This window comes from Haliotis rubra, unplaced genomic scaffold (assembly GCF_003918875.1).
Source record: "Haliotis rubra isolate DU_JTF1 unplaced genomic scaffold, ASM391887v1 Scf1323, whole genome shotgun sequence".
Classification (NCBI taxonomy): domain Eukaryota; kingdom Metazoa; phylum Mollusca; class Gastropoda; order Lepetellida; family Haliotidae; genus Haliotis; species Haliotis rubra.
The window spans coordinates 64265-208443 of record NW_025765252.1 but is presented as its reverse complement, the minus strand read 5'-3'; the positions used below and the strand labels follow the sequence as shown (position 1 = coordinate 208443).

The 144179-nt window shown below is 40.4% G+C and overlaps 2 protein-coding genes and 2 long non-coding RNA genes across 5 annotated transcripts in view; 1 reads left to right on the top strand and 3 right to left on the bottom strand.

Annotated features, from left to right (window-relative positions):
- The window catches only part of LOC124267616 (polypeptide N-acetylgalactosaminyltransferase 5-like), a 9642-nt gene extending 3347 nt beyond the window's left edge, over window positions 1-6295 (bottom strand). Inside the window, exons 1-7 of the mRNA XM_046702578.1 lie at window positions 6280-6295; window positions 5917-6061; window positions 5498-5664; window positions 3673-3837; window positions 2296-2506; window positions 1625-1742; window positions 626-814 (exon numbers count right to left, since the gene is read on the bottom strand). Of these exons, the coding sequence (XP_046558534.1) occupies window positions 626-814; window positions 1625-1742; window positions 2296-2506; window positions 3673-3837; window positions 5498-5664; window positions 5917-6061; window positions 6280-6295 (1011 nt within the window). The remainder of the gene's footprint in view (window positions 1-625; window positions 815-1624; window positions 1743-2295; window positions 2507-3672; window positions 3838-5497; window positions 5665-5916; window positions 6062-6279) is intronic.
- A 5954-nt stretch (window positions 6296-12249) lies between these two features.
- Window positions 12250-13184, bottom strand: LOC124267613. Its single transcript, XR_006896072.1, has 2 exons — window positions 12861-13184; window positions 12250-12520 (listed from the first exon to the last, which is right to left on the bottom strand). It is a non-coding gene; the product is annotated as an uncharacterized LOC124267613 (long non-coding RNA).
- A 13846-nt stretch (window positions 13185-27030) lies between these two features.
- LOC124267608 lies at window positions 27031-117211 on the top strand. Of its 2 annotated transcripts, none has more exons than XM_046702572.1 (7): window positions 27031-27174; window positions 27517-27571; window positions 29017-29191; window positions 31569-31693; window positions 31868-31964; window positions 32647-32781; window positions 117105-117211. In XM_046702572.1, the coding sequence occupies exons 2-7, from the start codon at window positions 27532-27534 to the stop codon at window positions 117109-117111; spliced, it is 579 nt and encodes a 192-aa protein (XP_046558528.1). In that variant the 5' UTR covers window positions 27031-27174; window positions 27517-27531; the 3' UTR covers window positions 117112-117211. The 2 variants fall into 2 exon arrangements, with proteins under 2 accessions (XP_046558528.1, XP_046558527.1); XM_046702571.1 differs by lacking the exon at window positions 117105-117211 and adding an exon at window positions 33395-33496.
- LOC124267611 lies at window positions 47020-51187 on the bottom strand. Its single transcript, XR_006896070.1, has 3 exons — window positions 50922-51187; window positions 48750-48798; window positions 47020-47082 (listed from the first exon to the last, which is right to left on the bottom strand). It is a non-coding gene; the product is annotated as an uncharacterized LOC124267611 (long non-coding RNA).
- Window positions 117212-144179: the final 26968 nt, after the last annotated feature.

Sequence of the window (144179 nt, the reverse complement as noted above, 5' to 3'; positions counted from 1 at the left end):
CCAGCAACTAAAGCTATCCACCTTACTGGGGATCATAGGGACTTACAGTACTTCAGCTTCCTGTATAGATCCCCAGCTGGATCTAAACCATAACATCAGACACGGGCAATTGTGCACAATGCTCGCCGTAAATTAAAACAATACAATTGAAGCAATAAAACTTCTACAGCCTACAATGTACTCAAATACTATTATGACTAACATCCTATCATCAGGAGAAAACATAGTTACATACTTATAAAAATTATAAATTGTATCAACCTCAGATAAAACATATTCATTCAAAAGCTTCAAACAATCCCATCTCTTTTGAAAAGTAGAATTTAGTGGACATTTAGGTAGTTAAAATTCCCTTAAATCTGAAACTTAGTAAGAAGTCAGCCACTCATGAATAATTATCGGTTGGGTACTTCGAAGGTGACCAGTCTAGTGGCCAGTGACTGAACAAACGAGCCACACTCCACGTACGACCGTCAACCTAACCAAATGATCTATGTAAGTCGCCTGTTATGAAACAGGAAGGTGCCTTAAGGTGAAAATAAAGAAATGTTAACTTCAAATGGATATTTTGCTACTTGTGGGAAGCAAGGTTTCTAAGTGTCTTAGAAAAAAACGTATGACGTACTGCTCGTTGGAAGGAGGCATCGTACATGTACTCCTTGTACTCGTCCATCCACACCTCCGCAACTCTCATGTAGTTCCTCTTGAGAACGTTGACGCCTGTGCTGCTCCATTTAATGGGGTTCTGATAACGGAAGATATGTCCAACTTGGGAACATGGAATTAGCTCGATGGTTCCATTACACATCCAGATCTGATCCAAGAGAGAACATCATAATATTTCACACTGTTGTCATGCTCATTTCTCAAAATGTCATGTTCAATGTCTTACGCAGATTCAATGATGCTTCAACCTATTTTAACATTTTTCAAACTATTATTTTCATATTTCGTCACGGTAAAAATATCAGAAGTAATAAATTATATAGACGTTTACATATCTGAGACACACGGCTACATGTTGCTGGCATTCAAAGCTTATGGGGATCCAGCGAGGGTATATACTTGGTAAATGGTGAAGGGAAAATTGCAACACTTATTATCAGCTGATTTTGAGATAGATCTTCAAGATGCCGCTAAAAGGATGCATCTTGTTCTGCATACATACAAACATGCATTTTATCCCTGTCTCCACGCTATGCACACAGTTATTCTACGAAAATGTAACAGTGGTTAACAAGATGCTAATGAGGGAACAAGAGCCACCAATGAGATGGTCATTATGTAATTTAGTTGGGAGAAGGGTCCTAAGAACAACAGAATGATGGACTAAAATGTGGGTTGCTTCAGTATCGAGTATGAGGTCTTGACGAAAGTCGTTTGTCTTAACCATATTCGCATTTGGATTTTCAAAGAGTTGACCTACAGGTACGGACAAAGGTTCAGAAGAGTCGCAAGGGAAATAAAGTCAGACAAGATGGTGTCAAATATCCTTTGTGTCCTACATTATACTGTTATATATTTAAAAGAGTACAAACTTAAAAAGAATGTAAGGCGACAGACGACTGGTTCAACAAGATGTGTACTTCGAGGATATTTCGAGTAATTTGAGAGCCAAGGTTACCTTGAATGAGAGTTCCATGTTTTCCCCTCCCCAGTACAGGAGTGCAGGGTCATAGGTGCCAAGTGTTGTGAAGTAATTCCTGTCAATGGCAAACAAACCTCCCGGCATAGTGGCTGACCTGTCACATTAAAGATACAGTAGTGACTGAGTGAGTAAGTTTAGTTTTACGCCGCACTCAGCAATATTCCAGCTGAATGGCGGCGGTCTGTGAATAATCGAGTCTGGCCCAGACAGGCAAGTGATCAACAGCATGAACATCGATCTATGCAATTGGGATACGATGACATGTGTCAACCTAGTCAGCGAGCCTGACCACCCGATCCCGTTAGTCGCCTCTTACGGCAAACATGGGTTACTGAAGATCAATCCCAACCCGGATCTTCACTGGTATAAAAGATACAGTAGATTAAACTATGAAACTATTTTTTTAAATCTTGTTAAGCCTGATTGTACAGCTGGATTCGTGTTAGATAATCGAAGCATGTCATATTGTGTATTGGATGTGTATGAGTGTATATACACATCCAATATATCTTCCACCACAAGGTTTGAGGTTCAGGATGTAAACACCCAGTCACAACTGCTCATGATACATTTTAATACTCAGGATATCAAACACATTTTGTCTATTTATTTCCCCATAGAATATGTACTACAACCGTATATACTACCTTATAGGATCAGCAGTGGACTTGCGCAGTTTCTCCACGCTCTCTGGGATGAAGATCCAGGTGAAAATAAGGTTCTGCCAGTTGAATACCCCTATCTGATTGTCCATAGAGGCGAAACTGCCAAAGTGGTCCTTGTCAATGTAGGGAATATGCGGGAAGGGAACGTTCTTCGGGTTCTCAGCGATGCGATCAAGCAGGGGTTCCAGCCAGCCTGCAATAGGGGGCACAGGCAGGTCTGATTAGCGGCATCCGTGTGGGTGTGGTGTCTAGTATGGACGTGCGACATCGATTATGACAAAACACAGGATATTGTTTAACGACGAGAAGAGTACGAAATTGCGGGACGCGTATGAGTAGACAGACATACTGTCTAAACCCCTCTTAACCTTGAATAGACAGCACATATAGAATGCATCAATCATTAAAAATACAAATCAGTACTTATAATATTAATTGTGTTGTGTTCAACATTTGAACCTTATTTACCTTTTACTCTTCATTTGATGATGTCAATTCGAGTAGATGTCCTCTGAATCATTGTTTTACAGGTCATCGAGAAAGTCTTTCAAGGAGACATTATACCTCTAAGTAAAATCGTTACCAATGCCCTCTGTGTAATCAAATCATTGTATGAAGCATGCCACAGATTGTTTGACGCATCATACGTCCATTAGATTGGTTGGTTGTTGTGTGGCCCCGCACTCAACAATATTCCAGTCATATGGCGGCGATCTGTAAATAATGGAGTCTGGACTAGACAATCCAGTGATCGCCATCATGAGCATCTGTCTACGCAACGACGTTAGTCGCCTCTTACGACAAGCATGGGTTGCTGAAGACCAAGTCTAATCCAGACCTTCAAGGGTAACTTCCATTAGACCAAGTGAGGACATCAATAGGTGCCTTGTGGAAACAAATGGCTTCGACGAGTCAACTACAAGTGCAGCCTATTGACCAGATTCTATATATTCAAATACCCCGGACGGATCTCTGATGTCCAGTTTGACTTTTTTTCAGGGAAACGTTCATGGTCACCGTCTATTTGAATTTTATATATGTGATATTGCCTGTTGGTTTGGTTTATGTGATACACACATATATAGAGGTCACAGATACGATCGTTTCTGTGAATACGTCATATCATAGTACGGTGTGGAAATGTGGAGTTACTCGCCGATCTGGAGACGTGCTGAGGTGCTTGAACTCAGAGTAAGTTGTTGTTTTGATTACGTTGCCAAGGAATGAAAAATAATAAGTTTGTAAACATATATTACTCAAATCCATGCTCCAATGAGTTTTTTTAGAGGTACGATTACTAAAGCATTTTTCTTAAATAAATACTGCCCATGATATACTCATAGGTTTAAGTAGTAGTACCTGGGAAGCACTCTACATGCGAGTCTAGGAAGACTAGGACAGGACCCCTGGCGATCTCATACCCCATCAGTCGGGCTCGGGTCAGACCCTCCCGTTTGGTTGTCCTCAGAATCTTCACCAGAGGATAATCCGACATATATCTTTCCAGGGGACCTTTAAGATAATCTGCAGGAGGCATGAAACAACAATATTCAAAGAGTAAATATATTGTTTTTATTTAGATGTCTTTTTATATTTTTATTTTTATTTTATGAAGGTACATTCATTTGCAAAACTGGATTACGAACATTAATCTAAATGACTGACTGACTGACTGGCTGAGTTTGGTTTTACGCCGCTTTTAGCAATATTCCAGCAACATCACGGCGGGGGACACCAGAAATGAGCTTAACACATTGTACCCATGTAGGGATTCGAACCCGGGTCTTCGGCGTGACGAGCCAACGCTTTGACCACTAGGCTACCCCACCGCCCCTAATCTAAATGAAGGCTGTGGTGTGTCAGATCTGCTGATTGTTAGGGAGCGAACTATGTCTAAATAACTTTGCGAGTGTGAATAAAATGGGTTGAGGCGTTCTGTATGAACGTATGAATACAGTTTCAAACGTCTTTCGTGTACCATTTCTTTCGGATAGTATATATACTGAGGGACAAAAATAAGGGATCACGTGAAAGCACAAGTGTTTATTATGTTCCAGGTTTCTTCACAAGCTTTGTATCGCATAGCTTGTGACGAAACCTGGAAACAAATAAAGGAACACTTGTGCTTTCATGTGATCCCTTATTTTTTCCCATCAGTATATATTTATATTTCTCAATCATCAGTCAGCAGGTTACATTGTCAGTATCATGTCGTCATCTATCTCCCTCTCAGATCACATGTGCACTCCCTAATTATGCCTATAAACGGCATGTTCAACATCGTTCCACGTAACGGTTAAATGCTCCCTGGTAAGAAGAATTTGAAAAATTGCATTGATTGTTTGTTGTTTGACGCGGCCCTCAGTAATATTCCATCTATATCTATTTGAGGAATTGCGAAACTAAAACAATAGATATAAGTAGTTGTGTATCTCCTGTCATTGGTTCTTGTAGACAGATCTCGAAGGTCGTTGTTTGGTTACAAGCCTGCATATGGTTTAAGTTCCTTGATATGTTAGGACGCTGACCTTCATCACAATACTTGGCATACTGTACAAACTTAAGTTGTGTAGTTTCTGGATGTAAAGCTTCCACCCCAAAACAAAAATAGCTGGTGCGTTTTGATCTGCATCGCTTTATGGACTTGTCGTAGAGAGGTCATCGGTCAGCACAAAATGGTAATAATTCGTCAAATATTAGCCATAACACAATTGTGCGGCTTTCGAATGAGAATTTCTGCTTGACGTTATTTTTGCGAAAAAGGATGGTTATGTACCACCCCTTTCATATTCCAAATCTGAACTGCTTCACTGTACCAAAACTTGCCGCAGGTGTCTACAAATAGGTATCGCGATCAGTCTGTCACCATACCTCGATGAAATATTCATACTGCTCTTAATACTATACTTATCGATATGTCGATACTTGGTCGAATACTGGAGGGTGAGGTGATAGTGTTGGAATTTTGCTGATCGTTGTGTGAAGCAACATATATTTCTTTCTGAATTGCATATTCGCAAGATGCAACTGCCTCCTGATTACTGCAATATAGGACGTCATTGCTTGTGTTGTTGATGACAGACGTGTGGTCAATTGTCACTATACAGAAACATAGATTTGACTTGCTAAGACTATCACTCCGCAATGTCTCGTGATACTTATATGCATAAAAATATAGTCTCACCAGATGAAGAGAAATCATCTACGAGGATAATCTCCCGCAGCAGATGTGATGGTGATCTGTCCAGGATACTGTGGACTGTCCGAAGCAGCACCGACCATGCCTCGTCTTTGAAGCAAATGATGACGCTCGCCATGGACAGGTTTGGGCGGAATGTTTGAGCCTTACATCTTACAACAAAGACAACTAATACAGATATACATATATCAATCACATTGCAAAACGTTGCTCTGTCATCTATACTAATGTATATACAAATTCACAGAACAAAATAAACCATATGAAGAAAATGTTTTTGCTCCCGTCAGAATAAATGTATTACGCACACAGGATATGACCTTGCAGATAAAAATAAGCTGGAAGCCACACTACATAACCCCAGTGCAACATTCAGAACATTGATTGTCACAGTAGATACGTACTCTTGTGACCTTGTGTCCCGCAGACGTCGGTGTACGGAGATTCTGTCACTGACGTAGACGTTGAAGTAATGCACACGGAACATTTTGTCCATTACTTTCTTCTCTGTGGTGTTAAGTTTAGGAATGTAAGGCACACCAAATTCTCCTGCAACAACGTAGGTGTGGAAACATCATTTTCAGTTACGTGCAGCAATCGCAACATCTTTTGATAACCTTTCATCATCTCGTAAACATGATGCGGTCATGAAAACAAGACAAAGATATTTATAATTGGTTCGCAAAAAATGACCAAAGGAAAGCAACGGCCATTATCCATTATTGAAATCCTAACAGTGACGTCATATTGTGACTTCATGTCATTACCACTGGCAGATGGCATGCTCATTTCCATGCATGTCAGCATATTCTACTGCGAGTCACGTCTAACGTCCCTGTACGAGCTACACAAGAGTTTAGTATGATGGAAATATTTATTATTGATAAGAATTAATTCTGTCTCTTTATACTGTAATACAATAACCGCGTCCCCAATGCCTGGACATCTGCGGAATCAGCTCAGCTTCACTTGATAATTACGTATATCATGCCCATACCGATAACAATAATACTTACCCGGACCATTTTCGGGGCTGTCTTTAACAAACTGTGGATATGGTATGTCCGAGACTTGTTTATGGCGGAGTCTCTCACTGTCTACCTCCTTGTCACTTGGCAACTGTACCTGAACACGTTCCAGGTCATGTTGGGACCCATCCTTCCTTGCAAGAGCCTTATCTTTTATTTGGTTCAGTAGGGATATGTGATCTACACTTTGCTGAACCTTATCTTTCGTGTTATTCCAATCCCCGGCAAATCCTGGTCCATTATATCCAGATTCGTTTGAATCTCTCAATGCCACACCATAACGGGCAAATGTGACACCATTGCTCTCTACCAGTCCATTGTCGTATTTCTGATTGATGGTTTCATTATCAAGCGCTACATCAACTAATGTTGCAATAAGCAAATATGCGGTAATACCCATGCAAAGAAGTGAAAAGCGAAACATTAAGCGAAAATATTTCCTCATGTTTAGTAGTACTATAACACACGGGGTTTGGATATGCAATTAATCCACTCGGACTCAGGTCTGAAAAGGAGAAAAGAAAGGTATTAGGTTTAGTTCGTGAGCTCATGTTTCGACATTGTGACGTTTTTACGGATATTGTGACGATTGCGAAAATGTACTCTTAGTTTTAATTCAGGACTGACCACATTTCAACACTGAAGTATGACAGGGCGATGTAAGAACCTACAGGAATCAACGGCCAAGTGTTGCCTTACTCTGTACTTGCTCTCATTGCAATAACGAAGTTGACTACCCATCGAACTTGGTTTTCCTTCACCTATACAACTTCTAAAATGCCTCTCAAAGAAGTTAGGTACTGTCACTCCCCATGGTTCCTAGTATGGTGATCTACCTTCAGTTGTTGGCAATCTGGCAATAGTTTTTATTTGTATTGTCATGTATACTTAAAATATTTTAGATTTAATTACTAGTTTTATATTTATATCTGTGATAATCCAGTTGTTTTACTGCCCTTCGTTGACAGAATTTTATAATTTAAATTTAATTGCTCATATATTTTAAGTTGATTTAGTCACGATATGGCTGAAATATTGCCGATGTGACTTTAAATCTTAACTCACTCACTCAAAGAAGTTAGTCTGTATTGACACTTGCATCTCACCACAGGACTGAATGGAGATGAAAACTCAACTATAAAATTAAATATAATAATTATAAATATTAAATATTATATTATAAACGAGGAAGGGCGTGAAGACGAACCACATACATCAAATGTTTTATGATCGGCGAAGAAATAATCTCACGTTGATACGTTGAGATTCTATCACATTGTCAATGATAAATAACCCGGAAATCAGGCTAGAGAAGCTGGATTTGAAAGGAGCTTTGGTAAATATAAATATTTATCCTATTTATGTGACGATATGAAATAGGTGTTAACACAAAAAACACAGCCAGCCTCCAATTGTTTCAGATTATCTCGATGTGTGTGTGAAACACTGAACATTAAAACCAGCACACAACCAGGATTCGAAATAAACCTACATTCATACTGACATCAATAAAATTTGATAATGAATAATTATTTGTTTATGAAACATTAATAATTATTATGTATATAACTTCGTATTTCTTCATACCTGATGCATGTTCATATCCTCTACAGTGCATAATCCATGTATCTGAATAGATGCTTCACTTACAGAGCAAGAATTGGAATGATTATATTTTCAATAAACACGTCTGTTTGCATAAGGCAACACTTACAGCAGTTTGGTTTGAGGGTAACAGGTTGTTGCAGACCAGGTAGAAGTCAATTAAAGGCCACACATGTGTCACGGACAACGTCATTCTGTTGCGTATGTACAACGTGACCAATCAGGAGTATCGGTTTCGTGTAATCGATAATTGACCCTCAGTGTTAGGGAAATGTGCAGGGGCGTTCATTACAGGGATCGTTAGTCGTGTTTTCTGACACATCTATTCTTCTACTAGCAGCAGGTGGTTTCTATCAATGTATTAAACCCACATTTAACGCGATCATTTTAGATCGAAGAATATACATGCGTAATCAAATATATATTATAGACCGATTATAGAGGATAAAGGCAAGCATTTATGGATATCAGCATCTTCATTTTGAGGAAAACGACGTTTCGGGGTATATTTTGTTATATATTAATGAAAAACCGATGAAACAGATAACTTTATAAGTACATGTGAAATAACAACAGTGATAACATAGCGAAGGAAGCCAGTAGTTAAATGGCGCCGATTGTATCACCTCTAAATGATAGAGAATGTATCTGTGGGCTTGAACAGGATATCCGTATGTTTACATTCCCTTTGTTCACGTACTGTTTTTTTTCTATACTACTTAGTAGCATTATGCCATGACATCCTGGCAAGTCCCATCTACAGGAGCCTGTTATACCATTAAGCATTTTAACCTAAATACTAAACTCAGATATTTTATGTTGATACCGAATCCAACTCTTGTTGTATTCCCTAAATCCGAGTGCCAGACAAGGTAATCAAAGTACCATGTTATAAAGTTGCCTTCTCACGGTACGATTTGTAGTAACAGCTTGCATCACGCAACACAGTTGCAACGTGAGAACACTCAAATCGTAACGATGTGAAATCGCCTACAACTAGTCGCAGCTGAGCTGTAAAACATAGGATTTGTCGCAAGCTATCGACTACTGAAATCGCGGAAACACGACTGAAAAAAATCGACCTTACCCGAGAGAAAACCGATCGATGTATAGGTGTGTAGTTGTTACAGAGATGTTGATGGAATGCAGAACGAGCCACCTACCCCTATACGTTCCAGCCGTGCTCCGACTAAGAATCTAGTTGCGGACCCAAACCGATAAAGGCCTTCTCCCCATCTTTATTATAGTCCGTTTAATTTCATTTTAGACCGATGAATTTCTTACTACCACAAAATCTAATAATTGCAGCAAAACCAAATTTTGCACAATAGGGAACACTTGGTGGTAGAACAGCCAGGTGTACGAGTTGCACGTGTGAAATTGAAATTTCACTTCAAACGATTGTTGATTACATGGCTGTTCTACCAGAAAGGCTTGGTGGTCCCCACTCGTAATAAATAACCAAAAGTGAAAACAAAATAATGATCGTGTGTTAAACAACATTTTTTTTCGGGTGTCAAAAATTATGAGACAAATCATCAGAGTTGGTCTGTCGATTTCATGTTACTGTGCAAAATTTGGTTTTGTTGCAATTATTAGATTTTGTGTTAGTGAGCAATTCATCGGTCTCAAATGAAATCAAACGGACTGTAGTGACTGCGACTGGCATTAAGGCTAGCCTGTCTTCTTCACTCGACGAATCCATACGTGAGAATCACATGAGAACAAATTGTATGCGACTCGAGACGTACACAGCTAACAAAGTCATAATAATCCTTGTTGTTGCTACAAGTCGCACAGTGAGAACGCACCTTCAAGTATTTTGAAATGATACAACCACAAGATCCATCCGTCCACCTTCCGCTGCACGGGTAGATGTGGTTTCACTAAACACCATATATGCTCAATAATAAAAACGTACTGACATTATCATTACATGTATGACATTAATGCATAATTGTATAATGTATATATTCACGTTTCCTAAAATACAATTCTCCCGTATGCATTCAGCACAACTATCTAGCTGATTTCTGATATCACCCATTCACAAATATCACAAGTATATCACTAATTACTCTCGTCCTTCAGCTTTTTATTTCAGATGCATCATCAGCTGAAGGTTAACGTTTAATTATGAAGGGCGAACCTGTTCACTGACATGGTTTAACGCTCACTGAGATGGTTTAACGCTCACTGATATAGTTTAACGCTCATGGTTTAATTAACGAGTTCACCCCTTACTGAATTTACTTTGCAAAAGGACTGCTTATTTGTGAACACGTTTCACAGAGAGTATGAATACTCATTTTTCAATTTTACCTGATATACAGAAGGTCGGGTTTTTTTTAATTATGTGTTTTAACTTTGCCAAAACCCTTTAATATATTCTATCCGGACGTCATACCTTTTGTATCATTGATGGGATTTTATATATTCTGTGCCTCATACCTGGTGTTATACTTGCATATTGTAAAGATATATGTTTGTACTTTGATGTGAAGAAAGGTATTATTACAAAACGTATGTAACAGATATAGTCTCCCATACGTCTACAAGAATGGCTTGTGTGCATATGTACATGTTCTTAGTTGCTCATAAAATCGCTGTACATAAGGTGAGACTTAAAGCAACTATCTGTCTATCTGTCTGTATCTATCTCAGTTAGTCCAGATCAATGTAATAAAGGGGATTTCTTCTTAAGATAAACTGAATCGTGTAAGGGCAGGCAGGCGATGTATGTATTTATGACACAAAGCATTAAGAAAACAACTGGCAGGCCAGTTTGAATGACAACGAGAATGTCAATTTCTCAATCAACTTTTGATTGTCAATGACACATGTGAAAGCCTCCATCAATATACCGATTATATGACGCCATATGTTTGCATGTAGATAAAAGAAGAAATAACTAGATTCCAATTCAATCAAGCCTCTATGAAAAATATATAGACAAGGTAACCACTCTGTAACGATGTAGATTAAAAGTTAATGGTGTACCGGAGCTCAAAGTAGGACATCGACAAAAGGAAAAACAGATGTACAGCAACATCCGGCACTGTGACCAAAAATTGATAATTTAGCATTTATGTCGAGAATAACCAGCTTTCTGCCAAGAACTGCTCAGCTGAATATATAGTAAGGACACACTTTCAATATCACTGAAAAGGGAAGAAATGTTTGACACCTTCAAACTACCGCCTGTCAAGATTGAACAAAGGAAAGGCAGTATTGTCACAAAGTAGGAATACTTATCGGCGACAGAATATTTACATATGAAACGATGAAGCGACTCATTACCCTGACATCATATGTTGTGGTCGAGGCATGGCTATACTTCAGCGAATATTTTTCAGATGCAATATTCTATGGCAATATTGGCAGTGGTTGCTGTATGCACCTGGTGCAGTGATACCATGTAATTGTACTAAAATTGACCGTTTTGCCTCGTTGTGTACTAACTTAGTGGCGAGATGGCCAGGCAGTACGCATGATAGCCACGTGCTCAAGAAGAGTAATCTGCAGCAACACATTGAAACTCATACCACTCTACAGGACGGTGTTATTCTCGGTGACAGTAGATACGAATGTCGTCCATATTTCATGACTCCCGGCGATTCATTAAAATCTCAAATGTAATGCGTTATAAGGGTTTATGTTGCTATTAGTTTATGAAGCTATGCTATAACCAGATCCAGGTCATGATAAAAATTGAACTCACGGGGTGAATGAGACAAGTTACACCGTCTTGATTTGAGTTAATTTTCTTCACATTAATTCGTTAAATGCATGCTTTTTTAACCAAGATTTCAAAGATTGGCATACCACTCTTTCTCAGAAGCTGGTTGTTCAAGGTTATACCTTTCAAGGCCTCAGTAAAACTTTCAAAAAAGCTTTATGGTCGACTTGTGGGGGACATTTTTATATTTGATTCATAGGTAAAGAGAAATTATTCTCTATTTGCACTTGTACCATACGTTTCCGATTTTTTTCAGGGAAACTGTTTTGTCGCTTATATGTACACGTGTGTTTACTGTGATGGAGAATCTCAACGTCGCAAAATAACCAGAGAGACATAGTATGCGAAGCACGTGAACATTTTTCCTTCTCAGGAAGCATTTAGAACATTGCAATAACAGGAACTGGACTGCCACAGTAACCTTGTTCTGCATACGTGGACGAAGAACTCGACATAGAGTACTCTGGTTCCAAACATTGTTCAGCTTGATGTCATCAGGAAGGGAAGCAGTTACACCTAGGCCGACACCTTATTCAGCTGTTGCTGGTGATGGAGGCTACACCAGCTACTGAAGGTCGTGACTGATGTGATGACTGGTGTCTCTAACATAATCCACTGACACCTGACCAACTGCACCTTAAACATATGTCATATTTGGGATTACACTTTCTTTGTAAAGTACAGATTCTAGTGCTTTTGTTGGATTGAGTCAGGCACCTAATCGTCAGCACACAAAGTCAGACGCCAAGACCGCTCAACCACAAGTGGAAGCCGCGGTGGTTGAGCGGTCTTGGCGTCTGACTTTGTGTGCGGGCGATTAGGGCCTGACTCTGAGGTTGTGGGTTCGAATCCCGGATGGGACTCAATCCAACAAAAGCACTAGAATCTGTACTTTACAAAGAAAGTGTAATCCCAAATATAACATATGTTACATTTGACCACTTTCTAAATGTCATTGTGTATTTCCCAACTGCACCTTGTTGTGATGCCCATTGCTGTTGTTCTGTGGCCTGGTTTGAAATGACTTCAGTGAAATGAAAAAGTAGCTGAATTCTTGACATGTGTTGTCAAAACTCAAAACAGTCAAAAGTTTATTTTAGGATAACACTTTCGTTTTCATGATCAAATGCAGACGCATCGATGGCCTGGTTATCGTCTTTGCCGTTTTTCAATATCAGTGAAAGTAGACATATGTTTTGATATAAAAGGATTGAGAAGCCAAAATATAGGCTTGTGGCTGGATTTGTATGCGTTCATATGTGCGCCATTAATCAATGTATTTTAATAACAACAGTTCCCATTTCCACGTATCACATATAACATGTATTGACTTGCGAGGCAGACCTAACCTGCAGCAGTAACACATGATAACGTGAATGACGAGGTGTTGGCATCTACCCTGAACCACGCCCTTATTGTGAATAAAGAAGCAGTTTATTCATGAGAACATGGTCATGTTCTCCAGTGACGATATTTGCAAATGCCTTTTAAAGAAGCTACAACATATATTAATGTATTCTAGATTCACTAAATCGCCAGGCAAATGAGACCACTCGAATAATTTGGAACTCCAAATCACATTTGTCCATACAACGTTGCCCTCGTCAAGTATAGATTTTCTTGGTTTGATACATTCAGGTTTTTGCACATATGGTGAACACATTGTGCTGATACATGACAAATGCACTCTCTCGAAGAAGGAAATGGTCTCAAGGACTGATTGTCGTATGGTTGTGTAACTCATTGTTACACAATATAGTAATTGTGTCTTATTGTATGTGATAAGATTCCGTAGAGGAAAGTTAGTAGCAAGATATTATATTTAGACCTGGAGTCAAGAGTTATCTAGGATATACACTTCTAGAACAGTACAGTCTAATACAGCATCGTCCAAACAGCGTAGTATCACAGAATCTGGAGTCAAGAGTTATCTAGGATATACACTTCTAGAACAGTACAGTCTAATACAGCATCGTCCAAACAGCGTAGTATCACAGAATCTGGAGTCAAGAGTTATCTAGGATACACACTTCTAGAACAGTACAGTCTAATACAGCATCGTCCAAACAGCGTAGTATCACAGAATCTGGAGTCAAGAGTTATCTAGGATACACACTTCTAGAACAGTACAGTCTAATACAGCATCGTCCAAACAGCGTAGTATCACAGAATCTGGAGTCAAGAGTTATCTAGGATACACACTTCTAGAACAGTACAGTCTAATACAGCATCGTCCAAACAGCGTAGTATCACAGAATCTGGAGTCAAGAGTTATCTGGGATACACACTTCAAGAGTTATCTAGGATACACACTTCTAGAACAGTACAGTCTAATACAGCATCGTCCAAACAGCGTAGTATCACAGAATCTGGAGTCAAGAGTTATCTAGGATACACACTTCTAGAACAGTACAGTCTAATACAGCATCGTCCAAACAGCGTAGTATCACAGAATCTGGAGTCAAGAGTTATCTAGGATATACACTTCTAGAACAGTAGAGTCTAATACAGCATTGTCCAAACAGCGTAGTATCACAGAATCTGGAGTCAAGAGTTATCTAGGATACACACTTCTAGAACAGTACAGTCTACTACAGCATCGTCCAAACAGCGTAGTATCACAGAATCTGGAGTCAAGAGTTATCTAGGATACACACTTCTAGAACAGTACAGTCTAATACAGCATCGTCCAAACAGCGTAGTATCACAGAATCTGGAGTCAAGAGTTATCTAGGATACACACTTCTAGAACAGTACAGTCTACTACAGCATCGTCCAAACAGCGTAGTATCACAGAATCTGGAGTCAAGAGTTATCTAGGATATACACTTCTAGAACAGTACAGTCTAATACAGCATCGTCCAAACAGCGTAGTATCACAGAATCTGGAGTCAAGAGTTATCTAGGATACACACTTCTAGAACAGTACAGTCTAATACAGCATCGTCCAAACAGCGTAGTATCACAGAATCTGGAGTCAAGAGTTATCTAGGATACACACTTCTAGAACAGTACAGTCTATTACAGCATCGTCCAAACAGCGTAGTATCACAGAATCTGGAGTCAAGAGTTATCTAGGATATACACTTCTAGAACAGTACAGTCTTCTACAGCATCGTCCAAACAGCGTAGTATCACAGAATCTGGAGTCAAGAGTTATCTAGGATACACACTTCTAGAACAGTACAGTCTAATACAGCATCGTCCAAACAGCGTAGTATCACAGAATCTGGAGTCAAGAGTTATCTAGGATATACACTTCTAGAACAGTACAGTCTAATACAGCATCGTCCAAACAGCGTAGTATCAAACAATCTGGAATCAAAAGTTTTCAGAACAACTACATTTTGAATATTGCTTCATTTTTGTGATAGAGATGGGCGTGTGGTGTCAGAACGAGTGATTTAGTTATATTTAATTCATATTCGATGCCAAGTATGTGTACATTGTTCGTGCAGTATGTCGTTAGCCTCAGTGAAAATAATTAGTTAAAGTATGTAGAATAGCGAACTGTCATATCGAATATGTACAGACAATGGAGGACAACAATTACATTTTGAGGAATAGACATGATGGAACTGAAACAAGAACACACATGCAAACAAATTAAAGAACTCGCCCAATATCGACTAGAACATATTTTTCCCGGACGTGTCAGTTTGATTTTGAAAGTGACATGGCTAATTATTCTGATCTGTTGCCCCAATGTGCTAGATGATGCTGGCCAATGATTTGAAATTTGCACCTTATGTAGCGGAATAGTCTGTCAATTCTATACACATTAAATTACTCCTGTGTGTATCAAATGAAAGTCTGTAAGACGGAACGACCTGTTTCTGTTCGCAGATATGTTTGTTTGTTTGTTTGTTTGTTGTCTACTGCCATACTCGGCATACTGTATCACGGACGTCTGTAAATAATCTACATAAGACAACCAGTGATTGGTACTTGAGTATCTATCTACCTGAGATAAGACGGCATGCATCAACCATGAAGGCTTAAAGTCAGTCTTCAGACCTTGTTTTGACATTGAACTTCAAATCGTGCAGTTACATTGGGACTTTAAGTCATTCCCTTAGAGCCTTCACGCTGACCCTCAAATCTAGTGTATTTTTGTACCACTGCCTTCATTTACATCACGCCAAGAAACGAAACTAATGACACAGAAGAGCTTACATATTTCGCAAGTGTTCGTTTTTAAGTTGTAAACGAAAGCTTATCTTTTCCAAAACACAATACCCGTGAAGATCCGGATTAGGGTTTGTCGTTAACAGCCCATGCTTGTCGTAAGAGGCGACTACCGGGATCGGGTTGTCAGGCTCACTGTCTTTTTGACGCATGTCATCGCATCCTATTTGCTTAGATTGATGCGCAAACACAATATGTACAGGCCCTTACCCTATCCGATGCCTGCCCCACCCCCCACAACAATACATGGTGGGTGACATACAGCTTGTACCTACCTGGCAGACCCGGGAGAAGCTGAGGCTGTTTGAATGTACAATATTTGCGAATACGTGCGAATGAGAACTACTCCCGATTGAAATGTATATCAGTATGAGAATATAGATTGTTTTGCACGCGGCCCGGACGTGTGCGCTTCAGAATCTACGAATCTATGTTTTCCATTAATGTTAAGAACTGTGACGAAATATTTATATCGATTTATCTCAAGCTGATTCCCTCGTGTGGATTGGATACAGGGTTTTCGTCAGAATGAGTCTCCTGGTCACATACTTTAGGAACATAGTATGTAAATGTGTGGGTGTAAAAATGCAGCCTCTCGAACTGATTGTTTTATCGCATGAGGTGTCGAATTCATAAATGAGAATTCTGTTTGGAGTGACTCTAATTTCACATGACAAAGAAAGTTTACACACAATAAAAAATCTTGGTCGTAATAATGTGTAATTGTACTGAATTTTGATCTTTTGTTAGATTCCCTTATGTGCATTATCTTTATTTGGCATGTATTATTAATGTGTATATATATATTACTGATGTATCCGCGTGCGTGTGTGCGTGCGTATGTGCGTGCGTGTGTGTGTACATGCAAGATTTCCTTAAATCTAATCACATGTATCCCTATTGAAATGGCAAAAATGGACAAGTAACTTACGAACAGCGTTACATCTGGTTAGATGTCACGTGACCGGAAACTAGCGATATGTGCATGTCAAAATTACGTTTATGTGAACCATTCTTGAATATCATTCAGTTATTTTAATCATGCACATATCAGGAGTCCTTACGCTAAAAAATTTATGATACCCCTCGTAACATATGTCACTTGTCCAGGCGTACATATGGTTAGATGTAAGGAAATCTTGAATGTATGTTAAGAATGTTGTGGCCATGTATATACTGTTTTCTTTCTAATCGACTAATTATATATCTACATTGTGAAATGTGCCCTATGGGTTATGCGGAGTATACCTAGTTTCAAAAACACGTTTTAAGTGGCAGTGTTATTCTATATGTAACAATGGTCCAGGTGCCTAACGTTGAACAGCATGTGAGCAGTGTTATTCTATATATAACAATGTTCCAGGTGCCTAACGTTGTACAGCATGGGAGCAGTGTTATTCTATATATAACAATGTTCCAGGTGCCTAACGTTGTACAGCATGGGAGCAGTGTTATTCTATATGTAACAATGTTCCAGGTGCCTAACGTTGTATAGCATGGGAGCAGTGTTATTCTATATATAACAATGTTCCAGGTGTCTAACGATGTACAGCATGGGAGCAGTGTTATTCTATATATAACAAAGTTCCAGGTGCCTAACGTTGTACAGCATGGGAGCAGTGTTATTCTATATGTAACAGTGTTCCAGGTGTATAACGAAGTACAACATGGGAGCAGTGTTATTCTATATACAACAATGTTCCAGGTGCCTAACGTTGTACAGCATGGGAGAAGTGTTATTCTATATGTAACAGTGTTCCAGGTGATTAACGTTGTACAGCATGGGAGCAGTGTTATTCTATATGTAACAATATTCCAGGTGTATAACGTTGTACAGCATGGGAGCAGTGTTATTCTATATGTAACAGTGTTCCAGGTGTATAACGATGTACAACATGGGAGCAGTGTTATTCTATATGTAACAGTGTTCCAGGTGCCTAACGTTGTACAACATGGGAGCAGTGTTATTCTATATGTAACAGTGTTCCAGGTGTATAACGTTGTACAGCATGTGCGCAGTGTTATTCTATATGTAACAATATTCCAGGTGCCTAACGTTGTACAACATGGGAGCAGTGTTATTCTATATGTAACAGTGTTCCAGGTGTATAACGTTGTACAACATGTGAGCAGTGTTATTCTATATGTAACAATATTCCAGGTGTATAACGATGTACAGCATGGGAGCAGTGTTATTCTATATGTAACAGTGTTCCAGGTGTATAACGTTGTACAGCATGGGAGCAGTGTTATTCTATATGTAACAATATTCCAGGTGTATAACGTTGTACAGCATGGGAGCAGTGTTATTCTATATGTAACAGTGTTCCAGGTGTATAACGATGTACAGCATGGGAGCAGTGTTATTCTATATGTAACAGTGTTCCAGGTGTATAACGTTGTACAGCATGTGAGCAGTGTTATTCTATATGTAACAATATTCCAGGTGTATAACGTTGTACAGCATGGGAGCAGTGTTATTCTATATGTAACAGTGTTCCAGGTGTATAACGATGTACAGCATGGGAGCAGTGTTATTCTATATGTAACAGTGTTCCAGGTGTATAACGATGTACAGCATGGGAGCAGTGTTATTCTATATGTAACAGTGTTCCAGGTGTATAACGATGTACAACATGGGAGCAGTGTTATTCTATATGTAACAATATTCCAGGTGTATAACGTTGTACAGCATGGGAGCAGTGTTATTCTATATGTAACAGTGTTCCAGGTGTATAACGTTGTACAGCATGGGAGCAGTGTTATTCTATATGTAACAATATTCCAGGTGTATAACGTGTATAACGTACAGCATGGGAGCAGTGTTATTCTATATGTAACAAGGTGTATTCCAGGTGTATAACGTTGTACAGCATGGGAGCAGTGTTATTCTATATGTAACAATATTCCAGGTGTATAACGTTGTACAGCATGGGAGCAGTGTTATTCTATATGTAACAGTGTTCCAGGTGTATAACGATGTACAACATGGGAGCAGTGTTATTCTATATGTAACAGTGTTCCAGGTGTATAACGATGTACAACATGGGAGCAGTGTTATTCTATATGTAACAGTGTTCCAGGTGTATAACGATGTACAACATGGGAGCAGTGTTATTCTATATGTAACAATATTCCAGGTGTATAACGTTGTACAGCATGGGAGCAGTGTTATTCTATATGTAACAGTGTTCCAGGTGTATAACGTTGTACAGCATGGGGGCAGTGTTATTCTATATGTAACAATATTCCAGGTGTATAACGTTGTACAGCATGGGGGCAGTGTTATTCTATATGTAACAATAGTCCAGGTGTATAACGTTGTACAGCATGGGAGCAGTGTTATTCTATATGTAACAATGTTTCAAGTGTCTAACGTTGAACAGCACGGGAGGGTTGACGCGCTAGATTTATTCAGGGTTCGAGAAGTTAAGGGCACTACAACCCAAACGGTAGCCTCGTGGTAAAGCGTTCTCTCGTTAACCTGAAGACATGGGTTCGATTCCGTACGTGGGTACAATATGTGAAGCCAATTTAACTGAATTGTGTTGTCTAATTTGAAGTTTCTAATAAGGATAATGCCACTGACAGTGAGAGAATCAAATACACGTAAAACCATACTCACTCACTCACTTACACTGGATGCTCCTCCTTGACCTATTTTGACAAGTGAAGGAGTTCAATATTACCACTGTCTTTATTATTATAATCACTGCCTTTGTTTCATACTGCCTTTGTGTCATACTGCCTTTGTGTCATACTTCCTTTGTGTCATACTGCCTTTGTGTCATACTGCCTTTGTGTCATACTGCCTTTGAATGTGTACTGCAAGTCTGTTGTGCCACTGTTATATCGTAGTGATTTGTATTAATTATTAAACGTTGATAATGTTTGCATTTAATTGTTGCTTGCTTCTGTTTTGGTTCCACCCAAAGTTTGTATCCGATTCCCGGTGATCTACCGGATTAGCTGCAGCTTGGAACAAACACCTAACACAATATAGCTGCAGTTCAGTTAGGTCTTGATACAGACACCACAGATGTCAATACTCTTTATTACTGTGTTCGTTTCACACACCACATGAGCTATTGACTAGGTCCCAGCTTGCAGATACGAAATCTTAGTGCTTACGTATATATACGCAAATATTTAGTAATACCTTTAGATAACTGATTTGTCCTAAATCCATTCGTTGATCCTCTACTGATATTGTTCATATCACGCCCAAAGGAATCTGTGTCGTTGGAATATCGACACTTGATATTTTATCGCGCTGACGCATTGTTTACAGAATAATGGTTGTTGCTACGCGTTCGGTTTCAAATAAAATTTAGAGACCATTAGTTCGGCCTGACATTCATCTAAATTCAATACACAGTACGTTTATATCCATTCCACCGTAACTGATTTAAAATCTACCTTCTTGGTTCTTCAGGCACTGCACGAGATGCGAATTGAACTCGTCTTTGAAGGGAGTGGTAGGTGCCGTTCGTATTTATTTAAATACTGAAACGTAAACATATTATGTCCAAATTACACAGACAACTATTTATTAAATGCAATTATTTAATACGTAACAGTTTGTTTTTTATTCGCCGACCAACACACGACCGAAACCAGCCTATTGTTTTGTGTGCCGTAGTACTGTACCACCTCGGGCCTGCCCATTCGTCACCACTCGCACCTTTCCGCAGCCTCCAAGAAGACTCAGCCCCATCCACTCGTGACCAACTCATCTTATTCCGGGCAAGCCGAATAGTGAGACGTGCCCCTCGGCGCATATTGGCGCATGAACATCAGAATTACTTTAAACAACAACGATAACTCCATTCCTCTTTGATTCCAATGATACCGAAGCACTCGTACATTGTATTGCTGTTTTAGATTATATTTATTTATTGTAAATAATTAAACCTTTTTGATAAAACTAAAACAATGAGAAAAATATATTTGTTAAAGACATATTCTAACGTAATTATAACCAAGTGCTCATCTAAGTAAGAGTTTAAGAATGACAAATGGGATTCGTTTTATTGAATATGAAACTAAAATAATATATATTTTTTTCACAAAAATGACGTTAGAATATTCCTGACACTGAACATTCGTGTAACCTTGCTGTCATACCCCTGGAGGAATTAAAGATTGAATGTGCTAGACAAAATATGAATGACCCCTAAAATGTCAGACTAAAATATCCCCAGAGATGTGAAGTATAAGCGCAGTGTTAAAAATTAGTTATGTATAGATTAGTTATATATAGATATAATATTATTGTTTTGAAACTCGATATATAATCTTATTTTCTAAAAATGTTGGGAAGCGCACGTACAATCTCAAAACAGGCCCGCAAGTCCGTCAGAAATAGGCTCAACTGGACCCCAAGAGAGCCGTTATGTAAACAAACGCACGTGCGTAGTTGAATCTCTAACCGTCCATGGCATTATACTACTAAAAGCTACACATGAGGCAACACAGTTCTGTTCGGTACGTTCTTTGTTCCTTCAATATGACGATGTATATAAACAATCCCATGAAGCCATAAACGAATAAAGTACTCGGGATTATTCTTATCATAGCACCGCAATCATTACACGCGTTCTGATTGGTTTGTCGTATTTCCGATCAAAGAATAGTACCTTTTTCTGACTGACCGACGAAACAGTGTGGGAACTCATCGATGTCTTTATGAGAGGTACCTTTCGATCATGATTTCATGTGCCCCCGGCATGCGAAAAAGGAGTAGCAGTGATGGCCATAACGCAAAGATTCGCGTCAATGCAACTAACTTGAGATTCCTTGGAAATAGTTTTCATCATTTGGGACAGGATTGTGACCAAGCGGTTTTAGTGAGTGAGTGAGTGCGTGTGTGAGTGAGTGCGTGGGTTTAGGTTTACGCCGCACTCAGCAATATTCCAGCTATATGGCGGCGGTCTGGAAATAATCAAGTCCGGACCAGACAATCCAGTGATCAACAACATGGGCATCGATCTGTGCAATTGGGAACCGATGACATGTGTCAACCAGATCAGCGAGCCTGACCACCCGATCCGTTGACAGTGTAGCGGGCGGGGAAGCTGACAGAAAGCAGAATTCTGGTGGTTCAATTTTGAACATGTAGAACGATGTAATGGGCAATGGTGGAGGATGAGTGGTATAAATTTGGGATTTCGTCTTATCCCTATCTTGCAAAATTCCGCAAGTGTTTAAAGTGTGACCAGTTCTTTAGGAAATGCTAAAATTTCAAACTTACTGCACAACGCAAAGAAACAGTATTTCCGAAGTTTACTAACGCTGTTAGTATGGTTTAGTTATTAAACTGTCACATCGGTCCATAATGTAATGAGATAATTAGTGAGTGAGTGAGTTAATATTTAACGTCACATCGGCAATATCTCAGCCATATCGTGACAAAAACAATTTATACAATAAAAAGTGAAAAATTTTGAAGAGTAAAACCTGTCGACGAAGGACAGTAAAAATACTAGATAATCACAGATATAATATAAAACTAGCGAACAAAACTAAAACATTCCAATTAAAGAAGACAATAAGATATATAAAACACGGGCTATAGATCGCCAACAACTGAAGGTAGATCACCAAACTAGGAACTATGGGGACTGACATTACTTTTGCTACCTGCATGGAGCCTAGCTGGATTTACACTGAGATAATTAGAAAAACATGGTGTAGTGATACCCATGACTAAGCGCCTACAATTTAAAGGCCTTTCTTGACCCACATATATAATATCTGTTTAAAAGGTTCATACATCGGTTCTATGGGTGAACATCGGACATTTTGTTTTCTTTAGGACTTGGCATGTTGTGTGAGTGTAGGACGACGAGTAATAAATACTTGTAAGGCGAATATTGTTGGTTCTTTTGCATCCAAGAGTTTCTGATCAGTAAGTTATATCTTTAAGATTCGTTGTTATGTAATTACATTACATTTTAAAGCGAAGAAGAAAAAGAAATATATATTGTTTTAGTGTCACATGCCGATTTACAACGCACACGCATGTACACATACAGGCGCACACACGCGCACACACGCACACGCACGCACACGCGCACATGGACGCACGGACACACACGCGCATGCACGCGCGCACACATGAGAGAATGTATTTATAACATAAGAGCAAATATGGTTGTCAACATTCAATTAACATTCTCAGTGAGGACACCTGTTCCATGAAGTTCCAGGACAGTATCTTTGTCGTGCAAATTTCGAATGTGCGATATCGTCAATTTAAATGTTTTTATTATCACAAAGTGTGAGATTAACATTCGCTTTTGTCAGTCAGTTCAATCATATTGGGTAATATATAGCTATGTATGTGCAAATCTGCTGTAGTTTGTAAATGTTAACAACTAAATGTTCAGTGTTTTCTTTTCTGGGATCCATTAAACAATTGTGACCACGGAAACTGTTCCTGATAGTGTGATATCTACATTTGTCTCTAGGGCATAGCCCATGTTGCAATTGTTCGTGCAGAGAGTCCTTCCATTTACAAACCCATCCATATTCAGAAGATGTTATGTAAGGGGAAGCTTCTTCTGTTTAACCTTCTAAGTGACAGTTAGAAGCTGATATGATTCATCCCTACGGCAACGGATCACCTAATCAAGAACTGCTCTTCCTAGAATAAGGCTTAGTCTCTGAATATATATAATTTTGATAGTAACAAACAAGCCCATTTATATTGAAAAGGAGCCCTAGGGAGACCAGAGATTCAGCCTGAACCTGAGGAAATCTAGACTTGCTTTATTTGGGGCTTTAGCACTGCAGCGAGGGCTTGGCAGTAGGGAAATTTATGTGGTTCAGGGACTGTGAGACAGACTAAGCTCTTCCCTACCCTTGTCCGTCTGGCTTCAACCATTTTCTGTAATCAAAACAAGCCTCAGTATGTCATCTTCTTCACTTGTATGAACTCAAATACCGTTCATGTATATACTTTTCCTTGTTCATAATGTTGTATAGTATTTGTTTGATAACGGTGTTAGGATCTATATCGAAACTTTGCATCTGTTGAAATAAAGAAGTTGTCTATCCATATAAAATGTTCCTTTTCTTCTATGTATTTAATCATTCAATGTTCATTTATTACTCAGAAAGTGAAATCCCAAATATAAAATCTGTTACATTTGACCACTTTTTAAATGGGGATAGTGTCTTCATAGCATTATTCAATAAGCCGTGCCAATTACAGTTATCGGAGAGTAGTCAAAGACTGTGGCCTGGACTACCTTTTGTACGGCTTCCCTTGTTTATAGAAGCCGCGTTGGCTGAGCAGGTTAGACGCCCTACTTTGTGCGCTGGCGATTTGGTGCCTGACTCTTAGGTGTGGGTTCGAATACCGTATGGGGCTCAACCCAATAAATATACCCGAATCTGTACGTTACTGAGAAAGTGTAATCCTAAATATAACATATGTCATGTGATTATATGACGCCACACATAATATTATGAAGACGTACAATTCCAGACACACCTCAGCTCTACCTCACATTATTTTAAGGTCTTGATAAGTGCGGTGGCAATTAACATTGTATTCATTGGAAGTGGGTTTTAATTGTTTATTGCCAGGACATTCATTAGGAAATTACGACGTTCATATTCCTATTTACCGTACAAACACCATGTGATGTGAGCAGGAGTATTACCCTGGTCAAAAGTTAAAGGACGGTTGTAATAAAACCATTCATTAAATACGATGGTATCTGTAGGCTGGTATGTATATCATGGGTTAATTATTGTTTGTGAGCGTGGAAGTGACATACGGGAAAAGTGAAAAACTGACATGCGTGTCCTGAAGGGCCTGGAGGGAACACTGTCATCAACAATGCCCCCACACGCTGCGATCATCCTCGCTCTGACAGGTCATTACTTTCACAGTATGTTTGTATTGTGTATTCCTAGTACACAGTTTACTGCCAAATCAGCTTAGAGAGAAAACTGAGACAACCAATACGGATTAAGTAGAGTTTTCAAATACGTTGTTGAGCAGATTTGAAGAGTATTAGGATGAATGTGTAATAACAATGGCAGTCACATTTTGACTTGTACGTCTGGTTCCAGTGGTAATTATTTTCAGATGAACATGCATGGGGCCCCGATGGAGCAGGATACGCGCACCGATTGTGCGACCACACATGATGTCATCACTATTTGATATAGATTGATAAACATATGATCATGGTGCAGTTCGATTCCTACAACAGAGGGAGAGCGGAAGGTCGCGGGTTCGATCCCCGACCGCGTCATACCAAAACACGTTAAAATATGGTACTTGTTGGTCCCTGCCTGGCGCTCGGCATTAATAGGTACAGCAAGGACTGGTCGGCTCGGAGTCAGTATCATGTGTCTGATTGGGGTATTCATGCTTCACTGGGGCATGGTATCTCAGTGGGCTAGCACTATAAAACCAGCTTCAGTCTGGGCTAGTACAAGCAGCCGCACATGCACATACACACGCATGCACGTCGTCATATGAGCGAGATATTCTCATGTACGACGTTAAACCCAATTTCACCTCACCTCACCTACAACTGAGACATGTCTTGTGATGACAGAAATGGTGTATTCAAGAACCCATCAGTACAGGTTGATATGTAGTTGTTGCTATAGTTACAGATGTCTTTATCTGTCATCATCTAGTTATTTTTCCGTCCTTTGTGTACAGGTTGTAATCTGAAATTTGTTGTTTTGAAATATTACTGTATAGCTTGACCAAGTCACAATATGGCTGAAATAATGCTGACGTGACTTAAATCAAACTCACTCACTCACTGTTTCTTTCTACGACAATAATTTCTGAAGGACAGGCAAAACATCTTTCTTTTAGACGTCGACGACTTCGAGATGTCCCCAAACACTGGAATCGATTCCACGCGCGGCATGTAGTTGTGATACACTGACGCTGGTATCATTTATACTAATATACCTCGCTGCACATAAAGTTGTGAGATAATGTCGCTGATAGGGTACCACCTTTTGCATGCAATTGTGCCACTGGTATATCGATACAACATTTCACAGATACTTTTGATACTCTACTGACATGGATACAACATTTGGCAAACATCTGATGCACCGCCGATGGTATACATACCACGATTTACGTACATTCGGGACGCACTGCAGCTGGTATGGACAAAACGCTTCACATACAATTGTCTTATGCAGTGCTGATATGAATAGTCCTGCTGGTATCGATAGACCATTTCACATACAATCACGCTAAGTAAGTTTTTAAGTTTTACCTTTCACTTACATTAAGGTTACAATGCCGCACGTTCCCTTGTCACGTTTATGATAGATCATGGTACAATGTCGCTACTTTCGTTGTCTCTGTTTTACATATATGACAATACATTGACACCGCTTTCCGTGTCATGTCCCACATACAATCATGATATACTGCCGTCTCTATTCTGGACTCATTTCATAAACAGTGTGGTGTCTATATGTACTTCCGGGTTAAAGTTGACCGTCGGCCCTATGTGCTTGTCGTAAGAAACAAGTGGTATCACTAACTCGATTCAAGCATTTTATCGTATCAAACTTGCGTAGATCGATGCTTATAATGTCAATCACTGGATTGTCTCGTCCAGACTGGATTATTTACACGTCATACTATTGTCATATACCTAGATGGCGTGAAACAACAGACATTCTAACAAATTCACGGGCCGAGATAACCTGAAGAAGATTCTAATGGAACCTCTAGATATCGGCTATCTGCAGATAACTATCTAGTGTTAGTATATATTCGATTTCACATATGTAAGTGGGATATGTTTTATATGTTGTTGTTTTTTGTCAGTGGGCTTAACATTTTCCCTGTGTATGTAACCATGCCGAAGTTCATTTTGATCATTTCCCGACTTCTTTTTCAATCCACTATGCGGACTCATAATTAGAACCTGGCTTCACTCGGTTCAACACGACCGAGAAGTGTAATGTTCCGGAGGAAGGAGATATACATCAGTATCACTGTCAACGTGACACGACACCAGTAGGGAGGGTCTGCCCACCACTCATACCTCGTAGACAAGCAAGGTACAGAGTCCACAGACTTGAGCTGAAACAAGGTATTCATGTTTATTTTCTGTTTTCGTTTTTACATTTATACAATACTTGCTGTGTGACGAATATGTATTTTCGCATGCATAGGAGGAACGTTGACATAATATGAATGAAAGGCCATTTTTCTTGGACGGTAGTCTTTCGGTGTTGATTTTTCAATGAATTACGGTGTTATGTTCTTTCAGTTTTATTTACTTACAGATTCTTCTGTTATGTTATACATGTTTCAGAGGAATATAGAATATTACACCACTGTCCTTGCGTGGATATTTGAGATACATGTATCTTTGTTTCGTTTGTCTATGGCAGTGGGTAGGGGTCTCACAACTTTAATTCCGTATTTTAAGATTCAACAAGGGAAAATGAAGACCTCACACATTGCAGCGTTTCTGGTTCTCACAGGCGAGTACTTTAACTTATATCAAGAGTGTATGAGTGAACGAGGATCGACGCCCAGTAATGGTCCCAATCTGACAGGTCATCGTGCCCGACACCTCTGTTATCTTCTTAGGTCAAAGGCCAGGCGTGGAAATACGTTACTAGTACTTATGGGGTTGGTGGCTTAGCGGGTTAGGCGGCTGACTCTGTGTGCTGGCGATTATGGATGCCTCACTGTGACGGAGTGGGTTCGAATCACGGATGGGACTCAACCCCAAAAGTACTAGAATCTGTACTTTAGTAAGAAAGTGTAATCCCAAATATAACATATACTACATTTGACCACTTTCTAAATGGCACTGTGTAATCATACATGGAATGGTTTGCTATTTAACGCGCCACTCGGCAGTATCACAGTTATACGGCGTTTGTTTGTAAATAACTGTCTGTACCCGGCAATCTAGTGATCAACACAATGAGCATCGTTTTTCGCAATATGTATACGATAACATGTGTCGACAAAGTTACCCGATCCCATTAGTCGCCACTTACGACATGTATGGGTTGCTGAAGACCGATTCACGTTTAGAAAACTGCACGTTACTTTATTTGTAGCAAAATCCAAAACTGTTTATGCCTAATTTGTATGGGGAACATCCGAATCACACCACTGTATTGACACTTCAAGTATCAGTGACGACTTCGATTCTTTAGTTTAATATTTACTTGAGATGATTTCCTATATGTATATATTCATACATGTGTCGAATACTCGGATAAGTCGATCTGGTACTATGATCCTGACGACTTAGACACAAAGGGGTTTGCCTGTATGATAATAGAATACTCCCTTGTTTTCCTTTCGAAGGACATAACATTAATTCATAAATGTAAGAAAACGTTCAGACGCTTTGTTCGTACCTACGTCTTTATAACTTCACAGACTGCTTATTGAACATTGACAAATGGAATCGGGTGGTCAGGTTTTTTCGTTTATGCATGTCATCGTGTCCCAGATACGTCAATAGATGTTTATTATCTGGCCCAGACTTGATTATTCACTGACCTTCGAAACATTGTAGACACTTGGCTAACCTCAACGTTAACCAACAAAAAAGCTTATTTAACGAATACGTTTAACAGCGATGTGGGTCAGTAATTCATCACAAACCCCGCACAATCTTGAATCAACTAGCCAGGAATGCTAATCCGTTTGTTGCCGCGGCCCATTTGAGTTTGTTTATGGAAACATTTATAAATGCCCAAATATTGCGTGGCGAGCCGAACAAATGTCGTGGACTATTTGCTTAACTTAACCACATACAAATCAAGACACGTAAAGATTCTCTGAGTTAACGTTATACAGTTAACATGCATGTAGAATGAATGATTTTTGTATTCATCAATAACTGATGTTTGTTGGCGATTGGAAGGAGGAAATATAAGTAGCGTGTGTGTCTCTTGCGCAGTCGCAGCAGCTGCTCGGCACCTGCAGAAGAGGGACTGGGTTCCTCCCCTGGACTGGGCTCGGTGTGACGAGCTGGAGCGGCAGTGTAAGAACAATCTGTCAGTGGTCGGGGAGATACTGAATGGTCAGGGACTCAGCACTTTGATCTCTGGCGGCGCCTTGACCATCGACTGCTCGTGAGTAGGCGGATACTAATTTGAGTCCGTCCAACCTTTTGGGTACTCCTCACAAATGTGTGGTGATCGCTGCATGCACTACGATATCAGATCACTAATGGAGTAAGCCGCTGCTCTATGTTTTAGGTGGCCTCAGTTTACAATTATTTTCCTTCTTTGCTATCTACAGTGACATGTAAGTGCACCATAATTAATATCGGTGGTAGGCTGTTCTCCTGTTGCATGCTGACCAACCTGCCACTTGCCACTTAACCGGCAAAATATGGGCCGAAACACACTAGACAGCCTTGAACTTGGGGTCAAATCATGGATGGCTGGTGTCAATATCATGTGCAGATTGTGGACCAATTTTGCAATAAAGTACAATGTCTTACCTTTCATTTAAGCTATCACAAGTCACACTGAACAAATTAGCACAAACAGAACAGCTCATTTAAACAAGACACTATATTCTCCTATTTTCTTTCCGGGTCATGGTAAAAGTTAAGGGGGGTAACTGTGGTCTGAGGCCAGGTAGACCCCTGATTCAGGCAGGTAATACTTACAAAATGGCTTCCACGGACTCGGCTATCTCCGGCACCTTCCGTCTCGGGTCATGGCCTTCAACTTCAGGGTTGGCGAACCCGATCACCACAAATGTCTATCCACTCACTGTACATGGATGTATTGATCGTTCTGTTCTAGGAACCGCTATACGACCTATCCCTAGCTGTTATATTCGGAATAATGAAAAATGGGACATGATTACATTGAAGTTTAAAGTTGTCATGTGGTCCATTTCTCCATAATGTAAAACCAGGAAAACCTCCCAGCTAACACACAACGTTTAGTTTTAGACTGGTAATGTGATGACACAACGTTGTCACAACGTTAGTATTACGTCATTTTGTAACGTTATGTCACAACGTTAAAGCAGGCTTGTATTGGATTAGACTAAATGTTTTTTAATGAACAAGAACAGATTCCGGTGAAGACTTTCTGATTGCTGACATGAAACTGAGTATCACATGTTAGGCAATTACTATTTAGTAATGGCACTGGATGGACGTGGCTTGCACAGGATATAGGTAAGCTCCGTAGAGCACTTTCAAAGTTTAGATGTAGTGCTCATAATTTCTGTATACAAAATTCCCGGCGGGCTAAAAACCCTGACCCTGATGCATCGCTCTGCCTGTTCTGTAGAAACACAGATGAAGACGAGTTCCATGTCCTCCTTGTATATCCTAGTTGTGAGGAGAGCAGACAAAAGTATCTACCAGAATATTATACAAAGCACCCATTTTTGGGTTAAGTTTATAGGACCACTAGCCAACCAAAATGAAAAACTTACCTTGTGTTAAGCAATTTTTATAACAAAGATATTTGAGACTAGAGAGACCAAAGTTTAATCCCTACTGTGCGACTCTGTATACCTGACATTATTATACTCCCAGGTTTATGCACCAAGTCTCAATTACAACTCACGAACTATACATTTCTTCTTATGAATGCATTTTATTTAATGCATCAATTTCAATTTTCTACAAAAGTAAAAAAATATAGAGCGTCCAAACATATATTTACTTTCTCAGTGTATCATATGAGTAGGCATATATATATACTGTACAAAAGTGCAAACATTTAGAGAGTCAAACCATCCAACACCGTCTCTATCTTGGTATGACCCAATATTTTTATTACTAATTCATAGCTAAGATCACAGTGCCGATCCGTCGAATGCATTTTACTACTCTGAAATCAGAAATTCGACGGATCGGTATGGGACCATATATACGTTGTGTAAAAACGTTGTATATCGACTAGTACACAACGTTATGTTTCATCGTTTCTGAAACGTTAACTTTGATGCGACGTAAACTTTCCCTTTTCCGAAAATAGTAAGAGCAAGACTGACATCGAACTATTCGTAATTTCTGCAGAAAACAAGACTAGTGCATTAATTACTTATTACATCATATGATTACCTTCCCATATCTATTCTGAAGTCACAGTAACGTAATTTCCATGCTTATTGACAACGTTAATATCACTGTGCAACGTCACGTCACAGAATCGTGACAATCAATGGGAGTCCATCAATGGGAGTCCTCATGAAAACGTTGTACGGACGCAAGCATAACTTTGTGACAACGTGAAATTGTTAGCTGGGTATACCTTCCACAAACAATATTTGTCACCAAGCACCACTATGGTGTACATCCACACAAGCAAACCATTACTCAAACATATTTAATACTTCTATCTTGATAACCATTTTAAACAATGGTGGAATCGAACCAGGTTGGTGTAAAGTTACTCCAACCACTCTGTTACCCAAACACAGGAAACAGAGTCGAGATGTGACGTATATATTTTTGTGTGTTACGTGCAAGTACAGGCCAAGCAGACTGGCAGCAAACCATCGGCGCATGCGTGAAGTGGGGGGTATTTGTCGCAGCAACCTCGACATTGATGTCCTGATATATACCAACGTGTACAAGTACATTTGCACCAACAGCCAAGGTTAGACAATTGAAAATGGAGGGTCGTAAAACATGATTCTAAACAAACATGCAGGAATTATCTGTACTTTTAAGAAACTCGGTAACTACATGTAAAAATAACTAAAGTCATAGTGCTATATTTCTAACATATCACTTGCAAGGTTATACTGCAACTGTCCCTTTTTTCTTGAAGCGTTCATACAAGCTGAGGGGTGCTTGGGGAGTAGAATCCTGTCTGAGACGAGACGTCGGTGCCATATCAGTTCCAGAGATTACGAGGCCAAATGTCGGTGAGATATTGAGATGCCTCACGAAGCTTATCCTAAACTCTTCTTCAGGTTTAGCTGTTGCATCATGTTTAAAACACATCTTGTTCTTACACACTGATGACCCGCAAAGAACCGAGTAAGAATTGGTCTTCAGTAACCCATGCTTGTCGTAAGAGGCGACTAACAGGATTCGGTGATCAGGCTCGCTGACTTGGTTGACATCATCGTATCCCAATTGCGTAGATCGGTGCCCATGTTGTTGATCCATGGATTGTCTGGTCCAGACTCGACGATATATTGCTGAGTGCGGCGTAAAACTAAACTCAATCACTCACTCACTTACACATTGATGATAGCATTTAGGACACTACGATTTGGAACCGAGAAAATACCAGTTTCATAAACAAACTTTGTTTGGTTTTATTTGTATTTTTACAGGTGGAAGTGTTATTTTGTCAATGATGGACAATGTTTTCTATTGATGCGACATTATAACACAGACATGTTTGAACCCCATTTACTCTAAGATTCCATTGTATTAACTGAATTTGTGAAGTGTTGTGGGAATGGCCAGAGAGGATTGTCTTGTGTATTTCAAGGGATCGGCATGATGATTTACACAGAAAGGTAGATTCTGTCATCTCCACTTGGAGTATTTCACGGCCTACACTATGACGTAACCTCTGACTTCAACTGGTTTCAGGGAAGAACCTGTTTGCATCCAAACCCACCTGAGTAACACAGTAGAATGTTCCTTGTCTGGAGCGACCCCAGAGCTGATGGGGAACATGACCAGGCTACAATACAACTCCTTCTTGGACAACTGTCATTACTTGATGTAAGTCAGTTCTTAGATGCGATCTGTTTATATACTGATATATATATTTCTCTGAACACTTCAGACTCATACTTTTTAGAGTATTCAAATGCTTTAGTGCTACAGGGCTGGCAGAATATGAACTTTCGATAACATTCAAGTACGATGTTAGTACAAAGTTCCATTAGTTTATCAGGGGAAACATCTTTCTAAAGTTGTGGTTTAGTTTCAGTGACAGCAAGGCGGTAAGCCCAATCTATCAGCACTCCATTAGGTGCTGACATACCTTGAAGTTTTGGTTACCAGCTAGTATAGTAGTGTCTCTTTTAAATACGTGTCGTACAAATATCAGTCTGGTTTGAATTCAGTTATCATTCCGGTTCTGCGTTTTCTATATTTTTAACTTTCTAAAATTGTATGTCATTTTTATGAAAGCGGTAATTGATATCATTCCATATGCCCTCTGTAGATTGTCTTCACAAGCTGAACTGCCAAACCATGAAACTACTTAAAGATTATTAGTTTGGATGACGCTACTTACACAGAGTAGACAATCACCAGCGGAAATTGTTAATGCCTCTTTGGTATCATTTCAATACATTTTATATCATTTCTTTGTCACCTTCTGTTTCAGGGGTGAGCTTGTGCGGATGCAGTTGTTTCACTGAGAAGACATTCAAATTCAGAAAACCTATCAAGACTACTGATTTACGAATAAATGAAAAATCATATTGTCTCCCATATTGTTGTTATTGTGTTTTACAGACTACGATATTCTGACATACGAGCACCTCTGATGTCATGGCATTTGCAATTAAACGTATATATACTGAGGGAAAGCAGCATGAAAGTACAAGTGTTCCTGTATTCATCTTCCAAGTTTCTTCGCTGGCTCTGTGGTCTTAGGCTAACTGACTTGACTGACATGGCCACCTTTTCCGAATTAGAATATTGATGCTCATGATGTCAATCACTGGAATGTCTACCAGTTAAGATCCGGGTTAGAATATTGATCTGCAGTAACCCATGCTTGTCTACCCGTGAAGATCCGGGTTAGAATATTGATCTGCAGAAACCAATGCTTGTCTACCTGTGAAGATCCGGGTTAGAATATTGATCTGCAGTAACCCATGCTTGTCTACCCGTGAAGATCCGGGTAGAATATTGATCCTCAGTAACCCATGATTGTCTACCCGTTAAGATCCGAGTAGAATATTGATCTTCAGTAACCCATGCTTGTCTACCCGTTAAGATCCGGGTTAGAATATTGATCTTCAGTAACCCATGCTTGTCGTAAGAGGCGACTAACGGGATCGGGTGGTCAGGCTCACTTTGCTGGTGCATTGCTGAGTGTAGCGTTAAACAACAAACAAACAAAACACAAGCCTAATGCTCATGATGTCAATCACTGGAATGTATGGTCCAAATGTGATTATTTACAGACCACCGGCATACAGCTGGAGTCTTGCTGAGTGTAGCGTTGAACAACAAACAAAGAAAACACAAGCCTAATGCTCATGATGTCAATCACTGGAATGTATGGTCCAAATGTGATTATTTACAGACCACCGTCACATAGCTGGAGTATTGCTGAGTGTAGCGTTAAACAAACAAACAAACAAAACACAAGCCTAATGCTCATGATGTCAATCACTGGAATGTATGGTCGAAATGTGATTATTTACAGACCACCGGCATATAAGTGGAGCATTGCTGAGTGTAGCGTTAAACAACAAACAAACAAAACACAAGCCTAATGCTCATGGTGTCAATCACTGGAATGTATGGTCCAAATGTGATTATTTACAGACCACCGGCATATAAGGGAGCATTGCTGAGTGTAGCGTTAAACAACAAACAAACAAAACACAAGCCTAATGCTCATGGTGTCAATCACTGGAATGTATGGTCCAAATGTGATTATTTTACAGACCACCGTCATATAGCTGGAGTATTGCTGAGTGTAGCGTTAAACAACAAACAAACAAAACACAAGCCTAATGCTCATGATGTCAATCACTGGAATGTATGGTCCAAATGTGATTATTTACAGACCACCGGCATACAGCTGGAGCATTGCTGAGTGTAGCGTTAAACAACAAACAAACAAAACACAAGCCTAATGCTCATGATGTCAATCACTGGAATGTATGGTCCAAATGTGATTATTTACAGACCACCGTCATATAGCTGGAGCATTGCTGAGTGTAGCGTTAAACAAATAAACAAACAAAACACAAGCCTAATGCTCATGATGTCAATCACTGGAATGTATGGTCCAAATGTGATTATTTACAGACCACCGGCATATAAGTGGAGCATTGCTGAGTGTAGCGTTAAACAACAAACAAACAAAACACAAGCCTAATGCTCATGGTGTCAATCACTGGAATGTATGGTCCAAATGTGATTATTTACAGACCACCGGCATATAAGTGGAGCATTGCTGAGTGTAGCGTTAAACAACAAACAAACAAAACACAAGCCTAATGCTCATGATGTCAATCACTGGAATGTATGGTCCAAATGTGATTATTTACAGACCACCGGCATATAAAGTGGAGCATTGCTGAGTGTAGCGTTAAACAACAAACAAACAAAACACAAGCCTAATGCTCATGATGTCAATCACTGGAATGTATGGTCCAAATGTGATTATTTACAGACCACCGTCATATAAGTGGATGCATTGCTGTGAGTGTAGCGTTAAACAACAAACAAACAAAACACAAGCCTAATGCTCATGATGTCAATCACTGGAATGTATGGTCCAAATGTGATTATTTACAGACCACCGGCATATAAGTGGAGCATTGCTGAGTGTAGCGTTAAACAACAAACAAACAAAACACAAGCCTAATGCTCATGGTGTCAATCACTGGAATGTATGGTCCAAATGTGATTATTTACAGACCACCGGCATATAGTTGGAGCATTGCTGAGTGTAGCGTTAAACAACAAACAAACAAAACACAAGCCTAATGCTCATGATGTCAATCACTGTAATGTATGGTCCAAATGTGATTATTTACAGACCACCGTCATATAGCTGGAGTCATTGCTGATTGTAGCGTTAAACAACAAACAAACAGAACACAAGCCTAATGCTCGTGATGTCAATCACTGGAATGTATGGTCCAAATGTGATTATTTACAGACCACCGTCATATAGCTGGAGCATTGCTGAGTGTAGCGTTAAACAAACAAACAAACAAAACACAAGCCTAATGCTCATGATGTCAATCACTGGAATGTATGGTCCAAATGTGATTATTTACAGACCACCGGCATATAAGTGGAGCATTGCTGAGTGTAGCGTTAAACAACAAACAAACAAAACACAAGCCTAATGCTCATGATGTCAATCACTGGAATGTATGGTCCAAATGTGATTATTTACAGACCACCATAGCTGGAGCGTCATATATGCTGGAGCATTGCTGAGCTGTGTGGCGTTAAACAAACAAACAAACAAAAACACAAGCCTAATGCTCATGATGTCAATCACTGGAATGTATGGTCCAAATGTGATTATTTACAGACCACCGGCATATAAGTGGAGCATTGCTGAGTGTAGCGTTAAACAACAAACAAACAAAACAAAACACAAGCCTAATGCTCATGGTGTCAATCACTGGAATGTATGGTCCAAATGTGATTATTTACAGACCACCGGCATATAAGTGGAGCATTGCTGAGTGTAGCGTTAAACAACAAACAAACAAAACACACAAGCCTAATGCTCATGATGTCAATCACTGGAATGTATGGTCCAAATGTGATTATTTCACAGACCACCGGCATATAGCTGGAGCATTGCTGAGTGTAGCGTTAAACAACAAACAAACAAAACACAAGCCTAATGCTCATGATGTCAATCACTGGAATGTATGGTCCAAATGTGATTATTTACAGACCACCGCCTCATATATGTGGAGCATTGCTGGCGTAGCGTGCTTCCACGCTTACGGTGTCAGCGTATGGTCCATTGATTATTTACAGACCACCGTCATATGGGCGGGAGAGTGTATGTTATGGTAGTCAATCACTGGAACGTTAAGCAACAAACAAACAAAACACGTAGCTTACTAATGCTCATGATGTCAATGGAGCATGATTATTTACAGACCAATGAAGGAGCTGGAGCATTGCTGAGCGTTAAACAACAAACAAACAAAACACAAGCCCACGCTTCCACAATCACTGGAATGTATGGTCCTGTGATTATTTACAGACCATTAGCGTCATATATGTCAATCACTGGAAATGTATGTATGTCCAAATGTGATTATTTACAGACCACCGGCATATAAGTGGAGCATTGCTGAGTGTAGCGTTAAACAACAAACAAACAAAACACAAGCCTAATGCTTATGGTGTCAATCACTGGAATGTATGGTCCAAATGTGATTATTTACAGACCACCGTCATATAAGTGGAGCATTGTTGAGTGTAGCGTTAAGCAACAAACAAACAAAACACAAGCCTAATGCTCATGATGTCAATCACTGGAATGTATGGTCCAAATGTGATTATTTACAGACCACCGTCATATAGCTGGAGCATTGCTGAGTGTAGCGTTAAACAACAAACAAACAAAACACAAGCCTAATGCTCATGATGTCAATCACTGGAATGTATGGTCCAAATGTGATTATTTACAGACCACCGTCATATAAGTGGAGCATTGCTGAGTGTAGCGTTAAACAACGAACAAACAAAACACAAGCCTAATGCTCATGGTGTCAATCACTGGAATGTATGGTCCCAGTGTGATTATTTACAGACCACCGTCATATAGCTGGAGCATTGCTGAGGAATGTAGCGTTAAACAACAAACAAACAAAACACAAGCCTAATGCTCATGGTGTCAATCACTGGAATGTGTGGTCCCAGTGTGATTATTTACAGACCACCGTCATATAGCTGGAGCATTGCTGAGTGTAGCGTTAAACAACAAACAAACAAAACACAAGCCTAATGCTCATGATGTCAATCACTGGAATGTATGGTCCAAATGTGATTATTTACAGACCACCGTCATATAAGTGGAGCATTGCTGAGTGTAGCGTTAAACAACAAACAAACAAAACACAAGCCTAATGCTCATGATGTCAATCACTGGAATGTATGGTCCAAATGTGATTATTTACAGACCACCGTCATATAGCTGGAGTATTGCTGAGTGTAGCGTTAGACAACAAAGAAACAAACAAAACACAAGCCTAATGCTCATGATGTCAGACACTGGGTTACCTGGTCCAGATCTTTTATTTACAAACCGTGGGTCATTTTCTTGGAATTAAATCTATATATGAGAATAATAAGTGCTGGATAAAACTGTTTACAAATCCCCAGCTAATTTGCACGAGAGTAACATAAATTACCTTTCCACTTAAACTTCAAAATATTTAAACATCTTTGTCATGGCTGCTGTGACAAAACGCAGGTCGATGGTCAGATGTATATGATTGTACGGCACTTTGTCAGTCCGAGAAGCGAGCCCAATTCAGAGTTACTTCCCCTAGATCGTGACGACAGTTTCCCTGAATTTTACCGATGACCAACAGCCTCAATAGACAGGAGACAACAACGTACGACATAGTTACCGTGTGTTTTTTACACAAACAAATAAAAATACATATCATGAAAAGTCTTATACTCACGTGTACTTAGAAATATTCTAATCTTAGCTCACTTTTGAATGTATTATATAGCCACATAAAGAAACTGTGCATTGTCCGAGTTGGTAAGTACGATAAAAATGTCAAAGGTACACATAAACTTTAATGGAGGGGTCATGAGACCATAACAAGTCGGGAGAATTTCAATTGAAAACTCAATCACAATGACGTCATGAGTCCACAAGCGGGACAGGGGTCAAACGACCATGTCACAAGCTCAATAACGGGTATGTCCACCATCGGCATTGAGAACAGCAGTGCATCGACGACGCATAGATCCTATCAAACGTGTAAGGAAGGGTTGTGGGATGTCACGCCAGATTCTCTCAAGTTCTGTTGCAAGGTCAAGGACGTTATCTGGCGGATGAGGAAGACGGCGTAGACGTCGATCCATCTCGTCCCAAACATGTTCTATCGGGGAGAGATCCGGTGAATTTGCAGGCCAAGGCAGTAATAAGTCAACTTTGTGGTGTTGCAAGAAATCCATAGCAACCCTTGCGGTATGAGGGCGGGCATTGTCCTGTTGGAATGTTAACCCAGGGCCATGACGTTGCAGAAAAGGAATTGCCACAGGTCGAAGAATCTGATCCCTGTAGCCCACACCAGTTAAGTTGCCCTGAGCAATCACCAAAGGAGTTTTTTGGCGTGCTGTTATTCCACCCCAAATCATCACGGAACACCACCAAAGCGATTCCTCTCCAAGACACAGGCCTGTGCATAACGTTCTCCCACGCATCTATCGGCACGTTGACGTCCATCACTATGGGAAATGTTAAGCCTGGACTCATCTGTAAAAACAACAAAAACAAGGGTCTGCGGACATGATTTTGGCACCACATTCGGAGAGATTGTCGATGACGTTGTGTCAGGATAGGCCGTATGGCGGGGCGTCGTGGTCTGATCCCGTGATGACGTAAACGTTGTCGAACTGTGTTGGGGTGGGTACGGCGACGTCCTGGAGTGGTTCGGTCAGTCATCACTGCAGTCTGAAACCTGTGGCGCTGATGGGTCACCCTTATCCATCTGTCCTGTCTTTGCGTTGTTACATGTGGACGTCCAGAACGTGGTCGATCGATGACGTCATTTGTGTTCTTGTAGCAGATATGGTGTTCCGGTGGCAGTGGAAATGTGCAGCCACTTGTCGTTGAGACATTCCCCCACGGACCATCCCAATGGCCTCATGACGTGAGCCTTGGCATGCTATGCGTTTCAATAGCCGTTTAATTTTTGAACTATCGCAAGGGCAGGGGTTGAGCTTTCCAAAGTGACAGTATTGTGTGGCATTCAATTGCTCTGTTTCTCCTTCCCGGACTGCACGTGCAACAACGTACTGCACGTCTCAATGACGAACCCACTGACGTCACGGAACGTGGCACGTGCATGCATGTTGGATACATGTCACTAATCTCCGATGATAAGTATTTTCATTGTAGTAACAGAAATACATTTAAATGGAAAAATGAAAATCACAATTATATCTTGATAACCTGCAAAATGCTGATACAAGTGATTTGTTTCAGTACTTTATAAGCAGTCTACATGTCAACACTGACAAAGCATTAAACATACTGCAGCGCATTCTGCAAACCTGTGGGCGAGATATGGAATGTAGACAACCATAAACCATCAACGCTAAACAACAACCAGAATGGTTTGATCAACAGTGTCAGTCTATTAAGCATAAACAGTATAAACTGCTTAATGTATTTAGAAAAACAGCAACCTTTGGGAATCCGAATAGATACAAATACATTAGATCTCAGTTTAAACAGACTTGTAAAACTAAGAAAGATAGCTATAAACGTTCCATTACTCAAAAATACATGATGCAGCTTGTTCCAGAGACTGCTCAGCATTTTGACTACTTGTGAAAAAATATACCACAACACGCGCCATGGAAGAAAGTGTAACGCCATCAACATTGGCTGAATACTTTAATTAAGGACTTGTTAAACCCAACGTTGCCAGAAATGGCAACTTTTTCAGAAGATGCCAAATCATATGTTGATAAACATGAATTTAATACATGTGTTGATTGTATCAATGACGATGATATTCTATCATGTGACTTTACAGATCAGGATGTAATGAATGCTATCAGACATCTAAAATGTAACAAATCCCCAGGCGATGATGGTATTCCCGCAGAGTTTTTCAAAGTTTCTGAACATATAATAGTTCCCTATTTAGTATTACTGTTCAACAAGATACTCTCATCCGGCTTTTGGCCAAATTCCTGGTCAACTGGCATTATTATCCCACTACATAAGAAAGGTAGTAAATCTGACCCGAATAATTATAGGGGATCTCTCTTCTGAATGTAATGAGCAAAAGTTTTGTTTCGGTTCTAAACAAAAGATTGGAGTGCTTTTGCAACTTCGTGAGATAATTGGAGAATATCCGGGTGGATCTAAGACAAACCATTCGACTGGGGACGGTATCTTTATTCTCCAGACAATCATTCAGAAGTATTTAACACGTCAAAATGGGAAGATATATATTGCATTCATAGATTTTCGCAAGGCCTTTGACATGGTGAATAGGTTTAAATTACTGTATGTTCTTTTGCAAAATGGGATCCATGGAAAAATTTCAAGTTGATTAAAAATATGTATACTAATGTCAAGGCCACTGTAACCTATGAGTATGGTAAAGAAATTAACTGAATATTTTGATAGCGCCTGTGGGGTTCGGCAAGGCTGTGTCCTTAGTCCTGTATTATTTTCTTTATATATTAATGAGCTTGTATTGACCTTAGAAAATAAGTTGGATGATGGTATATTTATCTCCGAAAATATGTTGAATATTATTGCTCTGTTATTTGCAGATGATTTGGTTTTGATAGCTGATACTGTTGTTAGATTACAGCGCCGCCTTGACGCCCTACATATGTATTCCCATAAATGGGGCATGGATATTAATACTGATAAAAGTAGAATATGTGTTTTTAAAATTGGTGGACCCTTGTCCAAACACGAAAAATGGTCCTATATAATGGCATTCGAATGGAAACTGTCAATATATGAATATCTAGGACTTATGATAACTCCCAAATTGTTTTGGGCTAGGGCATGTAAAACATTATCTGATCAAGCTAATAAGGCACTGTGGCCGATCAAGTCATTCATAAGACGATATGATATGTCACTCTCAGAAGGATTTTATATTTTTGATAAAAAGATTGTACCAATTCTAACATATGGTGCTTAGATATTGGGTTTTAAAAACAGAGAAAGTATTGAAATTGTCCATCGAAAATTTCCATATCCATATCAATGTTATCAATTTTTATTATCTGTTGAATTCAGGAAACGTCCCACATGTGACTTTTTATTTTATCTTGGCCTTTGTACTGCTTGGATTTCACAAGATGTCGGTGATACAAAAAATGTTTCTTTTATATGTTTACTGAAAGAATTAACAACTGATCTATGCAAGAATGGCTTTTGTCCCTAGATGTTCCTTCGCTCTCTTTCTATAAGTCCCATAAATCTCTGTTGACCTGTGAAAAAATATTTATCATTGAACATAAGTAATAAGTGCAAGCGTCTGTTCACATTATTTAGATCAGGGTGTAATGCACTAGGTATCAAATATATTAGAAGAGGTACTGCCTCCTGCAATGATGATATTGTGTTATGCAAACACTGTAAAAGTATTGAGGATGAAATCCATATTGTCTATATTTGTAAACGTTATGAGGATATGCGTCGGCGTTCCAAACCAAAAAAAACGGTCCATTCAGTCTGCAGCATATGTACATCGTCCGACAATAACTTCATAACTAATTTTGTCAAGTTCTTAGAACATGTTTATTCTGCTCCTGTTAGCGTTGTTGTATGAAAATCACTATTGTGCCACCTTGTACGATGGGTCGTATGGCCTTTATACAAAATAAACCCTTCTTCTTCTTCTTCCTTCTTCTTCTAATCTTTGAGTTTACATCCTTATGTGTCTACACAGGTTTGATAAATTTAGATTTTAAATTTGTGTATGCACAGTTTCTTTATGTGCCTAGTACAGTATGTAAAAAAGTTTGACTAGTTTGACACCAGCCTGTGATTCATGATAGCTATCCAGTGTTTATTCCAGGCGACGCTTTGTAGCATGTTACAGTTTGATCACTGTGTGTAAGTTTATTGTCAAGCACAAAGAAAATCAGGGTTGAAATTGATATTCAGTAACCCATGCTTGTTGTAAGAGGCGTCTAACGGGATCGGATGGTCAGGCTCGCTGAGTTGGCTGACACATGTCATCGTATCCCAACTGCGCAGATCAGTGGAGTGTTTAGTTTAGTCCATGGTTCCTGACAATGTCTCCAATAAGCAGAATGTAGAGGCTGAAAAGCTTGGGTCCAAGAACCGAACCTTGAGGAACGCCATACACCATTTGTGTGTGTGTGTTGAGGACATATCACCGATCTGGACAGATTGGGTAGGGTTGTAGATATACGAGCGTATCCACACCAGAGCTGTTCCTGTGAAGCCGAGTCTTGTCTGTAGCCGATGCAGGAGAACACTGTGGTCCCAGTAACGTACTCAAATGACTTGAATGTTGAAGAGTTACTGCGCCTGACAGGAATATATTGTTTGTAGATTAATGCCACTCCCCCACCTCTTCGGTGTGATCTGTTTACTTGCAGTATGTCATATTTCGCTGGTACTAATTCTTCTATAACTGATGTACCATTATCAGTCAGCCACGTCTCTGTGATAGCAAAGACATCAGAGTTGTTGTCCTGGATATAGTCATTGAGAATGAGAGGTTTGTTCCTCACAGGTTGAGCATTAAACAAGTTAATTTGAAGTTATGGGGCACAAAGTTTTTTGAAACATTGACAAACTCACCACAATGTTGATTTAGGGTAACACAACCATTTGTACTTGTTCCTGCCGCCTCTTGAACCTCTTAGGGCAGCTTCTATGTGGCTGATATTAAGCTGTTAAGTCACCGTACTTAGTCCAATTTTACTGCACGTTGCTGTACCCGGAACTAGGTGTTTGTACGTATTCATGTGGCCACCGTTTGGTCATTTACCAACACATTCGTGGGTTCTTGTAAGTGCACAGGGTTCTGTACTGTACACTAGGGGCTGTGACAACAGTGAAAGAGTCTGCACACAAAGTTTACACCCGGTCACAGGTGAGCTCGATCCCGGCACCTCAGGCTCACTGGATCACTAGCCTGGCGCCTTAGTTAGCTCGCCCACCGCGCCCAAACGTGTGGCACTTCTCTGTGTGTGGTGTACATCATAAGATACTGGATGAGTTCAGAATTCCAATTTTGTCCTAAAGCCTGTTTAGCCAATTATGTTAATTATGTTGTTTTGTTTTCTCCATTCAGTACATATACGTCCCTCCCCTTATGTTACATTCCTGCTTGGGAACGGTACAAATCTACACGTTGCACTCACGAAATAGAGAAGTTGTTATTCATCATGTTTGTCAATAGTTTACTTCCCAAATTTTAAATTGGCACTCAAAGAAGCTTGTTCGCGTCTCTATGTGGCTGAACCAATACCTTTGATATGGTTTGATAATAATTTCTAAAAAATCAAAATAGTTTAACTGTAGTTTTCTGTAGTCAGTAAGTGTTTAGGGGACCAATTGACAGAACCATGGCTAAAGGATGTCGTTTATTAGGCTGTTTTATTCACAGGAGTTTGGGTTTTTAACCATGTCTCCCTGCACAGGTACCCAAGGTAGAACCAATAATCATAAGGATCTCTGAACTCTGGGTTTAACCTGTGAGGATGTCAGGTACATGGAATATATAACCAGACAATCCAGTGCTCCACTCAAACAGGATGTATGATATCTATCTAAGGTGAGAGACATACAAGTCTTGGAGTCTTACCCGATCATGTAAGTCACCTCTAACGACATGTCTTGGATGCAGAGGTCCAGTTCTAACCAGGATTTTTTATGCTGTTTTTGTGTGCATCTAGTTTTCTGTCATCATCATCGTCAACTAAGAACTTATATAGCACAACAATCCAGTAGTATAACGCTAAAAGCACTTTGAGAGGATGCATGTCACATGTATCAACAATGTCCACTCGGCGTATGTATTTGAAAAAGGTTTTACAAGTGGCTAAGTTATTGACAAGTCTCAGGTTTAATGGCAGATCATTTCAGAGTCGTGGAGCTGCTCTGGTGATCCCCACAGGTGGTGGTCCTTGCGTGTTGAACACACAGCATGCCTTGTCCCGTGGATCTAAGAGACATCGTGGACTTGTAGTCCTGGAGGAGTTCCTGGAGAAACACAGGGGCTAGGCCTGCCCTTGCCTTTAAGGTTTACAGGAGCACTTTATAAGTGATTCTGTCCGCATCTTCAACCATGTTTCGTTAACACTGGAGAAATGTGTCTGTCTTTCTTTGCCTTTGTCACAAGTCTAACTGCACAATTTTGTACGCGCTGCAGCTTTGCTATCAATTGCTTTGGTAGTCCAATGCGAAGAGCATCACAGTAATCTAAATGGGACACAACGCAGCCCTGAACAAGATATGTTACGGTCTTTAGATTTATGTATCGACGTATTTGGGCAATGTTTCGGATGTTAAAATATACATGTGTGCATACTTTGTTTACAAAGGACTCTGCATTCATGGCTTTGCATTCATGGCTGAAATACAAATCCCAGATTTCGTGCTTCTTTGCTTGGTTCAATGATGCAACCTCCAATTTCAAAGGTGGACAGGGCAAGTTTGCCTCTTGTTGACTCTAAGGGAGAATCAGCATTTCCGTCTTCACATTGTTGAGCTTGAGAAAGTTCAGGGTCATTCAATCCTTGATGTCCTTGATACAGTTCATCAAACGACGATATGTATCCTCTACTGATGTTCTGTTGGAAGGCTTAAGGGCCAGATACAGCATGGTATCGTCGGAGTATAGATGGAACAAGAGATTATTGGCGCGAGCAAAGTCTCCGAGAGGTGATGTGCAGATAGTGAACAACACTGGTCCCAGTACAGAACCCTGTGGAACTCCATACTGAAGGCTAACTTTTTCTGACATGTGCCCATTGACTCTCACTGAGAGTCTTTTTGCTGTCGTCGTTGTACCATGCCAACATAGGCGGATAATGTTCAGCCGGTAGAGGGCGCGAGAGTCGATTTCATGCAACGTTGCATTAATTCGTTTGAACTTTATAATTCAATATTGTAATTTTAATACGTAATTGTTTTGGGAATAAATGATTTGGTAGCATCCATGAGGGCTGATAGTTAGTATTATTTATAGAAATGCATTATGTATTTCTAGAGAAATTGGGTGTGACATTGTGCCTTATATTGTCACTTCTGGGACATCCGCTGCCGAATCAAGGTACCCATGACGATCCCAGTTAGAATTGACATTCAGCAGCCCATGCTGCGGGAGGTAAGGCTTACTGCCTCAGGGGATGCATGTCATCGTACCTCAACTGCTTAGATCGATGATTATAAAGTCAATCACTGGATTGTCTGGTCCAGACCTGATTATTTGGAGAACCACGCCACAGTTGCTGTGTGTGCTAGTACAAGGAAACAGGTACACATAGGGTCACAGAAAGGGTCGAATAACTTAGGTTAGGGGTAAACATGGTGTCCCCATTATGATGGTCTGCAAACAATTGCCAATGATCACATGCCCATTGATCACTCTCCCTAGTCGGTTATCTACGCAATACCCAGTGGAGTCACGACTGTTTTATGAGACGAAATGGCGCGAACACAGGCATCGAATTCACGGTACGCATGAATGGCCTTCTTTTATAAAAATCATTGAGAGATTCTGTGACAGTAAAGTGTTGAAGAGAACAATATATGATTATGTGGGTCATACTAAAGAACGAAGAAGACATGAGCATGATTGTGACGCCACGAAGGTGTCAGCCTTTGAATCATTACTGAACAAATATAAGGTGTGAATGTGGCTTAACTGCAAGTTCCAGGACCATATCCATTAGCCCAAATTTTCGACATTAAACTATTTTCGTCGGTTTCGTCTGTAACAAAGTATAACTTGTACTTTAAAAAGTACCCGACAAAAGATTCGCCTCCCGTCCTTTAAAATATCCGGAGCACATTGTACCCCCCGCACCGGAGCCTAAGGAACTAATCAAAAGATGGCCCATACAAGATGTGAAGGAAGATTGACCCAATCGACTCCATTACTGTCTAATGATGCACATTCACTCCATGGAGAAAGAATATGTGTAAATTAGTTCCTATATATATTCCATTTAGTCCCATATATACGTTTAATGCGAAATGCACAATATATTGAAAATAAAAGGGCTTTCATAAACTGCCGCTTGCTTTTAAACTGCACCGCTGTCTACAATTTGACGTGTGCGAAATACGCATGATGTCGAAAAGCGCACGTAACATCTCCAAATCCTCATCGCTAAATTTTGCGCACAGATATTGAAACCTCCCAATATCGCTGGGCTTACGCAAGGAAAACGCGTATAAAGTCGGCAGCACATTGAGAGGAGCGTAGGAACAGTGTTCTTCCCGTTAAGTGTTTTTAATTACGTGCTTTACGTACTCCATTTGTCACTCACTCACTCACTTACTTTATTTGTACGCTTGTCTATGTTATATGTCACTTGCAAGGACTGCGCCTTCACTCTTCTGTTGGAACCTTTCCAAGACTGTTACATGAAATAAAACATCAACAATTATCCTGCCATCTTTGATATCCGTTGCTGGGAATGAGCAGCTGAGGACTGTCATCCATATTACAACGTTGCCACTGAAGTAGACATTCGTTAATTTCGTGAATACTATTGGATTCGACCATCCAAACCTCCATATATGTATGTCACATTCCTTTGATGACATGATTTTAGAAAAAAATACGGGAACTTCATTTTCCATTTACAATTGAAAAAAATGGGAGATATATGGGAGTCAATCAATGTTGATAGGATAATACTGAATGTTTTGAGAGAGCATCACCACTTGCGCTTCCGCATGACTAATGTTGTTTTTGTTTTGGTTTTTTATTTATGTTTTTATTTCCCAGCAGATGTTTACATGTACATAAGTATACGTAGATGTTAACATCTACACAGCTATCATAGATACATAAGGTCTCCGATAGCATGTAAATCATAAGCCATTTCTACATTACCCATTATTTCCCAGCAGATGTTTACATGTACATAAGTATGCATACAGCGTGTTCAGCTTGACCTAAGCTACTCTACAAATGCATGACCCAGGAGGTCAAATGGCAAAAACGGCTGGCCGAGTTAACTTCATAAAATATGGGAGCAAAGAATGTTATTAATGTTGCGTTCGTGCGACGCATTCATACATGGATTCGTTACAGCCCGAATCGGAAACATTAAACCATCTGTAGATTCTTTTTTTAAGAAAGTTAGGACATTGCTGACGATTTGTCTATTCAAACGGCGACCTTGTCTCGGTTGTTCGGACATGTTGAAATTCGGCCAATGCAGGTTTGACGGCATCTGGTAACATGCAAGGCATAAGTCATTTTCACATTACCCATTATTTCCCATCAGATGTTTACATAGACATAGGGATGCTTAGATACACAGTATTGTTCATGTTGAATATGAAAAACGTCTAGTGCAGGTTTGACTGTACTCATGACTAAAGTTGTTTGTACAGTAATCGGTCTTGATTGGTGATGATTGGTGTATGACGTGAAATTTGCATGTAGTAGTACAAAAAAGAAAAGAAAATTAAACAAAACAAAACCCGGCTAGAAACAAACACTAACAACTGTGTGATGTAAGATGATTGTCAAAATTAATGGCCTACAGTGATTTATCCACCTTCTTTTAAACCGTCAAATAAAGAATGACACCCATGCACGTGTATGGGGCTACAACGTTATGTGCATGCATGCATCCATGCGTTCTGCTTAGGGGTGGTGGTAAAGTGTAATGGTGGTGCTTTCATAAGATGTCTGTCTTTGGAAAAGTTGTTAAAGCTTATACTTTCTATCAAATTGAAATTTCAGATTCCCCTACATTTTGTTAAGAGTGTATGTTATATTTAAAAAATCACAACCAGTGAAGTAATAATTCGTCAACACAGCCAGCTAGATCAGGCCATACGCAGGAACTTCTTATCCATAAAGTTGTAATCTTCGTTGTCTTGTATGAAACCGCTGAATAAAATGTAGTGTCCCGTAAACTGGTCAATAATTGATATCTGCACGCTATAAACTTAAAATTGTAGTGAAAAGATCCTTTCTAAAATCATAAGAAATCTCATATTAAAGGGTTTTTAATGGGCTTTACCGTGTTTGACGATTTAGTGTATTATGAAATTAAAGGTGTACCTTTGGTCTATGAAGCATCTCCCAGCTGATTGTCCACTTGAAATAGGTGCTGTAAAAGGATAATTTGGTTCATTTCATGTAAAATAAAATCACCAAAACGCTCCACATAAAGTTGGAATCGCACAGTGCACGCTACTTTTTATAATCTACTAATGGAAACGAATAAGGGAACACGTGAATGTATAAGTGTTCCTTTATTCTTTCCAGGATTTCTTCACAAGGTATGTATTGCACTGTGAGTGAAATTCTGGAAATGATTACATGAACACGGGTACCGTCATGTGTTCCCGTATTCGTTTCCACCAGTATATGGAAAGTTGTATGCTTCTCTCGAGGGTAATACGGTCTGATGCACGCCGTACATCAGACCGTATTACCCGAGGGAGAAGCTTACAACGTATTTATCTTACCTCCATGTTAACTGTACAAAACATCCTTTTATTTTATTGTGAAGATCCATAAGCTCGCTACCGACTAAATGACACGTAAACAAAATGGCGTTTGCCTCTCGACTGGATTTTAACATCTGTGAAACATATTGTGAAAAACTTAAAACTGCTCTGAAAATGATTATGTTATGTTTAAGTTGAGTGTGCAAACGATTCAATGTATAAAATGGTTTAAATAAAGCAGTGAAAGTCGGTAAGATAAATGTGTACATAGTGAACTCAAAACAGCTAGTCGAACGGTTTTCGAACTCCGTACACTGCATGCGTCATATTATGACGTCGTTCGATTGTTAGCGATACAGTTTCTCGGCGGAGAGTTTGGCGGTTACCGTGGCAGCGGGTAATATGTTTTCCAGTTGTCACCCTCCTGGGAGGGGTGACATAGAAATTGTTAAAGCGTCATTGACCAATGAAATAAAGTATTTTACATGAAGGTAAGATATGATAAAAGTAGTTTGCACTGTGCGATTCCGACTTTATGTGGAACATGTGAACACAGCAAAATAGTAATGATAAATGTACCCGCTTTGGGGGAAAAACCGTCTCAAACATATGCAAGGAAAGCCGCTTTTAGCAATATTCAAGCAATATCACGCTGAGGATCCTCGCCTATCAACGGGTATTCATTGGTATGCGGAGAATGGTCAATGCTATCACGGCGGAGGACACCAGAAATGGGCTTGACACGTTGTACCCATGTGGGGAATCGAACTCGTGTTTTGGCGTGATATTCAAACGCTTTAAGCTCCAGGCTACCCCACCGACCCTCACCGGAATGAAACTTGAACATGTGGTATAACTCAAAAGGGGGAACTGCATCACACTTGTTTTCAAATTTTGAAATGTTCTGTACATGTCCTCCACAATATGTTCTGAAAACTTTACCATGTATCACTTGCTTGACAACGACATTAGAATCTATGTCGAAACGTTGCCTTTCACAGAATAAAACAAGTTGTATATCCATAAAAATTTTCATCATTCTTCATCAACTCAACTTCTAAAATGCCCATCAAAGAAATAACTAGAATATCACAGATACAGATATAAAACTAGCATGTGACCCTCAAAATATTTGAATCTTACAGAAAATACAATATAGAAATGGGCTACAGATTGCCATCAACTGAAAGTTGATCACCATACTGATAGACCATGGGTACAGTACTTTCTCTACCTGCATGGACTCTGGATGCACAGCTTCTCAATATTGGCTGGCTACTTTCCCCGATCGTAATGACCCATACTATAGAGTGTTTGTTTCTATGTTGTTTAACGCCGCACTCAGCAATATTCCAGTTATCGAGTCTGGACCAGACAATCCACTGAATAACATCATGACCATCGATCTACGCTATTGACATGTGTCAGCAAAGTCAGTGAATCTGACCACACGATCCCGTTAGCCGCCTCTTACGACAAACATGGGTGAAGACCAATTCTAACCCGGATCTTCACCGGTCGACAATTGTTCGACAACAGTGGTTGATACAATTCTCTTTGAATGGCATGGACTAACGGTACCCTCTCAGGAGCTGGATGCCTGAACAAGTAGGATGATTATATTAATATGAATAAATGTGACACTTTTCTCATTCCCCGTGAAAGATGTGAATAGTCATTGGAATTGCCATTTGTATTAAATTGAGTTATAAATTAAAGTCATTTGAAATATTGGCAATATCACTGTAAATTACAGTTATTACACTTGATGGATACTTACAGAAGGCAGTGTACCCGATGAACGAGATCAGAGTTAGAAACACCGCAAGAAATGTTCGCTTGGACATCGCTGTAAAAATGTGAAAAATACACATAATAAATACTTGACATGTAGACATTATGTATCTCCAGGGCTAAGATTTCTGTAAAACTAGTGGTTGAAGCGTTCCCTCGACAGCGATAAATGTCAAGACACAATGAGTAATTCATTGAATCAAGGGTAATCATAAATATCAATGTGTGCAACTGGGATGCGGTTACAAGCATTCACCAAAGCAAACCAACCAGACAACCCGATTCCGAAATTGATAAGCATAAGTTACTTCCATCCTGTTCTAGTCCGGTTCTTCATATTGTGTGAGTGAGTGAGTGCGTGAATGCGTGAGTGAGTGCGTGAGTGCGTGAGTGCGTGAGTGAGTGAGTGTGAGTGAGTGAGTGAGTGAGTGAATGAGTGAGTGAGTGAGTGCGTGAGTGCGTGAGTGCGTGAGTGAGTGCGTGAGTACGTGAGTGAGTGAGTGAAAATTTAAAGTCACATCGGCAGTATTTCAGCCATATCGTGACTATGAGAGTTCCACATTAACATAAACTTAGTCAATATCAATATCTGTCAACGAAGGACACTAAAATAGCTATACTGTCACAGATGAACATTTAAAACTAGCATGTAATCGCAAAAATATATCACTACAGAGAACAATATAGCAATGGGCTATAGATCGCCAGTCACTGAAGGTAGTATCCCGGGCTGGTTAAAGGTTTTGGGATATCTGTCTCTTCAAACACAGTAGTCCATCAGTGGATCCACAACACTTTATTCGGCAGCTAGATATGCAATTACATGGTAGTGCAGCAACGGCCAGGCGGCATCACAGAGGCGATCGTCAGCCCACCTGCCTAGCCGCTGTCCGAGGGTCAAGTCCCGTTACATCCAGAATTCATTGTCTATATACTACTGACTGTCAGGCTGCCCTGTATCGTATTACGATACATGTATGAATCCACCTGCAGTATCCAGCATGCACCTCATCCACAATGTTACGCTTCCGTGGCCAACCGGCCATACTCTAAAGTTAATTAGGGTTAATTACACGCAGGCAGCTGATCTGTACATGGCTGTGCTGGTGGTCGTGATAATAAGCTGCTGATATTTCATGTATATTGTCAGCACTGTGATTTAGATTTAGATAACACAACTTCAACTTAACTCAGAGAATATACAAACATGTCTATATTTCCAGATAAAACCCATACCCCATCAAAGTACCTACGACAGTAGATCACCATACTGGGTTCCATGGGAACTTACATTACAGTACCTGCATGGACCCTAGTTGGATTTACACCATCCCCTCAGTCACTGGCGATAATTCGTACGTTTAGCCAAAATAACATTTCTTATATACTGCGTTTTAAAACTCTGGCATACATAATACTTCAAATTATGACCATGATGAGTGTCATTAACAGCAAAGTGCTGGGAATATGGGCATGACAAGTTTCCTCGTCAACAGAAGCGTTGGGAATATTGGCATGACGAGTGTTATCATCAACAGAAGTGCTGGGAATATGAACATGACAAGTTTCCTCATCAGCAGAAGTGCTGGGAATGTGGGCATAACGAGTGTTATCATCAGCAGAAGTGCTGGGAATATGGGCATGACAAGCTTCCTCATCAACAGAAGTGCTGCGAATATGGGCATGACGAGTGTCGTCGTCAGCAGAAGTGCTGCGAATATGGGCATGGCAAGTTTTCTCATCAGCAGAAGTGCTGGTAATATGGGCATGACGAGTTTCCTCATCAGCAGAAGAGCTGGGAATATGGGCATGACAAGTTTCCTCATCAGCAGAAGAGCTGGGAATATGGGTATGACAAGTTTCCTCATCAGCAGAAGTGCTGGGAATATGGGCATGACAAGTTTTTCTCATCAGCAGGAGTGCAGGGAATATGGGCATGACAAGTTTCCTCATCAGCAGAAGAGCAAGGAATATGGGCATGACGAGTTTCCTCATCACAAGAAGTGCTGGGAATATGGGCATGACGAGTGTCATCGTCAGCAGAAGTGCTGCGAATATGGACATGACAAGATTCCTCATCAGCAGAAGTGCTGGGGATATGGACGTCACAAGTTTCCACATCAACAGAAGTGCTGGGAATATGGGCATGGTTTGAACTTATGCTGAAAAGTAGTAATTCAAATTGACCATGTGTCATAACAGAGAAGGATATATTTCAACATCTAATTATTTCATCCAATACCTAGATATATTACAACAACAAAAATGGTCACCAATTATATTCTTTTTCACATTGTCAAATTTCACACTGAAATATATTTATGTTAATATTCTATGGCAGAACACATTACACTCACTGAATGGATTATTATGTGTGTGGGTTTTTTAAAATAATTTTACTCGTTTTTTAAATTATTCTTACCAAGATAAAACATCACACTGTGACATCTTGTCAAAACTTTATGCATTAAAGACGTTTGATATTCCCTCTCATTTTTGCACGTGTATTTGTAGTTTTATCAGTAGCAAATCAGATCGCCGGAGGACGTAAAGCCCGGCGCTGACGACCTAGTTTGGTATACTTCCGGCACAGCAACTCGGGTCTTTGGCAATTAAAAAAAACAAAACAAATGCACCCCCACTGAGAGCACGTGTATATGCCTCCTACACACATAGGAAATATGGACAAAAGCTTTTGATCCCGGTGAGGCCTTTAAAATAGGATATATTGATTGATGTGTGCGTAATTGTCTGGTTTTCGATCATGTCGCCGTATTTCTGTGCTGAACCTTTACATATTATATAGTAGGGGGTGTTGATACTAAACCGGGGCCTAATTTATCGATTTTCTGACCCGCAGTGGGGGTCTGTGGCGCACACCGCTCACCAAGGGTGCAGTTTGCAACGCTGGTCAGGAACGTGTGTCACATGCGTGTGGAGGTAAGTACATCAATGTATTTCACTCGACATTTTATATTTTGGGCGCGGAGTTAACTGACATTAGCTCAAACAGGCACGAAGCATGTTCATGACATTGTCATGTTTTGGACAGCCAGTTGCAGTCACTCTTTCAGGGAAGACACTGTCACCTGTTTTCGTGCCTCGCCTCTTTCCGTGACCTACAAGAAGACTCGTACCCCTATCGTACGCCATTATTGCCAAGAATCTTGGCAAACCAATCAAATCGCGCGTAGTAAAACGCATTTCGAAGCATGAAAATGGCGGCGCCATTGAAGTTTGAAACTTCGCTAAACTATGCAATCACAAGTTAAACATATACCTTGAGCTAAAGGATCTGAAACTTTAAACACTGAAACATATTTACAAAGGGAATGACTGTATTGCTGACGGGATATAGGATATTCTAGGAGCCATGTTTTGAAATTCAGAGTTATCTTTCCTGAATAGTACTAGACTATTTTAATCTCCATGCCCGTTTGTTAGACAGGGCCCAGTCGTAAACATGGCCACGAGAGGGTACGAGACGCCATCCCGGCTTGCCTGAGGGAGTAGTTACGAATGGGGTTGCGGGGTGCCTAGGGATGCGGGTTATCCTCAGTGATTCCTCCAGCTGCGGGGTTATGTGAAAAATGGAATCGAGCAAAATGAATGGCAGCTCTGAGAAAAAAAGAGAACTTAATGTAAAAAACTATTGGTATATGAAAATAAAATAAAGTTTAAGTATGCATAATTCTGTTTTGACAGAAAGCCTGCGTTGTGAAGGTATTTTTTCAAGCAATAAGTATTTTGAGCAGGGCAGATACAATGCATGGTGCAAAAACTGCAGCAGTGTGAAAAATATTCTGGTATGTTTGAAAGAGCAATAAAAGACTTTAAAAAAAATATAAAATATAAAAATCTATTCAACAAAATTGTAAAAACTTTTGTAAAAAGCGTGTTTTGATATGAAGTAAATGTAAACAATGCTGCGTTTAAAAACAAAGCCTAAAAAGCGATAGCGAACGCCTGAGAAAAATAGATGAGCCCGAGTGATGAAGGCGAAAGGCAGGAAAGGGAGCGAAGCGCCTGGTGGTAGGCGGAAAAAGGGAGGGGTTTGGATTGGTTAAGAGGGAAAGGTCAGATTTCGGGGGGTCATGCACCTTTTTAAGTAGTTCCTCAAAAGAGAGTTCCTACTGACAATGGGTTGTTGTACCCGTTACCCCGATTGGTGCCTTGCTACTACCGGTACAGAATCCAGGATGCTATGGTTCCACAGGCTCAAAGAGCACCGGCATCATGGGTTTTGAGATTGGCGTGAACTGTCTGGAAAGCACCCTTGCTATTAATAGACATTTGGCTGTTCCGTGTTGTTGAACGAATAAATGGTGGCTGCACAATCACGTAGTCAAAGTATACACACTTGCTTGTGTATGCAGGACGGTTTCCTTCCCCCTTGGATATTACATAGAACATAACCTGACTATCAACCCCGGCTATCACAGACCGTAAATATAGATCTAGTGCCCGTACCGTTATGTATCCAGTGCCGCATTTGTGACGTGACACTGACTACCACACTGACTGTTCTTCCATGTGTTGTAAATACACAAAAATGCCTGAACCACAAAGATCTCATACTACTAATTAAAAAAAACGATCACAGAGTAACCCATGTTTGAATGTAAATAATATTTTTTTAAACTATTTTATGGTATATTTAAACATACGTTGCCATTTCCCAGGTAACCGTTTCAACTATAAATAAAAATTATGACTCCAACAATTGTGTACTTGCATCACAACATCATGACAGTGAGAAAAACACCAGCGTTAGCTGTATAACGTCAAACGTAGTTGATATGACCAAGAGCATGAAAGTGAGTGGTAGACAGTAAAGGGAGTTAACACTTTACACACTGTATCATTCACAGAATGACTTGCATGCAGCTGAAAGTTGTGTATGATAATCGAATTGATAAGGATCAACGCCACTACAATGGTATATAACCTATATATATTATATATGTTAGAGCTTCCGCCCGGAGAGCGGAAGGTCGCGGGTTCGATCCCCGACGGCGTCATACCACAAGACGTTAAAAATATGGTACTTGTTGGTCTCTGCCTGGCGCTCGGCATTAATGGGTACAACAAGGACTGGTCGGCTCGGAGTCAGTATAATGTGTCTGAGTGGGGTATTCATGCTTCACTGCGGCATGGTATCTCAGTGGTCTAGCACTATAAAACCAGCTTCAGTCTGGGCTAGTACAAGCAGCCACACATACACATGCACACCCATGCACGTCGTCATATGAGCGAAACATTCTCAAGCACGACGTTAAACCCAATTTCACCTCACCTATTATATATAGTCATGTTCGGAAGGTCAGGCTCGCTGACTTGGTTGACTCATGTCATCGTATTCCAGTTGCGTAGATTAATGTTCATACTGTTGATCACTGGATTGTGTGGTCTCAGACTTGATTATTTACAGACCAGAACATCGCCATATAGCTGGAATATTCCGGAGTACGGCGTTAAACAACATCCAAACAGAAATGGCAATAGTGTATAGTAGTTCATACAAAATAATGACTCACGCACGCACGCACGCACGCTCGCTCACACACTCACTCAGTCACTCACTCACTGTTGACTGCTGATCAACAAGCGAGACGCTATTGTCTCAAAACTTCATGCACTTCTCATGCACGATGTCCGTTGGTATGCAGGGCCGACAGACCCCCAGTAATACATGCTGGTTGTAAGTTTGCAAACAAACACAAATATGTCGGGGTGAGATTTGAGACTTCGGGGATAGTGTGATAGGGTGTATATTTGTCTTCCCCTGGGAACGATGGTATCACTACGTTGCAGGTGGTTTGGTTGCCTCACAAACTGATTGAAGCGCCACATAAATTTGTGGAAAAGAGCCGTACATGGTATCCTGAAACCCACGCGCTTGCTTAAAGTGACTGAAGCGCCAGGCAAATATTTCCAACACTGCCGTTAACGGAACCAAGGTGGCGTCTGCTTCTGCCGAGAATAATCACGTGTGGCAAAATGAATAATTTCCATTGCTTCTTCACCGTAACACCCCCACCCTGATTTGGACAAGATAAACAGAGCATTTTCGGTAAAGTATATCAGCTTTCAATGCCGGCTTGAAACACGATTTTTCTACATATCATAAATGCTGTGTAGGGAAAAACGTTCATATGACATGGGCTTGGGTTGATGATGTTGTTAATGTTGCTGCTGCTGATGATGATGATGAGGATGTTGTTGGTAGTATCCCCCCCACACCCCCCCACACCCCTCTCAAAGCAGGTAAAACATTCTCACACCACAACCACAGACACAGGCTGCAGACTGGTTAGATTGCATAAATTGTAAGCACAGTCCGTGGGATATGAATGAGTCCAGCTATATGGCAGTGGTCTGTAAATAATCTACTCCAGACAATACAGTGATGAACAGCATGAACATCGATCTACCCAGTTGCGAACTGTTCTGACCACCCGTCGTGGGATATGAGTGACATTCCTCTCAGTTTCAAATGATACAGTTATAATAGATTAAAATGCTTTTTCCTGTGCGTTGGTGTTAGTACCAACACATCAACACGTGCTTATGAAGTTATCTAGGAGAGAGTTTCACTCTACCTCAGCTAAACTATTTATAGTCCTAAGGTGAACCACAATCTTGGAGGTTGACACATGTCATCTTCTCCCACTATCGGAGATCGATGTTCATGTTGTTGATCACTGGATTGTCTGTATGGTACAGACTCCACTACCAACAGACCGCCGCCATACAGCTGGAATATTGTCTGTATGGTACAGACTCCACTACCAACAGACCGCCGCCATACAGCTGGAATATTGTCTGTATGGTACAGACTCCACTACCAACAGACCGCCGCCATACAGCTGGAATATTGTCTGTATGGTACAGACTCCACTACCAACAGACCGCCGCCATACAGCTGGAATATTGTCTGTATGGTACAGACTCCACTACCAACAGACCGCCGCCATACAGCTGGAATATTGTATGTATGGTACAGACTCCACTACCAACAGACCGCCGCCATACAGCTGGAATATTGTCTGTATGGTACAGACTCCACTACCAACAGACCGCCGCCATACAGCTGGAATATTGTCTGTATGGTACAGACTCAACTACCAACAGACCGCCGCCATACAGCTGGAATATTGTCTGTATGGTACAGACTCCACTACCAACAGACCGCCGCCATACAGCTGGAATATTGTCTGTGTGGTACAGACTCAACTACCAACAGACCGCCGCCATACAGCTGGAATATTGCCGAGTGCGGAGTAAAACAACAAACAGCGCACAGAACAACATTTGAAACACGCTCTTTCTACATTGTATGAATGATAGAGGCCGTGTGGCCCTGTGTAATGTTGTACATTGTTGTACAGAATTCACACGGTGTGACAGGCACGGAGGCTTTATCTGTTAATTATGAGTACTTAATGGCAAGTGTGTGTTGATGGTGTTGGTCGTGTTGTGTGTGTTAAGACTCAAGCTCGACCTTGTGGCTAATTGTTTACTCATCATACACACAAATTGGACGTTGGTATGTGTATCCCATTGGTTGGGAGATGATTGTGGTGGAAACTATTGTTTTGTGCATATTGTTGTCTTCAAATTTGCAGTTTTTTTTGTTTTGTTTCAAAGCTCGTATAACTCCCGCGATTCAGTATATTAGTCTCAGCATTTAACTGTATGTGATTGATGTGATGTTTCTTCTAAATTTCATTATTTATTTTATTTATTTATTTATTTATTTATTTTTTTAAATTTTGGAATGCTAAAATTACATTTTCTTTTCATCTGCCCCACGGAGATACTTAGTTAAGTTAAAAACATTGTTGGAGGGCTTCCTACACTGTATTAATGGAGGGGTTGAATAAAACCTCATATGTCGTGGGTGGAGAGGCAGTACGGTTGTTTGGCTCTGAATAATGTTGCACAAATGTGCGATGAGTTGAGACATGTGGTATTATATAGCCACTTGAGCATGATTAATCAACTGAAATTCCGAAAGGTGTTTTTTCTTCACATTGGAAAATGTCTTCATGTTTTCCGTGAGCTCTTTCTATTAGTCCTAGCTTGACGTTTTGTGTATAGAGGAAATATTGAAGACAACAATGTTGAAGGCGGGGTCGACCCGGGAACTTTATGGTGTTAAGTTCAGAGAAGTTATGAAAAGTTATCGGGGTTGGTTGGTTGGTTGGTTGATTGGTTGGTTGGTTCAAACATTCCGTATGATGCATGCTGAGCGATCTAGGTGTACATGACTTTTGAAATGTCACATGAAATACACATTTGTATAAACTGAAGCAAAGAATTTACACAATAACTGCTATTGCGTGCCTAAATACAAATGGCCGCCCCAACATACAGGGTGTAATATTTATATTGTTTTACCAAATACGACTTACCAGGAGGATAGAGTATTTAATGGTTTAGTGCTGCCTCTGGATCTCGCCTCACGGCACGGCACGGCCCGGCCTGTTGGATCCCTAGAGTTGGGCGAGGTGCCAGAATTGCAATTGCTGCAATGGTAGTTTCGTCCTTCATATGTGACAGGTACAGGTACAGGTACAGGTACAGGTACAGGGACAGGGACAGGGACAGGGACAGGGACAGGGACAGGGACAGGGACAGGGGACAGGGGATAGTGACAGTGCTGAGCTGATTCTTGCTATCCACTACTGGTATGTTGCCAACATAAATTATGCATTTCACTGTGTACGCGTGTAGGTATGTCGGTTGGGTGACACAGACAGACAGACAGACAGACAGACAGAATCGACCCACAAATAACTGAAAAGTACCAGTTCACGGCATATATTTTGGGTGGCATATCCTGTGTTTGTGGCGTGGCGTGGCGTGGCGTGGCGTGGCGTGGCGTGGCGTCTAAACAAACGTCTTTGAGAGGCATTTACATGTTGGGGCACTAAGGAAGGATATCAATATAACAAACGTTCGGTCTAGGTTCTGATACTTGCTTGTGTTAGAAGCTACACTGAAACGTGGCTCCCACTGTAATAATGAAGTTGTTCATCCATATATTGTAACCTTCCCTTTGGTCTAAATAACGTGTGGGGGCCAGGCCTTAACCTGGTTGGTAGCCTCTTATTTCCTCCTCTGAAAACCTCCAGATTAAGAGAGGCAGTGCTAGCTAACTGAAGCGGCCTACAAATATCTGAAAAAAGCCCAGCCGTTCACCTATGTTGACGATGTGGTTTCAAGCCTGGATAGAGAGTACGAGATGATTTTCGCGGCATTACTTTTACGTGAACTGTACTCATCATGTTGTTTATATCAAGGTATAGGAGTATGTTTCACTGTGGATTAGTATGTCTGTAAAGCAACATTTCCAAGAACATGTCTTGAGCGTTACGAACCCAGGATGTTCAGGATGGGAGTTCTACGTACTTCCGTGTACGTCAGTCAACTACACAATTTTCTAGTCATGCCTACGTTTGTGGTGAATGGCGAAACATGTGGCGTGTTATCATTTATTGTGGCTCTACCCTCAAATACAGAATTTACAGTTTTATTAAACATTTCCGACCACTGGGAGCATGTTGCTGCTGGTACTTGCCGCAGAGGTGACATTGCAGAGTGGCACTGAGGCGGGGAATGGTTTGAAAACTCGGGGTATTTTGTGAAGGAACAACACGTGTGGTTAGCCAATATCACGACCGGGAACGCCAGAAATGACTTTAACCATGTTTGCAATCGAACCCGGGCATTCGGCCACAAGGCTACCGGCCTCCTACGGTGCAACATCAAGTTTGCTTTGCGGATGTTCACCCCACCCCACTCCACAGAGCTGTACCACTGCAACATTTATGTACATACATGTCTACATATCAATCACAAAACTAAACCTGAAGTATGAACGATAAGATATACGCAGGGGGGGGGAGGGGGGGGGGGAGTGTTGGTACTGTGTCACACATTACTGATCTGATCGCCTGATATCGCCCAACCCTCACAAATTAGCTGTCTGCTGACATGAGCAATGCAACATGATGTGCTATGCTGCTGTAAATGTTATACTACATATATATTTTCTTTGATTGTTAGGTTTGTTTAATTCAAGCTTTCAGTAATCATTTAATCATTGAGTGATTTCATATGAACTTATATATTGTATCACATTCAATGAAAAATAGGACACTAGTGCTATTCTCCATTTCTCTTTCGACTCCTTTCACCCATCCAATCCATCCTTCCTCCCTCAACACGAGAACCGAGAGAATATTTTAGTCATTTTAATATTTCGAGAACCAAGCTTATGGTCAAGTCTTCTTCTTGACAGCTTGGACGGACAGCAGACGTATGGAAACCTGTGATGTCAGAACGGCGATGGTGACGTCACTACCTCTGTACTTGAATTCACGAGCCCTGGTCCTGAGACGTAAAAACAGTGGCGTGTTATATGTGCACAAATTTCAGCTAACCTGTGCAGAAACATTGTCCACGTTTGACGACGTTTTTATGTCTGTTAAATTAGCAACCATTCCTCCCGCACTTGGTAATTCAGAAGTACTCTGTGGCTGGGTATTTTGTGTAAACATAAATTCATTCCATGCAGACGAGAGTAAGAAATTAATCTGCAAAAAGATTCATAACATGTTTGTTGTGTTGTAAACTAGTGAACACAAACGGAACAATTATATACATTCAAAATATTTTCTATTTCAAAATGCATTCGAGTGCATAGCAACATGCTTAGATTGTTTCCCAGGGTATGTACTGCTATAGCAGGTAGAGCGGTGGCCGGCAGCTCGCACAGCTACACCGTATCCCGTCTAATGCCTGTGTTGTTTCACATCTGAAGCAATAAGTAATACTAATAAACAACCATTCACTGGAATCATTCAAGCACAGAGACATATGCAAAGATAGGTTTTAAGATAACTCTTAGAAGAATAAATGATAAATATATTCTATTATTAACTATTAAATTACGGACAATGTTTCGATCGACTTCTCGCCATTTGTTTGAATACAAAATATATGTGAACTTTCCGAAAGATAAAAACATTCATTGGTGCAAACTTATTAACATTGTCAGTATCATTTATCGATTGTGGGTAAGGCAAGCGTTTTTACGATTCGTTTATTTGGGTGTAAAAGATTTGAAACACTCTCCTAGTGCAGCCCATATGTTCTGTACAAATTGCAGATCGGCAGTACTTATTAAGGGATGGATAACTGACATGTATGTATATTTTTATTTTTGGGGCGAGGGAGTTATTAATGATGGAATTACTTATTTCAACATGGTCAGTCGTGAAAATAACCGAACTGTAAAATTGCTAACAAACATTTGGCCTTTTGTGGTACTCGAGTATGGACGAACATGGATGTTTGTAACCATAACTTGAGTAATAAAACAATGGTATCTGATACATGACGTGCAAGGTAGGTAGGACGACCAACAGTGCACATGGGGAGGAAAGCACCCTAATCATAGTCGTGCGATTAACTGCCTTTGACGTCGAGATGAGTTCACGGTGGGACGAGATATTGTATCTAATTTTTACACTAATTTAAAATTAAATTGCACGATGTGACGTATTCCTTGATGAAATAATGATCGTGTTTTTAGAGCGGACCATGTTGACGATTCACGTTCATTGGATGCATTTATAGTCCGACGGGAAAAACTGTGCTCCCTTCACTTGGCTAAACTTAATGCAGTGAATGAGTGAGAGTGAGAGAGAGAGAGAGAGAGAGAGAGAGAGAGAGAGAGAGAGAGAGAGAGAGAGAGTGAGAGAGAGAGTGAGTGAGTGAGTGAGTGAGAGTGAGATAGAGATTTTTAGGGTGTTTGAAATATGCCATTGTGGGGCAGGAGAAAACACATGTTTTTTTATGCAACAGGGGCCATCAGGTATTTTGCTTCATTTACTTTTACGGTTCAGTGTAACGCTGTTGATGTCATTTGACACACCTTGAAATGACTAGCCCAAATATCTATAACAACCGTAATTTGTAGAAACTGATCATATAGATACCCAATTGACTAATTACCTTTGTGATCCAATGCGGTCATCGGATACCCATTTCAGTTATCACTTATGTCATCGCTAATCCCCCTAACCCTAACGGGGATCGCTAATCCCCCCAACAATAAAATTGCTCCGCAATACGACACTACCGACACAAATTGACCAAAGGAAGTTAAACGTGCAATTGAATATCATTGTTCTTAAAAACATGCACTTAAGATTTTCTCCAGCACCAAATGCTTGTGGAGTTTTCCTTTTTGATTCCAATACGATCTTTGCCTACACCAGTTCATAAGTGTTAAAACGCGAGTGTTGGGGAATTAGCTCGCTTGGCAAGAGGTCTGACCATACCAACCCACACACAACACAACACCTGAGTAAAATAAACAAGGAGTTTATTACACAGCAGTCACAGGATCATTTTCATAATCAGTCAATAATAGAATGGTTTACAATTAATTATTAGAACATGTTCACAATGCAATCAGATATCAAAGTACATGTAGATTCGTTACACACGACACATACTACATTCATCACGATACATATTCCAATGTACACAACAATAGTTCAATATTCTACACATCACCCCAGTGGGCGTTCATACAATCTACATTATGTGGCAGTCACAAGACAACATAGTACTCACAACGTAATGCAACAGTTAAAATATCCAGCACACTCTATAAATTCTATAATAGTCACATAACAGTGTAGTGTCAAAGATCAGTATGAAATACACAATCCTAAACTGTAATACAGAAGATATGAGACATGTAATAAAGCATGTCGCGTTCCACATCAACCTGAAAAATGTGCCAAGGGTAACAAGTAGTAAAGAGATATCCAGTAAGATTAAAGTTAACACACAAGAGAAATGGTAAAGACTTCTCGAACTTGAAGAAAGTAAAGTTACACACCTGAGTGAATTTACTAGACAACCACCCCCTCATTTGTAACTGCCATCCGCATTATATACCTATTCTACCTATCGCAGATAATCGCGTTTATAGATAAAACTTACGATAACGTTGTTATTGTGAACGTGAGATTATGTCATTTAGTTGGACCGAAGCATCGATGGCCAGTCGCGAGTATGCCACGAAGGTATATGTGGCACGCACGTGATTTGACCAACGTGGAATACAAACACCCGTAAAGACAGATAAAGGTAATGCACCTTGGTTCTGTTAGCTTTAGAGATACTGGTCCCGGATGATGTCCGATGTTCGTTATCAATGTGACATTGAGGAAGGTAGTCGGTTAGTCTGTAATATTTCCAGTTTTCAATAACGCATATCGTTATAAAATATTGGTAAAACTTTGTCTAGTTTTTCCGTGTTAATAGTATCCCCCTGTTCTTTTAAAATTTCGTCCCGAAATATCAATAAACAAAAATGACATCATACAGTACATTACGAGTGATGAGTAAATTACGGTACGGAAACAACCGGTACCGCGGATCCATGATGACTGACGAGAACATGTGTACAGGCATTGATAAATAGTCAATCGTAATGGTTTTAGATAAGATATACAGGAACGTACAAGTAAACACATAAGTCGAATTGCCAACATCGGCGTAGCAAAATATAACAATAACAAGTTCAACGGAATTTCTGACGTGTACACACAAACACAGGTGAGCGGCTTTCTAGCTCGTACAAACAAAACACTGAACGTTTCCACCGAGCGGCAAAATCCTGCTCGCGGTTGACCATATAGTCGGAATACCTGACTGATAAGTACATTTATTACCCACGTGGTCAACGTACGGGTAGTTGCATACTAATCTCGTACGTCACACGAGTGTCGTATCGCGTTGACCTGTGTCGTAACGACTTGACCTGAGATTCTAACGATTTGATTGGATAACCGATGACCTCTCAATTAGGTCACATTCTGACGTAACTATTTTTTCATTCTTAACAAACACGTGAATTCATTCATTCTACAACTTAAATGCATTGTGGGAATGTAAGCATTGCGAACGTTGCCGTGTCGCTGTTTAATTGTGAGTCGACCTGAGACATTATATCCGTCGAAAAACATAAACGCAATGTTTCCACCAGTAATGTTAGCCGAATGAAGCAACTGCAAACCAAGAAACGGGGTGCTACGGAGTAGTTTACTGTAGGAGGCTGTACGAGGCGATGACAACTGACATGCATCGTTTGTTCCAGATGCTACCATGGGGAGCCAGCTGAACCGGCCAGCTGATGACACTTCACTGCTGTACCCTACTCGATGTCAATAAGTGCAGACAGTAAAACCCTTGTGGGCCTTTTGGTTTACTTTTGTGTTTACAGTGTCGATACCACCGTCGGTTATCTAATGAATTCCCGTGCATTAAAGACTCAATAACACCCGGAAATTGGCCAACACATGATGTTTATCTCCTAATTCGAACACTCAGTCCTACATCCCTAGAACTCAACATTGAACCCAGACATTTGGAAATCAGATATGGCCATGTTGATGTATGCTTTGTCTCACATCTTTACTGTATCTTTACTCTGTGAAGAGTTTAAGGGCAGCCGCCATATAGCTGGAATATTGTTGAGAGCGGGATTATGCAACAACAACAACAAAATAATAGTGTTTTGAAGATTCTCACAATTATGTTGCATGTGAACTTCCATGCAGCTGTAGGAGTTTAGGTGAGTACATTTCTTGTTACATCATTATAACCAACGTTATCCCCAACACAATTTTCTTGCTTTTTTATAATGAGCGTATCCTACTGCCTGATCCGTTGTGTCCTTCTTTTTGCAAGATGCCTGGTCTCGTACTGTCGAGGACACCTTTATCGCGGGTGTAGTATCCAGTATTGATGAGAGCAGGTTATGTTTTCGCTGCTCTTGCTCTGCTTCTTCTCTTGTTGGATACGGGTGTAGCATCCATCGCGGTATCCACATGTTGGACTTTACGTAGTTGGTGGCAATCTTTATATGTAAAGAAGTAACTATCACTGTAGATCACTAACGCTGTTGTGAAGTTGTCCATCAAGAGCTCAGTAAAACAATAGTGACGACGCAGAGATTCCAAACCTGGGCTGTCGACTGTTGGTACCAAAAAGCATGCACAGCAGACTGTGACGACTCAGTTAATGCGACCTGCATGTGGCGGTCATCGTAGAGGTACACGTCTTGGTCCTAAATCAATACACTATAATGTGGCGGTCATCGTAGAGGTACACGTCTTGGTCCTAAATTAATACACTATAATGTGTGCTAGAACGTATGGGATATTAGGAATAATCAGTCTTTGTCTTCGTCACCATCTGGTCCAAATGGAGGCATGTGGCCATATCTGCTTGTACGTAGCCTATTAGAGAGCAATTTCGAACTGTTTTGTTATTTAGCATCCAACATCACTAGACCAGATGTACATAGTTGGAGGCAAACCTCTCGTGGGTCGATCCGTATTGTTTGACGCATCAAGCAGAGCAGTACTGAGTGTTGTGGGTACGTTTGGACGTTGACATTCGTCATGAGTCGGCCGATGTTCGTCCACGCATCAGTGTCCACCAATACCGCACGCCCCAGATGTGTTCAAAAAGGAGTGCTGGGGGGCAGTGCTGGCTATGGCGTGGCAGGGATGTTTGGCTTTTGGAGGAACAAGGTCACAATCATAGCATGCCAGCATTATCATCATGAAAGATGAAACAATGAACAATGCCAACATGAGACTCTACCATGAGTAATATGGAGTGCAGTACAGTTTTATTGTGATACGAAACTGCTCCCAACACAATCATGCTGCACAACGTCAATGACCACAAAACACTCATTACAATGTCTCCAGACTCGATTCGATTAGCCATGAATATCGAGATTGAACCCGGTCTCGCCAGAACACAGGACGAACGTTAATTACTCCAGCAGTGGCGCTGCCCTCTTTACTAACACATTTGATTCAACTGTCGTGTAGGAAGTTGTTGGATGACACGTGGACGTCGTGCACACATATGTCACCTGTTGCAGGTGATCACGTACCTCATGGGCATAACCTCTTACAGCAGTTACCTATTGCAACCGGACCCTTACCTGTGTTTAGTGAATGTTGATAACCGATTTCTTTTGATGATCGTTCTGTTAACCGGTTCTGATATAAAACTCACATAAAATGTATCTTGGTGAGTTCCTATTGTAATCTGGTGTTCGTAATACTTTTTGAGATATCATTTCTTAAATCCTTAACTTATAAATAATCGCTATATCTCTTAATTGAAATTTTGAGGGTTGTTTTAACAAGAAACATGTCTGATTGGTTTTAAGCAGATTTACCATTGTTGCTTATAACTGATTACGACCCGTGAAGATCCGGGTTGGAATTGGTTTTGACTTGGTTACTTTGTTGTTTCTCGCCGACTTCAATTCTATCCCACATCCGTGCAGATCCGGGTTATAATCTTCTACAACCCATGTTTGTCGCAAGAGCCGGGTGGTCAAGCTTTCCGGCGTGGTTGTCACATCTACCTATCCCAATTTCGATGCTCATGGTGTTTGTCACTGGATTGTCTGCTCCAGACTCGATTATTTACAGACCGTCGCCACACAGATGGAATTTTGCAAACAAACAACTGATAACAAATATATTATGTGGAATGAGCAGGCAGTTCACGTTCCTTCAGCAATGACACAATCGCTTACCGAAGTAACGTGGTTTATAGCAGTCCCAGCATGTATGGGCTGGACATTGGATGTTTCATGGCGACATATAGTTTCGGAAGAAACACACATGCGGTATTCGTCACTTGCCCAAGCCCTTGGAGGGAGCAGATGAAAAAAGCAAAGCAACCCTCCCTAGCCATACTGACATGCCACAAAAAAACAACTTTCTAGTATAAATAAAGTCGAAATAATATTGAATGTATGAACAAACTAAATTACATACACGCACGCATGCACGCACGCGTACATACATACATACATACATACATACATACATACATACATACATACATACATACATACATACATACATACATACATACATACATACATACATACATACATACATACATACATACATACATACATACATACATACATACATACATACACGCACACAAAATCACTCACTCCCCCACCCTCACTCACTCACTCACTCATCCCAACAGCACACGCGTACAGCATTACCCGGAGGGTGAGTTTCATATTCCCCATAATGGACGTTGTGTTTTTTCGTATACCTGCGGATACCTTACTCATAGGCGATCCATCAGTTAGTCATCTCTGGTGAAGTTGCAGATGATAGGTCCATACACGACAAAACTATCAAAGTCCATTTAGCAAAGTGAACAAAGCAATGATCATCGTCAACGAGAATATAGGTGATGCGGTGTTTCCGTACATAGCCAGAAATACTGAATGGTGTTTCACAAACATGTTTCAGATAAAGGTATATTTGCACACTGGACACAAGCCATGTGCTCTAACTCTCACATTGTGGGAAGGTTGTTGTATTTTTTATACATGTACAACTGTTTGTGTACATGTACAACTGTTTGTATATACATGTACAATTGTTTGTATACATGTACAGCTGTTTGTATACATGCACAATTGTTTGTATACATGCACAGCTGTTTGTATACATGCACAATTGTTTGCATACATGCACAACTGTTTGTATACATGTACATCTATTTGTATACATGTACAGCTGTTTGTATACACGTACAGCTGTTTGAATACACGTACAGCTGTTTGTATACACGTACAGCTGTTTGTATACATGTACAGCTGTTTGTATACATGTACAGCTGTTTGTATACACGTACAGCTGTTTGTATACATGTACAGCTGTGTGTATACACGTACAGCTGTTTGTATACATGTACAGCTGTTTGTATACACGTACAGCTGTTTGAATACACGTACAGCTGTTTTTCTGTACATGTAAAGCTGTTTGTATACATGTACAACTGTTTGTATACATGTACAACTGTTTGTATACATGTACATCTCTTTGTATACATATACAGCTCTTTGTATATATGTACAATTGTTTGTATACATGTACAGCTGTTTGTATACATGCACAATTGTTTGTATACATGCACAGCTGTTTGTATACATGCACAATTGTTTGTATACATGCACAACTGTTTGTATACATGTACATCTATTTGTATACATGTACAGCTGTTTGTATGCACGTACAGCTGTTTGAATACACGTACAGCTGTTTGTATACACGTACAGCTGTTTGTATACATGTACAGCTGTTTGTATACACGTACAGCTGTTTGAATACACGTACAGCTGTTTTTCTGTACATGTAAAGCTGTTTGTATACATGTACAGCTATTTGTATACATGTACAACTGTTTGTATACATGTACATCTCTTTGTATACATATACAGCTCTTTGTATATATGTACAGCTGTTTGTATACATGTACAGCTGTTTGTATACATGTACAGCTGTTTGTATACACGTACAGCTGTTTGTATACACGTACAGCTGTTTGTATACACGTACAGCTGTTTGTATATATGTGCAGCTGTTTGTATACACGCACAACTGTTTAAATACATGTACAGCTAATTGTATACATGTACAACTGTTTGTATACATGAACATCTCTTTGTATACATGTACAGCTCTTTGTATATATGTGCAGCCGTTTGTATACACGCACAACTGTTTAAATACATGTACAGCTGTTTGTATACATGTACAACTGTTTGTATACATGAACATCTCTTTGTATACATGTACAGCTGTTTGTATACACGTACAGCTGTTTGTATACACGTACAGCTGTTTGTATACATGTACAGCTGTTTGTATACACGTACAGCTGTTTGAATACACGTACAGCTGTTTTTCTGTACATGTAAAGCTGTTTGTATACATGTACAGCTATTTGTATACATGTACAACTGTTTGTATACTTGTACATCTCTTTGTATACATATACAGCTCTTTGTATATATGTACAATTGTTTGTATACATGTACAGCTGTTTGTATACATGCACAATTGTTTGTATACATGCACAGCTGTTTGTATACATGCACAATTGTTTGTATACATGCACAACTGTTTGTATACATGTACATCTATTTGTATACATGTACAGCTGTTTGTATACACGTACAGCTGTTTGAATACACGTACAGCTGTTTGTATACACGTACAGCTGTTTGTATACATGTACAGCTGTTTGTATACACGTACAGCTGTTTGAATACACGTACAGCTGTTTTTCTGTACATGTAAAGCTGTTTGTAAACATGTACAGCTATTTGTATACATGTACAACTGTTTGTATACATGTACATCTCTTTGTATACATATACAGCTCTTTGTACATATGTACAGCTGTTTGTATACATGTACAGCTGTTTGTATACATGTACAGCTGTTTGTATACACGTACAGCTGTTTGTATACATGTACAGCTGTTTGTATACACGTACAGCTGTTTGTATATATGTGCAGCTGTTTGTATACACGCACAACTGTTTAAATACATGTACAGCTGTTTGTATACATGTACAACTGTTTGTATACATGAACATCTCTTCGTATACATGTACAGCTCTTTGTATATATGTGCAGCTGTTTGTATACACGCACAACTGTTTAAATACATGTACAGCTGTTTGTATACATGTACAACTGTTTGTATACATGAACATCTCTTTGTATACATGTACAGCTGTTTGTATACACGTACAGCTGTTTGTATACACGTACAGCTGTTTGTATACACGTACAGCTGTTCGTATATATGTGCAGCTGTTTGTATACACGCACAACTGTTTGTATACATGTATGTATACATACAGCTGTTTGTATACATGTACAACTGTGTTTGTATGCTGTTTGTATACATGTACAACTGTTTGTATACATGTAATGCTGTTTGTATACATGAACAGCTGTTTGTATACATGTACAACTGTTTGTATACATGTACAGTTGTTTGTATACATGTACAGCTGTTTGTATACATGTACAACTGTTTGTATACATGTACAACTGTTTGTATACATGCACAACTGTTTGTATACATGTACAACTGTTTGTATACATGCTTGTATACATGCACAACTGTTTGTTTACATGTACAGCTGTTTGTATACATGTGCAGCTGTTTTTCTGTACATGTACAGCTGTGTGTATACATGTACAACTGTTTGTATACATGTGCAGCTGTTTGTATACATGTACAACTGTTTGTATACATGCACAACTATTTGCATACATGTGCAGCTGTTTGTATACATGTACAACTGTTTGTATACATGCACAACTATTTGCATACATGTACAACTGTTTGTATACATGTACAACTGTTTGTATACATGTGCAGCTGTTTGTATACATGTACAGCTGTTTGTATACATATACAACTGTTTGTATACATATACAGCTGTTTGTATACATGCACAACTATTTGTATACATGTACAGATGTTTGTATATATGTACAACTGTTTGTATACATGCACAAGTGTTTGTATACATGTACAGCTGTTTGTATACATGTACAACTGTTTGTATACATGCACAACTATTTGTATACATGTACAGCTCTTCGCCTTCTCATACAGGCTCGGGTGCCATGAAGCTGACGCCTGGTTATGTAAATATAAACAAGTGTATGTCGTTCAGAGAATAGTATTCAAACATTATTAATACCACCACGTGTTTGTTTCAGATACAATATCTGTCCAGGACAATAATACACATAACTATATAACACATTGATAGCAGCTTTCTCCTGACTATACTCTCTGCCCTTGTAGCTGAACAGCGTGTGGCTTTACATCTGAAAGTACTAGTAACTGAATATTTCAATATGTATTGAGCATGGAACGCAATTCTAGACACAGACATGTTTCACCACACGTGGAAATTGAAGCTTTTCTAGCTGAAGCACACACAATACTCTATTGCTATTAAAATCGGTCTTATTTCCTGAGATAACAACATGCATTTAAGAATCGAAAATAGGTTTACATTTGCATTTCAATTAAACTGAAATGTGAAATCAGATTTGAATGCATGTTTTTATCTTCGAGGATTAATCTCAAATGGGGACAGGGTACAATTTTACAGTAGCGAGGAAAATCTGTTTGGAGGCTGACAAAAGATTTCTTTCCGGCTTTCGCATATTAAATATAACACATCGCAGCCTGTCCCAGTTCACAGTGACACGGCAAACGCGTAGTTTACAATGTCGAAAATGTCGATAACACCTGCAGCAGCTCTTTGTCCACAGCTGTATAGTGGTGACTGAATATCCATATATAGGAATGACAGTTGCCGTGTGTGTTCTCCACACTTCTCTGCTTTATCGACTCAGTGGTTATGTCACCACAACCTTGATATGGAACGATGACGCGTGACAAGTGAACAGAATGATGATATGTAACTCACAGTCTAACTATTGTTAGATGTTAACGCTTTTCAACTCAATCGAAAGGACTCCTGCTAATATCTTTATTGATCTTTTCTCACACAGAATGATTAGTCGACAGTGACAGTTCACTTGCAAATATGCAATGTGCACATGTGTTTGGGGTTTGTCATAGGTTAACCACTGACACTGCGGGATCCATGTTCTCATCAAATACCGTATCGGTAGGGGAAATAGGTACTTGTCGGCGCGTGACGAGTGGAGCAGGCTTAGAATGTTGTTTACAGAAAGGTGATGGGTAACTTACCGTCTAACTATTATGTTAGATCTTTACGCATTCTAAACCAATCGAAATGATTCAGGCTAATACCTATCTTGATCTGCCCTTACACAGAATTATTCAACCGTTGCGCAGACAGTGACAAACCATTTGCAATATGCAATGTGCTCAGGGGTTTTAGGTTTGTCTTAGGTTAACAACTGACAGCTCATGGAAGTATCCAGCGGGGTCGATCATCAATACTTTGTTATAATTAGTCTGAGAAATAATTTGTCAACGTGCGGTGTGTGCACGTGATACTTATCGTTGACGTAGTTTCATAAGGGGTCATAATATCCATGTATGTCGTGTTGAACATAATGTTAGTCTGTGTACCTCAGTGGTGATTGTGCTGAACTGTGACACTACTATTGACTGTAGAACTGTAATCAACATAATGTCCATGTATGTCGTGTTGAACATAATGTTAGTCTGTGTACCTCAGTGGTGATTGTGCTGAACTGTGACACTACTATTGACTGTAGAACTGTAATCAACGTCATGTCCACGTATGTCGTCTTGAACATAATGTTGGTCTGTGTACCTCAGTGGTGATTGTACTGAACTGTGACACTACTATTGACTGTAGAACTGTAATCAACGTCATGTCCACGTATGTCGTGTTGAACATAATGTTAGTCTGTGTACCTCAGTGGTGATTGTGCTGAACTGTGACACCACAGTGAACTGTAGAACTGTAATCAACGTAATGGCATGTTACGGCGTTGTCGAGTTAACAGAAACCAAGTAGGAATCTCGCAGTTGGAGAGCTACGTGCTGTAGTAAGAATATACCACTGTTTTTAATATCTAAACTGCTATACATTTTCTGCACAAAGAGCTGTCACATTCGAGGTTGCGGCACTTCTTTTGATAGGTACATGCACAATAGTATTGTAGGTGCCTCCATATGACGAATAAGCTATAGTAGGCGGCGAAACGTCACAAGCAAGGTATCTTTGTTATGACATACAGACGATTAGTACCAGAGTGTACGGGTTTTACAAATCGCTGTCTTCATTCGCTCTTTGTTGAAGAGCTTTTAATGACCTACTGTTTGTGTACAGGTCACATGTCACTCACACACAGCCCTCTACACGAGAACCTTGCTCTCTCTTCTCAGTGTTTACACGTTACAGCTGGTTGTCACAGGTGAAGTAGTAAAGCTTTAAAATTGTGTTTACAGGTTATATACAATTTTAAAAAATGTCTACCAGTCGTTGTCAAGTTGTGATGATAGGTGCTCAGTGTGGGTGTTTATGTAACATGGAAATCAGTCATGTCTGGTGAATGCAGTGACACCATTTCTATATTGCATTTGAAAGCAGAACCATATGTTTGTAAATAGTATCAACAGAGCACTCAAAGGGTCCTGTGTAAACTCAACTGACACCTTTCACACCAATGAGTGACTAAGGTGGGTTTTTTAACGAAAACGAAAGTGTACATATGTTATACTTAGCTGTACATAACCACCACATACATACAAAAACATTTTAAGTGACTTGCATAAGGTATTTGCTCACATAAGACTTATTGAGTGAAAAAGTAAATATTGCATAAAGGTACAGCAGTATCACATGCATTTCCGGCTTATGTTGTAACAATATTTGATGAAACGGTGATTTATGTATGATTATATCAAAAGTGTGATAGTTATCATTCATTATGTAATGCCTACTGGTGGAACTATGGAAACATAAACGACTCACTCTACTAAAATACATTGTGTAAGTAAAATATGTATAACACGTTACAATTTAATTCTGGACTCACAAAAGTCGAGAAACTCTCCGCACTGTGGGCACTTTCTGACGAGGGATTTGACCAAATTAAACGTGCAGTTGTTATGAATATATGCCAAGGATGAAAAACTGAAAAAAAAAATCTTCGAAAACTTCAAATTTAAACTCGCTCACAGTGGCCCATGGGCCTGCCCATGGGCGAGAATGTTTAATTTCGATCAGAATTCATGTTTGGGAGGTTGTAAATGAATGAGTGTATCTTTATAAGCATCATGACACAATTTTCAACTCATTTTGACCTAATTCGACTAACTTAGAACGATATTACAAAATCTCGCCCATGGGCGAAAAATATGTTGGCCCATGGGCGAGAATGTTTAATTTCGCTCAAAATTCATGTTTTGGAAGTTATAAATGAATGAGTGTATGTTCATAAGCATCATGACACAAATTTCAAATCATTTTGACTTAAATTCGACTAACTTAGAACGATATTGAAAAATCTCGCCCATGGGCGAAAAATGTGTTAGCCCATGGGCGAGAATATTTACTTTTACTCAAAATACATGTTTTTCCATGTTTTGGAGGTTATAAATGAATGAGTGTATGTTTATAAGCATCATGACACAAATTTCAACTCATTTTGAATTTAATTCGACTAACTTAGAGCGATATTAAGAAGTCTCGCCCATGGGCGAAAAATGTTTGGCCCATGGGCGAGAATATTTACTTTTACTCAAAATACATGTTTTTCCATGTTTTGGAGGTTATAAATGAATGAGTGTATATTTATGGGTATCATGAAACAAATTTCAACTCATTTTTAATTTAATTCGACTAACTTAGAGCGATATTAAGAAGTCTCGCCCATGGGCGAAAAACAGTTTGGCCCATGGGCGAGAATATTTACTTTTACTCAAAATACATGTTTTTCCATGTTTTGGAGGTTATAAATGAATGAGTGTATATTTATGGGTATCATGAAACAAAATTCAACTCATTTTGATCTAATTCAGCTAATTTAGAGCGATATTGAAAAATCTCGCCCATGGGCGAAAAACATTTTGGCCCATGGGCGAGAATATTTACTTTTACTCAAAATACATGTTTTTTCCATGTTTTGGAGGTTATAAATGAATGAGTGTATATTTATGGGTATCATGAAACAAAATTCAACTCATTTTGATCTAATTCAGCTAATTTAGAGCGATATTGAAAAATCTCGCCCATGGGCGAAAAACATTTTGGCCCATGGGCGAGAATATTTACTTTTACTCAAAATACATGTTTTTTCCATGTTTTGGAGGTTGCCTTGCCCCCTTCAATGTTACCATAACACCCCCTCACCACACCCCAGTTTAACCCCCTTTTCTTTCTTTACCCATTATTAAATTATAAACAGCTTAACTGTTTCCAAAATAAGCTCCCCCTATGCTATACAATTCCCCACACACACACACACACACACACCCTAACAAGCCCCACTTTATATCTATCAGTTTAGTTCTATTTCTCATCTCTTCTCATCTAATTACATCAAACTACATTATGTTTTAATTTCCCTCCCTAATCACGGCTTTTTATTTATTATCATGTTTGTAGCCGTTTTCATTCAAAATTCACTTAGGTGAACACCCCATCATTTACATTTTTTGGGTATGGTGGTTTATCCCTTATTATAAACATATTAATTATTTTAGCTCCCACCTACCCTGTCGGCGTTATTGGCTGCAGCCAGAAGCCGACGTTAAACTCATGATCATCATCACATGTAGTCACTAGGCACTTTAAACATTAGAAGTAATGCCATGGAACAAGTTATCTAACTACAGTATGACGTTATATTGTATAGTAGATGATTTGAGAATACAGAAGCACTGAAAAAGCATCGTTTTTTACCACCAAGGGCATAACACTGGTGATCCAGTTCAGGATCGAGTGATGACTGAAAATGTCAAAAATGACGCTTCGCAACAATCTGCGAATGATCCAGAGTTCTATCATTTTTATGTGATATGGCTTCACAGAACAACACAAAGGTACTACCTTGTGTTGGAAAGTGTATCTGACATACTGCTTCAATGATACATTGATTCATGAAACAGAACAAATCACAGCAAGATAAGCCCCAGTACCGTAGCTTATATATTAATTTGTTAACGTACAACATGCAAAATAACTCAGTGCAATTGGAAATGTGGTTCGTCAATGGTATGCGTGTACGAACAGATAATATCAAAACATACACGTCGGAACAGTCAAAATTAAGATATTGTTGAATATGAAATATTAGTTTTAATTTGTAATTCTTGTAACATAAACAGTATTGTGAGAGCTTTAACTGTATTGAAATATGTCTTGTCAATCCTATTGACATTTGCCAATAACCACTTCCAAATGAAATAAATAGTCTATGCTGCTTCAGAACAAATAAAGGTTAATTAGGGAGCCCCAACTGGGTAATTAAGGAAAGAAGTCAATACACTGTCACTTCCTGCCCAGGACGTCACACATCACCACTCAGGAGCTAAGGGCCTTGTCAAACCTTCTCACAAAGGAAAAAAAAAGCATCAAAACTGTTTTATTCTACGTGACACTCGGTATGTCGTCATAGTATTCCTTGTTGAATACATTCTACCGTGGGCAACCCCACACTTGCGAGGTGTACCTATCCAGGTTCGCACGTTTCGTTTTAATATTTTGTGATCAATTATTTTTTAATTCCCGTCTGCGCGTCACGGCTATTCTTCGCCCGAGGTTTTAGGGAGTACACCCCACCCACACCCCAGCCCCGACCCCCAAACCCCTATTTAAATAGAAACATGAAGCAATTCCACATAGATAAACATGCAAAGTACACACAATATGGCAATGCTAACACTGAGACCATTCTGATTTATTGAGCAGAGTAAGATTGGCACTATTTTGGCGGTTCTGCCACTTTTGCACTCTACCTTTTTACCTGAGGCGTGCAGATTCTTGGTGCTTTTTAGTATTTCATTTATTTGTTTAGATTGGTTATTTTGGTGTTTTAACGCCTGGGGCCCGCTGAGTGAGTCTAGTATAATAATTGTATTTTTATTGTGTTGTTTAACGAGCTGGACATGGAGTGCTGTTATCATGAATGTTATCATATATTAATGGGATGCATTGATAGTAATGAAAACTTCTAAGAAGATAGTGTACCTCAACATATAAACCTACGCCGATAGCTCTCATCGTCACTCTCATGTCAATCCATTGTGACTGTTGCAGTCCTCCTGTACAGCGTGTATATATATAAGCAAGTTGGTTTTTTTTATTTAGGATTTATTATTGCTAAACACACATTTAACCGAGATGAAGAAGGGCGTCTCCAATTCCATGTATGCTTTGCTCTCATAAGTTAGACATCCCATTTGTCAGACACGCCAATTATCAGACAACTTTGGATCAATCAGGCGTGACTGTGATTACAAACCTAGTTTTACCCACTGACGTAATAGACCAGGGAGACTATATAAGGGGGAGCGGTCACTCCTAGGCACACATAAGGATAGTGATGAAGGGGCAAAACTCACCATACTCTGGGAGTTAGCAACCAACATCCTGTCCTATGGGCAATCTGCATCCTACCTCCAACAGCAGATACATAAGCTTAAGTAAACACTTAAGCTACAAATAATAAGACACAACTGTCATCATGGCCTTACAAATATTGCAATGGAATGCCAATGGTCTGAGGTCGCACGGCCAAGAACTCATAGCCCTAGTCAGACAACAGGTACTGAATCCCCACGTTATACTAATTCAGGAAGCAAAACTGGGGAAGAGAGCAAACTTTCGGTTACCTGGCTACACACAATACCGCAAAGACAGAGCGGGGCGAATGGGGGGTGGACTGGTCACTTTTGTTGTCGACAACTGTACATCCACCGAGGTCAAAGCAGAGGTGGGAAGCCTTGAAACCCAGGTCATCACGGTCAGCATGGCAAATAGCAAAGAGATACGCATTGCAAACGTCTACCACAGGACTGCCGATCCCACCAACATCGAGGAGCTTAACAAACTCAGCGACTTGGTCGGGCATTCAGGCCTAATCCTAGGCGACTTCAACGCCCACAGCCCGCTGTGGGGTGAGGAAACCAACCACTCTGACTGCCCCGGCAGATGGTGGAGGATTGGGTAGAGTCACAGGGACTCGTTATACTGAATGATGGCTCTCCTACAAGACATTGTCCAAACAGAGGTATATGGACCAGCATAGATCTAGCTATTGCCACCAAAAACCTAGCCCATGATTGCGAGTGGCAGGTTCATGATGACAGTTGGGGAAGTGATCACTCTCCGTGCTTCACTTTTCTCGGTATCCCACCTCTTTGCGATGAAATCTCAAACCCTAGAGAGCGGTGGAACTTCACCAAAGCAGACTGGTCAAAATTCAGAACGGAATGCAATAAAATCGAGCCGTCTGAAATCGTCTCTGACGACGTCGATACCTTTTGCCTAAACCTAACGTCGGCCATACATAAGGCAGCACTGGCCTCAATCCCACTCACCAAAGCAAAGGTCGGCGCCCGAGCCGTCCCATGGTGGAACGAGGGAATAGCCAAAGCACGACGCATTAGGAAAAAAGCATTAAATAGGTTAAAACGAGACAAGTCTGTCATAGGTGAAGTTCGTGTAGCTAGGAAACAAGTGAAAGATCTCATCGATCAGTCCAGGTCTGACTCATGGCAAGAGTTCTGTGGATCCCTCAACCACAAAACAAACAGTAAAGCAGTCTGGCAAAAGATACATGCTATCCGGGGGAAACGCAGGTCCGCTCGCATTCCCAAACTAACAGGGGCTACCAAAGTCACGGATAAAGCAAGTATCTTAGCCACCCACTTTGCCTCTGTCAGTAGCAACAACAATTTTTCTGAAGAGTTCAAAAAGACAGAAAAATTGCCACCACGGCCCAAACAGCCCCCGTGCGAACAGCACGCATACAACCATGGTTTCAGTGTGGAGGAGTTCAGAACTGCTATACGCAACAAAAAGGGTACTTGTCCAGGGGAGGACATGGTCAGCTATGAGATGCTCAAAAGGTTGCCAGACAGCATCGCCAGCGTCGTCGTACAACTGTACAATTTGATTTGGGATCAGGGGGAGGTACCTGCAGCATGGAAACATGCAGCAGTAATACCTCTGCTCAAACCAGGCAAGGAGGAGGCATCGGCCAACTCATATCGCCCAATATCCCTTACTTCAAATCTGTGCAAGAGTATGGAGGCAATGGTGAACATACGCTTAAAGCACCACCTTGAGACAAACGCACTCTTATCCCATGACCAGAGCGGTTACAGAAAAAAACGCTCATGTCTTGACCACATTTTCCGCCTGGAAAATGATATCAGATTAGCCCAGGTCAAGAAACAGTACCTAGCTGCTGTCTTTTTAGACTTCAGCAAAGCCTTCGACATGGTATGGCACGATGGACTCCTCCAAAAACTAGAGAATGTTGGTGTACAAGGGAAATTGGCAAACTATGTTCAAAGTTTTCTGCAGGAAAGGTCAATATCAGTCTTAGTTGGAGACCACCTGTCCGATTCACACAGGTTAGATAATGGCACGCCGCAAGGAAGCATTATCAGTCCCACACTCTTCAACATCATGATTGACGACCTATTTGAACATGTCCAAAATGACAATAACATCAACACCTCAAAGTTCGCTGACGATGGGGCTGTTTGGGTTAGACATCGAGAGGTTCTCAAGATCCAGGCTCTGATCCAGAAAACCCTCGATGGTGTGGAAAAATGGTGCGACAAATGGGGTTTTACTATCTCACCTGAGAAAACAATCGGAGTGGTATTCAAGCGCAAGGGTAGCAGAATAGGCAACACACCCAGTCTCAAACTCAAGGGCAAAACGGTCAAATTTGAGAAATCAGCTAAGTTCCTCGGGGTTACTTTTGACCAACACCTCACATGGGCAAAACACATAGAGAACATAGTCATTAGGTGTGAGAAAGACCTCAATGCAATAAGAGCTACATCCGGTAGCTCTTGGGGAGCAAACAGCGATACTCTCCTGACCCTATATAAGACCCTCATCAGAAGCAAAATAGACTATGGGTGTGAAGCATACCACAGCGCCTCTAAAACGGTTCTAAACCGGCTTGAAACGATTCAATATCGTGCTCTTAAACTGGTTACGGGCGCGGCGGCCCATACCTCCCACCAGGCCCTACTAGTGGAAACTGGGGAGCTACCACTCGAACTCAGGCGTGAGAAGATGACATTGAACTATTGGAGTCGCTGCTCCAATCCACTTGTCACTAAACTATGGAAAGAGGAACTCTACCCCGCACGCATGAAAGCATGGCTCAAAAAAGAGACCTGATACAACTCCAGGCGGGCTCAGAGTCTTACAGCTTAGGCGAGAACACGGATGCTACGGGGTAGAGCCTCCAACATGTCAAATGACAGTGCAATGTCCCCCATGGGAATTAAAATCACCCAATGTCGATACCACTCTCACAAAAAGAAGTGCCTAAAAGTGAGAACCCAATGTTGCTACGAAGCATTGCGCTTAGTAGGATTGACTCACTTTACGAAGACTCGGCTCACATATATACTGACGGATCCAAGGATCCTGTGAGAAATAGAACCGCCTATGGTATCCAGATATACACAGCCTCTAACAACCAAACCATCTCGGTCCGCCTCCCTGACGGACAGTCAGTCTACACAGCGGAGCTAGAAGCCATACACCATGCACTAAGGTACAGTGGAAACCTTAGAGAGAAAAGAGTGGTCATCCTCTCTGACTCTCTCAGTGCACTACAGTCACTGGCAACTAAGCATTCGAGCAGTAGACCTGACACCATCCGAGACATTTTGGTTCTCATTCAGAAACTAAGAAGGGAAAATGAGAAAAAGATAACACTGTGCTGGATACCATCTCACATAGACATTCCTGGCAATGAGAGAGCTGACAAACTAGCTAAACAGGCGCTAGAATTGGACATGTCACTGGATCATCCTTACTCAAAAAGCGAAATTCGAAGTATGATCCAAGGTTCGATCACTAGCAAGTGGCAGAGGCAATGGGACACCTCAGACAAAGGCAGATGGTATCATGGACTCCGCCCCAATGTGAAAGGGACGCGAACTACTCCCTCACAAAACAGGCGAGTCGACATCATGATCACCCGCCTAAGACTAGGTACCACCAAAACCTCTTATAAGAAATGTCAAACATGCCACACCAAAGCTACAGTCCCTCACATTATGCTGGATTGCCAACGGTTTGACACAACCAGGCAAACACTCAGAGAGGAAACAGGGCTAGGTACATTGACAGCCAAGCGGCTGCTGGCTCCCCACGGAGCACCTTGCAATGTACAGACCGCTAGCCAATTTCCTCTTGGAAAGTGAACTATGTCAGTATATTTAAAAGAAATTTTATCAATCAAGCCAGTCTTCAGTTTGTCCGAGGGCGCCAAGGAGATTATACCACCCAAGCTCCTGACCTCAGAGGACCAGCCCAGCCAGAACACGCCGGTCGCACAGCCTGTCATCATGCCCGGTCGCCAGACTGGCACGCCAGTCCACCATGCGTCCCAAAGAGGGACAACACATGCGTCCCAACGAGGGTCTTGCAACAGGGAGTGGCCGTGTCCACCCCCTAGGGAAACAGCAGGGGAGTGGCCGTGTCCGCTCCCCAGGGTGAGGAAGCTGAATGAGAGCAAGGGAGTGGCCATGTCCTGCATCCAAGGTGAGAGCAAGGAATGGCCATGTCCGCTCCCCAGAGTGAAAACAAGGAGTGAAAGCGGGGGAGTGGCCGTGTCTGCTCCCCAGAGTGATAGTAGTGACAGCAGGGGAGCGGCCGTGTCTGCTCCCCAGAGTGTGAATAAGGGAGCGGCCGTGCCTGCCCCAAGAGTGAATGGAGTGAAAGCGGGGGAACGGCCGTGTCTGCTCCCCAGAGTGATAGTAGTGACAGCAGGGGAGCGGCCGTGTCTGCTCCCCAGAGTGAGAGCAAGGGAGCGGCCGTGCCTGCCCCAAGAGTGACAGCAGGGGAGCGGCCGTGTCTGCTCCCCAGAGTGACAGCAGGAGAGCGGCCGTGTCTGCTCCCCAGAGTGTGAGGAGGGGTGTGGCCGTGTCCACCCCCGGAAAAAAAAAAAAAAAAAACCATAGTGTATGTACACAACACCCGTGTACTTACACCCACGCGTCCCAAAGAGGGACAAACCATGCGACCCAACGAGGGTCAACACAAGCTGGGACAGCAATGTCCAGCCATGCGTCCCGAGGTGGGACAAACCAGCCCCAAGCGTCCCAAGGAGGGACACTCCAGCCCAGGCCCAAGAGTCCCAAAGAGGGACACTCCGACCCAAGCACCCAAGGAGAGACGCCCACACCCAACGCCACCAACACAACCCGGTCCAGCCCCAAGAGTCCCAAGGAGGACACCGCCACCACACCCACGAGTCCCAAGGAGGGACACCCCACGCATCCCAAGGAGGGATAGGTCTGCCGACATGCCAACCGGCGAAGGCGACCTCAAAAGCATCAAACACAACAACAATCCTCGGAAAGCTCCTAAGCTATGCCTCGGCTCGTCACGTGACCAGTGTAGCCAATATGGCGGAAGCGTAGTTTTTAAGATTGAGCCCGGTTTATTTTCAACAGCTGATTACATACGCTGAGTGTTGTTACAACTGAAAACCTACATGTAGAAGATAAGTTACCTATTCTGTCACTTCATTTTAAGTCAAATAATTGTTATTAGTGTCAGTATTAGTACAGTAGATTTGTAGTAAAGTTTCAAGTCGGCATGTTGTAGCTCACTGGCTTCAATTCTCAGTACACAGCGAAGAAAGACTAAATTATATCGCTAAAAACTTCTTTCACATATTCGTTTAATTTTTAGAAGGGAAATATAGCTTTAGTTGAAAGGTGTTTGCAAGTAATAGTGATAGTTTTATAACTAAAAAAATTGTTAGGGTGTATTTGAGGTGTGTGAAAAATATGACATATCGCCGATCTGCCATTGAAATACTACAGGGCGTTGTTTGAGTGTTTCTAGTTATTGTTCTAAAACATCTTTCACATACACCTTCAATTTTTATGAGGGGAATATACCATCAGGTGAAAGGTGTTTGCAAGTAATAGTGATAGTTTTATAATTTAAAAAAATTTGTTAGGGTGTATTTGAGGTGTGTGAAAAATATGACATGTCGCCGATCTGTTCTGATACGTCATTTGTGATAGTTCTAAACTTTCTGTTTTTGAGGGGTCTGTGACAGTGTCAGTTCATATTCTGTCAATGCCCATGACATCCACACATGCAATAAGATATCTGAATTAGTTACTAATGTAAAAAAATGTCTCAAAGTAGATTTTTAAAAACAAGGACAGCTGATGTTAACACATGTGTTCTACCGATAGTTTTGCGTTCTTTAACATGTTTGGGGAGGGATGGCCGTGGTGTATCATTTATTCTTTCATTCATTCACATATGTATTCCTTTCTTTTGTTCTTTTTCTTTATTTCTTTCATTCATTCACATATAATTCTTGCTCTTAATTCATTCATTCATTCATTGTAAAATTCCGACTGATACAATACACTGGCTGAAGTACTGTTAAACGCAGCCGAAGTTGCGCTGGGAACGAACCAAGTCACTGTGTGCGTTGGAGCATGACGAGGCACACGTTAATTATTACAAATGGTAAAGAAAGCAAGCGAGTGACCTATCCCTGTTATAGAGTATCCCTGAATAGACCTATCCCATAGACTAACGAGATGTTTTCATATTAGTGGTTAGTGGTATATTTTAACACTAATTATGAGTTTGTTACTTTTTGTGCAGAAATACTTTGATCAGAATACTAATGTTTATTGACTTCGGCTTCTCACAGTTTGTGTTCATAATGTTCACTTTGATCAAAACAGGATTATAGATTTCCCATGTAACTAATTGAGTTACTCCCAGAGGTACAGAGGTGGATACGACGGGTTTTGGGGCTTCCTCTGCTCTCCCTATGAATAACTGACAAGAAACTTGAAACCAAGATCGATGCATAGATAGTTTTTCATTTCTACCATCGATTAATTGCTTTCGGAATAATTGAAATTCATCGATAGTTTGATGCATCATTACATCCCTATTAATTATATCGCTTAATATATTCTTATGCACCTGAGTGCAACCAACCATAACTTTTGTTGATTTAACGTGTCTGGGACGTCTAACTAATCGGAGCACACCAGAGAGTAAGTTGCATGCAATATTTTTAATATTGCCCTTGTGGATTTCCATTATGAATTGCACACATTATGTTTTGCACACAGTGTACATCACTATCTATGTAATTGTATTATTGTTATGGAGCGACATTGACATGCATGTTTATGTTTGTTTGCCAATCCCGTCATGATTACTCGAAGAAAACATGTTTAAACTACAGTAGAACATGGATATAGCGAACACGGATATAGCGTACAAACAGATATAGCGAACAAATTTAAAAGTCCCGTCAATAGTCCTTTATAATATCATTAAAATTATACGCGAATAACGAACTCGTGAGTAGCGAATTAACGGCTATAGCGAACTGATTTACTACCCCCAAGACCCAATTAACGACGTGATTAGCGAACTCACTCAGTGTCAGCTCAGCCACTTAGCGGTATACATCAATCTTGTTGGTGGCGAATCAACATTGTTTCATGGTCATTATTTAATTAACAAAACATGTCGTGTTTAAAAGCGTGACTGGTATACAGGTCTTCGTTCACTCTCGTCACTATGGCAGGCAAACGTAAAACGTATACATTAAAATATCCATAGTATTAATATGTAGTCTTTACATTAGGCAATGAGGAATACACAATATATTCAAGATTGAGTTTCCTATTTAAAAATTGTCAATATTTTTGCTACAGTAGAAAAGATTTACCTTGACTTCGTTATGTACAGGTCCGTGGTTGTGGTATCTTGGTATTTTAGAAACTATGTCGTTAAGACAGTTGAGAGTGTTGATCTGTATGCAGTCTTTCTGCATGCATTTTCACGAGATCCATTCTCCCCTTTTCCTCTCTTTCACTATGAACATATAACCATTTACACAAAGGTATCTTCCACCACGAAATGTAGGGAAAACTTTGAAGTCTAATTGTGCATTTGCCATAACTGGCAAATTCACTCACATTCTGGTACACGTGTCTTATTTCGTTTCCTGGGTGAGCTGAGTTAACACATTTTACATTTGGTAGAAAACTAGTGTCCTATTCCCTTAATACAACACCGTCGTCACAACATCAAACATCCAAGGATTTTTACTACCCAGTAGACATCACTTGCTTGATAACGGTTTTAGCAGCTACGCCGAAACGGGGTGTCTCCAGTTTGCCAGCAGATATTGTTTAAAGGTTTCAGGTCACTGAACCATGCTAATCTCTTGAAACAGCAGGTGATACACTTTTTAGTTACCCCTGGGCTGGTGAACACAGTTCACCTTACCATTGCGCTGAGCTCGTGAACACAGTTCACCTGAACTGACACTAATACGAGTGAGTGATTAAATTAATGATTGATGTTATGTTTAAACTGAACACATCACTTATCTCGTTGACATATCAATCTGATAAGAAATAACATTGATGCAGTTGCAGGGGATGGTTGTGTGAGACCTAAGAAGAACAAATATCGCCAGCTTGAAGAACGGCTAGGATAGACTGCTGCAAGATGGTGTCGAGACTCCACTTGCTTACGGTGTGTCTCACCTTGTGGGACTATGAATAATGATGTATGCTTGTGATATTTTGTAATAATGTATGTTTGTATCATGATTGTAGTGCATGTATTGCCTAATGGTTGTATTTCATAATACTGTTGATGAGATTGATGAAGACGATAATATGTATATTGAAATGAATGAAGTCACAGCGTCAATTTTATGGGCAGCCAAAATACCCTGGACCATATTACACACGGAACAACCTGCCCTGCACGCTCATTCATTGGGTGTCCTCTTATCCCAGGTAACCCACTGCTGCCTGTTGGGGGTACACCGCCGAAATGCCGCTTACATTATAATAAAGAAGTTGTATATCCATATAACTTTCTCCGTTGTTCAAATTATCATGGTATCAACAGATATTGCATTGTCGTACGAATTCATGAGAGATTTTCAAGTTATTGTGTTGTCATCCACATGTTGATTTAGCTGGTTTCTTCCTCATTTCCAATTTCATCATTCTGAGTTTCACCTCAGTTGAGTATTTCAGTGTAGCTCGCAAAGACGAGATGACGGAGCGGAACGATGACGTTTAGTTTATCTCCGCGTTCAGTTACGTAATTTCCGCAAAGCGCCTGCGACAATTTGCGCCGAAAAAGTGTCCCATCCGTTGGTCTTGTGTATTGGAGTTAAACAGCCACGACTTTCAAGTGTATTTTGCTTTCCATATATACAATCCATTGATCACCCTGGGCTAAGTGTGAGATGTACAGGTGCTCGTGAGGGTGTTTTTTAAAAAAAAGACTGACTGCGCTTATCGCGCAGCCAAATATCGTACATTCTAAGGAAATCTCGAATTAATTGTATTATAAGGTGTCGAAATGGTGTTAAATTCTCTTTTGTGCATTAACTTATTTGTCATGCAAAATTGGTGTGTATATATGTGTGATTGAACAACCCTCTTTACTGAGATAGGAATAGGAACTTTAACCTTTCTCAAGACGTGCACATTTATGCGTATATGCTCTTGAAAACCTTGTTTGGCAACGTGCCTTTCAATTTTGCTATTGTGTGCATGTACATATTGTATTTCAATTTTGAACATATGGTTTAAACATATTCATATTCTCAGAGAATCTGGTTTGGTAAACAAGCAAAACATTGCTTTTATTAATACCTCACCGGTACATATATAATATAACAGAATACACAAGAACTGGATACACAAAAACGTCAAATTAATTCCTATCATAAGTAGTAGCAAACTGTCACTGACGCCTTCGGCTAGGTGGATAAAACGGGACGCAAAAATCCCCGTATACACCGCATCACAATAGTAAACAGAATTTATCTTAACGAATGTTTAAAGATAGACAGATAGACATAGTTTATTAAAGTGTCCCATGTATGTAAACAAGATATAAAATACATATAAAATAAACACATAATGTTTTACATACATCCAGCCTTAACAGACTTATGTGACACTTTTATCTAGAGGGTCAAAATATACATCCTAGAAATAGCAATAGCATGAAATCCAGTCATTTCACTAACATGGTACTGACTAGTCGATTTGAACCACAGCTTCACGGTTCACTGACTGCCGTGGATGCATATTATCAAGGGTACAGCTTCATTAAGCCTTATGCAACCAACCATAACATGTGCTGTTTTAAGCGGTCTGTCTTTTGGGAGGTCTATCTTATAGGAAGATACCGTTTTTTCCATGGGGCGGGATATAAATGATTTATTCTGCCTGATGATTTGTACAACACTACCCAAGCAGTGCACAACCGTGCACCCGGCATACATTGTAATGTGTTCGGTTGTAGAAGAAAAGTCATAGGAAAAAAATTCATGGAAAAAAGTCATAGATTTGGGTAGGATAAAAAGTTATAAACTCAAAAAAGGTCAGTATTGATAATGTATTTATTTAACAAGTCATAACAATATTATCATCAACAGCACTACCACATTTGAACCTAACTTATAAAATTAATGTAATCATTTAAGTAAAATACATGACATCAGAAAATGCACTATCATCATAACACTTTCATCTGCAACAGCACTACATCAGTCAGTTGTCCTAGCACATTTTATTTAACCGAATGTTCCAGCCAATGCCGTGAAGAGTTTGGATCACAGTCTGACGGCCAGCGTGTCTTATATTAGCTGCTAGAAGGGAGTCATTTGAGTAAAAGCATTAACTGATAATCCCAATGAGTTCATTAATGGGTGTGATATCGTCAAGCTCAAAGCTAGTTAAACAAACAATCATGTGACTTGTGACTTTTAATCCCACAATCCGTTAAGAACTAAACAAATAATAATCTGTTCATTTCTCCTGTTTTGATCAGATCCAATTGCTTACAGCGTCACACTAAAGGAATAATTAACTTGAAAGTGAAATAGTATAAACAAAGTAAATAACTGGAGAACATCATGTTTTACAATAGTTATTTTTTCTATGACTTTTTTTCAAAGGCTTTTTTCCTATGACTTTTTTTCCATGACTTTTTTTCCGTCCACCATTTGTTCAAGGTCACGTGAATCAATCAGAGATAGACATTATTACATGAGGTAGGGTAAATGTGCATTGTACGTGCTTAGGAACCTTGAACTTGCAGTTACATTTCATTATTTGTGTACAGATATTGGTCTAGAATAATTTATCAATTCGTTTAGTCTTCAAGATGTATTTATGCAGGGACTCTATTATGTTCTTGTTGACATTGTTGGTAGTTAGAGGTGTTCCTAATTTTCACAGTTTGGAGAGAGTGAGCGAGTGAGTTTTGTTTTACGCCACATTCAGCAATATTCCAACTATATGGCAGCGGTCTGTAAATAATCGAGCCTGGACCAGACAATCCAGTTATCAACAGCATGAGCATCGATCAGCGCAATTGGGAACCGATGACATGTGTCAACCAAGCCAGCGAGCCTGACCACCCGATCCCGTTAGTCGCCTCTTACGACAAGCATGGGTTACTGAAGGCCAATTCGAACCCGGACCTTCACGGGTTTCACAGTTTTGTCTTCTTGAGAGGGTACGTAAGTCTCAAAACATTTGAAGTAAATTTGGATATACCAGGTTTATAATAGTAGGATACTTGTGTTTTTAAGTGATGGTTAAATTTGTGCACAATCGCCAACGTATGAAGGGACCATGTAAGTCCTTCTAGGGTGAAGGGGTGGTATGGGAGCATTGAGGGGGCAAGGCAGGCTGAGCGAGTGTAGTAATTGAGGGGCTATGGGCGGCCTTGACCTTGGAGTTTGTTATGGTTGGTGCTTGAGAGGCGGCGGGGGTCGGTGGTGGCTGGAGGCGCGCGGACCTCGGAGGAGACAGTAGTTGTTGGGAGGTAGAGTTGGTGTGAAATAATGAAGGAATAGAGAGGCGCGCGGACCTCTGAGAAGACAGATGGTTGGAGAGAGAGGTGAAGTTATAGATGGCTTGATAGTGAGCAGAAAGTGGATCGAGATTGCTGGGTTGAGAGGTGGGCGCGGACGTCGGAGAGGACAGTCACGCACATATGGTGAATTTGGAGTGACTACATACCTATCCGTGAAACAATTAAGTAATGAAACAATAGGCGAGAGCTTTCAATACAACTGATAGCTCATGACAGGTAATTAATGACAGATGGTCGGATTGGGGTGTGCTGATAGTTATAGCCCGGGAAAGCCACTTTTAAGAAAACAAGAGTTGAAAATGGTTTGGCTCAACCGGCAATGGGTATGGTTGAGTGATCGTGTGAATGTGGATCTCCCAGCAATGCGCTATTAGCTAATCCATGTTACCGTAAATAATGCAGATTTTTTTAATATCGCTCTAAGTTAGTTGAATTAAGTCAAAATGAGTTGAAATTTGTGTTATGATGTTTATAAACATACGCTCATTCGTTTATAATCTCCAAAACATGGAAACATGTATTTTGAGTAAAAGTAAATATTCTCGCCCATGGGCCAAAATGTTTTTCGCCCATGGGCGAGATTTTTCAATATCGTTCTAAGTTAGTCGAATTAAGTCAAAATGAGTTGAAATTTGTGTCATGATGCTTATAAAGATACACTCATTCATTTACAACCTCCAAAACATGAATTCTGATCGAAATTAAACATTCTCATGGGCGAGCGAGTTTAAATTTAAAGTTTTCGAAAATTTTTGTGCATTTATTCATCCTTGGCATATATTCATAACAACTGCATGTTTAATTTGGTCAAATCCCTCGTGAGAAAATGCCTACAGTGCGGAGACTTTCTGGACTTTTGTGAGTCCAGAATTAAATTGTGACGTGTTGTATGCGTATAGTATATAGTCAAGCGAGAGACAGATGCGAGACAACTAAATATGTGATCACACACGAAGCAAGACCACCCTTTCCGTTGGATTACGAGTGGAGTATGTGCATGCTATGGGAAGATTATCATGTGTTTTGTCAAAATTGACAAAACATTTGATCAATACATTGGGATTGGAACTTGATTTTAGGAACTGTTGCAATGTACATCTAATTGTCTATGGCTCTCAAGGCATGACCCTGTACATACAACACCATATATCACTTATACTGACACACGTTGAATGTACATTGTAGGTAGTGTATGCATGGTTCATGATAAAACACATTACCTCCTCATATACTCATGATGTAGTCAGAATTGCACAATCAACTCGGCTTTTTGCAGGACCCGCGAAGGTCCAGGCTAGAATGAACCTTCAGTAACCCATGCTTGTCGTAAGAGGCTCGACGGGATCGGGTGGTCAGGCTCGACGGGATCGGGTGGTCAGGCTCGCTGACTTGGTTGACACTAGAGCTGTGTATCGTGGCCTAAGTGGCGAGACGATATATCCCAATACCACTTTAATGAGGCGAGACGATATATCATGAAAGTATTGGCAGGGAACCTGCGAGACAATTATCATCACGATACAATGGTGGCGATACGATACGTATCCCGATACGGTATGATTGATAAAATGACCAAAACTTTATTTGTTATACAGCAGAACTTGTGTTACATTCACACACACTTCAGAAGCTGTTAATCTGATAACATTTCAGCATTGAATGGTTAAGAAAGTACAATCAAACATATTCAGTTTTAAACATGTTTTCAGAGTGAAGAAGGAAGCCTATTTCTGTAAACAAAAGGACAAGTTGGTAGCTGCTAGCAAGGATTCTAAGTCATTTTGGAGGATTTTGAAAGAGTGTAATTCTTCCAGTGGTATTTCTCAGTCTATAACTAATCTGCAGTGGGTCAGTCACTTTATGTCTTTACTTGGTGCAGATCAAGATGGGTCTTGTCTTTCAGATGAGGATAGTGATGTTTATTTGTCAACTCAGAGATCAGGAGGGCTTGATGATCCTATTACTCAACAGGAGGTTTCACGTCAGATAGTTAATTCTGCTAATAATAAATATCCAGGGCCAGATGGTGTTGCTGCTGAATTCTTAAAGGCTTCTAGTCATCGCATTGTACCATATCTTACTCAGCTTTTTAATCATATTCTTGATAGTGGTAAATTTCCATCTTGTTGGAGTAAAAGCATTATTTGTCCTGTTCATAAGTCTGGTTGTAGAGATGATACTAATAATTACAGAGGAATTTCTCTCATATATTCTACTTGTAAAGTGTTTATGTCAATTCTTAATCGCCGCCTCCAGCGATGGTGTGAAGTTCATGATATTATCAGTGAATCACAGTCTGGTTTCAGGGATGATTATTCAACAATTGACCAAATTTTTTTCATTGCAGTCGTTAATTCAAAAATATATTAGCAAAAAAAGGGGTAGATTTTATTGTCTCTTTGTAGATTTTGCCAAGGCTTTTGATACTCTAAGGCATGATGTTCTTCTAAAGTCACTTTATGAAGCTGGTATACGAGGTAAATTTCTTATGCTGTTAACTTCTATGTATAGTTCTTTATCAGCTTCAGTCAGGACATCTAAGGGTGTATCAAATAGTTTTTATTGTAAAATCGGTACTCGCCAAGGCTGTGTTTTGAGCCCTCAGATTTTTATTATCTTCATAAAAAAGCTATGCAGTCTTATGGAGTTGGATAGAGGTCAAGGTATTACAGTTTCTTCTTCTATTAGCAATCTCTGCTCTCTCATGTTTGCTGATGATGTGTCAGCAATAGCTGACACCTGTGCACAGCTGCAAAAAAAGATCAATGTACTTGGTAAATTTTGTGAGCAAACTGGTATGAGCGTGAATCTGAAGAAAACTAAGATTATTGTTTTTAGAAATGGTGGTCCCCTGCGCTCATATGAAAATTGGTTTTATGATGGCAATGTTATTGAAACTGTATCCTTTCACAAGTACCTTGGAATTATGTTCACTCCTAAATGATCCTGGAGTAAAGCTACATCTTGCCTTGCATCACAAGCTAGTAAGGCAATATTCTCTGTTAAAAATTTCCAAAGGAAACTTGGCAGCATTAATTGTACAGATTTATTTAAAATCTTTGATTGTATGATATCACCCATTCTCTGTTATGGGTCTGAAATCTGGGGCACATCCTACTGTAATACTGTTGAATCTGTCCATATTGAATTCTGTAAATATGTCTTGAAACTTGGAAAATCCACCTGTAACAATATGGTCTTGGGTGAATGTGGAAGAGTGCCTTTACAGTTTTCTTATACAATCAATGCAGTGAAATACTGGTGCAGACTTCTAAACATGCCTGGCTATAGATTACCAAAACAATGTTATTTTATGCTATTATCTTTAGACAGGGTAGGACGAAATTCATGGGCAACTAGAATTAAAAATATTCTTTTTCAATTTGGTTTTGGATTTGTCTGGATAAGTCAGGAAATTGGTGATCACAAACTATTTATGGAATCATTTAAACAGAGACTACATGATAATTTATTTCAATCTTGGCATTCATCTTTGGACAGTAACTGAAAATGTCTTTACTATAAGCAATTCAAATCTTTGTTAAATGTTGAGAGCTACTTGATAAATAATGATATCCCTCAATATTTAAAAACTATATATGCCCGATTTCGGTGCTGTAATTTTAAACTAGCAGTTGAAACGGGCAGATACACTGATGTTGCATATAATGAAAGGCATTGCCTGTATTGTAAATTATATGGTATCTTCGTTGTTGAAGATGAATGGCATGTGTTTTATATCTGTGATGCATATTCTCATATCAGAAATAAGTACATATCAAAATATTTTAGTAAATGTCCATCAATTATTAATTTTGTATCAATATTACAGAGTAAAAATGGTAATATTATCAAGGATGTATGTCTATTTTTATACTTTGTTGACAAGAAACACAAATCTAAATGAAATATATATGTGCTCTACTTATCATCAATTTATGTACATGTATTTTGGGCCGGATTTTGTATTTTGAGTTACTGAAATAAAATTCTGTTCTGTTCTGTTCTGATCTGCTATAAGTAAATCTGAAATTGAAGCTTCCTTTGAGAAGTTATATTTCCACACCAATGCTTTCACAAACAATTCAATGTAATTTATATTAGAATTGCCTAAATATTGCCTAAATATCATTTGTATCGATGCACTCGTATCGCGTAGTTGACGATGCAAACATCGATACTATCGATGAATCGTTACACCACTAGTTGATACATGTCATCGGTTCCTAATTGCGTAGATCGATGCTCATGCTGTTGATCACAGGATTGTTTGGTCCAGAGTCGATTATTTACAGACCGACGCCACACAGATGGAATATTGCTGAATGCGGCGTAAAACTCAACTCACTCACTTTTGCGGACATTTGTTATCGATGTTGAAAGGGTTTTGTCACTTCTAGGGGCGGTCGGGTAGCCTAATGGTGAAGGCGTTCTCTCGTCATGCTGAAGACCCGTGTTCGATTCTCCACATGGGTGCAATGTGTGAAGCCCATTTCTAATGTGATATTACTGGAATATTGCTAAAAGAGGCGTGAAACTAAACTCACTTACTTTATGACTCCATTTCATTGCATGATAAACTAATTCGTTCTATTGAAGTGTAGGTCAAGGAGCACCGGGCATGTTACCCTGTCACTATAAGTGTCCTTGACAGGTATATATTATCATCATTATTTTATAGCCATGCGTTGTGTGCTGTATCGGACCATTTAATTCCGAAAGAACTAGATTATATGGTTCCTCTTGATAAAGGTTTGTAAACATTATACGTATTTCAAACTTAGGATTATTGAACAAGTTCATCTGTCTGCTATAAATTTCACCCCACATGTTGTGTTGATGGTGATTGTAAATTGATTGTCATTTCCACGAAGCAAGGTTTATCTCATGACGTGAGTTGAATTTGTGAATTAATTGTTAACGTTTATAATTAAGTATCATGTTGCTTATAATATTCTGTAAGTTTGGAATGTACAGATAGTTGTGTTGCTTATAATATTCTGTAAGTTTGGAATGTACAGATAGTTGTGTTGCTTATAATATTCTGTAAGTTTGGAATGTACAGATAGTTGTGTTGCTTATAATATTCTGTAAGTTTGGAATGTACATATAGTTGTGTTGCATAGTGAATTATCAAATGCAGAAGCACCTATGTATAAAACTCACCATTGATGATAATCACTAATCTGTGTGTTGGATGGCGGTTATTATTCTACGTGAATTGCAGTGCTGTAATCAGTCTGTAAAGTGTAATCATTCTGAACATGTAATACTCGTTGTCTGTTGAATGATTAGTACATCAAATGTATTGATATCTGTCCGGGACAAGTGCGATCTTCCATCCTTGTGGACCAGTACAGCAGTGTAAGGGGAGTGCCTGTGTGGCCTGTGTGGACCAGTACGGCCCGTAAAGGGGGAGATCCTGTGTGGCCTTGTGGACCAGTACAGCAGTGTAAGGGGAGTCCCCTGCATTGTTCCACACAGGCCACGCAGGGACTCCCCATTACAGGGCCGTACTGGTCCACACAGGCCACGCAGGCAACACAAGATCTCCCCCTTACAGGGCCGTACTGGTCCAGACAGGCCATACAGGCCAAAAAGGAACTCTCCATTACAGGGTCGTACTGGTCATCACAGGCCACACAGGCCACACAGGAGTTCCCCCTTACAGGGCCGTACTTGCCAACACAGGCCATACATGAACTCTCCCTTACAGGGCCGTACTGGTTCATACAGGCCACACAGGAACTCCCCCTTACAGGGCCATACTGGTCAACACAGGCCACACATGAACTCTCCCTTACAGGGCCGTACTGGTTCATACAGGCAACAGGAATTCCCCCTTACAGGGCCGTACTGGTCATCACAAGCCACACAGAAACTCCCCCTTACAAGGCCGTTCTGGTCATCACAGGCCACACAGGAACTCCCCATTACAGTGTCGTACTGATTCCAACAGGCCACACATGAACTCCCCCTTACAGGGCCGTGCTGGTCATCACAAACCACACTGGTACTCCCCCTTACAGGGCCGCACTGGTCCACACAAGTCACACAGGAGCTCACCCTTAGAGGACCGTACTTGTCTGCACAAGCCACACAGGAGCTCCTCTTTACAGGGCCGTAGTGGTCCACATAGGTCACACAGGAGCTCACCCTTAGAGGACCGTACTTGTCTGCACAAGCCACACAGGAGCTCCTCTTTACAGGGCCGTACTGGTCCACACAAGCCACACAGGAGCTCCCCTTTACAGGGCCGTACTGGTCCACACAGGCCAAACAGGAGCTCCCCCTCACAAGCCATGGATGAACATACAACTTTTATTTATGTATTTATTTAATTTTTTTTGGTAACTTTTTGGGTGTAATCCCCAATGTGTTGTTTTGTGTATTTAGGTTTGAGATATCGGTGGTAATATGTGTCAGGTGTGAAAGTAGGTATGATCGTATATGATGAATGTGTTGGGAGTGGTGGATGATTTGTAGTGTCAGAAGTGAACTGATGTGATTGTGTGATAAATGCGTAGTGGGTGGAGGGTGATTTGTAGTGTCAGAAGTGAACTGATGTGATTGTGTGATGAATGTGTTGGGAGTGGTGGATGATTTGTAGTATCAGAAGTGGACAGATGAGATTGTGTGATAAATGCGTAGTAGGTGGAGGGTGATTTTGTAATTTATTTATTTTGGGTTTGTTTTTGGTTTTTTCTGTTATAATTTAGAATAAATTTCATTTAGTCTACATTCTGCCTTTTTCATTTATCTCATATTGTGACAGTGTATTAAATGTATTCATATTTGTATAGTGTCCGGGACCGGTGCGGACCTGTAAGAGGCAGAACCTGTGTGGCCTCGCCTTGACTGGAACACACACACACACACACACACACACACACACACACACACACACACACACATATATATATATATATATATATATGTGTGAATGCCAATTGCCTCAATTGCATGTTGTCCACACTTCTCTACTTTACTGACTCAGGGGTTGTGTCATCGCAACCTTGACATGGGTCGTTGGCGCGTGACAAGTGAACAGAATGGTGATGTGTAACTCACAGTCTAACTATTGTTAGATGTTTACGCATTTTACTTCAGTCGAAAGACTCCTGCTAATATCTTTATTGATCTTTTCTCACACAGAATGATTAGTCGACAGTGACAGTTCACTTGCAAATATGCAATGTGCACATGTGTTTGGGGTTTATCTTAGGTTAACCACTGACACTGCGGGATCCATGTTCTCATCAAATACCGTATCGGTAGGGGAAATAGGTACTTGTCGGCAGCCTCATCGGAAGAGCAGCCGAGTGGTGTAACTGAATCAGATCAATTTCTCTCTAAATAAAGTTTCGACATATAACTTGTCCATGGGACGAAAGGTAGTCAAGTTTCTGTGAAACCAAGATATGTTTTGAAGTTCAATGTTTTGTTTTCCCCAAAACATATTATTCAATATGATAAAGCGTCCATGTAATAACATAACCAGCCTCGATTAACCAGGGAAATTACATGGATGGATCATTGAAAGTCAGTGAGGACACCAGGTGTTAGTGAAGCGTGTAACACCTGTAACACCCGATATTCACACAATTCACATCAAAAGTATTTCTGGTCTGTCACTGCCCAGTAGTCATCTGGGACTGCAGCCTGTAAGTTAACCGGACAGTCAAGTGAATACTTTCCAAGAAATTGCATGATTCTCTAGTGCATTTATGTGTTTTGTAGAAACTAATAAAAACGAAACTTTAATTTGTAATCGCGTGGAAACTCCTCTACTCAAATGTGAACAAAACTAAGTACATTGCAAAAGCTGAAGTAGGAGTATTCAACTAAATATCACATCTTTCCTGTCTGTACTATGTTTCTGTTTCTCTTTCCTGAAATATTCATAACCACTTTCTCTTTGTAAAGATGTTTTCAAGCAAGTGCTCACGATCTGTATACATTAATACACGAGAGAAGGAATACGTGAGTTCCTCCAACATCGACGTACTTTCATATGGGGTCAAAACTCAAGATGACATGAGTAATGTCCTTGTATGTCACGTTCAACGTTATTTTGGTGTTTGTATCACAATGGTGATTGTACTGAACTGTGACAATACTGTGAACTTCATGCAATGCTATGTGTTATGGCGTTGTCGGGTTTCACAGATACTATGTCGGAATCTCGTAATTGAAATCAAGGGACCTTCGTGCTGTAATGAAACTAATCCCGTTTCATGTATTGTTACGTTTCTGGACACTTGAATTTTACAAATGTTTACAAAAGACAACAAATTCTTCTTGGATTCCGTCGTAAACATAACGACCCAATTAATGTGATCCTCATCCTTTTCAAAACTACTATTTTTAATCATATAACTTCCGGAAATAAGCTAACATTTCAGTTCATGTTGAAAAAGCTTACTCAATATTACAATTTAACCAAATATGCAGCAATGTTAAGCTCAGAATCTACTCTTTTTTACAAATTCTGGTCTTCATGTCACAATCTGTTCAACGACTGATTTATTTTGTACTGTCAATGTTGCATGCTCTGTATAACCAAACTGTAAAAATGGTATGAGAAATTAAAAAAAAACAATATAAAAAAAATTCTGGACATAAGTCTTGTTAAGTCTTATTCAGGGTGGAGGCATTTGTTCTCGTAGCTGCACACACAGTTTTGTTGAAGGTACCCCATGTGACGTATATGCCATTGTAGCCGACACGTCCCAAGCAAGGTATATTTGTAATCACATTCAGAAGATCAGTACCAGAGAACGGGACTTCTCCCAGGAAACGCTGCCAAATCGAACCCACCAAGAACTTTTCGGAGACTCCCCAACCTTCTGAATTATTATCATTATTAGTTTATAGCCATGCATTGTGTGTTGTATCGGACCATTTAATTCCGAAAGAACTAGCTTATATGGTTTCTTTTGATGAAGGTTTTAGAACGTCATGCAGCATTATACGCATTTCAATTTTTTTTAAAATTGTAAATTCATTTTCATTACCACGAGACAAGGAAACCTTTTCGGCATTTGAAAGACCTTTTTAGTACATTTACATTTGGTTCGAAATTTGAGCTTCTATAGCTGAAACAAATGTCAGGTAACAGTGAACTACCTGAACGAGTGTTCATTATTATCCGTAGGGGCCAAGTGTAATTTCATGACAGCGACGTAATGTCCATTACAATCCATTAATGTGTGTTTTGAAATTTAAGCTTCTATTTCAGGAACAAATGTCAAGTAACTGTGAACTACAATATAATACATCCGAAAGAATCTCGTTCTATTGAAACGTGGTTCATCGCGCACCAGACATGTTACCGTACCAGTAAGTGACCTTGATAAGTTATTGTTACTTTCATTATTAGTTCATAGCCATGGGGTATGTGTTGTAAGCTTATGCTTTCCCTTCATTAGAGTTTTAGGACGACAGGCAACATCGTACATCTTTCAACTTTTCAACTTTTCAGTGTGAATATTACCGTATATGTTGTTTGGATGGTGATTGTAAATTCATTTTTATTTCCACGAAACAAGGACACATTTTTGACATTTTAAAGTACACTTACATTTGTTTTGAAAGCCTCTATATCAGGATAACATGTCAAGTAAAGGTGAACTACTTGAACTAGATTTTATTTATTAATCTTCTTGGGGGACAAGTATAATTTCATGGCAGCGACGTGATATCTGTTTCAATTCATTAATTTGGAGAATATTGTGTATAACGCACTGCCTTTAGTCATATAGATGGCTGGCAGTTGAAAACAGTTATCATCAATATAATGGCATAGTGCATGTTTTGAATAGATTCAACGTCATTTGTATATTTTCAAATTTTAATGATTACTCCCTTTCGTTTGAAATTACTTAAGGATCCCGGGTACTTGCTTCCGGTGATGATGGCGCGACATGGCGCAACATGGCAACATGACGCTGAGATGTTTTCGTTGCTATTAATTGATATTCAGCTCGGAGAGATCCACTCTTCAGGTGAATACTATATTTTATGTGCATGTTTTGATGATATATGTGTTTTATATTGCAAGCGTTTTAAAATACTCAAAATTTGATAGAAATGCAATGAGGTCAGTTTTCTTAAAACGAGTCTATTTTACATGTAAGGGTGTTTTGTATTTGAGTGATATTTGCGGATTTATATGTGCATTTTACTTACGTTATCATCTGAACGTTATTGCATTTATAAAGACATGTTTTGTTCGATTAATGCGAAAATATAGCAATTTTCGAGAAAGTTATATTCTCGATAACCTGTCACCCCTAATGTAGGAAGCATCTATACTGAGTCAAAAAAAGAAAGTTCACATTCTTTCTTCAGGGCACTATAAAAGAACAAGAGATGGTAAGAGGGTTAAATTGTTATTATTTCATTGCTGAGATCTGTGTGATGTACTCGATACACTGACAGTGCCATAATCAGTTCCATTAGGCTACACCGCCGTTCCAAAACATGGGTATGTCAAGTCACAAGAATAAAAAATGCGAAATTTCTCAGTTCAATATCGTGTATGGCCACCACTGCCAAACACCGTCTCCTTATCGACTGCCTGATGCTTGTGAACACGTGGTTGGGGATTCCGCGCCATTGCTCTTGCAAGGCAGCGCCAAGTTCCTGCAAATTCTGAGGTTGGTTCCTTCTCCCAAGTGCATCCCAAACGTGCTCTATTGGATTAAGGTCAGGGGACCTCGATGGCCAGTCCATGACGTTGATTCCAGCGTTTTGAAGGAAATTTCGTGTCAACATCGCGGTATGCGGCCGAGCATTATCATGCTGGAATGACCTGGGCCATGAGCCGCCATGAAAGGAAAGAGTTCAGGGGTGAGCACCTGGTCGCGTTAAGCAGCAGCTGTGAGGTTTCCACGGATGACCAGAAGTCGGGAACGGTTGTTCCCACAGAAAGCACCCCACACCATGCAATTTCCGCCCTCGAATCTGTCGACTTCCTGTACACAACACTGGGCAAACCGTTCACGACGTCGTCTCCAGACTCTATGCCTGCCGTCAGCGAATCTGAGGGTAAACTTGGATTCATCGCTAAAGACGACTCGATTCGAGTCTCTCTGGGTCCATCGGAGGTGACGTTTGGCCCACAGCAGACGTTGACGTTATTGAAACGGCGCAATATTGGCCCACGATATGGACGTTGAGAATTGAGATTGGCAGCCCGCAACCGATTTTGAATGGTCTGTGAGGATAGTCGACCTCTAAACATCTCATCCCTGGTTCGTGTAGCCGGCAGAAATCTGTCACGTAGGTGACGTAAGACGATTTGACGGTCTTCTGCTCGTGACGTCACACGTGGACGACCCGACCTTGGGCGATCAGAAGTGGTGCCAGTTTGTTGTAGACGACCTCGCAAGTCATACACAGTACGACGGCTGCATCCAATTCCTCTTGCGACGTCAATAACTGATCTTCCCGCTTGCAACATGCAAACGGCACGTTCACGTTGCACATTTGACAATCGTGGCATTTCAAGTACCGTTAGAACTGTGGTTTAAAAGTGTTTTTTTCAATTCTTGAGGCCAATGCAAACACGTGCATATGAAGAAAACTTCGATGCGAAGATCACGTGATCGACTGCACGTCCAAAACCTGATTTGGCACTAACATCATTTGCACGACGAATGGATGGGTTTGAGTGGGTTTTGCTAACGTTTTTCTAGAGTCGAAAGATAGGGATCCCATTTCGGACACATAGATGTATCATCAGAGAAAAATTATTCATTATTTTTCAAATTACATTTTGTGAAGTTTCTTTTTTGACTCAGTACATTTTGCGACACTGGTTGTTTACATAGTCTGTCACTGTACCTAGTGCAAAACATCACGTTCAGATTTAACATCCATCCATACATACATACATACATATTGACACTCTTTATTTCTTTGCTTGGATTTACGTGTGTATGGTATTTAGAGAAGAGGGTTTATTATAGCCAGAGTTCACAATCTATTGAAGCAGTTCGTTCGATAATTTTATGATCATTAAAGTAATGATGGGAGATGTGCTAGAAGATAAACATATTTACATTGTAACTGAGCAATGTTTCTTTTCTGTTCTTTACAGAATATTGTTTGGTGCTTTGCTTATGGCATTAAACATATTAGAAGATAAATCGAGCTTCAGATTATTTACTTGTTTTTTGCACCAGTCTGACCATGTCGCCAGTTGAACAAAGTGCATTTCCTTCTGTGGCTGTTATCAGCTTAACTGCCTTTACATGGGGAAATTGTATGCGTTACACAAGGTCTACAGTACTATTGCAAACGGCTATCTGCACACATGCTTCGTTACAGTCACATTTCCCGTCACCACTAATTCAAAATCATACTATATCGGTAGCAGGAAAAGCCGGTATCAGTCAAGGTATTATGTAACCTGTTTACCACTTTTGTGGCTTGCTTCAGCCATCACAAGGGATATCTATTTCAAATCCCGAACTATGAAGGATCTTTTAGTAATATAAGTTCTCATTTAATTATTGCATTTTTAAAAGACTTAGATTTGTTAACTGATTTGTAAATAGATAAATATTTTTTGATTGGAAGTTTGAATTAATAACTCAGATTGTTAGTGGCTGTATCCTCAAGGGGGGTTAAAGTACTGTAAAATTATTGTCCTCCTGAGAGGATACGTAAGTCCACAAACATTCAAAGTACATTGAAAGTCTCCACTGCTTTTAATCGTAGAATATGTGTGGATTTAAATGTATGGCTAGATTTTCTCCGTTGCTAACGTCTGAGGGGATGGTGTAAATTCAGCTAGGGTCCATGCAGGAAGCAAATGTACTGTAAGTCCCCATGGTCCCTAGTATGGTGAGGTGAGGTGAAATTGGGTTAACGTCGTGCTTGAGAATATTTCGCTCATATGACGACGTGAATGCGTGTGTATGTGTATGTGCGGCTGCTTGTACTAGCCCAGACTTAAGCTGGTTTTATAGTGCTAGCCCACTGAGATACCATGCCGCAGTGAAGCATGAATACCCCACTCAGACACATTATACTGACTCCCGAGCCGACCAGTCCTTGTACCCATTAATGCCGAGCGCCAAGCAGGGACCAACAAGTACCATATTTTAACGTCTTTTGGTATGACACGGTAGGGGATCGAACCCGCGACCTTCCGCTCTCCCGGCGGACGCTCTAACCACTATACCACGGAGGCAGTCCTAGTATGGTGATCTACCTTCAGTCGTTGGCAGTCTATAGCCTGCTTTTATATTGTATATATTTTTTTATTTAAGTACTAGTTTTAAATGGATATCTGTGATACACTAGTAGTTTTACTGTTCTTCGTCAACAGGTTTTTTAATGTCTAACTTTATTGATGTTTAATATAATTATAAACTGTTCTCGTCACGATATGTCTGAAATATTGCCGATGTGATGATACATATTAACTCACTCACTCACTTGATTTAGCTCAACTGTAATACATTCTCCCCTTTGAAACTGTTTTGACTATTTGTAACAATTGAATTGACCTCTGCTCTCCCTTTCAAAACTTTCAATGCAGAGTTGTTTCTTTTTACCGTTGGCAGTGATCGTATGAATTCAAATATCCCATGTGCGTGGATCATAGTCATCTATAACGCACATGCAGGTGCACCTCAAACTAAAGGTGATATACCTGACACTGCGAGGGCGCTAGAAGCATCTGACTCGATGGTGTGAAGTGTAATAGTGTCCCTCCATTTCTCTGTACGGTATACTTTGTCTACCAGTGATATTCCCACACAATACATCCACGTATTAGTCGAACATGGAGTTGTTGAAACAAACATATACAAATATATACCCATGATATAGTCACAATTGTACAATCGAACAACCTTGTAGCAGAGATTCCTCATGGAGTTGGACAGGGTTTGGTATCTTCTATTGTTAAAGGCAGGGTGCACATATTTAAAATACAGTTTTAAATGTATGCTGATTACAACCATCACCTCAGCCGTCAAATGAAACAAGAGTTGTTGTTCACACATTTCCAATGTTCTGTTGTAATATACATGTTTCATGAGTGCGGCGTAAAACTAAATTCACTCACTAACTCAAATCTAATATATAGAATATCAATGTTCCTCAGATGTGCATTGATACATTTTCTGTTCACCTATGTTCGAAAGATTCATTTGTTGGAAAGACGTTTGTGGTCATTCTATCAAGATTAGTATTTTCGTATTTACATTTATTTCCGTATTTGAATAATTTACAAGTATTGTAGAAATTGTTTGCACCACTATTTAAGGCAATTTGAATTAGTCTTTTTTAACCTGTGTCGAAACTATTTTACTTTTAAATCGCAGAGTGAATTCATCGCCTTCCCCAGCGCATAAACCGTCATGTATCATCTAAACCGGACTTCCTTGAGATTCCTCAAAGCGATCGTAGCGCTAAGTTGATCGTAACTCCCACACTTTAACATAGCCATGGGACTGTCGTAGCGCTAAGGTGATCGTAACTCCCATACTTTAACATAGACTTAGGACTGTCGTAGCGCTAAGGTGATCGTAACTCCCATACTTTAACATTGATTTAGGACTGTCGTAGCGCTAAGTTGATCGTAACTTCCACACTTTAACATAGCCATGGGACTGTCGTAGCGCTAAGGTGATCGTAACTCCCATACTTTAACATAGACTTAGGACTGTCGTAGCGCTAAGGTGATCGTAACTCCCATACTTTAACATTGATTTAGGACTGTCGAAGCGCTAAGTTGATCGTAACTCCCATACTTTAACGTAGACTTAGGACTGTCGTAACGCTAAGTTGATCTTAACTCCCGTACTTTAACATAGACTTAGGACTGTCGTAGCGCTACGATGGCTTTGAGGCACGGGGCTCTGTTTGTTAGAGATTTTGTCGTGCGTGGTTCTTTGAGTAGAGCTCAGGTCACAAATCAGTTGAACTGAAGCAACGTCAAGCGCGGAGAGTCCTTGGATGGGTGACCGTGTTTGGCAGTTTGGCTCCTAAGATTTCCTAGGACTTCAGTCCTGCCCCAACATGAAGCACACGTGATACATGTAGTCTCGACTTAGGCAAGTGAGTTTGTTCAAAATTGCATCTGTTCACCCAGCAGAAAATGGGTACCCGGTGAGATAAGTCATGCGACTATTAACCTTACAGCGCCTCACTGGCAGCTTGGGTTATCCGGGGTAATAATAATCAGATTCTGATTACAGCGTCCATTGGGCAACTAGTCAGATGGTTACTAGGCGCTGTATAAATGAATTATTATTATCATTATTAATCGAAACCCACTCGGAAACCCAATTGCATAGATACTCATGCTGTTGATCAGTGGATTGTCTGGTCCAGACATATAGCTGGGATATTGCTGAGTGCGGCGTTTAACAACAAACCAACCATAAAATGTATTCGGTTACAAAGCATTTCGGGTTCATTTTCATTTTCCTGAAATAGAGACTCCAGAATTATAAATTAACAAAGTTGAAACTGAAAACAGTTTCATCTCTCATAGTATTGCATTTAATTTCCACTGAATTATCTGAAGTGGGTTCAAATGTCACGACAGGGACGTGTGTGTTGTATCAATATGTTGAACTTTGTGAATTTTGACCCTATTCACGGCATGGTGCGAACTTTGTACACAGATATATCATTAGTCAGTCATCGTTTCATGTGGACATTCTTCCTTATGTGGTCAGACATTTTAAAGCATTTAACATAATGCAGTTTCGCTCGTCAGTAGCTACCGGCCCCACCTTGACAGGCATGGCTAATACAAACTACTCTCGAGGATGGAAATCTCGAGGAGAAATCTGCATGCATGATATTGTCGACAGGAAATTAAATGACGATTTAATGATCGTTGACGAACCAACCTGTCCATTGTGATCACAAACTTTGTGATAATATCTTTCACCACAGTCTTTAAATGTTGATGACTTTTCTTGTCCTCTGTATTTAAATGGTTTCTATAAAGATTTAGGATTAAAGATTAACTTTATTTCGCTAGGGTGTTCCAACAAATTAAAAGAACTCCTGTATAGACATAGCATTCTGTGCACCTGTTTATGTTGTGTCATTAATGTATGTAGTAGGTATGTTGAGAATACACTGACAAGAAATCGCAACAAACTTTCTTGTTGAACGATTTCAGTATGGTGGAGCAGTTATGAGTGCACATGAAAGTTTATACAGAACATAATTCAATATTCATTTCACACATGATTAATTCTCTACAGTTGGAGACATGTGCAAGTCTCGAAGAATGGGAAAGTTGCTATCACCAACATTTTATGTGACAGAAATGAATGGTGTCTGGTTCTCGCTATTCACTTTGCATTGTAACCAATGGGTAAATGCAACAAACAGTTCATTCACTGTCCATTGTGCCATGCGTATTACTCAGTTTTAAAAGTACAATCAATCCAATAAAGGTTTATATTTGAGGTCGGTTGGCACAGTGGTTAAAGCGGTCACTCGTACGTAAAGGCCCGGGTTCGATTCCCACATTGGTACAATGGCATTCCACTTCTGCAGTAGTGCAGTGCTCCATGGGGGATACATCTGGCGACTGTGCTGGTCAATAAATAACCTGGGTGTGTTGCTGGGCCAGATAGTGCATGGGAAGTCTTGTTGTGTGTGCCCGTGCGTTGTCCTGTTGAAAAGTATGGACATCTTGGTGGTGATTGAGGACAGATACGATGTGATTCGGAAGAATCTGCTCACTGTAATATAGGGTATTAACTCTCCCTTGACAGACATGAAGGCAGTCCTGTGATTGTAATTTTGATCCACCCAGACCATGACGCTCCCACCACCCAAAGGTCTGTCTGAACCACACACTCATCAGCATAACGTCCACCACGTCTACGCCAAACACGTATCGGCCAATAGCATTACGTAGATGAAGGCGTGACTCGTCAGTGACTACCACACCATGCCATTGTTGTAACCATTACCGAAAATGCCTGCTAGCGCATTGTATACGCTCATTACGGTGTCTGTCAGTCAGAATTGGTCCAACGTAAGGACGTCGAGCATGGAGCCCTGTAGCGTGTAGACGGCGTCGCATCGAGTCAGCGCTGATGACACCTACGTCAACCTTGAACTAGTGCAGTAGTCCTGGCAGTCGGCAGTTTTCTGATATGGACACGGTCAATATGGCTATCCTGATGGAGCGTCGTAACACGTTGTTGCCAAGGTCATTAAAGGTCACGGGTGCTGCCTGTCTACTGATGTCGTCTATGAAGCTTAACGATGGTGGAGTGGCCAACTCCAAGTTGTCGAGCAATATCCCTGCTGCTGGTGCCAACCTGAATCATGCCTAGTGCACGTTCTCTTTCGTGAAGTGTTAACCTCGGCATCTCTGTCCTCGTTTCACAATCGTTAGTGAAGCAATGAGAATCGGTTCTCATACACCTGCTTTTAATGTCACAGTCAGTATGATTTCAGAATGAACATCGCGCTTTTTTCATGGCGTGGCTGCATGTTGAAGCATTTTGGAATTAAGAGTCATACTGTGGACAGGAATTTGTTTCTAAAACATTTTTTCAACTGGACATGTCCTTCGACTTCATGTTAGTTATATTCATTGATCATTGTCATGCTGAAATCCATCTTAATGAAAATATGGACAATTTTAGACTGGTGCGTTTGAATGATGCTCAGTATATTTCACTGACTGCAGCAAAATCTTGAAATTATCGAAAGACCCATGAGGCTAGATTTTTTGTTAATCATTTGATTACCTGCTTCAATTCAGCAATTAGCAATTATTTATCGTCTTCGATTGATATTGGTCATCTAATGATGGTTGTGGTGGGTAACGTGTACCTCTGGCATGCGTATTTCTGAGTTGTGTGCTGTTGTACCACGTCCTCAATATATACTTCACAGGACTGGCAGGACAAAGCTGATAGTTGCCAGATGTGAGGTAAAACAGAACTAATCTCAAATATGTAATGTCACGTAACATATACACCCTTGTCTGACATGAATGATTCATGTTGAGCTAGGCTAGTTGTGGTAGCAACTATTAGAATAGGTCATGACGAAGTAACACTCATTACACAATGGACGGGGTAGTTTGAACATCGATGGTATGTTGGAGAAACAGACAACATTAATGTCTGCTAGATTTAGTAAAATGAAGGACCACTTGCTGCAGGACTAATTCACTAATGCCCCTGTAAAGGTTTCATACTTGTCCAAGTAGAACTGTTAAGGACAAAAATGAAGTCTGTAGCAGTTAATTATTTTCACTTATGTCAACCTTGCACGTATTTGTTACAGGTATCGCTACCCTCATCTTTTCGCCGGGGCGGTGGGGTAGCCTGATGGTAAAGCGTTGGCTCGTCACGCCGAAGACCCGGGTTCGATTCCCCACATGGGTACAATGTGTGAAGCTCATTTCTGGTGTCCTCCGCCTTGATATTGCTGGAATGTTGCTAAAAGCGGCGTAAAACCGAACCCACTCACTCACTCATCTTTTCGCCTAGTATCATCACTGTTTGATAGTTATTCATTGGAACATGCTTATGATATCGTCGGACGCGTACACTTGTCTTCTTTGGAAGCAATTTGAAATTAATACAGAAAGGATGTTTGTATCATTTTCAGGCTGACGACATCAACATCTCCTGTTCATTCCCCGGCTGTTTATGTCAACACTGTCAGATCTGAGGTTTGTGTCATTTCCAAGTCACCCTCAAGAAGCTTGTTCGTCACCCTGAAGACCCGGGTTCGATTTACCACATGGTTAAAATGTGTGAAGCCCACTTCTGGTGTCTCCCACCGTGATATTGCTGGAATATTGCTAAAATCGGCGTAAAACTACTCACTCACTCACTCAAGAAGCCTGTTGTTGCCATCATGTCAGGTCTCAGAACTGGTCCATTTCCAAGTAGCACCCAAAAAGCCTGTTGTTGCCATCATGTCAGGTCTCAGAACTGGTCCATTTCCAAGTAGCCCCCAAGAAACATGTTGTTATTATCATCATCCGAATGTCGCAGACCAGACCCCTCCCTCACAAATACCTGGCACAAACACCTGTTCCCATTCCAGTGCATATAGCAGTGTGTTTGTACAACACTGGATTTCTATATCTTATAGGGAATATATCAGGCAAGCCACAAACAGCCGTAATAACGCAGCAACATTCCACTGCTTCATTTGTGACCAGTCACTAATGGTAACTTTAAGTTCAGTTTATGAAACACCGCGTCTCTCTGTACACCATCAGGCATACACCCTTTCGTGTATAGACCTGTGAAGACCCGGGTTAGTGATCTTCAGTAACCCATGCTTGTCGTAACAGGCAAGTAACGGGATGGGTGGCCAGGTTCGCTGACACATGTCATCGTATCCCAACTGCGTAGATAGATGCTCATGCTGTTGATCACTGGATTGTCTGGTCCAGACTCGATTATTTACAGACCGCCGCCACATAGCTGGACTATTGCTGAGTGCGGCGTAAACCTAAACTCACGCGGTCACTCACTTTGTGTGTGTGTGACGTGTGTTTGTGTACTGGATACATTTCCTTTCATTCTGTGCGCGTTTGTGTTTTAGTCTAGGTCTTGATTTGGTTGCGTTTTGAGAAACGATATTATATGATTTCTACATGTGTAGGAAAGTCTTCGTTCGTGTGTTGACAAGTACATTCACTCTACCACCAAGATACGACCAAGCGGGATTCATTGGATACGTTCTCGCTGGGACATTATAAATGCAACATTTTGATTGTTAGGGGAAATGACTGTAGCCACATCAGGGCCCTGAGAGCATGTACATTACAGCATGGTGTGAATGGTGCAAGGGAGACTACTCAGGCAAGGTTTGGTATACCACACCCGCTGCTGACTGTGCACTGTTAGTGTACCGCTTTCATTCAACAACAGTCGTTGGAGCACTGTCACTGTATGTTGAAACTGTTGATCGTGGGGAGTGATGCAAGGGAGACTACTCCGTCAGGTAGCGCTCCACTACACTGGTAGTAGCAGTACACAGACACCTCACATGCGAGGTTCGGCTTTTGTCAGTCAACACTGTCACTGTACCGGACGTATTCTCATGCTCACTGTGTACGGTGCAAGGGAGACTACTGTGTGCGCCAACCATGGCTTATTTGTACGTGCTGGCTCACCGTTCAGTTCAAAACTAGTAATCGAGGCACTTCCCCACAGAAATCCGCTATTTTAACTGACATTTATACTGCATATTTCGTGACTTTGTTGGTATGCAGTCACTGATGTTTGGGAGGGCAGTGTTCCCCGTGGCTCTTGGTGACGTGCCACACATCCTCGTGTGACGACATGACGCTCCTGTACAGTGTGGCAGTTGACACGGCCGCTAGGTTGTCACAGATTAAATGTACATGGAAATATTTCACATGGCTCATAATACAAACAATATTTAGTTTGGAGAAGACAAATGAAAGCTGTTGGTGACTGTAGGTTTAGTTTCAAAGGGTATTCGGTTTTTGAATCGTTTTTTTAGAAGTTCATTCCCTGCCGTTTCATCTCATATTTCTTTCATATCAGCAAACAATCGATCTCGGTCAGTGACCATTCCTTTGCTTGTATTCTGTGTGGAGTAACTGACACCGGAGCCCCATCAGACAGTTCAGTTGACATCGGGTTGGTTGATAGCTGTTCCCTGTTATAGTAAGTGTAGAAAACCTGTAAGCAAATACTTGATACGTCATACAACACGATGTACAACTTACGATTCTTTAATATAATGCTGACTTTTAATTTAACAGATTTTGTGGGATGGGGGTGGGGGTGGCGGTGTGTGGGGTGGAGGTAGGGTGAGTTGTTAGTGTGTATCCTTGTGTGTGATGTGTCTCCGATGTCCAGCTACACGGTAGTGCGTAGGTTTGTGATTAGATTTCCAGTCATAATTACTCAATAATCCGCATTTTGTTGTATCAATTAATGAATACTGTTTTGTGGGTACAGTGTAGGTGCAGGTAAACCCCAGCAACATCACACTGAACGAAGGAAGACATTGCACACTGTGTAGTTAGTGTACCGGGGTCAGTGGATTAGCCCAGTGGTTAAAGCCTTCGCTCGTCACGCTGAAGACCCGGGTTCGATTCCTTATATGGGCACATTACTGGTGTCCCCCGACGTGATATTACTGGAATATTTCGTTTCGATAAATGTATATTATATATGCAACTGATATAAGACGTCATGCATCAACCAAGAAGGCTTGTATTCGGTCTTCTTCAGACCCTATTTTGATATTGAACTTCATATTGTGCTGTTACATTGCGATTTCAAATGCTTCACATCCTGCCTTCACGCTCACCCTCAAATCTAGTGCATGTTTGTACAGCTGCCGTCATTTAGAATCTATCTTTTACATTGATGTTAAAAACTATAATGTCAAAATAATTATATCGGTTTCTCTGCAGATTCCCACATGTAGATTGGACACAGGCATTCGTCAAAACGAGTCTCCTGGTGACATACTTCAGGAACATAGTATGTTTATGTGTAAGTGTATCTGATAGAGACTTTCGACAGTCTTTCAGAAGTACTGTCATACAATATTGCTTATCGGATAGGCAATCCTGCAGATTCCTGTGGAAAATTTCCGCGTTTTGAATTTGACAACACTATCAGAATACGTTCACAGTGTTGTCTCGAATAGCAGTTACCAGTTGTTGAAAAGGAGTGTGGCGTTTAACAACAAACAAACAGTTGTTTTCAATTATACAGCTATTAGAAAATATCTGTCTATGGCCAAACAACACTGTATGTAGGGCTGCCAAGTGGAAATCACCAGGAACGATTTGGTGAATGTGAAGACTTCCCAAGACTCACCAAGAACGTCAGATAGGCTACATTTGCTACCTGCGAGGACTCTGGTTTTACACCATCCCTTCAGCAGTTAGCAATTTAGACAAATCTAGCCATACATTTAAATGACACATATTCTTCAGTTATGTAAGATCAAATTTCCATTGAATGTTTTGGGACTTACGTACCCTCTCGGGACAAACATAGTATCATTAAGGATGAAATGATTCATTAATGAAACATGTGCAACAAACTTACATATATATACTCAACAAACTTACATATATATACTTGAGACCATATTTACAATATTTACAAACCCAAAATAAACTAATGTCCAAAAGAAACGATACCTCGTATTTGAAAGGACATTAAAGAAAAACAAAACGATAACGAAATTTTAGATTGGTACATTTTATTTGAGAATTGATTCAATAACACGTGTACAAAAATTCATTTCAGTCAATCCTTTTCAATCATTAGGACAGGCCTGTAAAGGCGTGAAGGGGCCAAACTGAAAATTTCATTCAGACGCACACGACGAGGCAAGTGTGGAAAATGTCACGTCTCAAAGTCACGTTAGTACCTGGTGTGTCCTCTGTGAGTATCAGTACACGTCAGTACACGTCTACGGGCTGATGACGTCAAACATCGCATGACGTTGGGGGTGATGGGTTGCCATTCATCAAGAAGGCATTGTTCAAATTCCCTGATGTTGACCAGGGGCACAAGACGATTTCTACTTTGGCGATCGAGATGGTCCCATTAGGCTTTTGTTGGATGACTAGCTGACAACAGACTTAAAATATCATTTTGATAACGCTGTGGATTCATGTTTCCTCGAATAACGACGAGTCTGGTTTTGGCGTCAACGCATATTCTACCCCAAACCATTAAATCTCCGAATGGCCGGACTTAATGAATGCAATTCTGTGCCAAACGTTCACCACATGTTCCGTACACACGCTGCCGACCATCGCTCTAGAAGATGCAAATTCTTCTTTTGTCGGAAAACATGAACTGTGCCAACGTCGAAGTCGCCTGTTGGCTCGATGGTGAGGTGTCAGGAACGCTCCGCTATAACGGAGACGTGCACGGATACCATGTGCCTGCAATCTCCTGTACACCGTTTGTGTTTTTTTATCATCGTTTTGGTAAAGTGCGCGTTTACGCGAATACGTTTGGTTTGGAACATAGAAAGCATGTTTTCATACGAAAACAAGTATTTAATTAAAAAATACATTGAAAAATGTTTGGTATCGTTCCTTTTGGACATTAGTTTATGTGGGATTTTATTCCAATGGATATAATTTGTGTTTATCTATGCGGCACTTCATTCTGGTGATTTATCCACTTCTTTTTTAGTTCACTAGATGGACATATAGCTGGAACCTGGCTTCACTCAGTTCAAAACGAAAGAGAATTATGGACATACCCTTTAGTATTACAGTCAACGTGACACGGCACCAGTGAGGGACGGGGATGTCCATCAAGCAAGGGGAGACAAACGACACCAGTGAGGGACGGAGCTGCCCATCAAGCAAGGGGAGACACACGACATCAATGAGGGACGGAGCTGTCCACCATGCAAGGGGAGACACACGACACCAGTGAGGGGCGGAGCTGCCCATCAAGCAAGGGGGAGATACACGACACCAGTGAGGGACGGAGCTGTCCATCAAGCAAGAGGATACACACGACACCAGTGAGGGACGGAGCTGCCCATCAAGCAAGAGGAGACACACGACACCAGTGAGGGACGGAGCTGTCCACCAAGCAAGGGGAGACACACGACACCAGTGAGGGGCGGAGCTGCCCATCAAGCAAGGGGGAGATACACGACACCAGTGAGGGACGGAGCTGTCCATCAAGCGAGGGGAGACAAACGACACCAGTGAGGGGCGGAGCTGTCCATCAAGAGAGGGGAGACACACGACACCCTTGAGGGACGGAGCTCCCATCAAGCAAAGGGGAGACACAAGACACCAGTGAGGGACGGAGCTGCCCATCAAGCAAGGGGAGACACACGACACCAGTGAGGGACGGAGCTGCCCATCAAGCAAGGGAGACACACGACACCAGTGAGGGGCGGAGCTGTCCATCAAGCGAGGGGAAACACACGACACCCTTGAGGGACGGAGCTGCCCATCAAGCAAGTGGAGACACGCGACACCAGTGAGGGGCGGAGCTGCCCATCAAGCAGGGGAGACACACGACACCAGTGAGGGGCGGAACTGCCCATCAAGCAAAGGGAGACACACGACACCAGTGAGGAGCGGAGCTGTCCATCAAGCGAGGGGAAACACACGACACCCTTGAGGGACGGAGCTGCCCATCAAGCAAGTGGAGACACACAACACCAGTGAGGGGCGGAGCTGTCCATCAAGCAAGGGGAGACACACGACACCAGTGAGGGGCGGAACTGCCCATCAAGCAAGGGGAGACACACAACACCAGTGAGGGGCGGAGCTGTCCATCAAGCAAGGGGAGACACACGACACCAGTTAGGGGAAGAGCTGTCAATCAAGTAAGGGGGGACACCACACCAGTGAGGGGAGGAGCTGTCTATCAAGCAGGGGGCACACAAGCAACATAGAGAGTGCACTCGCTTGACCAGCAACAAGGTATCTATTTCTGTACGATAATCAGTTTTTACTATTGTACAATACTTGCTGTGTAACGAGGATCGTTACTCTATTCTGTATGTTAGTTCATTTTGACTTGTGAGGTAGTATTTTAGTTTTGATTTATCAATGAATTACGTTACTTTGTTCGTCTAGTATACTTTACCTTACAGGTTGGTGTGTCGTGTATTGAACAAATGTTCATCAGAATCTAGAAAATTACACCACTGTCCTGTGCGTTTTTGTTTCGTTTGTCCGTGGCAATGGATAGGAGGCAGTTTCGCAATATTATGTTCCGTATTTTAATGGGGAAAACGATGAAAATGTTTCTGGTTCTCACGGGCGTAATTGTTAGTTTTATCTAGAGGGTACGAGTGAACGTGGATGGTGATGATACCAGTCCGACAAGTCCCTGTTATCCTCCTGGGTAGCAATACCGTTACTACAATGGCCATGACTGTCTGACGGTGAACTATTGGTACATACACTATGAAGACTTTAGTATCAGTGTTGTGATGTTTTAATGGGATGCTAGATCCGGGATTACAGCCGTTTGTGGAGCATAGACATATTTAGATACACAACACGCCGACAATTACGTCATTTATTGCCTACACCTACGAAATATTATCTTAGATACAAATGATATACTTTGCGTTCACAGTTCATATGGATGTAATGTTCGGATATCATGATGTTATTAAGCGAGGAAACTACACATATGTGTTTGTTGTTTTACACCGCACTCAGCAATATTCCAGATATTTGTCGGCGGTCTGTAAATAATCGAGTGTGGACCAGACAATCCAGTATACAGTGGAGTGTCACGTGGAGTAACGATTAGGATTCTTTGGTATTATATTTAGTCAAAACGATTGCCTATATATATGATAAAAGTTACTCGTTTGTTTGCATTTCGAAAGTCATTACATAAAGGCATAAATATAACAACCAGATGGGAGGCTGTATAGTTTAGACAATAATAACTTTGCTAACTGCTTATTAAACATCAACTAATGGGATCAGGTTTGGTTGATGCATGTCATCGTATCCCAGATACGTCAATAGGTGTTCATTATCTGGTCCAGAGTCGATTATTTTCAGACCAGCGTCATATTGTTGGAACATGTCTGACGTCAACGTTAAACAAAGGAAAACAAAACTTCTTTTAACCAATAGGTTAAACAGCGATAACACAAACTCCGCACAATCACGCATCAACAATCAGGAATACTACTCCGCTAGAGGGCGCGCCCTACTCAGTAAGAGTTCATGGAAACACTAATGCCAAACTAATGCCTGGGTAGCAAATGTCATGGAATATTTGTTAAACTGACACACAAATGGTTTGAACGTAGACATGCGGTAGACATCACTTTGGGTTATCCCCAAATTGTATATTTTTGTTGATAACTTGCAAATAGAGACTCAGCAGACTGGCAACAAACCATCTGCGCATGTGTGAAGAGGGGTATTTGTCGCAGCAACCTCGACATTGATGTCCTGATATATACCAATGTGTACAAGTATATTTACAACAACAGCCAAGGTTAGACAGGAATTGTTCCTTTTTTCTTGAAGCGTTCATACAAGCTGAGGGGGTGCTTGGGGAGTAGAATCCTGTCTGAGACGAGATGTCTGTGCAATATCAGTTCCAGAGATTACGAGGCCAAATGTCGGTGAGATATTTAGATTCTTCAGGAAGCTTATCCTAAACTCTTCTTTCATAACAGGTTTAGCTGTTACATCATATTTAAAACATATCTTGTTCTTACACACTGATTACCCGTGAAGATCTGGGTAAGAATTGGTCTTCAGTAACCCATGCTTGTCGTAAGAGACGACTAACGGGATCGGGTGATCAGGCTCGCTGACATGGTTGACACATGTCATCGTATCCCAATTGCGTAGATCGATGCCCATATTGTTGATCAATGGATTGTCTGGCCCAGACTCGATTATATAGCCGGAATATTGCTGAGTGCGGCGTAAAACTAAACTCACTCTCTTACTCACTTACACATTGATGATAGTATTAGGACACTGCGCTTTGGAACCGAGAAAATGGCAGTTTCATAAACAAACTTTGTTTGGTTTTATTTGTATTTTTACAGGTGGACGTGTTATTTTGTCAGTGATGGACAATGTTTGCAATTGATGCGACACTATAACACAGACATGTTTGAACACTATTTACTCTAAGATTCCATTATATTAACTGCATTTGCAGAGTGTGTTGTGGGAATGGCCCGAGGGGATTGTCTTGGGTATTTCAAGGGGTCGACATGATGATTTACACAGAAAGGTAGATTCTGTCATCTCCACTTGGAGTATTTCAAGGCCTACACTATGACGTAACCTCTGACTGCAACTGGTTTCGGGGAAGAACCTGCTTGCATCACAACCCACCTGGGTAACAAAGTAGAATGTTCGGTGTATGGAGAAACCCCAGAGCTGATGGGGAACATGACCAGGCTACAATACAACTCCTTCTTGGACAATTGTCATTACTTGAAGTAAGTCAGTTCTTAGATGCGATCTGTTTAAATACTGATATATATATTTATTTGATCACTTCAGACTCATAATGTTTAGAGTATCCAAATGCTTTAGTGCTACACGGTTGGCAGAATATCAACTTACGATGAGCATTTACTTAGTACCAGTACTAAGTGTTAGTACTAAGTTAAGTTAGTTTATCAACAGAAACATCTTTCTAAAGCCTAAGTTTCAGTGACAGCTAGGCGGTAAGACGAATCTATCAGCACTCCTGCAGGTGTTGCCATACCTTAAAGTTTTGGTCACCAGCCAGTGTAGTGGTGCCACTTTTAAATACGTGTTTTAAAAATATCAATCAAGTATGAGTTCAGTTATCATTCAAGTTCTGTGTATTCCATATTTTTTAACTTTATATAGTTTTATGATTTATTAAAGCGGTGAGTGATATGATTCCATCTGCTCTCTGTAGGTTTTCTTCACAAGCTGAACTGCCAAGCCTGAAATTACTTAAAGGTTGCTGGTTTGGTTAACGCTGGTTACATGTACATCAAATACAGATTAAACAATATCCAGCGGAAACTGTGTAGGTCTCTTTGGTATCATTTCAATACATTTTATATTTATCATTTCTTTGTCACCTTCTGTTTCAGGGAGTGAGCTGTGTGTGCGGATGCAGTTGTTACAGTGAGATGAGATTCGAATTCGGAAAAAAACTATCAAGACTGCTGATTTACGAATAAATGAAAAATCACATTGTTTCCCATATTGTTGTTATTGTCATGTTTTACAGATTACGATATTCTGACAGACGAGGATCTCATTATGTCATGACCTTTGTGTTGTAACGTATATATACTGAGGGAAAGCAGCATACAAGGACAAGTGTTCCTGTATTCATCTTCCAAGTTTCTTCGCTGGCTCTGTGGTCAGGCTAACTGACTTGACTGACATGGCCCCCTGTCATCTTTTCCGAATTAGGAATATTGATGCTCATGATGTCAATCACTGGAATGTATGGTCCAAATGTGATTATTTACAGAACACCGTCATATAGCTGGAGCACTGCTGAGTGTAGCGTTAAACAACAAACAAACAAAACACAAGTCTAATGCTCATGATGTCAATCACTGGAATGTATGGTCCAAATGTGATTATTTACAGAACACCGTCATATAGCTGGAGCATTGCTGAGTGTAGCGTTAAACAACAAACAAACAAAACACAAGCCTAATGCTCATGATGTCAATCACTGGAATGTATGGTCCAAATGTGATCATTTACAGACCACCGTCATATAGCTGGAGCATTGCTGAGCAAACAACAAACAAACAAAACACAAGCCTAATGCTCATGATGTCAATCACTGGAATGTATGGTCCAAATGTGATTATTTACAGACCACCGTCATATAGCTGGAGCATTGCTGAGTGTAGCGTTAAACAACAAACAAACAAAACACAAGCCTAATGCTCATGATGTCAATCACTGGAATGTATGGTCCAAATGTGATTATTTACAGAACACCGTCATATAGCTGGAGCATTGCTGAGTGTAGCGTTAAACAACAAACAAACAAAACACAAGCCTAATGCTCATGATGTCAATCACTGGAATGTATGGTCCAAATGTGATTATTTACAGACCACCGTCATATAGCTGGAGCATTGCTGAGTGTAGCGTTAAACAACAAACAAACAAAACACAAGCCTAATGCTCATGATGTCAATCACTGGAATGTATGGTCCAAATGTGAATATTTACAGACCACCGTCATATAGCTGGAGCATTGCTGAGTGTAGCGTTAAACAACAAACAAACAAAACACAAGCCTAATGCTCATGATGTCAATCACTGGAATGTATGGTCCAAATGTGATCATTTACAGACCACCGTCATATAGCTGGAGCATTGCTGATTGTAGCGTTAAACAACAAACAAACAAAACACAAGCCTAATGCTCATGATGTCAATCACTGGAATGTATGGTCCAAATGTGATTATTTACAGACCACCGTCATATAGCTGGAGCATTGCTGATTGTAGCGTTAAACAACAAACAAACAAAACACAAGCCTAATGCTCATGATGTCAATCACTGGAATGTATGGTCCAAGTGTGATCATTTACAGACCACCGTCATATAGCTGGAGCATTGCTGATTGTAGCGTTAAAAAACAAACAAACAAAACACAAGCCTAATGCTCATGATGTCAATCACTGGAATGTATGGTCCAAATGTGATTATTTACAGACCACCGTCATATAGCTGGAGCATTGCTGATTGTAGCGTTAAACAACAAACAAACAAAACACAAGTCTAATGCTCATGATGTCAGACACTGGAATGTATGGTCCAAGTGTGATCATTTACAGACCACCGTCATATAGCTGGAGCATTGCTGATTGTAGCGTTAAAAAACAAACAAACAAAACACAAGTCTAATGCTCATGATGTCAATCACTGGAATGTATGGTCCAAGTGTGATTATTTACAGACCACCGTCATATAGCTGGAGCATTGCTGAGTGTAGCGTTAAACAACAAACAAACAAAACACAAGCCAAATCTCATGATGTCAATCACTGGAATGTATGGTCCACGTGTGATTATTTACAGACCACCGTCATATAGCTGGAGCATTGCTGAGTGTAGCGTTAAACAACAAACAAACAAATCACAAGCCTAATGCTCATGATGTCAATCACTGGAATGTATGGTCCAAATGTGATTATTTACAGACCACCGTCATATAGCTGGAGCATTGCTGACTGTAGCGTTAAACAACAAACAAACAAAACACAAGCCTAATGCTCATGATGTCAGACACTGGGTTATCTTAACCATATCTTTTATTTACAAACCGTGGGAATTATTTCTTGGAATTAAATCTCTATATGAGAATAATGAGTACTGGATAAAACTGTTTACAAATCACCAGCTAATTTTCACGACAGTAACATGATTACGTTTCTGAATTATCTATCCACTCAAACTTAAAAATATTTAAACATCTTTGCCATGGCTGCTGTGACGAAACGTGGGTCGACGGTCAGATGTATATGATTTTACGACACGTCGTCAGTCCGAGAAGCGTGCCCAATTCAGAGTTACTTCCCCTAGATCGTGACGACAGTTTCCCTGAATTTTACCGTTGACCAACAGCCACAATACAAGGTGACAACAACGTACAACATAGTTACCGTGTGTTTTTAACACAAACAAATAAAAATACAGATTGTATTTTTTTCTTAAATTGATCATGAAAAGAGTTATACCCACGTGTACTTAGAAATATTCTAATCTTAACTCACTTTCAAATGTATTTCCTCAACGACTTCGGTGATTATATGATACCATTGATGTAACGATTCGTGAAGTCTGAACTTGGAACTGTTACACATCTAATCTAAATCCTGTTCCGGAAATAAGAGTAGAAGCCGGGCGCAAAAAAAAACCGTTTTGAAACCCATTTGCAAAGACCTGGGCCCTTATTCTCGAAACGTTCGTAGCCCTAAGAATTCTTAACTTTGATCGTAGCCAGTGTGTTAAGAATGGGCTTAAGAAGTTCGTAGGGCTACGAACGTTTCGAGAATAGCTAGCCAGATTCTTATCAATTTACAGACTAACCGACTACGTTATTAACACGGAAAAACTGACAAAGTTTTACCAATATTTTATAACGATGTGCGTTATTGAAAACTGGAAATATTACAGACTAACCGGCTACGTTCCTCAATCTTAAACCTGCCATGGGTCACATTGATAACGAGCATCGGACTTAATCCGGGACCAGTATCTCTAAAGCTAACAGAACCAAGGTGCATTACGTTTATCTGTCTTTACGACTGTTTGTATTCCACGCTGGTCAAATCACGTGCGTGCCACATATACCTTCGTGGCATACTCGCGACTGGCCATCGATGCTTCGGTGCAACTAAATGACATAATCTCACGTTCACAATAACAACGTTATCGTAAGTTTTATCTGTAAGCGCTATTATTTGCGATAGCTAGAAGAGATATAAAATACGGATGACAGTCACAAATCAGGGGGTGGCTGTCTAGTAAATTCACTCAGGTAGGAAACTTTACTTCCTTCTACTCTGACATACTATTGTTATTCTATGTTAACTTTAACCTATTGTAAATACCTTAACTATATGTTACCACCCTTGTGAGTACCTTCAGGTTTATGTGGAACGAGGCATCCCTTATTGTGTCTCATATCTTCTGTATTACAGTTTAGGATTGTTTATTTAATACTGATTGACACTACACTGTTTTGTGACTATTATAGATTGTATAGAGTGTGTCGGATATTTTAACTATTGTATTACGTTGTGAACACTATGCTGTTAGGGACCGTTGCAGGATGTAGATTGTATGAACGCCCACTGGGGTGATGTGTAGAGTATTGAACAATCACATAATATGTTGTATACTTTTGAATGTGTATCATGATTAATGTAGTATGTGTCACGAATCCAAGTGTGATATTTATGTACTTTGATAGATGATTACAGTGTTAACATTTTCTAATAATTAATTATAAACCATACCATTATTGATTGATTATTTGAGATCATCCTGTGACTGCTGTGTAATAAACTCCTTGTTTATTTTACTCAGGTGTTGTGTTGTGTGTGGGTTGGTATAGTTATACCTCTTGCCAAGCGAGCTAATTCCCCAACACTCGCGTTTTAACATCACCATGCAGAATTATGGTGATAAGTGACCGTGTGCTGTCAGTGAAATATGCCTGGCGTGTAAAACTCCAGATTTACCAGAATGACTGTAACCAGAATGTGATTGTAATAGAAATATGCCTATCCACCCAATGTAATATCTAGCATAGCATTTCAACGTTGGCAACTAACGGTCGGATTTCCTTCGTTGGCCTGACGTTTGTCCAACGTCGGGTTGCGTCGAGGACATTATATTCAAGGGACGCTACTCCAAACTGTTTGCTTTTTCTAGAGGGCGATGAGGTATGTAATCTCTGCTCGAGCAGACAACGCGCAATGTTCCCAAGTTTGGCCACCGGAGTAGCAATTTTCTCGATTGTTTATAAACAGCAATTTCATTCCATCTTATAAGTAAATACTAACAATATTAGAAAATACTAACAATATTTACTTCACGAAATTATTGGTATATAATATATGAATATGCAAACATTTGTAAAATTTTAAGACGTTTATGAACAGAACAGTGATGTATAATAATTCGCCAGGTGCGCGTTTGGCACAAACGTTTTACGATAGACATGCCTTGTTTTCAATTATCTAATCAATTTATATCTGAAAAAAGAAAATTGTGGCGATAGGATTATTGAACTGGAACTATATTTCTTCAATAATTGAATATATGTCTTACACACACACACACACACCCACCCACACACACACATATGCATATATATATATATATATATATTCACCTGATAGTTCTCACATACAATTGGAGCTTAACTTTTACATCTCCCATTCTAAACTCCTGAAGAGAACTGCCACATATTATTGAACAGGGAAACGCCCTTTTCTGAAAATATATTCATATGTTTTGAATTCTTTTCACTAACGTAAAATTGATGTTAAACACATGCTCGTATCGTCCACATTAAAATCCACGGTGAAACTAGCTAATTCTTCATCTTTACAGAACATTATTTAAAGGGTAAAACCAGTTTTTGATCCGTCGAAAAGGGTCAAATTCTAACTGTGAGATATTTCGTACAATCACGGAAATGTATACTAATGAACAAACCAATGTCCTTGTTCTCCGACCTTCCAAAATACATAAAACAAGCAGTGACTTCCTTACATTTGAAGATACTATCAAATGTGAGAAATAGACACCGGGTGTCTGCCTTATTTTCATAACAGAATGTAACAGCTATATATGTTAGCTCATTTATGCGCACATATTGTTTCAATTATCACGGTGAGAGAAAGTTTTTGAAGTAAACATTTTAAGATTTTAAGCAGTCACTGATTCATAATACTCAACACCGCGCCAACATTGTTGGACTTTTGCATCGGATGAATGAGTCCAAGCGGCTCCGTGTGTTATTAATTAGATCCAGAGTGTAACGTCACAACAACCTCGCAGAGGTGATGGGTGGTGCACGTGGCTGTGGTCACCATATTAGGACGTCATCAGCAGTGTCACGTCACTGTATATTTGGCGCCACGTCAACTGGCGGACCTCTGCTCAGTCACAAAGGTCACAAAGTGCAGCGACATGTAAACAAACAGTTTATTGTTTCACGATTAGTTAGAAACTATCACAGGATACTGGGAGTTGGTACCTATCACAGCAAACTAGGAGTTTGTACCTATCATCACAGCAAACTGGGAGTTGGTACCTGTCACAGAAAACTGGGAGTTGGTACCTATCACCACAGCAAACTGGGAGTTGGTACCAATCACAGCAAACTGGGAGTTGGTACCTATCACAGCAAACCGGGAGTTGGTACTTATCACCACAGCAAACTGGGAGTGGGTACCTATCACAGCAAACCGGGAGTTGGTACCTATCATCACAGCAAACTGGGAGTGGGTACCTATCACAGGATACTGGGAGTTGGTACCTATCACAGCAAACCGGGAGTTGGTACCTATCACAGCAAACCGGGAGTTGGTACCTATCATCACAGCAAACTGGGAGTGGGTACCTATCACAGGATACTGGGAGTGGGTACCTATCACAGCAAACTGGGAGTTGGTACCTATCACAGCAAACCGGGAGTTGGTACCTATAATCACAGCAAACTGGGAGTGGGTACCTATCACAGTATACTGGGAGTTGGTACCTATCACAGCAAACTAGGAGTTGGTACCTATCATCACAGCAAACTGGGAGTTGGTACCTGTCACAGCAAACTGGGAGTTGGTACCTATCACAGCAAACCGGGAGTTGGTACTTATCACCACAGCAAACTGGGAGTTTGTACCTATCACAGCAAACTGGGAGTTGGTACCTATCATCACAGCAAACTGGGAGTGGGTACCTATCACAGGATACTGGGAGTTGGTACCTATCACAGCAAACTAGGAGTTTGTACCTATCATCACAGCAAACTGGGAGTTGGTACCTGTCACAGAAAACTGGGAGTTGGTACCTATCACAGCAAACTGGGAGTTGGTACCTGTCACAGAAAACTGGGAGTTGGTACCTATCACAGCAAACTGGGAGTTGGTACCTATCACCACAGCAAACTGGGAGTTGGTACCTATCACAGCAAACTGGGAGTTGGTACCTATCATCACAGCAAACTGGGAGTTGGTACCTATCACAGCAAACTTTGAGTTGGTACCTATCACAGCAAACCGGGAGTTGGTACCTATCACCACAGCAAACTGGGAGTTTGTACCTATCACAGCAAACTGGGAGTTGGTACCTATCATCACAGCAAACTGGGAGTGGGTACCTATCACAGGATACTGGGAGTTGGTACCTATCACAGCAAACTAGGAGTTTGTACCTATCATCACAGCAAACTGGGAGTTGATACCTGTCACAGAAAACTGGGAGTTGGTACCTATCACAGCAAACTGGGAGTTGGTATCAATCACAGAAAACTGGGAGTTGGTACCTATCACAGCAAACTGGGAGTTGGTACCTATCACCACAGCAAACTGGGAGTTGGTACCTATCACACAGCAAACTGGGAGTTGGTACCTATCATCACAGCAAACTGGGAGTTGGTACCTATCATCAGCAAACTGGGAGTTGGTACCTATCACAGCAAACCGGGAGTTGGTACCTATCACCACAGCAAACTGGGAGTTTGTACCTATCACAGCAAACTGGGAGTTGGTACCTATCATCACAGCAAACTGGGAGTGGGTACCTATCACAGGATACTGGGAGTTGGTACCTATCACAGCAAACTGGGAGTTTGTACCTATCATCACAGCAAACTGGGAGTTGGTACCTGTCACAGAAAACTGTGAGTTGGTACCTATCACCACAGCAAACTGGGAGTTGGTACCTATCACAGCAAACTGGGAGTTGGTACCTATCATCACAGCAAACTGGGAGTTGGTACCTATCATCACAGCAAACTGGGAGTTGGTACCTATCACAGCAAACTGGGAGTTGGTACCTATCATCACAGCAAACTGGGAGTTGGTACCTATCACAGCAAACTGGGAGTTGGTACCTATCACAGCAAACTGGGAGTTGGTACCTATCATCACAGCAAACTGGGGGTTGGTACCTATCATCACAGCAAACTGGGAGTTGGTACCTATCATCACATCAAACTGGGGGTTGGTACCTATCACCACAGCAAACTGGGAGTTGGTACCTATCATCACAACAAACTGGGAGTTGGTACCTATCATCACATCAAACTGGGAGTTGGTACCTATCACCACAGCAAACTGGGAGTTGGATACCTATCACAGCAAACTGGGAGTTGGTACCTATCACAGCGAACTGGGAGTTGGTACCTATCATCACAGCAAACTGGGAGTTGGTACCTATCATCACAGCAAACTGGGAGTTGGTACCTATCATCACAGCAAACTGGAAGTTGGTCCCAGTCACAGCAAACTGGGAGTTGGTACCTATCACAGCAAACTGGGAGTTGGTACCTATCACCACAGCAAACTGGGAGTTGGAAACCTATCACAGCAAACTGGGAGTTGGTACCTATCACAGCAAACTGGGAGTGGGTACCTATCACAGTATACTGGGAGTTGGTACCTATCACAGCAAACTAGGAGTTTGTACCTATCATCACAGCAAACTGGGAGTTGGTACCTGTCACAGAAAACTGGGAGTTGGTACCTATCACAGCAAACTGGGAGTTGGTACCTATCACAGACAGCAAACTGGGAGTTGGTACCTATCAAAACTGGGAGTTGGTACCTATCACAGCAAACTGGGAGTTGGTACCTATCACACAGCAAACTGGGAGTTGGTACCTATCACAGCAAACTGGGAGTTGGTACCTATCATCACAGCAAACTGGGAGTTGGTACCTATCATCACAGCAAACTGGGAGTTGGTACCTATCACAGGAAACTGGGAGTTGGTACCTATCACACAGCAAACTGGGAGTTTGGTACCTATCACAGCAAACTGGGAGTTGGTACCACAAAAACTGGGAGTTGGTACCTATCACAGCAAACTGGGAGTTGGTACCTATCACCACAGCAAACTGGGAGTTGGTACCAATCACAGCAAACTGGGAGTGGGTACCTATCACCAAAGCAAACTGGGAGTTGGTACCTATCACAGCAAACTGGGAGTTGGTACCTATCATCACAGCAAACTGGGAGTTGGATACCTATCACAGCAAACTGGGAGTTGGTACCTATCACAGCGAAACTGGGAGTTGGTACCTATCATCACAGCAAACTGGGAGTTGGTACCTATCACAGCAAACTGGGAGTTGGTACCTATCACAGCAAAATTGGGAGTTGGTACCTATCACAGCAAACTGGGAGTTGGTACCTATCATCACAGCAAACTGGGAGTTGGTACCTATCACACAGCAAACTGGGAGTTGGTACCTATCACAGCAAACTGGGAGTTGGTACCTATCACCACAGCAAACTGGGAGTTGGTACCTATCACAGCAAACTGGGACCTATCATCACAGCAAACTGGGAGTTGGTACCTATCATCACAGCAAACTGGGAGTTGGTACCTATCATCACAGCAAACTGGGAGTTGGTACCTATCATCACAGCAAACTGGGAGTTGGTACCTATCATCACATCAAACTGGGAGTTGGTACCTATCACCACAGCAAACTGGGAGTTGGTACCTATCATCACAGCAAACTGGGAGTTGGTACCTATCATCACAGCAAACTGGGAGTTGGTACCTATCACAGCAAACTGGGAGTTGGTACCTATCACAGCAAACTGGGAGTTGGTACCTATCACCCTATCACACAGCAAACTGGGAGTTGGTACCTATCACAGCAAACTGGGAGTTGGTACCTATCACACAGCAAACTGGGAGTTGGTACCTATCACAGCAAACTGGGAGTTGGTACCTATCACAGCAAACTGGGAGTTGGTACCTATCACCACAACAAACTGGGACCTATTGCAACACTGGGAGTTTGTACCTATCACAGCAAACTGGGTTGTTTGTACCTATCATCACAGCAAACTGGGAGTTGGTACCTATCACAGTATACTGGGAGTTGGTACCTATCACAGGGGAGTTGGTACATCACAGCAAACTAGGAGTTTGTACCTATCATCACAGCAAACTGGGAGTTGGTACCTGTCACAGAAAACTGGAAGTTGGTACCTATCACAGCAAACTGGGAGTTGGTACCTATCACCACAGCAAACTGGGAGTTGGTACCAATCACAGCAAACTGGGAGTTGGTACCTATCACCAAAGCAAACTGGGAGTTTGTACCTATCACCTCACAGCAAACTGGGAGTTGGATACCTATCACAGCAAACTGGGAGTTGGTACCTATCACAGCAAACTGGGAGTTGGTACCTATCATCACAGCAAACTGGGAGTTGGTACCTATCACAGCAAACTGGGAGTTGGTACCTATCACAGCAAAATTGGGAGTTGGTACCTATCACAGCAAACTGGGAGTTGGTACCTATCATCACAGCAAACTGGGAGTTGGTACCTATCATCACAGCAAACTGGGAGTTGGTACCTATCATCACATCAAACTGGGGGTTGGTACCTATCACCACAGCAAACTGGGAGTTGGATACCTATCACAGCAAACTGGGAGTTGGTACCTATCACAGCGAACTGGGAGTTGGTACCTATCATCACAGCAAACTGGGAGTTGGTACCTATCATCACAGCAAACTGGGAGTTGGTACCTATCATCACAGCAAACTGGAAGTTGGTCCTAGTCACAGCAAACTGGGAGTTGGTACCTATCACAGCAAACTGGGAGTTGGTACCTATCACCACAGCAAACTGGGAGTTGGTACCTATCACAGCAAACTGGGAGTTGGTACCTATCATCACAGCAAACTGGGAGTTGGTAACTATCACAGCAAACTTTGAGTTGGTACCTATCACAGCAAACCGGGAGTTGGTACCTATCACCACAGCAAACTGGGAGTTTGTACCTATCACAGCAAACTGGGAGTTGGTACCTATCATCACAGCAAACTGGGAGTGGGTACCTATCACAGGATACTGGGAGTTGGTACCTATCACAGCAAACTAGGAGTTTGTACCTATCATCACAGCAAACTGGGAGTTGGTACCTGTCACAGAAAACTGGGAGTTGGTACCTATCACCACAGCAAACTGGGAGTTGGTACCAATCACAGCAAACTGGGAGTTGGTACCTATCACCAAAGCAAACTGGGAGTTTGTACCTATCACCTCAACCTGGGAGTTGGATACCTATCACAGCAAACTGGGAGTTGGTACCTATCACAGCAAACTGGGAGTTGGTAGCTATCATCACAGCAAACTGGGAGTTGGTACCTATCACAGCAAACTGGGAGTTGGTACCTATCACAGCAAAATTGGGAGTTGGTACCTATCACAGCAAACTGGGAGTTGGTACCTATCACAGCAAACTAGGGGTTGGTACCTATCATCACAGCAAACTGGGAGTTGGTACCTATCATCCCATCAAACTGGGGGTTGGTACCTATCACCACAGCAAACTGGGAGTTGGTACCTATCATCACAGCAAACTTGGAGTTGGTACCTATCATCACATCAAACTGGGAGTTGGTACCTATCACCACAGCAAACTGGGAGTTGGTACCTATCACTACAGCAAACTGGGAGTTGGTAACCTATCATCACAGCAAACTGGGAGTTGGTAATCTATCATCACAGCAAACTGGGAGTTGGTACCTATCACAGCAAACTGGGAGTGTTCCAAGCATATAATCAACAGGTTGAAGTAATATGAGGCCAAGATTGCACTTTTATTTGCTATTAGAAATGCTCTGAATGGAATTGACATGCTAAAGTAAAACATACTTGGTGCACGAGAACTCCGATATTCACTTCCGTTCGAATGAAATAGTGCGCGTGTCACTGCTGGGCGCGGGGTACGACTTGCCCTTAAAAAATAAAGCTGCTCTGAAGACCTTCTGCATATTTAGAAGGAAGCGTTTAAACGGTTGCATCTTAAACAGCGACTTCGCTATGCCTGACAGTGATGTCCTTTCAGCTACACTTCAAATGCTTCGTCCTGTGTGAATAGCCCGTCAAGTACATTGTATGCCTATTATTCCTAACTGAGACGAAATACTCGAAGAGCATAGAGCATTGATACAGACATTGTACACTGATATTGCACTTCACAGAGAACGTTTTGCTACTAGCGGACTATCTGCACATATATTCACCGTGTTAGTTGAATCGTGTATTTGTATATGTATACTAATATTGTGCTAAGAAATAACGTATGTAAACTGGGGCGTATATCAATGCATACACTCATTTAGACTATGCTACCTAACTATGTGAACACCCGTTCATTTACTCTTTGCTGTGGAGACGACCCCCATCTTATTTTATGCAGGATAAAGCGATACACCTGCTTGACTGGTTTCAATACAATCATGTACACCGTCACTGACGGGGAGTGGTGAAAACGTTGATTACCACCCTGCGAAAGAACAAATCGGGGATACAATATTTCAACTATATGACTAATACACACTTGAACAAAATACTACATATTGAATATTGCTGACACAGCTGTTGTTGTCAAAGGAAAACAAGAAACACCAACGGAACGTATGATAAATGTCACCATAACGACCGCAGGACCTTTTGATGCCCTCCAAACTTGATATACTCTACCAGTCAGTCCTGTCGTTTCCCACACAAAAGGTGTTACCATATATAACTTTTAGTATTGCAGACACTAAGTTTCTCGACTGTGTAGATAGCTTGAAAGGCCTTTCGTGTTCAGTTTATGAGTTTGAATATTATGTGGACAAACCAAAGAGGTAATAAACATCTGACCCGTATAGATTGATTTATTTCATGTTGTAAACGATCTGAATAGTTCTTTTAAAGAATTAGCAGTATGATCATATTCTACTCTGTCCATTGAGGCTTGAGTAGTATTGATCCACTATGCTTTCTCACTTCCGTGGGACACGTGTTGGGGAGATGTGGGTTGAATGTCGGTTAATAGTATCTACAGTCCCCAACAAGCAAAGACGCAAACACAGAGCTACATCCTTGTATGATACTCTCCGCTGAAACCAAACACACACGTTACTCTACGTTAAAAACAAACACAGCTATGTATGTTAGGCTCAGAAGCTAACACACATACTCACTGAGCTAATAGTAATATAAGTTAATGTAAGTTAATTAAAATGTTGCGTTCTTCATGGTGTTGATCACTGGATTGTCTGGTCCAGACTCGATTATTTATTGTCCACCGTCATACACCTAGAACGTTGCGGCGTTAAACCACAAACAAGCAAATGCTTTGTGCAGTTTACTATCTGTTTCGTCAACAAGATAATCGCAGCATTAATCTCCACACCAACTCGTCATTGCCTCAATACGTTCATAAGGCAACCAACACAACGTAGAAATAATACATGTCGATGCAGAGAGAACCCTCGTATGTGACTTCGTCTCCTTTAATTTGCGACCGGTTTCGACCACAAATAAAGTAGCATAGAAATGACTACACATCTGATGGACGCATGTTACTTTCATTAAACTCCATCTCGCTGAAGTCTACTGGTATTCAGGTATTCAGACTTGCCATTGTTTGTCTTCCACTGAAACGTGTCCAGAACAGAAACGTCTGATCGCCAAAACGCACTTTAACTCGCGAAAGTATCGTAAGGTAACAGATTCAATAAAAAAAGCTCTTTTTGTTTTGAGAATGTTTTACGTGATTTAGAATCCCGAATACTACAAATCCATGTATATCTTATTCGAACACGTTGTGCTTGTTACATAACAAACACATATACATGTAAAATCAGTACATGGTGTTTGCCTATTACCCACTGGTTTGTACTACGTGTTCTACACATGAAGTAGAAATTCGGGATCCCAATTAGCCACAACCAATATCTGTGTCAGGGAACAAGAATTATTACTGCCTATTATCCACCCAAAAAAAAACATTAAAAATTTCTACCATAAAAATGCATAACCTTTTCAAACCAAATACATAATCTCTTCAAGCAGTTCTAATGCAGTTTCTTAAATTTAAAAGAAACACAACCATAAGAAATCAGTGTCCAGGGACAGGCAAAATAGTGTGATTCATTGGCGTAATTCAATATTGATTTCAAATAAGATCCTAATTTTAAATCACGAATCTCAAGCATATTCAAACACAAATGCAAACATTCAATGTATAGCGTATTTACTAAGAACGAGATTTATAGAAATACGATACGACAGGTGTAATGTGTTAACAACAAGTACTCCACCTATATTCAACAAATACAATGATTTTCTCTTTTGGTATTTTCATGCTGTATTTCTGGAGGTTACTTGAAGGCGACTGTTCTATGCAGATGTCTCCATATCCATCAACAGTATTTACAGCTCACACAATAGTTACACATGTAAGTTTAAATTTGTATATGATATTAATCACCCTATCCAATATGACTTTGGGAAATTATCGATTCTAATTTGGTAAACTGAGGTATCAAATTGCAACAAACCTTGAAGCATTCAATTTATGCATTGCGTCATATATCAAACTTATGAGCCAGCTGCTCATGCATAAACTATTCTGTCAGCGACGATACTGACAAACTATACATTATCATGATTGAAAGATGATACATTAGACGTAATCATGGTTGAAGGATGCGCTGATACTGATACATTAGACGTTATCATGGTTGAAGGATGCGATGATACTGATACATTAGACGTTACCATGGTTGAAGGATGCGATGATGCTGATACATTAGACGTTATCATGGTTGAAGGATGCGATGATACTGATACATTAGACGTTATCATGGTTGAAGGATGCGATGATACTGATACATTAGACATTACCATGGTTGAAGGATGCGATGATGCTGATACATTAGACGTTATCATGGTTGAAGGATGCGATGATACTGATACATTAGACGTTACCATGGTTGAATGGTTGGGATGCGATGATACTGATACATTAGACGTTACCATGGTTGAAGGATGCGATGATGCTGATACATTAGACGTTATCATGGTTGAAGGATGCGATGATACTTAGATACATTATGCGATGATACTGATACATTAGACGTTATCATGGTTGAAGGATGCGATGATACTGATACATTAGACGTTACATTATGCGATGATACTGATACATGGGTTGAAGGATGCGATGATGCTGATACATTAGACGTTATCATGGTTGAAGGATGCGATGATACTGATACATTAGACGTTACCATGGTTGAAGGATGCGATGATACTGATACATTAGACGTTATCATGGTTGAAGGATGCGATGATGCTGATACATTAGACGTTATTATGGTTGAAGGATGGGATGATACTGATACATTAGACGTTATCATGGTTGAAGGATGCGATGATACTGATACATTAGACGTTATCATGGTTGAAGGATGCGATGATACTGATACATTAGACGTTACCATGGTTGAAGGATGCGATGATACTGATACATTAGACGTTACCATGGTTGAAGGATGCGATGATGTTGATACATTAGACGTTATGGTGGATGAAGGATGAGATGATACTGATACATTAGACGTTATCATGGTTGAAGGATGAGATGATACTGATAAATTAGACGTTACCATGGTTGAAGGATGCGATGATGCTGATACATTAGACGCTATCATGATTGAAGGATGCGATGATATTGATAAATTAGACGTCATCATGGTTGAAGGATGTGATGATACTGATACATTAGACGTTATCATGGTTGAAGGATGCGATGATACTGATACATTAGACGTTATCATGGTTGAAGGATGCGATGATGCTGATACATTAGACGTTATCATGGTTTGAAGGATGCGATGATACTGATACATTAGACGTTATCATGGTTGAAGGATGCGATGATACTGATACATTAGACGTTATCATGGTTGAAGGATGCGATGATGCTGATACATTAGACGTTATCATGGTTGAAGGATGCGATGATGCTGATACATTAGACGTTATCATGGTTGAAGGATGCGATGATACTGATACATTAGACGTTATCATGGTTGAAGGATGCGATGATACTGATACATTAGACGTTATCATGGTTGAAGGATGAGATGATACTGATACATTAGACGTTATCATGGTTGAAGGATGCGATGATACTGATACATTAGACGTTATCATGGTTGAAGGATGCGATGATACTGATACATTAGACGTTATCCATGGTTGAAGGATGCGATGATGTTGATACATTAGACGTTATCATGGTTGAAGGATGCGATGATACTGATACATTAGACGTTATCATGGTTGAAGGATGCGATGATGCTGATACATTAGACGTTATCATGGTTGAAGGATGCGATGATACTGATACATTAGACGTTATCATGGTTGAAGGATGATGATGATACTGATACATTAGACGTTATCATGGTTGAAGGATGCGATGATACTGATACATTAGACGTTATCATGGTTGAAGGATGCGATGATACTGATACATTAGACGTTATCATGGTTGAAGGATGCGATGATACTGATACATTAGACGTTACCATGGTTGAAGGATGCGATGATACTGATACATTAGACGCGACCATGGTTGAAGGATGATGATGCTGATACATTAGACGTTATCATGGTTGAAGGATGCGATGATACTGATACATTAGACGTTACCATGGTTGATGGATCCGATGATGTTGATACATTAGACGTTACCATGGTTGAAGGATGCGATGATGCTGATACATTAGACGTTATTATGGTTGAAGGATGCGATGATGATGATACATTAGACGTTATCATGGTTGAAGGATGAGATGATACTGATACATTAGACGTTACCATGGTTGAAGGATGCGATGATACTGATACATTAGACGTTACCATGGTTGAAGGATGCGATGATGTTGATACATTAGACGTTACCATGGTTGAAGGATGCGATGATGCTGATACATTAGACGTTATCATGGTTGAAGGATGCGATGATGCTGATACATTAGACGTTATCATGGTTGAAGGATGGGATGATACTGATACATTAGACGTTATCATGGTTGAAGGATGCGATGATGCTGATACATTAGACGTTACCATGGTTGAAGGATGCGATGATACATTAGACATATGCTGATACATTAGATGATATCGATGATTGATATTAGACGTAATCATGGTTGAAGGATGCGATGATACTGATACATTAGACGTTATCATGGTTGAAGGATGATGATGATACTGATACATTAGACGTTACCATGGTTGTTGAAGGATCCGATGATACTGATACATTAGACGTTACCATGGTTGAAGGATGCGATGATGCTGATACATTAGACGTTATCATGGTTGAAGGATGCGATGATACTGATACATTAGACGTTACCATGGTTGAAGGATGCGATGATGCTGATACATTAGACGTTATCATGGTTGAAGGATGCGATGATGCTGATACATTAGACGTTATCATGGTTGAAGGATGAGATGATACTGATACATTAGACGTTATCATGATTGAAGGATGCGATGATACTGAAACATTAGACGTTATCATGGTTGAAGGATCCGATGATACTGATACATTAGACGTTACCATGATTTAAGGATGCGATTATGTTGATAGATTAGACGTTACCATGGTTGAAGGATGGGATGATACTGATACATTAGACGTCATCATGGTTGAAGGATGCGATGATACTGATACATTAGACGTTATGATGGTTGAATGATGCGATTATTCTGATACATTAGACGTTACCATGGTTGAATGATGCGATGATACTTATACATTAGACGTTATCATGGTTGAAGGATGAGATGATACTGATACATTAGACGTTATCATGGTTGAAGGATGAGATGATACTGATACATTAGACATTACCATGGTTGAAGGATCCGATGATACTGATACATTAGACATTACCATGGTTGAAGGATGCGATGATACTGATACATTAGACGTTACCATGGTTGAAGGATGCGACGATGCTGATACATTAGACGTTATCATGTTTGAAGGATCCGACGATGCTGATACATTAGACCTTATCATGTTTGAAGGATGCGATGATACTGATACATTAGACGTTACCATGGTTGAAGGATGCGATGATACTGATACATTAGACGTTATCATGGTTGATGGTTGAAGGATGCGGATGATGCTGATACATTAGACGTTATCATGGTTGAAGGATGAGATGATACTGATACATTAGACGTTATCATGGTTGAAGGATGAGATGATACTGATACATTAGACGTTATCCTTTTTTGAAGGATGAGATGATACTGAAACATTAGACGTTATCATGGTTGAAGGATCCGATGATACTGATACATTAGACGTTATCATGGTTGAAGGATGAGATGATACTGATACATTAGACGTTATCCTTCTTTGAAGAATGAGATGATACTGAAACATTAGACGTTATCATGGTTGAAAGGATCCGATGATACTGATACATTAGACGTTACCATGGTTGAAGGATGAGATTATGTTGATACATTAGACGTTACCATGGTTGAAGGATGGGATGATACTGATACATTAGACGTCAACATGGTTGAAGGATGCGATGATACTGATACATTAGACGTTATGATGGTTGAATGATGCGATGATATTGATACATTAGACGTTACCATGGTTGAATGATGCGATGATACTGATACATTAGACGTTATCATGGTTGAAGGATGAGATGATACTGATACATTAGACGTTATCATGGTTGAAGGATGCGATGATATTGATACATTAGACATTACGTTGATCATGGTTGAAGGATGCGATGATACTGATACATTAGACGTTATCATGGTTGAAGGATGCGATGATACTGATACATTTGACGTTATCATGGTTGAAGGATGAGATGATACTGATACATTAGACGTTATCCTTTTTTGAAGGATGAGATGATACTGAAACATTAGACGTTATCGTGGTTGAAGGATCAGATGATACTGATACATTAGACGTTATCATGGTTGAAGGATGAGATGATACTGATACATTAGACGTTATCCTTTTTTGAAGAATGAGATGATACTGAAACATTAGACGTTATCATGGTTGAAGGATCCGATGATACTGATACATTAGACGTTACCATGATTGAAGGATGCGATTATGTTGATACATTAGACGTTACCATGGTTGAAGGATGGGATGATACTGATACATTAGACGTCAACATGGTTGAAGGATGCGATGATACTGATACATTAGACGTTATGATGGTTGAATGATGCGATTATATCTGATACATTAGACGTTACCATGGTTGAATGATGCGATGATACTTTCACATTAGACGTTATCATGGTTGAAGGATGAGATGATACTGATACATTAGACGTTATCATGGTTGAAGGATGCGATGATATTGATACATTAGACATTACCATGGTTGAAGGATCCGATGATACTGATACATTAGACGTTACCATGGTTGAAGGATGCGACGATGCTGATACATTAGACGTTATCATGTTTGAAGGATGCGATGATACTGATACATTAGACGTTACCATGGTTGAAGGATGCGATGATACTGATACATTAGACGTTATCATGGTTGAAGGATGCGATGATGCTGATACATTAGACGTTATCATGGTTGAAGGATGGGATGATACTGATACATTAGACGTTATCATGGTTGAAGGATGAGATGATACTGATACATTAGACGTTATCATGGTTGAAGGATCCGATGATACTGATACATTAGACGTTATCATGGTTGAAGGATGAGATGATACTGATACATTAGACGTTATCGTTTCATTAGACGTTTTGAAGGATGAGATGATACTGAAACATTAGACGTTTATGATGGTTGAATGATGACGATACTGATACATTAGACGTTACCATGGTTGAAGGATGCGATGATGCTGATACATTAGACGTTATCATGGTTGAAGGATGCAATGATACTGATACATTAGACGTTACCATGGTTGAAGGATCCGATGATACTGATACATTAGACGTTACCATGGTTGAAAGATCAGGTGATGACACATTAGACGTTATCATGGTTGAAGGATGCGATGATACTGATACATTAGATGTTACTATGGTTGATGGATCCGATGATGTTGATACATTAGACGTTAGCATGGTTGAAGGATGCGATGATGCTGATACATTAGACGTTACCATGGTTGAAGGATGCGATGATGATGATACATTAGACGTTATCATGGTTGAAGGATGCGATGATACTGATACATTAGACGTTATCATGGTTGAAGGATGCGATGATACTGATACATTAGACGTTACCATGGTTGAAGGATGCGATGATACTGATACATTAGACGTTACCATGGTTGAAGGATGCGATGATACTGATACATTAGACGTTACCATGGTTGAAGGATGCGATGATACTGATACATTAGACGTTATCATGGTTGAAGGATGCGATGATGCTGATACATTAGACGTTATCATGGTTGAAGGATGCGATGATACTGATACATTAGACGTTATCATGGTTGAAGGATGCGATGATACTGATACATTAGACGTTATCATGGTTGAAGGATGAGATGATACTGATACATTAGACGTTACCATGGTTGAAGGATCCGATGATACTGATACATTAGACGTTATCATGGTTGAAGGATGCGATTATGTTGATACATTAGACGTTACCATGGTGGAAGGATGCGATGATACTGATACATTAGACGTTACCATGGTTGAAGGATGCGATGATACTGATACATTAGACGTCAACATGGTTGAAGGATGCGATGATTCTGATACATTAGACGTTATTATGGTTGAAGGATGGGATGATACTGATACATTAGACTTAATCATGGTTGAACGATGAGATGATACTGATACATTAGACGTTACCATGGTTGAAGGATCCGATGATACTGATACATTAGACGTCACCATGGTTGAAGGATGCGACGATGCTGATACATTAGACGTTATCATGTTTGAAGGATGCGATGATACTGATACATTAGACGTTATCATGGTTGAAGGATGAGATGATACTGATACATTAGACGTTACCATGGATGAATTGAATGGATCGATGATACTGATACATTAGACGTTATCATGGTTGAAGGATGCGATGATGCTGATACATTAGACGTTATCATGAAGGATGCGATGATGCTGATACATTAGACGTTACCATGGTTGAAGGATGCGATGATGCTGATACATTAGACGTTATCTTGGTTGAAGGATGCGATGATGCTGATACATTAGACGTTATCATGGTTGAAGGATGCGATGATACTGATACATTAGACGTTATCATGGTTGAAGGATGTGATGATACTGATACATTAGACGTCAACATGGTTGAAGGATCCGATGATACTGATACATTAGACGTTACCATGGTTGAAGGATGCGATTATGTTGATACATTAGACGTTACCATGGTGGAAGGATGTGATGATACTGATACATTAGACGTCAACATGGTTGAAGGATCCGATGATACTGATACATTAGACGTTACCATGGTTGAAGGATGCGATTATGTTGATACATTAGACGTTACCATGGTTGAAGGATGTGATGATACTGATACATTAGACGTTATCATGTTTGAAGGATGCGATGATGCTGATACATTAAACGTTATCATGGTTGAAGGATGCGATGATACTGATACATTAGACATTACCATGGTTGAATGATGCGATGATACTGATACATTAGACGTTATCATGGTTGAAGGATGAGATGATACTGATACGTTATTAGTTGAAGGACGTTATCATAGTTGAAGGATGAAGGATGGATGATACTGATACATTAGACGTTATCATGATTGAATGATGATGATACTGATAAATTAGACGTTATCATGGTTGAAGGATGCGATGATACAGATACATTAGACGTTACCATGGTTGAAGGATGCAATGATACTGATACATTAGTCGTTACCATGGTTGAAGGATGAGATGATGACACATTAGACGTTATCATGGTTGAAGGATGCGATGATACTGATACATTAGACGTTATGATGGTTTGAAGGATGATGATACTGATACATTAGACGTTACCATGGTTGAAGGATGCGACGATGCTGATACATTAGACGTTATCATGTTTGAAGGATGCGATGATACTGATACATTAGACGTTATCATGGTTGAAGGATGAGATGATACTGATACATTAGACGTTACCATGGTTGAAGGATCCGATGATACTGATACATTAGACGTTACCATGGTTGAAGGATGCGATGATGCTGATACATTAGACGTTATCATGTTTGAAGGATGCGATGATACTGATACATTAGACGTTACCATGGTTGAAGGATGCGATGATGCTGATACGTTAGACGTTATCATGTTTGAAGGATGCGATCATACTGATACATTAGACGTTATCATGGTTGAAGGATGAGATGATACTGATACATTAGACGTTACCATGGTTGAAGGATGCAATGATACTGATACATTAGACGTTACCATGGTTGAAGGATGAGATGATGACACATTAGACGTTATCATGGTTGAAGGATGCGATGATACTGATACATTAGACGTTACCATGGTTGAAGGATGCGACGATGCTGATACATTAGACGTTATCATGTTTGAAGGATGCGATGATACTGATACATTAGACGTTATCATGGTTGAAGGATGAGATGATACTGATACATTAGACGTTACCATGGTTGAAGGATCCGATGATACTGATACATTAGACGTTACCATGGTTGAAGGATGCGATGATGCTGATACATTAGACGTTATCATGGTTGAAGGATGCGATGATGCTGATACATTAGACGTTATCATGGTTGAAGGATGCGATGATACTGATACATTAGACGTTATCATGGTTGAAGGATGCGATGATACTGATACATTAGACGTTACCATGGTTGAAGGATGCGATGATACTGATACATTAGACGTTACCATGGTTGAAGGATGCGATGATACTGATACATTAGACGTTATCATGGTTGAAGGATCCGATGATACTGATACATTAGACGTTACCATGGTTGAAGGATGCGATTATGTTGATACATTAGACGTTACCATGGTTGAAGGATGTGATGATACTGATACATTAGACGTTATCATGGTTGAAGTTTGAAGGATGCGATGATGCTGATACATTAGACGTCATCATGGTTGATCATGGATTGAAGGATGCGATGATACTGATACATTAGACGTTACCATGGTTGAATGATGCGATGATACTGATACATTAGACGTTATCATGGTTGAAGGATGAGATGATACTGATACATTAGACGTTACCATAGTTGAAGGATGCGATGGTGCTGATACATTAGACGCTATCATGGTTGAAGGATGCGATGATACTGATACATTAGACGTTATCATGGTTGAAGGATGCGATGATACTGATACATTAGACGTTACCATGGTTGAAGGATGCAATGATACTGATACATTAGACGTTACCATGGTTGAAGGATGCGATGATGATGACACATTAGACGTTATCATGGTTGAAGGATGCGATGATACTGATACATTAGACGTTACCATGTTTGATGGATCCGATGATGTTGATACATTAGACGTTATCATGGTTGAAGGATGCGATGATGCTGATACATTAGACGTTACCATGGTTGAAGGATGCGATGATGTTGATACATTAGACGTTATCATGGTTGAAGGATGCGATGATACTGATACATTAGACGTTACCATGGTTGAAGGATGCGATGATACTGATACATTAGACGTTATCATGGTTGAAGGATGCGATGATACTGATACATTAGACGTTATCATGGTTGAAGGATGCGATGATACTGATACATTAGACGTTATCATGGTTGAAGGATGAGATGATACTGATACATTAGACGTTACCATGGTTGAAGGATGCGATGATACTGATACATTAGACGTTACCATGGTTGAAGGATGATACGACGATTAGACGTTATACATTGATACTGATACATTAGACGTCATGTGGTTGAAGGATGCGATGATACTGATACATTAGACGTTACCATGGTTGAAGGATGCGATGATGCTGATACATTAGACGTTATCATGGTTGAAGGATGCGATGATACTGATACATTAGACGTTATCATGGTTGAAGGATGATGATACTGATACATTAGACGTTACCATGGTTGAAGGATGCGATGATACTGATACATTAGACGTTACCATGGTTGAAGGATGATGATGATGATGACACATTAGACGTTATCATGGTTGAAGGATGCGATGATACTGATACATTAGACGTTACCATGGTTGAAGGATGCGATGATGCTGATACATTAGACGTTATCATGGTTGAAGGATGCGATGATACTGATACATTAGACGTTATCATGGTTGAAGGATGCGATGATACTGATACATTAGACGTTACCATGGTTGAAGGATGATGATGATACTGATACATTAGACGTTACCATGGTTGAAGGATGCGATGATGCTGATACATTAGACGTTATCATGGTTGAAGGATGCGATGATGCTGATACATTAGACGTTATCATGGTTGAAGGATGCGATGATACTGATACATTAGACGTTATCATGGTTGAAGGATGCGATGATACTGATACATTAGACGTTATCATGGTTGAAGGATGCGATGATACTGATACATTAGACGTTACCATGGTTGAAGGATGCGATTATGATTGATACATTAGACGTTACCATGGTTGAAGGATGATGATGATACTGATACATTAGACGTTAACATGGTTGAAGGATGCGATGATACTGATACATTAGACGTTACCATGGTTGAAGGATGCGATGATGCTGATACATTAGACGTTACCATGGTTGAAGGATGAGATGATACATGATACATGGTTGAGACGTTATCATGTTATCATGAAGGATGCGATGATGCTGATACATTAGACGTTATCATGGTTGAAGGATGCGATGATACTGATACATTAGACGTTACCATGGTTGAAGGATGCGATGATACTGATACATTAGACGTTATCATGGTTGAAGGATGAGATGATACTGATACATTAGACGTTACCATAGTTGAAGGATGCGATGGTGCTGATACATTAGACGCTATCATGATTGAATGATGCGATGATACTGATAAATTAGACGTTATCATGGTTGAAGGATGCGATGATACAGATACATTAGACGTTACCATGGTTGAAGGATGCAATGATACTGATACATTAGTCGTTACCATGGTTGAAGGATGAGATGATGACACATTAGACGTTATCATGGTTGAAGGATGCGATGATACTGATACATTAGACGTTACCATGTTTGATGGATCCGATGATGTTGATACATTAGACGTTATCATGGTTAAAGGATGCGATGATGCTGATTACATTAGACGTTACCATGGTTGAAGGATGCGATTATGTTGATACATTAGACGTTATCATGGTTGAAGGATGCGATGATACTGATACATTAGACGTTACCATGGTTCAAGGATGCGATGATACTGATACATTAGACGTTACCATGGTTGGAGGATGCGATGATGCTGATACATTAGACGCTATGATGGTTGAAGTATGCGGTGATACTGATACATGAGACGTTACCATGGTTGAAGGAAGCGATGATGCTGATACATTGGACGTTCTCATGGTTGAAGGATGCGATGATACTGATACATTAGACGTTACCATGTTTGAAGGATGCGATGATGCTGATAAATTAGACGTTATCATGGTTGATGGATGCGATGATGCTGATACATTAGACGTTATCATGGTTGAAGGATGCGATGATGCTGATACATTAGACGTTACAATGGTTGAAGGATGCGATGATGCTGATACATTAGACGTTATCATGGTTGAAGGATGCGATGATGCTGATACATTAGACGTTACAATGGTTGAAGGATGCGATGATGCTGATACATTAGACGTTGCCATGGTTGAATGATGCCATGATACTGATACATTAGACGTTATCATGGTTGAATGATGCGATGATACTGATACATTAGACGTTATCATGGTAGAAGGATGCGATGATACTTTCAAACAGTACGTGGTCATGATAGTATGTTGACAATGTTGAAAGATGCAATGGTACTGATAAACTTTACGTAGTTATGGTAGTACGTTGACAAGGTTGAAAGATGGGATGATACCGTGTACACATACATGTAATTACAAACGTTTTCCCTCCCTGAAGATAGGTGTGTCATTATCGATCTATCTGTCTATTTGTCTGTCTGTCTGCGTGTGTGTGTCTGTCCGAAATTTAGTGTGTAAGTCTGACCATCGTTTTTATGTGTTTTCCTGCATGTGCAACTAAAGTAAATACTGTGAAATATAGGACATGGATTTCAATACCCTTGAAATCTCGTATGACAAGGGTTGGGGGTTTTCATATATTTAGTATACGTAAATATACTCATAGAAACGAATAAATGAAAACATGACAGTACAAGTGTTCCTTTATTTATTTCCAGAATTTCACTCACAGTGCAATGCATACCTTGTGACGAAACCTGGAAAAGAAAAAAGGAACACTTGCACTTGTACTTGTTCCCTTATTCGTTTCGATGAATGTATTTGGTAATGGGTAAAGAGAGTGTTACAACATTGACGCTCCTTTAACATGTTTTCAGTGGTTCGGTAACATACCTGTCACATCGGTCCATCATGTACTGATATCAATATAAACATATCCATGACTGAGCACCCTTAAGGGGCTGCACTATTAACGCGTGCCCTTTCTTGACATACACATGTTTAAAAGGTTCATTCATCGTTTCTATGGGTGAGCATTGGGTATTCTGTTTCTTTAGAACTTAGCATGTAGGTAAGTGTGTAAGTTATTGGACACTGAGTTATAAATAAGTGTAAGATGGATGTTATTGGCACTGTGGATCCCAGTGTTACGACCGTTCTGGGTCTATACGCTAACAACGGTAGATTTTGGTGTGAGTAAACCTACGTCCTTTCCCATCTCGTTAAACTCTATTATGTTGACGACTTTATAATTGAATTGACAACATTGATAGTTGCAAATTGATCAAACTTGCCTTAATGCAACATAGATCGACGAAGAGCGATATGTATGTTATAGAGGGTGAGGGTGAGAATGAGTGTGAGTATCAGTGTGCGTGCGTGTGTCTGTGTGTGTGTGATAGAGAGGGGGGTGGGGTGGGGGTTGGTGGTAGTGTACTAATAAGCCTTTCTTATCAGTGTCTAATGTATTTTATACCTTTTGCGATGGAAATTACATCACATTTCATCTTGGATACCTTACCGTATGTACACTGCTTATGACATACAAAGCAGACACTGCTTATAATACAATAAATGCGCATGGGGGCAAAAAACAGATACTGCACCATTTAGTACATAAAGCTTAGGAAATGCTAAATCATCGAATGTTTCTAGTACATTCCTTTTATTTGAAATAGGTGTTTACTAGGGTTGGAAATAGGAATATTTCCATAGCTGGGATAGTATTTGTAAATCTCTAAATTTTCAAATGTTATGCCTTAGAAACTTATGTATCATTCCGGATAGCAAGGGTATGTATTTCAATAGTTTGTG

Coding starts and splice junctions, on each gene's coding strand:
- LOC124267608 (XM_046702571.1), top strand. CDS start 27,532: ATGAAGACCTCACACATTGCAGCGTTTCTGGTTCTCACAG. Junction 27,572..29,016: donor AGCGTTTCTGGTTCTCACAG/GCGAGTACTTTA, acceptor TCTCTTGCGCAG/TCGCAGCAGCTGCTCGGCAC. Junction 32,782..33,394: donor GACAACTGTCATTACTTGAT/GTAAGTCAGTTC, acceptor CTTCTGTTTCAG/GGGTGAGCTTGTGCGGATGC.